General features: G+C 41.0%; 1 protein-coding gene and 2 long non-coding RNA genes across 3 annotated transcripts; 2 read left to right on the forward strand and 1 right to left on the reverse strand.

Moving 5' to 3' along the window:
* Positions 1–27,517: 27,517 nt before the first annotated feature.
* On the forward strand, positions 27,518–100,659 carry LOC110493964 (V-set and transmembrane domain-containing protein 2-like protein). Its single transcript, XM_021568597.3, has 4 exons — positions 27,518–27,879; positions 87,646–87,812; positions 98,824–98,868; positions 99,027–100,659. Exons 1-4 carry the CDS (start codon positions 27,762–27,764, stop codon positions 99,339–99,341), a joined length of 645 nt encoding a protein of 214 aa, XP_021424272.1. The 5' UTR covers positions 27,518–27,761; the 3' UTR covers positions 99,342–100,659.
* Positions 38,874–40,067, reverse strand: LOC149975896 (uncharacterized). Its single transcript, XR_016487865.1, has 3 exons — positions 39,398–40,067; positions 39,038–39,148; positions 38,874–38,925 (listed from the first exon to the last, which is right to left on the reverse strand). It is a non-coding gene; the product is annotated as an uncharacterized LOC149975896 (long non-coding RNA).
* An 11,156-nt stretch (positions 100,660–111,815) lies between the features above and the next one.
* On the forward strand, positions 111,816–118,475 carry LOC149975897 (uncharacterized). Its single transcript, XR_016487652.1, has 2 exons — positions 111,816–113,624; positions 115,474–118,475. It is a non-coding gene; the product is annotated as an uncharacterized LOC149975897 (long non-coding RNA).
* Positions 118,476–125,229: the final 6,754 nt, after the last annotated feature.

Consider the following 125,229-nt stretch of genomic DNA (forward strand, 5'->3'; position numbering starts at 1 on the left):
TTTACATCGAGGCCTGTAGTCTGGAGAGGGATCGATTTGGAGGTGGAGGGCCGTCATGATCTGGGGCGGTGTGTCACAGCATCATCGGACTGAACTTGTTGTCATTACAGGGAAGACATCCTCCTCCCTCATGTGGTACCCTTCCTGCAGGCTCATCCTGACATGATCCTCCAGCATGACAATGTCACCAGCCATACTGCTCGTTCTGTGCGTGATTTCCTGCAAGACAGGAATGTCAGTGTCCTGCCATGGCCAGCGAAGAGCCCGGATCTCAATCCCATTGAGCACGTCTGGGACCTGTTGGATCGGAGCGTGAGTGCTAAGGCCATTCCCCCCAGAAATGTCTGGGAACTTGCAGGTGCCTTAGTGGAAGAGTGGGTTAACATCTCACAGCAAGAACTGGGAAATCTTGTGCATTCCATGAGGAGGAGATGCACTGCCGTACTTAATGCAGCTGGTAGCCACACTAGATGCTGACTGTTACTTTTCGTTTTGACCCCCCCTTTGTTCAGGGACACATGAAGTTTCTTTTTTTTGCCGAGTTTACATCTGTTGAAGAGCTCTTCTTTGTCTACACCCATTCAGCATTGTTCACACCCTCTTAAGCCTTAGCACCACCCACCTCTTAAAGGATTCACATGTGAGGCCATGTGCTAAACAATGTGAGTAAGGTAGTGTAGTTACATCCATAATCACCCCCAGTCACACCTGGCTAACTTTATGGTTCATGTAATCATCTGGCGAAGTGGAGTCTTTTGTTTAGAGATGCAGCTAGCTAGATAAAGAATTAACCATGATCACAACCATACAGTATTAGTACTAGAAATTCATACGGATTGTCATAGCTAGCCACCATCAATTAAAGCTAACCAACTAGGTTAATTGTTAGATGGCTAGCTAACATTAGCTAGCTAACATTAGGCTTTAACTAGCAATTCAAAAGGATTTTTGAGATATAAATAATATTACTACACAGATCATCACGTAAAGTTAGCTAGCGAGTGAGTAAACTAGCGTTAGCTAACAGTACGATTTAACTTGCAATGAAAATGACTTTCTGACAAAATTAGAAACATAAAATATCTGAAAATGTAGCTAGACACTTACCAGAATTTTCTCCTCTCATACTCTGTTTCCAACGGGCATTACACTGATTTCTAAACTAAGTCAACTTCTTCCGTGACAATAACACTGTTGATTGCCGTTTTTCCCCCGTCACTGTCATCAGAATACAATGTCTGGTTCAATGAAAATGTTTTTACCTAAGTCAGGGATGTTCTCATCGTTGTATTCATTTTCAGAGTCAGCATGGCACGATCGTCATCCAGAAAGTAATTAATCACAACTTTTTCCCACTGGTCTTTGTCGATAGCGCCTGCTAAATTCAGGGCAGCAATCTTGTTGAGAGCAGTAGCAACACCTTCTCTATGGCTACTATATCTTCAAAAGATCCACAGTAGCAAGGAATATCTACACTGAGCAGCTCACGTTATAGACAGAAGCATGCTACATGGCAGACCAATCTGAACTCATCTCTCGACAAGTCCAGCTCATCCGTTATCTCAGCCAATCATGGCTTGCAGAAAGGTTCCTGTCTTTTTCTATGGCTACACCAACTAGGCTCGTAATTTAACAATGTTATATGTATTTACAGATGGCTTGCACGTTTGTTATTAATGCACATGAACTTTCACATGTTCCAGAAGCCATTTCTGCCCAAAATCCCATTTTGAATAAAAAAAACATTTAAAAAAATGTTCAAATGCCTCTCCTGTGAAGCAGTGATGTGCAACATTTGCCTAGCTTCCTGAATCAGATAACAAATATCAATGACTTAAACACCTCAAACCAACAATAAATTGAGGATATTCATACAAATACTGAAAGCATTTAATGAGAAAACAAAAAGGTGTGCAACATGAAAATATGGTTTCATTTACCTTGTGTCATTTATTGATGGTCCCTTACTCGCCTCTGAGATAGGCTATCCATGTCAAACCAACTTTGCAACAGTCACACATCAGCAGCCGCAAGCTAATTGGCTAAATAATTTGGCTAAGTCTTCCCACCTGTAAACACACACAAGACACCCAAATCAAACTACCTCCCAAAACCGACTTGTGTTTGAATTAAGTCATGGCTTTTAGTATTTCTTAATGAACAAAATCTAACACGAGGCCAAATCAAGAAGTGCAGTCTTTAATAGTGCAGAAGTGCAGCCTTTAATAGTGCAGCTCTTCAATGTATTACGTGACTCGTTTCAGGAAATTAGGCGCATGTCGCAAGTCAAGAGAGGCATTTGAATGTCAACATAATTCAAAAAATCTAAATGTGTTTTTTTTTGCAGAAATCCCTTCTGAAAGATGTTAACTTTCATGTGCCTTAATAACAAACTTGTACTACCTTTCTGTAATTTGTTCTCCACAAGACCAACAGTTTCAGAAAACATCAGTTCAGAGAACTGGACTAACTGGGTAGCAGCCATGTCACAGCCTACTTGAGGGACCATTGGCTATCTTATGCAAAATTGTGGGCCAATTTTAGATGATCCTTCTTTAACCATAACAGTGAAATGAAAAACAAGGCAGAGAGGTTGGTACTCTTTGTAGCAATACATTGAAGCTAATCTGTACTGTCTGATGTAGTGTAACCAAGAGAGGCAGTTACACAACCACCCCCACCATTAAAACATATATATTTTAGCAGATTTTTCCTTACTCTTAAATATCAATATCTGCAAGGGCAAGCTAATCGTAGCGTGGACGAGCTTCTGCAACTGCTGTACAGAAGTACTACAGGTAATATCATTTGACTGTTCTCTATGGACTCCTCCTACTATTGTCTTTAATATATATATCATCCTACCCTGCAGAAATTAGCCAAATATGGGTGTACTTTGATGGAAGTTGAGTTGTGGGATCGTCCTCTTTTTTTCGATTTTCACCTAAAATAACATACCAAAATCTAACTGCCTGTAGCTCAGGACCTGAAACAAGGAAATGCATATTCTTGATACCATTTGAAAGGAAACACTGAAGTTTGTGGACATGTGAAATTAATGTAGGAGAATATAACACATTAGATCTGGTAACAGATAATACAAAGAAAAAACATGCATTTTTATTTTATTTTGTACCATCATCTTTGAAATGCAAGAGAAAGGCCATAATGTATTATTCCAGGTTAGGCACAATTTAGATTTTGGCCAATAGATGGCAGCAGTGTATGTGCAAAGTTTTAGACTGCTCTGTCTAATGTCTAATATCAAATGTGTCTAATTGGTTTATTAATACATTTTCAAGTTCATAACTGTGCACTCTCCTCAAACAATAGCATGGGGTTATTTCACTGTAATAGCTACTGTAAATTGGACAGTGCAGTTAGATTTACAAGAATTTAAGCTTTCTGCCCACATCAGATATGTCTATGTCCTGGGAAATGTTCTTGTTAATTACAACTTCATGCTAATCACATTAGCCTACGTTAGCTCAACCGTCCCGCGGTTGTAACAATCATTCTATTATCAAGAAGCTTTTTTCACCTGAAGTCCAAATATTTGGTCTAATGTACATGTAGTTGAGATGAATGTTTTCAGCATCATTGCCTTGAATAGGCATTTCTTATTCCAATTCACCTTCTTCAGAGCGAAAATAAGCTGTCCCCGAATTAACTTCCTGGCACGCTAAAATAAGAACCCATTAGTTTTTACAATCTAAATTCAAAACTGCTGGTAAGGAAAATAATAGCGAGGGAAGGGTAGTAATGGAACCGTGGCAGGGCGCTTTGTCGACACCCATCAGGGAGAAATGATTACCTCTATTAAACAACCTGTCACACCTTACCACAGGCACCCGCATACACACACACACACACACACACACACACACACACACACACACACACACACACACTTAAACATGGTATTAAATTAATCTAAGATGCTGCTGAAAAGCCTTGTTGCAGACCAGATACACTGGAATACTTGTAAAGTATGATTGAATGAGAATATGCAGTTTTCAGGGTGTATGCATTATTCATTATCCAAACGTATAGGCACAGAAGCTGGAGATCACTGTGAGTGGACATTTACCTTCTTTCAGTGGCCTATGCAGTATCCCCTTTCAGTAAACACGTGCTTTTTTCAACTAATGAGCCCAACCTAACAGAGAGAAAACATTGTGAAAAGAGATGGCATTTGGCATTACATCTGCTGAATTTGTGCATTGATATACTGTGGGACGTACAGCGTTCTAAACAGAATTCCAAGTGTATGTCCCAAATGGCACCCTATTCCCTGCATAGTGCACAACTTTTCACTAGACTTTGTTCAAAAGTAGCGCGCTACATAGGGAATAGGGTGCCATTTGGCACACATTTAAGTATGTAGCTTGGATCAATTCATATCACTGGCCCTTGAGGCTTTGCATGTAATCAGGTCATCCAATATGGAATACGCACTCCTTAGCAGTTACATAAAATCATTCAAATCTATGGCCAGGGAGGCAGGCAATGGCAGAATGCTATTAAAGGGCATACTGTAGCATATCCCTAGGATATACCTATGCTCTTATGATTAATGCCATTGTAATGCATGTTAATGTTTCTCACGCTCTTCACATTCAACAGAAGTCTGTGCCATAGTCATTAGCAGTGTATTTCAAGGTCACTGACTTTTTTGACTAGCCTCCTAAAGAGGTATTTTGCGTTAAAAGGGTAATTGTTGAATTAAGGCTGTCTTATACAGAGCCTTCAGAAAGTATTCACACCCCTTGACCTTTTCAACATTTTGTGTTACAGCCTGAATTTAAAATTGATTAAATGTTTGTTCTCACCCATCTACGCGCAATACACCTTAATGACAAAGTGACAACATTTTTTGAGAAATGTTTGCACATTTATTGAAAAATAAATATCTCAAACACATAAGTATTCACAGCCCTGAGTCAATACTAGAAGCTCATTTGGCAGAGATTACAGCTCTGAGTCTTTCTGGGTAAGTCTCTAATCTCTTTCCACACCTGGATTGTGCACCATTTGCCAATAATAATTAATAATAATTATTTTATCTATTAATTATTCAAGCTCTGTCAAATTGGTCATTGATCATTGCTAGACAACCATTTTCAGGTCTTTATATAGATTCCCAAGTAGATTTCAGTCAAAACTGTAATTTGCCCACTCAGGAACATTCAATGTATTCTTGGTAGGCAACTCCAGTGTAGATTTGGCCCTGTTTTAGGTTATTGTGAATTCATCTCCCAGTGTCTAATGGAAAGTAGACTGAACCAGGTTTTCCTCTAGGTTTATGCCTGTGCTTAGCTCCATTCCGTTTATTTTTTATCCTCAAAAACTCCCGCTCCTTAACGATTACAAGTATACCCCATAAAATAATGCAGCCACCATTATGCTTGAAAATATGGAGAGTGGTATTCAGTAATGTGTTGTATTGGATTCGCCCCAAACATAACACTTTGTATTCAGGACTAAGAGTTAATTGCTCTGCTACATTTTTTGCAGTATTACTTTAGTGCCTTGTTGAACAGGTCGCATGTTTTGGAATAGTTGTATTTTGTACAGGCTTCCTTTTTACTCTATCTTTGTAGTGACTGGGTGTATTGATACACAATCCAAAGTGTAATTAATAACTTCACCATGCTCAAAGGAATATTCGATGTCTGCTTTTTTTTACCGATCTACTGTACCAATAGGTGCCCTTCTTTGATAGGTATTGGAAAACCTCCCTGGTCTTTGTGGTTGAATCTGCATTTGAAACTCACTGCTCGACTGAGGAACCTTACAGACAATTGTACATGTGGGGTACAGAGATGAGGCAGTCATTCAAAGATCATGTTAAACATTACTATTGCACAGTCCATACAATGTATTATGTGACTTGTTAAACACATTGTTACTCATTAACTTATTAGGCTGGCCATAACAAATGGGTTGAATACTTATTTACTCAAAATATTTCAGATTTTCATTTTTTATTAACTTGTAAAAAATAAATAAAAATCCATATTGTGTGGGCCAGTGACAAAACATCTCAATGTAATCCATTTTAAATTCAGGCTGTAACACAACAAAATGTGGGGAAAAATCAAGGAGTGGGACTACTTTCTTGAAGGCACTGCATAGGTGACATATAACCAATACATCTTCATAGGTGACATATGCCAACATGAAGGAAACGGCAACATAAAGTGTCTTAAAATATGTCGTTGGGCCACCACTAACCGCCAGAACAGCCTCAATGCATCTTGGCATATGTTCTACAAGTCTGGAATCATATGTTCTACAAGTCTGAAATCTGGAATTCTATACACCATCTATACACCATTCTTCCACGCGAAATTCCATCATTTGGTGTTTTGTTGATTGTGGAGGAAAACGCTGTCACAGACGTCGCTCCAGAGTCTCCCATAAGTGTTCAATTGGGTTGAGTCTGGTGACGGAGACACACACACACACACCATTTGAGACCCCTCTTTCAAAGTCACTGAGATCTCTTCTTCTAGCCATGGTAGTCATAATAATGGGCAACTGGGAATTGTTATACATGACCCTGAGCATGATGGGATGTTAATTGCTTAATATTCTCAGGAACCGCACCTGTGTGCTAGCACCTGCTTTCAATATACTTTGTATACCTCATTTACTCAAGTGTTTCCTATTTGAATAATTAAGGTTTTGTACAGCCTGATTTGTTTTTGGGGGTATCTAGTTAAGGAGTATCCATTCTGCCTTCCAGCACTGAACAAGCCATGGGCATACGGTTATATAAACACTGTCTTCTGATAATTGGCATGGTAATGGTTAATAAACTGTCCCTCTCTCTCCCTCTCGCCCACCCCTCTCTCCCTCTCGCCCACCCCTCTCTCCCTCTCGCCCACCCCTCTCTGTTTCCTTCTTTCTCCCTATCTCTCTCTCTCTCTCCCTTCAGTGGGGTAACTATTAAAACAGCAGGAGTAGATGGAAAGAGCCGGCTGGGGGTCAGAGAGAGGAGTGGCCTATCTGTCAATGCCACGAAGGCCGTGTGCATGACATGCCAATAGCCTAGCCTACCCACCAGGCTCCTTTCACAATGTCCCATACCTGGGAGACTGAGAGCAGTGTTGGGGCCCTGCAAGAAATATAGGAAGTTCATTTGTTATTGCTACAACTACAGAGTATCAGTCATATGGGCAGCCCATGTCACTGGTCCAGCTCTCTGTGAGGTATTCACTGTGGTGTAAAAAATAATTGACCTTCTCTCTGTGTGTGTGTGTGTGTGTGTGTTCGCACATTGCACTCTGACCATAAAATTGCATTAGGAAATAGAGATGGATGTCCAAGTACAATATTAACCTCAGTGGAAAAGCGTCAGAAACCTGTGTCTTTCTTCCCTCAAGACACTGTTCCGACAAGGATTCTGTTACATAGCCAGGTAGTTCGCTGAAATTGTAAATGCTTCTCTTTTCAATTTCAAATCCTACCAGAATAAAGTTTGTCTCTTTCGTAGATCATTCAAATCAACAAACATATACAGTGTGTATCCGCAAACAGCCATAAAACTGTTACGGCAAACCTTACAGAAGCTGGGGTCACACCATATCGAAAATATTCTATGGAGCGATATCCATCTAGAATTGTATACATTTTGTATTGATTGGCAGCATGACTACGGGAGAGTTAACTACCTGTCCATAACCTCTCCAATATCCCTAGTCTCTTCACCCTCTCTATCCATACCAGAATATCCATCTCATCGATCTGTCTCAGCCTGCAGAAGGACACGTTCATTTCACAGGTCAATTCATTTTAATTACCCAGCATCTCAATAGCCCATCATTGGGGTGGAGTGGTGTGTGTATGTGTGGTGGGAAGGAGAACTTAATTCACCTTAAAGTTCTGAGACACCTATTCACCCAGGCCATGAGTCAAGACATTTTAAATGTAATTTGACAAGACACGGCAAATCTACGGGGTTTGAGATGACAGACTGAAACACGATAGTGGTCTGAAGCTTCACGTGCCTCCTGAACTTTTACTTTTAGTCTAGCCTATCTGTACCTTTCATCGACAACCTCAATAAATTGTAGCTCTACCTGTTCTTGCAGCTATTCATGTCTGTTGTCATCCCCACCCTCATCCGTTTGCTTCAATGTAGTGGTTTTGTACTTGAGAACACTTGACCTTAACCAATGCTACCAATTGCAATCTCTAACCATTGTGTACCACTTGCGGAAACAGAACATGTTGCTACACTGTCTTCAATTGAGCCAAACCATTTGTCATCACGAGAGTGTGGAGATTATTTGCCACCGACGAAACGATCGAAGGCTATATTTGCAGAAAAAAAGGTTCTCGATGGAGGTGGGCCAGACAAAGAACTTTCCGGTCAAAAGCCCAGCAAAGACCAGCTAAAGTAGCTCATTTCTGCACGAACACACCCCACGTTCCAGATCACCGTCCCCTGCCTCAGCTCATTATCCACCTGCTCGCTGCGTTGAAGGTAATTTGGCACCAACTGATTTAGATTAATGCTGAGCCCTGTGCGCAACAGCTGCTGCCAGCCAACCACTTTTTTGCTACCCTAGAGCGGCTGTAGCCTGTTACATTGCATTCCAATGAAGGCCATATTACTTATTCAATATTTACTGTGCAACACTGCGATTGTTACAGCTGATGGAGGACTCATCTCTGATGCTTACTAATAATGGCAACAGCAAAAGCCCAAAGCATACCGTCACCATTTTTTTTTTACTTTGAACATTTTGGGGTGGGATATGGCTTGGTTTGTAGTGCGCCTCTCGATTTTTCCAATTCACAGAACTTAAATGAAGTGTCAGATAAACCATTTTAAAAAGCACTCACACGTCTGAGTTATTTTGTGACAGGTGCATGGGAACAATGCGATAATAAAACGAGAGAAGAGAAACTCCCAGACTGCTCTAGATAGTATAACTTATTTTTTTCAATGTTGTCCTTTTGGCCTTAGTCAGAGCTTTTTTTCAGATGTCATATACACTGATGATAGTTAGTGGACAAAGCGGTGTTAACAACTGAAATATGAACTAGATGAAATGCAAATACTGGCTGAGAGAACTTCATTGGCCTACAATTAAGTTATTTTCCGCCTTTAAAACCCCCTAGTATAAGGGGACAAGGCGAGACCCAGATGCAGACACGTGAGGCAGATGGTTTGAGTCTTTGATATTTATTAGAATCCAAAAGGGTGGCAAGAGAATGGTCGTGGACAGGCAAAAGGTCAAAACCAGTTCAGAGTCCAGGATGTACATTATGGCAGGCAGACTCAAGGTTAGGGCAGGCAGAAGGGTCAGGCAGGTGGGTACAGAGTCCAGAAAACAGGCAAGGGTCAAAACCGGCAAAGAGAGACAGGAAATACAGGGATAAATACACTGGGGAAAATAAGCAACACCTGGAGGGGGTGGAGACATTCACAAGGTCAGGTGAAACAGATCAGGGCTTGACACCAAGAGTGAATTGACTCACCGGTGCGTCAATCTAAGTAACAAAATAAAAAAATCCCCATCAAAATCTGTCAGTTTAAGCTAGAGATATCTGTTTTTGCATTGGGTTGCATCTCAATTCTCCACAGCCACTGATGTCGCACTTCTGCTTCATCAGGTGGCAGAGCTAGAGCGGTGTTTGTCAGACCATGAGACATCCCAAAAATCGATTTTCTCACAAAAATGTGTGTATGGTTGACCTACAAACTAATGTAAAACAAAAGGGGAGATTCTCACGAATACAATGGTGTCCTCCGTTTTGCTCTTCGACTACCACAACTGTCACAGGACTCGCTGGAAGGTAACCGGTACCGGTTGTAAAAAATGAATTGAAGTATGAAGATAGTTTTGTGCCTACCCCCAAAAAATTGGTTAAAAAAATATATATATACAGTATATTTCCTGATCTTTCTTATATTTCATAGATATAGGACACACTTCAAAACCTTGTTTCTTATAATTTATTTTTGGACTGTCATTTTTGTCTTTTATTAATATGTTATTGAATTTGTTTCTCTGGGCTATAGTAGGTTAGGCCATATTCAATATTTGTGACTTGTTTCAGGAAACTAGGAGTATGTCGCACATCACTACTTCACAGGAGTGGCATTAGAACTTAAACATGTATTTTTTATCAAAATGTGTTTTTTGGGCAGAAATGCCTTCTGGAACATGTGAACTTTCATGTGCCTTAGTAACAAACTTGTATTCCATCCACGAGCCTAGTTGGTTTAGCCACAGAAAAATGGAGGAACCTTCCAGCAAGCCATGATTGGCTGAGATAATAGGTGGGCTGGACATGCCGGGAGATGAGTTTTGATTGGTCTGCCATGTAGCATGCTTTTGTCTATAACGTGAGCTTTTGAGTATGTGTTGACAGTCCTTTCTACCACGCTGTTTTGGAAAGATATAGCGTTAGCCATCGAGAACTACAAAAGTTTTGCTACTTTTCTCAACGACATTGATGCCCTGAATTTAGCTGGAGCTATCGACAGACAGAAAACGTGATGGGCTACTTTCTGCACACGCCACAGTCAGTGTGAACTGGAGTGACTTGACACAATGCTGGCCAAACAAAATGTAACTACAAACAAAACAGAGTTAAATGGTTCCTGTCTACTGTGAAGTGTTCATCCAAGTATACGCATAAGAGTCTAGCTACATTTTCCGATATACGTTTCTAATTTTGTCATAAAGTTGTTTTTGTTGCAAGTTAGCTAGCAAATGTTAGCTTGCTGGCTCGCTAGCTAACGTCACGTGTATGATCTGTATGATAATATTATTTGAATCAGAAATCCATTTGCATTGCTAGTTATAGCCTAATGTTAGCTAGCTAACATTGAACCGAGTTTGTTAGCTTTAGGTACCTGCAGATTCATGCTACAGCTATGACAATGTTTGTATTGGTAGTAGTATGAGTCGGGATTATGCCGGTTCATTGTTTAACTAGCTAGCTACGTCTAAACAAAGGACTCCACTTTGGCCAGATTATTACATAACCCATCAAATTAGCCAGGTGTGTCTGGGGGTGATTATTGCCATTTATTGTATTTCAAGAACAAGTGTACATGTCTAGAAAATAGTGATCCATCCACTTAACTAGATGGGGCTGGGGGGTGGTTAGAGAATGTCCTTCACATTACCCATCAATTTAGACAAGTGTGTCGGGAAAGCATAATTTAATATTAATTAAATATTGACAAAATATTTTTATCTCGACACTTTCTGTTTTTGATGTTGATACTACTTCACTGTACCATTTACACCTTCTGTATCCTGTGCATATGACAAATAAACCTAGATTTTATTTGATTTACGTAGCTTGTGTTTACCACATGGCCTCACATGTGAATCCTAAAATAGATGGGTGGGGCTAAGGCTTACGAGGGTGTGAACGATTCTGAATAGATGTCGATAAATAATAGTTCTCCAGTAGGTGTACCAAAACATTCAAGGACCTTTTTCTCAAAAGTGGGGTTACAAGTTTATCAACTTTCAAAGCAGAATTACTTTCCCATTGTTCTTCAACTGCAGTGTATGATATACTATTTTGTAGCTCAGAGTCTCTACTTTTATCCAATGTAAAAAACACAATTTCTAATTTTGCTACATACATTTTTTTTATACATAAAGGGGACCTGAAATTCAAAATCAACTAGCTAAAAGATCCATAGTATGACCATCTTAAATCAATTCCATATGTCAGTAAAAAAATTAGCATAACAAACAAGGTTTTGAAGTGTTTGTCCTTTGTCTATGAGATATAAGAAAGCTCAGGAAATATTTATATATTTTTTGTTACACATATTTAACGGCCCGTCTGGAAGTCCAGGATCAGGTTGCAGAGGGAGGTGTTTAGTCCCTGGGTCCTTAACTTGGTGATGAGCTTTGAGGGCACTATGGTATTGAACGCTGAGCTGTAGTTAATGAATAGCATTCTCACTTAGGTGTTCCTTTTGTCTAGGTGGGAAAGGGCAGTGTGGAGTGCGATAGTGACTGCATCATCTGTGGATCTGTTGGGGCTGTATGCAAATTGGAGTTGGTCTAGTTAGGGTTTCTGGGATGATGGTGTTGATGTGAGCCATGACCAGCCTTTCAAAGCACTTCATGGCTTCAGACGTGAGTGCTTCGGTCGGTAGTCATTTAGGCAGGTTACCTTAGTGTTCTTGGCACAGGGACTATGGTGGTCTGCTTAAAACATGTTGGTATTATAGACTCGGACAGGGAGAGGTTGAAAATGTCAGTAAAGACACTTACTAGTAGGTCAGCGCATGCTCACAGTACACGTCCTGGTAATCCCTCTGACCCTGCGGCCTAGTGAATGTTTACCTGTCTCTCTAAAGGTCTTGCTCTCTGCAGCTGTTGAGAGTATGATCACACAGTCGTCCGGTACAGCTGGTGCTCTCATGTGTCAGTGTTATTTGCCTTGAAGCGAGCATAGAAGTAGTTTAGTTCGTCCGGCATGCTCCTGTCACTGGGCAGCTCTCATAGGTGCTTCCCTTTGTAGTCTGTAATGGTTTGCAGGCCCTGCCACATCCAACGAGCGCCCGAGCAGTTGTGGTACGACTCAATCTTGCTCATCTATTGACGCTTTGTGTAACGGTTTTCTTTCGGTGAAAGAGAGTCGGACCAAAATGCAGCGTTGTGATGATTCATATTTAATAAAGACGACACACGATCAATACAAAACAAGAAACATATCGTGAAAACCTAACAGCCTATACTGGTGCACAAACAAACACAGAGACAGGAACAAGGACAATCACCCACAAAAAAACAACACCAAACAGGCTACCTAAATATGGTTCCCAATCAGAGACAATGACTAACACCTGCCTCTGACTGAGAACCATATCAGGCCAAACATAGAAATGGACAAACCAGACACACAACATAGAATGCCCACCCAGCTCACGTCCTGACCAACACTAAAACAAGGAAAACACACACACACGAACGATGGTCAGAAAGTGACACTTTGCCTGTTTGATGGAATGTCGGAGGGCATAGTGGGATTTCTTATAAACTTCCACGTTACGTACTGTCACTGTGGGGACAATGTCATCAATGCACTTATTTATGAAGCCTTATTTATGATGTGGTGTACTCCTCAATGCCATTGTAGGAATCCCGGAACATATTACAGCCTGTGCTAGCAAAACAGTCCTGTAGCTGCTTAGCATCTGCTTTATCTGACCACTTTTTAATTGATCTAGTCACTGGTACTTCCAGCTTAAATTTTTGCTTTTAAGCAGGAATCAGGATAATGGAATTATGGTCAGATTTGCTAAATTGAGGGAGAGGGAGAGCTTTGTATGCATCTCTGTGTATGGAGTATAGGTGGTCCAGAGTTATTTTACCTCTAATTGGACATTTAACATGCTGATATATATTTGGTAACACTAATTGAAGTTTTCCTGCATTAATGTACCCGGCTACTAGGAACACCGCTTCTGGATGAGCGTTTTCTTGTTTGCTTATGGCAGATAATGATCATTCAGTGCTATCTTAGTGCCAGCCTCTGACTGTGGTGGTATGTAAACAACTACAAAGAATATACAGTTGAAGTCAGAAGTTTACATACACTTAGGTTGGAGTCATTAAAACTCGATTTTCAACCACTCCACAAATTTCTTGTTAACCTCTTGAGTGTATGGTGCAGTATTTTGATGTTTGGATGAAAAACTGCATATTTCTCACGCCCAGAATCTAGAATATGCATACACTCTAAAGTTTCCAAAACTGTCAAAATATTGTCTGTGAGTATAACAGAACTGACATTGCAGGCGAAAACCTGAGGAAAGTTACTTTTAAGGGTGGAACCAACATGCAGTACTTACAGCAGGCAGAGAGGCAAGAACCATTAATTGGCCCACTCAGGGACATGCAACAATGTTCACAGCCCTGTGTAATGTTCAATATAATGTCATTACTTTACTTTTTGAAATGTAACGTATTTGTATTTTTTTACTTTTTAATTTGACATCCCATGTGTTAGGGATAGGGAGGTTGTTAAGTGGGGGTGGGGTATTAATGGGAAGGGGTTTAACATGTAAAAATAAAATAAATATATGGTTTAACCTCTCTGTTACAAGTGGGACGCTAGCACAACAGCCAGTGAAATTGCAGGGCTCCAAATTCAAAACAACAGAAATCCCATAATTAAAATTCCTCAAACATACAAGTATTATACACCATTTTAAAGATAAACTTTTTGTAAATCCTATCACAGTGTCCGATTTCAAAAAGGCTTTACTGCGAAAGCACACCATGTGATTATGTTAGGCCAGCGCCTAGTCACAGAAAACCATACAGCCATTTTCCAGCCAAGGATAGGGCTCACAAAATTCAGAAATAGCGAATAAATGAATCACTAAGCTTTGATGATCTTCATCAGATGGCACTCCCAGGACTCCATGTTACACAATAAATGTGTGTTTTGTCCGATAAAGTTCATCTTTATGTCCAAAAACCTCACTTGAAATTGGCGCGTTATGTTCCGAAATGCATTGTCTCAAACAAACATCGGTGAAAGTGCAGAGAGCCACATGAAATTACAGAAATACTCATCATAAATATTGATCTAAGATACAAGTGTTTAACATTAAAGATAAACTTCTCCTTAATGCAACCCCCGTGTCAGATTTCAAAAAATGCTTTATTGCAAAAGCACACCATGCTAGGTTAGCGCCTAGCCACAGAAAACCATACAGCCATTTTCCAACCAAGGAGAGGTGTCACAAAAGTCAGAAATAGCGTTAAAATGAATCACTTACCTTTGATGATCTTCATCTGATGGCACTCCCAGGTTTCCATGTTAGACAACAAATGTTTGTTTTGTTCGATAAAGTTCATCTTTATGTTCAAATTCCTCCTTTTTATTCGCGTGTTTAGTCCAGTAATCCAAATGCACAAGCTGCGGGCACTAAGTCCAGACGAAAAGTCAAAAAAGTTCCATTACAGTTTAGAAACATGTCAAACGATGTATAGAATCAATCTTTAGGATGTTTTTATCATAAACCTTCAATAATATTCCAACCTGACAATTCCTTTGTCATTAGAAATGAAAGGGAACGGAGCTCGTGCTCACTGCCACGCGCGTGACTAAACTAAAGGCTTTCAGCCTGACCACTGGTTCAAACAACTCTTATTCTCTCCCCTTTCATAGTAGAAGCCTGAAACAATGTTCTAAAGACTGTTGACATGTAGTGGAAGCCTTGGGAAATGCAATCTGACCCCATAGACACAGTATATTGGATAGGCATTCACTTGAAAAACTACAAACCTCAGATTTCCCACTTCTTGGTTGGACTTTTTCTCAGGTTTTCACCTGCCTCCTCTTCTGTTCCCATGGGTGAATGTGTCAAAGACCTGACTGGGCCCAGCACCGCATGGTATGGATTGCTATATTGTCGTGTGGGTGTTTGTGTACTGGGGAACATGGAACTTGGTTACAGAAGAAAGCCACTTTCAATGTCCTTATGTTGGAGGCTTTTATCAAGGTAACATGACTTTAGAACGTGTGTGATCCTGCAGCACAACACGTCACCCTTCATAAAGCACATGTTTATGTCATGTTCGACATTGGTGATTGTGACACACTTATGCCACATTTTTTAACACGTTATAAAGCATGACATACAGTTATAGATGATTTGTGACACATTTATGAGACTTCAAAAGGGTGCTTCATCGATCACAGAGTCATATAGAGTCGATGTCAGCGCCTCCGCTGAAATCTAATTAGCGTTATAACAAAATCCCTATCAAAATCCATCTGTTTAAGCTAGAGATATCTGGGGGGTTTTGCACTGGATCCGACGATGTCGGCCTTCCTCACCTGTGGTAAAAGGTGACAGAGCTACAGCTATGTTTATCAGACCAGAAGACTTCTCGAAAATTGCGTCAGTATGGTTTGGCCTACAAACTAATGAACTCTCTATGGAAAGACGAGACTCTCATGAACACGATGGTGTTCTCCGTTTTGTTACGGCCCCCACAAGCATCAGGGGACTCATCTGAAGTTGGTACCGCCGATCTGACAACTTCTGTCTGTAGCGTCCGAACCGTTTGGGCTACACACTAAATGACATCAGAAATAGAGGAAGGACTAAATAGAGGAAGGACTAAAAACAAAATAAATATAACTATTGTAAAATAGATTGTGTCTGTAAAATGCGTATAATATGTATATACTGAAGGTAGAAGCCTAAGTGTTATTGTTAATTAGTTTGCTCCAATTGGGGGAAGGGTGGTAAGGTTTGCGGGGAATAATAAAGGTATATTCTAAAAAAGTATGTATGTCTATTTGTGTATATGTATGCATGTGTATGTATGCATGTGTATGTACATGGACATTTAAATTTAGCCCCAAAAATATATGGGGTATTGGAAATGATGCAGACAATTACATTGATGGAAGCAACAATCTTTCCCCAATATTAAGCTGATCCACCCCTTAATATTTAAAAATAAAGAAATACAATTAATGAACCCTCTATGGAAAGATGAGACTCTCACGAACATGATGGTGTTCTCCGTTTTGTTACGCCCCCACAAGCGTCAGGGGACTCATTTGAAGTCGGTACCGCCGATCTGACAACTTCTGTCTGTAGTGTCCAAACAGTTTGGGCTACACACTAAATGACCCCGCCATCGAAAGGTGAGACTGTCACGTTCGTTATAAGGATTGGACCAAGGCGCAGCGTGGTATGCGTACATTCTTATTTATTTAAAGAATGAAACACTGAACAAACTAACAAAATAGCAAAATGAAACGTGAAGCTGTACAAACGAGTGCTGACAGGCAACTGCACATAGACAAGACCCCACACCAGAAAGTTGGAAACAGGGTTGCCTAAATATGATCCCCAATCAGAGACAACAATAAACAGCTGTCTCTGATTGGGAACCATATCAGGCCAACATAAAAATACAAAAACCCCTAGACCTACAACACCCTAGACATACACTCTAGTGTACGAGACCTTCAGTTTCTTTGCAATTTCTCACGCGGAATAGCCTTCATTTTACAGAATAAGAATAGACTGACGAGCTTCAGAAGAAAGTTCTTTGTTTCTAGCCATTTTGAGCCTGTAATCGAACCCAGAAATGCTGATGCTCCAGATACTTAACCAGTCTAAAGAAGGCCAGTTTTATTGCTTCTTTAATCAGGACAACAGTTTTCAGCTGTGCTAGCATAATTGCAAAAGGGTTTTCTAATGACCAATTAGCCTTTTAAAATGATAAACTTGGATTTGCTAACACAACGTGCCATTTGGAACACAGGAGTGATGGTTGCTGGTAATGGGCCTCTGTACGCCTAAGTAGATATTCCATATAAAATCTGCCGTTTCCAACTACAATAGTCATTTATGACATTATCAATGTCTACACTTAATTTCTGATCAATTTCCTGTTATTTTAATGGACAAAAAATGTGATTTTCTTTCAAAAACAAGGAAATATCTAAGTGACCCCAAACTTTTGTTTTGCATCAGGATGCCCAAAAGCCTGACAAGACTCACCTGAAGGTAGCCCAGTACCAGTTTAAAAAAATAAATGGAAGTATACACTGAGTGTACAAAACATTAGGATCCTTCCTAATATTGAGTTACAGACCCTTTTGCCTTCAGAACAGCCTGAATTTGTCTGGGCATGGACTCTACAATGTGTCAAAAGTGTTCCACAGGGATACTGGCCCATCTTGACTCCAATGCTTACCACAGTTGTGTCAAGTTTGCTGGATCTACTTTGGGTTGTCGACCATTCTTGATACACACAGGAAACTGTTGAGTGTGGAAAACCCAACAGCGTTGCAGTTCTTGACACACTCAAACCGGTGCGCCTGGCACCTTCTACCATACCCCTTTCAAAGGCACTTAAATATTTTGTCTTGCCCATTCACCCTCTGACACATCTCAATAGTATCAAGGCTTTCATTTTTTTTTTTACTGCACCTAATGTCCCCTCCCCTTCATCTACACCAGCGTTTCCCAAACTTGGTCCCCGGGACCCCAAGGGGTGCACGTTTTGGATTTTCCCTAGCCCTACACAGCTGATTCAAGTAATAAACTAATCAAAAAGCTTTGATCATTTGAATCAGCTGTGTAGTGTTAGGGCAAAACATCTAATCCTGCACCACTTGGGGTCCTGAGGACTGAGTTTGGGAAATGCTGATTTTCACTGATTGGATTTCACTGATTGGAAGTGACATCAATAAGGGATCATAGCTTCACCTGGGTTCACCTGGTCATGTTTTGTACACTCAGTGAATATGGAAGTAATTTAGTGCCAGAAGAAATTGGTTAATGTGGGTAAAATGTCTCTCAGATATACGACCGACACTTCCAAACATACTACTGTTCTGTATTTTTTTTACTGTATGTTTTGCCATGTATGAAAATGTTATTCAATGCATTTCTATCGGCTAATGGCAATAAGGCCAAATTCAATGTTACATCAAATAATTTGTAAAACATTTTTTGTACTTACACGGTTACTCAAATTCAAAATGAAATATCTAAATTATCCTTGATATTACCTTCTTAAAACAATTCCATATGTTAGCTTAGTACAAACCCAGCCCCAGGCCGTTAGACCTTAGGGGGTTGTACATTAAGTGCAGTAATCAAGCACAGCAGTGTAGGAACAACTCCAGTTACCACCGTAATGCACATACTGTATTGGTGCATTTGTCTCTTGCTTGTCAAATGCAAGTCTCGTAAGATTCTGTGTCTGTTGAGAGCTATACATCCATCTAACTGCCAAATGCATAGGGATACACTGCTCAAGGGATGATCTATAGCAAGGCTTCAATGGGGCCTACAGTGTTTACGATCATTCATATATCGACAAACAAGACCATACAGGTCTCCCCAATGCAGTTGATGTGATGGAATGCCAATTGTGATGCATAATGTTCCCCAAACCGCCAGAGACATCATGCGGGATGCACATCATGTGTGGCCCATTCATCACAACCAGTGGCCTCTTTTCATAGCCATATCCATATTAATTTCACGTCTCTGTCAAGCCATATTAACTTTTGGGAGGAAGGCAGTAAATGCTGAAGTAAGTTCATGTTCAGAAACTCCAGCTGCAGGGTGGATGGTTGACATCTCCGCTCTCCGAGGCAGCGAGTTGAAATTGCTCTGGAAATGAACAGCGAAAGATCTACTGGAGCAAGAACTTATAGTCAGTGAACCAGGAAATGGCCGCGAAGTTTCACCATCATATAATTTTTCCTGAGCGGTCAGCCCGATGACAGGTGGAGACAGAGGAAGGGGCTGACTGGGGTGTGAAAAAAACATGTATTCCTTCCGTTGAAAACTTGTGTGAAAATATAACGTTATTTAGAGGTCATTTTGGCAAATGCAACACCGTAGCATTTACATCGCTACAACTGACATATTATGGTGAATACAGAGTAATGAACACCGATTTCGTCTTACAAGTGCTGTTTTTGTGCTATCAAAACAATGTACTGCCACTTTCCCTGTACTGCAATTCATATTTCCCTCCCAGGTTCTAAAATAGAAAACCAGGCCTCCACACATATACTCCTGTTTCTGTTCCATTATGCTTTTCAGTCTCTCACTGACCCGAGAGAAACTCTCCTCAAAGCATAATCCCTGCACATCCTTACTGTGCAAAGTTACATTTCCCACTCCCTACATTTGACTCACAAAATAGTCTCCGTTTTGGGGGGGATACCCATGTCATTTACAGTAACTTCAGAAAGTATTTATACCCTTTGACTTATTCCACATTTTGTTGTGTTACAGTCTGAATTCAAAATGTATGATATATATATGTATAATATATATATATATATATATATATGTATAATATATATGTATAATATATATATACATATATATATATATATATATATGTATAATATATATATATATGTATAACATCTATGTATAATATATATATATATATATATATATATAATATAATATATATATACAGTGCCTTGCGAAAGTATTCGGCCCCCTTGACCTTTGCAACCTTTTGCCACATTTCAGGCTTCAAACATACAGATTTAAAACTGTATTTTTTTGTGAAGAATCAGCAACAAGTGGGACACAATCATGAAGTGGAACGACATTTATTGGATATTTCAAACTTTTTTAACAAATCAAAAACTGAAAAATTGGGCGTGCAAAATTATTCAGCCCCCTTAAGTTAATACTTTGTAGCGCCACCTTTTGCTGCGATTACAGCTGTAAGTCGCTTGGGGTATGTCTCTATCAGTTTTTCACATCGAGAGACTGACATTTTTTCCCATTCCTCCTTGCAAAACAGCTCGAGCTCAGTGAGGTTGGATGGAGAGCATTTGTGAACAGCAGTTTTCAGTTCTTTCCACAGATTCTCGATTGGATTCAGGTCTGGACTTTGACTTGGCCATTCTAACACCTGGATATGTTTATTTTTGAACCATTCCATTGTAGATTTTGCTTTATGTTTTGGATCATTGTCTTGTTGGAAGACAAATCTCCATCCCAGTCTCAGGTCTTTTGCAGACTCCATCAGGTTTTCTTCCAGAATGGTCCTGTATTTGGCTCCATCCATCTTCCCATCAATTTTAACCATCTTCCCTGTCCCTGCTGAAGAAAAGCAGGCCCAAACCATGATGCTGTGACCACCATGTTTGGCAGTGGGGATGGTGTGTTCAGGGTGATGGGCTGTGTTGCTTTTACGCCAAACATAACGTTTTGCATTGTTGCCAAAAAGTTCAATTTTGGTTTCATCTGACCAGAGCACCTTCTTCCACATGTTTGGTGTGTCTCCCAGGTGGCTTGTGGCAAACTTTAAACAACACTTTTTATGGATATCTTTAAGAAATGGCTTTCTTCTTGCCACTCTTCCATAAAGGCCAGATTTGTGCAATATACGACTGTTGTTGTCCTATGGACAGAGTCTCCCACCTCAGCTGTAGATCTCTGCAGTTCATCCAGAGTGATCATGGGCCTCTTGGCTGCATCTCTGATCAGTCTTCTCCTTGTATGAGCTGAAAGTTTAGAGGGACGGCCAGGTCTTGGTAGATTTGCAGTGGTCTGATACTCCTTCCATTTCAATATTATCGCTTGCACAGTGCTCCTTGGGATGTTTAAAGCTTGGGAAATCTTTTTGTATCCAAATCCGGCTTTAAACTTCTTCACAACAGTATCTCGGACCTGCCTGGTGTGTTCCTTGTTCTTCATGATGCTCTCTGCGCTTTTAACAGACCTCTGAGACTATCACAGTGCAGGTGCATTTATACGGAGACTTGATTACACACAGGTGGATTGTATTTATCATCATTAGTCATTTAGGTCAACATTGGATCATTCAAAGATCCTCAATGAACTTCTGGAGAGAGTTTGCTGCACTGAAAGTAAAGGGGCTGAATAATTTTGCACGCCCAATTTTTCTGTTTTTGATTTGTTAAAAAAGTTTGAAATATCCAATAAATGTCGTTCCACTTCATGATTGTGTCCCACTTGTTGTTGATTCTTCACAAAAAAATACAGTTTTATATCTTTATGTTTGAAGCCTGAAATGTGGCAAAAGGTTGCAAAGTTCAAGGGGGCCGAATACTTTCGCAAGGCACTGTATGTATAATATATATATTATATATATAATATGTATTATTTATATATATATATATATATATATATATATATATATATATATATATATATATATATATATATATATATATCCCATCTGCACACAATACCCCATAATGACAAAGTGAAAACATGTTTTCAGAATTTTTTACAAATGTATTGAAAATACGTACAAAAATATCTAATTTACAAAAGTATTCACACCCCTAAGTCAATACATGTTAGAATCAATCCTTTGGCAGTGATTACGGATGTGAGTCTTTCTGGTCTCTAAGAGTGTTGCACACCTGGATTGTACAATATTGCCCATTATTATTTTCAAAATTCTTTAAGCTCTGTATATTTCTTGATCATTGGTAGACAACCATTTGTAAGTCTAGCCCTAGATTTCAAGCAGATTTAAGTCAAAACTATGACTCTGCACTGGGAACATTCACTGTATTTTTGGTAAGAAGTGTAGATTTGCCCTTGTGTTTTAGGATGGTGTCCTGCTGAAAGGTGACTTAATCTCCCAGTGTCTGGTGAAAAGCAGACTGAACCAGGCATTCCTGCTTAGCTCAATTCCATTTCTTTTTTTATCCTGAAAATAAGTGCCCTTCTTTGGAAGGCATGGGAAAACCTCCCTGGTCTTTGAGGTTGAATCTGTGTTTGAAATTCACTGCTTGACTGAGGGACCTTAGAGATAATTGTATGTGCGGGGTAGAGACATGTAGTCATTCAAAGGGATTGAAGACTTATTTACTCAAGACATTTCAGCTTTTCATTTTAAATTAATTTGTCACAATTTCAAAAAGCATAATTCCACTTTGACATAGCCATTGGAGCCTTAGCCATTGGAGAATGTAAAGCCCATGGAATTAAACGCCTCCGGATCTAAATCCCTGCTGATCTTATAAAGGATAGCAGCGGCTTCCCGAAACAGCATCTTGACGTGGGCAACAATTGAGCACGCAAACAGCTTCACCCACATTAAGCCATTACCTCTTGCAGTAAAGCTCAGGATATTTGGTTTCTCCAAAGCTCAGAGTATGGTTTAATATTCATAAAGGTGTCGAGATCTCTGGTCACATGGGAGCTAATATATATTTTGTTCTACCGGCATTAAAATGGTGGATGAGGTAAACAACAGTGGTGAAAAAAGTAACTACACAGGAGAGAAGCCATTTTCAAGACAAACTACAAATTCCTTAGCCTTTTTGGAATATCGACGTAACAGAACTTCAAAGCCATCAGAAATCCATCAGAAAATGCTTACAAGTTCCATTGCTTAGCAGAAAGTCTAACATTTAGCCAGACACATTTATGCCTACACATACTGACAACCTGTCTTTGAGAAAGCAAATGATTTATTCCATCATGAACAATGCCTACAATAATATTTATTTCATGACAGAGGACAAGTAGAAGAAGTATGCATGGTTGAGAGAATTCAAGAGAATAACCATTGTGTTCTACCTGTTGATGGTGCACTGGCCTTGAAAATAAATTTGCCTCATAAATGTAAAATATTGTATTCAAATGCAGCAGTTAAAAAGTCAACCTATAGTAATGTGTCAGAAACTCAATACATTCTGAGTTTAAAGACCATGGAAAAGCCACAGCTTTGACATTCTTCCAGTTCTACACACACACACGCGCACATACCTTCCACATCTCTGGATGGGCTGTCTAAAGCATTTAGTGCCGGGAGGTGTGGAGCTCAGGGCTGCCAGGCAGGTGTTGTGTCCTTCTCAGTGCCTCACGTCTGCATACATCAGTTTCACTTCCCCCACAGCTCCCCCGGCTGCAGCCTGGACATGACACTTCCAGGGAGAGAGCTGAGAGGAGTGGAGCTCCTGGAGAGAAGAAAAAAAGACACGGACCTGACAAAAAGTCAAAATGAGAGAGTTTCTGCAAGACCCTAAAGGTTAACTGCTTTTCAAGGCCTTGACAGGATTTCTGACTTTTCAAAGGGAATGTTCAAATCCTACTGTACGTCTTCTTGAGAGAAACAAACATTTCCAGGGTTGATATAACAGAGTATAACAGTATGTTCATTAAATGCTCAAATAGATGATATTCAAACTGAAAAATGTATATCATGTACTCAGATAAAGCTAAATATAGAATATACACTGAGTATACAAAACATTAGGAACACCTTCTCTTTCCATGACATAGAATGACCAGGTGAATCCAGGTGAAAGCTATGATCCCTTGTTGATGTCTCTTGTTAAATCCACTTCAATAAGTGTAGATGAAGGGGAGGAGACAGTTTAAAGAAGGATTTGTAAGTCTTGAGACAATTAAGACATGGATGATGTACTTGTGCCATTCAGAGGGTTAATGGACAAGACAACATTTTTAAGTGCCTTTGAATGTGGTATGGTGGAAGGTGCCAGGCGCACCGGTTTGTGTGTGTCAAGAACTGTAACACTGTTGGGTGTTTCATGCTCAACAGTTTCCTGTGTGTATCAAGAATGGTCCACCACCCAAACGACATCCAGCCAACTTGACACAACTGTGGTATGCATTGGAGTCAACATGGGCCAGCATCCCTGTGGAACACCTGTAGACACCTTGTAGAGTTCATGCCCTGACGAATTGAGGCTGTTCTGACGGCAAAGGGATCTGCAACACAATATTAGGAAGGTTCCTAATGTTTTGTACACTCAGTATAAATTAAACCACTTCATTATCATTGACAAGAATAGTTTCATATTGCTCTCTGAAGTTCAACCTCATATAAAATCGGAAGTTCAACCAATGAAATTAGACTGGAAAAATTATGAATAATCTTAATCTGCAAATAATACTACAGACTCATAACTGCATAATTTTCAATGTTCCTAGCTGTTTGTCCCCCACATTGAACATTGTACCACAGATGGAGTTTTGTCAACAGGATAAATAGTCCTCCTTAGTGCCACCCTTTGCCTTGATGAGAGCTTTGCAAACTCTTGGCATTATCTCAACCAGCTTCATGAGGTAGTCACCTGGAATGCATTTCAATTAACAAGTGTGCTTTGTTAAAAGTTAATTTGTGGAATTATTTCCTTCTTAATGCCTATGAGCTAATCAATTGTGTTGCGACAAGGTAGGGGTGGTATACAGAAGATAACCCTATTTGGTAAAAGACCAAGTCCATATTATGGCAAGAACAGCTCAAATAAGCAAAGAGAAACAACAGTCCATCATTACTTTAAGACATGAAGGTCAGTCAATGCGGAAAATGTCAAGAACTTTGAAAGTTTCTTCAAGTGCAGTCGCAAAAACCATCAAGCGCTATGATGAAACTGGCTCAGAGTTACCTCTGCTGCAGAGGATGCGTTCATTAGAGTTACCAGCCTCAGAAATTTTAGCCCAAATAAATGCTTCACAGAGGTCAAGTAACAGACTGAGTGATTCAGGCCTTCATGGTTGAATTGCTGCAAAGAAATGCTACTAAAGTACACCAATAATAATAAGAGATTTGCTTGGGCCAAGAAACACGAGCAATGGACATTAGATCAATGATCCTGTCCTTTGGTCTGATGAGTCCAAATTTGATATTTTTGGTTCCAACCACATTGTCTTTGTGAGACACATGGGAGGAGGTGTGATGGTGTGAGGGTGCTTTGCTGGTGACACTGTCAGTGAATTCAATGCACACTTAACCAGCATGGCTACCACTGCGTTCTACAGTGATACGCCATCCAATCTGGTTTGCGCTTAGTGAAACTATCATTTGTTTTTCAACATGACAATGACCCAACGCACCTCCAGGTTGTGTAAGGGCTATTTGACCAAGAAGGAGCGTGATGGAGTGCTGTATCAGATGACCTGGCTTCCACAATCACCCAACCTCAACCCAATTGAGATTGTTTGGGATGAGTTGGACCACAGAGTGAAGGAAAAGCAGCCAACAAGTGCTCAGCATATGTGGGAACTCCTTCAAGACTGTTGGAAAAGCATTCCTCAGGAAGCTGGTTGAGATAATGCCAAGTGTGAGCAAAGCTGTCATCAAGGCAAAGATTGGCTCTATTTGAAGAATCTCAAATATAAAATATATTGAGATTTGTATAACACTTTTTTTGGTTACTACATGATTCCATCTGTCTTATTTCATGGATGTCTTTACTATTATTCTACAATGTTGAAAACAGTAAAAAAGTACAGTAGGTGTGTCCAAACTTTGACTGGTACTGTACTTCTTAGAAACGTATAGAGCTAAATAGGTTTAATGTCTTGTTAAGGCCTACTAGCAGGTCGGTATGTTTAGTTTGCTGAATTGTTAACAAAATAATGCTGATTCCTCAAGATACATTATCAATACATGTGTTATTGTATCCAATCCTTGGTAAGTATGTCAACTAGTCTAGACAGCACATTTTCTGTTTTTGTGTCTGCCTACTGAAAACAACCCTGTTGACAATTGAAATGCTTTTAAGAAAAGTTAATTCCTCAAGTAATTAGTATACTGAAACTGGACAAAAATTAAGGAAAATCTATCTTTGCAATGTGCTGTAAAGCTTTCACAGATAGCACAGGTTGTGAGAGAGGGAATGAAGAGGGTAGGCCACTGTGAGGAGACTATGTTAACCAAGCCACTGTTGTTTCTGTGAGAGTTGGGACATTCAATGAATTGCAATTGTAAGTACACTTGAAGCTCAGTCTTGTGTTGTGTGTAACTGCAACCAGAGAATCAGAAGGTCTTTGTTAGCTTGTGGTTTGGTGAGACCTCATGACTGTAGGAATTATGTTTGCTTGAGCAGCTGTACAGTACAGTAAGCAGCAAAAAACTTGCCTTTTCTACAAGAGAAAGGATTGATTTGTCTCTACTAACTAGGGTACCTATTGTAACTTGTGAGTACTTGGGACAGTGTTTGAGTGAGTGTCCATGTGCTTGCGCAGGTGCCTGTAAGCTGTGACTGCGCCAAGGGCTAAAATATTGTGTGTTGTCTCTTCGTGTGCAGGGCAAATAAAAAGAATCCAACCGGCAGACCTGCAGTTGTGTCCTAATTAACAGTACACAACGCAGATCGAACCAAGCTACATCTATATGTGGGCAGAACCCTTATTAACTTGTATAGAAGCTAGTGTTGCCAAACATAGCTCATTCAGTATGACGAACGAGGCTCACATGCTTTTTAAAATTAATGCCCTGTGTAGGTGTTCAACTACACTATGTGTTCAACCACACGTGTCCCTTAATTAAGAGCCTGCGAGCTCACTGCATGCCAATACGAGCCCCATAGGAGGAAATGTACGGCTAGGCTAACAGCTGCAGTAGCGCTGAGTCCTAGGTTAATACTGCTGTAACGCCATGTGTTAGATGTGATGACAGCAGGTTGGTTGATGTATTCCTCTAGTGGTTTGGAAAAGGACAGTCTTGCATAAAGTAGCATTTATATGGAATCAATCTGTTTGCAGTAGGCTGAGAATCATATGCCTAACCCAATATCACATTTGATCAAATATACCAAATATAACAATTATATTATAGTGGAATGATTTTGAGCTGCATTTTTTTCTATGATTTGTTGAGATTTGAATGTCGTGGTCTGTCTTGAATAAACTGATGAATAGATAGATTGCTATGCCATGCTAGGTATATAGAATGCAATACAGGCCAACTGCAATTGTAAACGTTGCCTATGCCCAGAAAAATACACATTAGCCTACCTTTTTGAGTTGCCTATATAGCAAGTAAAGACATATATGTGTAAAGAAGTAAGAATAACAGTACAGGAGCTTTGACTATTGAACATATATTTTTTTTATAATGACTATTCAGAATAAAGGATGTTAAAACCTCAGATCGCCGAATGTAACTTGTTATAAAAGTTAATAACAGTAGGCCTATAATTTTTCTAGATCCCTCCGCCTAAATGACTTTCTCTGCAAGCCACTGCACTTGTCCCCATGTATTTCTCCGTCCGCCTCTACTGGAGGTGCTTGCTTGCAGAAATACAGGGAACCAGTGCTGATAATATCCCGCAGGCGAATAGGGTACACCTTGCGCCTCATAGCGCAATTTTTGTCCGGTGCTATTTTGTATCTAATCTCCGAGGGTGCTGTCATCCAGGAAGGATTTGGATACTATTTAGTGAGCGTGCTCCGCCTAATGTGAGTTTTTCGTCCACGACTTGAAACAAGAACAAAAGCAATGGGAGCATTTGGAGTGATAATATGGATTTTACATTATATGGGACTCTATATTCAGTTTAACGCCGCTTACAAACCGACTGTGCGAACCGAGGTGGACAATCATATATCTGGAAATGGTAGGTTTAATTCCGTCGGTAATTATGTAGCCAATTCATTATGTTGCATATTTAATACAACTGATACATTGTTCCATGCACACGCGACTATTCTGATTGGGTGGGGTTGACTGATGTCAAGATGGTGATGATAGTTGCGACTATTGTTTAGCGTATAAAGTTATCTGGGACACACATTAATAGTGTATTGTAAGCCCATGTGTGCCGGGCACCGGTAGCTAGGTGTATGACACGTAAATAAAAGAAATCCTTCAATCATTAACATCTTTATGACAGAATAGCATTTTTAATCAATTTGGCTCTTAAGACTTCCCTGGACTGTGTAGCCTGTATCTGTGAAGATTGCTTTGTTATTATAATACATTAAACATGTGTGATATTAATGAACGCAACATTCCTTTATATGGCACGTTTGAGTATTGAAAATGGGAATGAGTTCAACCCGGAACAACTGTTACATTAATCCAACTGTGCAATACAATTGTATGACCTCAAAGACCATTTTGTGAGGGGCAGTTCAAACTTGATATCTGACAATGTTATATTTGGAGCAACTGTTTTGAGCTATTGCTGTTGGATTTCGTATATGGTATTTCCAGTTAGGTAGCGGTGCATCTTGGGCTAATTTACTGACAGAACAACACAGACAAGAGGGAAATCAATGTTCTTGTCCCAAAGCTATAAATCATCCATGTCATTTTAAGTTTTGTTGTAGGATATATTTTCTTTTTCAACTTTTGCTTCGTTTGCGTGCTGTGAAATCAAGGGTGGCAGGGGGGTGCATTGTTGGCAGAGGTGGGATTTTAAGGGGAGGATTTTTGGAGGGAAGGAGTAGATAGGTGGCAGGTGATTCAGACCCGTATATGGCAGGTGTGAGGGCACTAGTCACGGTATGTTGAGGGTAAATATATGACTTACTTAGGAAGTTACTATGGGAATAAAAAGACCTCACATAGGAGCGCAGTGTGCAGAGTCTCATTTCACTTTCTAATTGATTTTTTTAGTAGCCAGCACCTGCTCAGAGACAATGGATGTGTGTAATCGTTCCCTATTCTAAGGTCCTATGTGAGACATTGGTAATGGATTGCACAGACAAAGCAATAGTTTAAAATCTGTATTAATCAATCAATCATGTTATCTACAAAAATGAGTTTTCATAATGTTAATGAGCCACCACCCTGAGACCCTGGAGTTAGGTTGGGAGGAAACGTGAATAAACCAATTTATCTTATTAAGATTTCTGGACTTTTTTTGAATGATTTCATGATTTTTTTTCAGATTTTCTTTCAGATCCCCATTAGCTGTTGAAGAAGCATCAGCTATTTTTCCTGGGGTTGACACAAAACATAGAACATGACAAAATGCAGAACACAAATGGACAAGAACAGCAATGATATGTTGATGCATTATTTTAACAGCAATACCTTACCAGCAATGAGCGTGCTTGTACACACTCAGATAAAATGTAGCTCAGTAGAAGCTTACTAATTGGTGTGGCACTGCATTTCTGCCATATTCCCTGTCACAAAGATGTTTCTACAGTATTTTGGCTCTAACTGCAGGCTGCTATACAATTTAATTTGATCGTCTGCGATAAACACTTTATCATTGTGTCTCCCTATTCTGTCCCAGGAGCTCTCTCTCTCTCTCGCTCTCTCTCTCTCTGTCCTTAGCGCGTCAGCTTTAGCCAAATCAATATGAATGAGTGTAGCGTATACTGGCGCTGGATGAATTGACAATCTTGGATGGGTAGAAAAATCGATTACACGCATCACTCCCAGAGGGAGTTAATTAAAATGGGGTTTAACTGCAATGTTCTCTCCCCGGTCTTACGTGTAACCAGCCACAAAAGAGAATGGCTCAGGGTGGGAATTTCATAAAAGGGGAAAGCTCATAATTTCAAAGTAGGCTACTGTAGCGTAGCTATAACTCAGATCCTACTATCTCCATTAGCTGTTCTCTCTCTGGTGACCTGGAAAAAAATAGCCTTTTGTTTCACTCTTGGAGGTGACTGGCTTTTCAACCGAAATGAGAGCTGCATCCCACTGAGGTTAAGTCGTACCTCAACGTCAACTAAACAAATTAGCTGATCGTGGACTACAGGAGACAGCAGAGAGGGCATGCCCCCAACCACATCGACGGGGCCGCAGCGGAGAGGGTCAAAAGCTTCAAGTTGATCTGCGTGCACACCACTGACAACCTGAAATGGTCCTTTCACACAGACAGTGTGGTGAAGAAGCTGCAACAGCGCCTCTTCAACCTCAGGAGGCTACAGATGCACCATTGAGAGCATCCTTCCGGGCTCTATCACTGTACCTATTGGCTATTGAGCAAGTTGAGGAGACTAAACTGGTGGGTGTAACCCTAGATAGCAAGCTGTCATGGTCAAAACATATAGACTCATTGGTCAAAACATATAGACTCAATGGTTGCTAAAACGGGAAGAGGTCTGTCCATGATAGGGTGTTGCTCTGCCTTCGTGACATCTCAAGTTTTGTGGTCATGTGCAGCTAAGAAGGACAATTGCAGTTGGTCCAGAACAAAGCAGCACGTGTTGCACTTAGATGTAAACAGAGGGATAGTGTCCGTAACATGCATGTCAGTCTCTCCTGGCTGAAAGTTGAGGAGAGATTGTCTGCATTACTGTTGGTGCAATGTACTGTTGTGTTGAAGGTACCAAACTGTCTGTTCAAGCAGTTGGCACACAGTTTAGACACTCTTCGGTACCACACAAGACATGCAACCAGAGGTCTCTTCACAGTCGTCAGGTCCAGAACAGAGGCTGGGAAACGCAACGTATTAAATAGAGCCATGACATCGGCGAACGCTCTCGGTAGGCGATGTGAACAAAACCTTTAAACAGGTCAACATTCACAAAGCCGCTGGGCCAGACGGATTACCAGTACGTGTACACAAAGCATGTGCGGACCAACTGTCAAGTATCTTCACCGACATTTTCAACCTCTCCCTGACCGAGTCTGTAATACCTACATGTTTCAAGTAGACCACCATAGTCCCTGTGCCCAAGAAAGCGAAGGTAACCTGCCTAAATTATTACCGCCCTGTGCCACTCATGTCAGTAGCCATGAAGTGCTTTGAAAGGCTGGTCATGGCTCACATCAACAGCATCCTCCCGGACACCCTAGACCCACTCCAATTCGCATACCGTACCAACAGGTCCACAGATGACACAATCTCAATCGCACTCCACACTGCCCTTTCTTACCTGAACAAAAGGAACACCTATGTGAGAATGCTGTTCACTGACTACAGCTCAGCATTCAACACCATAGTGCCCTCGAAGCTCATCACTAAGCTAAGGACTCTGGGACTAAACACCTCCCTCTGCAACTGGATCCTGGACTTCCTGACGGGCCACCCCCAGGTGGTAAGAGTAGGCAACAACACGTCTACCCTGCTGATCCTTAACACTGGAGCCCCACAGGGGTGTGTACTTAGTCCCCTCCTGTATTCCCTATTCACCCATGACTGCGTGGCCAAACACCACTCCAACACCATGATTAAGTTTGCTGATGACACAACAGTGGTAGGCCTGATCACCGACAACGATGAGACGGCCTATAGGGAGGAGATCAGAGAACTGGCTGTGTGGTGCCAGGACAACAATCTCTCCCTCAATGTGAGCAAGACAAAGGACCTGATCGTGGACTCCAGGAAAAGGCGGGCTGAACAGGCCCCCATTAACATTGACGGGGCTGTAGTGGAGTGGGTCGAGAGTATCAAGTTACTTGGTGTCCACATCACCAACGAACTATCATGGTCCAAACATACCAAGACAGTTGTGAAGAGGGCACGACAAAACCTTTTCCCCCTCAGGAGAATGAAAAGATTTGGCATGGGTCCCCAGATCCTCAAAAGGTTCTACAGCTGCACATCGAGAGCATCCTGACCGGTCACATCACCGCCTGGTATGGCAACTGCCCGGCATCTGACCACAAAGCGCTACAGAGGGTAGTGCGAATGGCCCAGTACAGCTTCTACCCCCCCCCCCTTGTACACTGCTGCTACTTGCTGTTTGTTAGGTACCTATGCATAGTCACTTCGCCCCAACCTACATGTACAGATTACCTCAACTAGCCTGTACCAGTGCCCCTGGTATACAGCCTCGTTATTGTTATTCTTATTGTGTTACTTTTTATTTTAGCTTAGTTGGTAAATATTTTCTTCTTCTTGAACTGCACCGTTGGTTAAGGGCTTGTAAGTAAGCATTTCACGGTAAAGTCTACACTTGTTGTATTCGGCGCATGTGGCAAATAAAGTCTGATTTGATTTGACTACATATAACTCTCTGCCACACCAGGTAACTCAAGCTAGAAATAAAACCAGTTTCAAAAAAACAGGTAAAATAACACCTGACTGCACAAATGGGACAGTGAAGAGACAGCCATTTTATATATCTTGTATTGTAATTTGCATTGTACTATGTATTCAGTGGCGATTTTAGCATGTACATCTTGGTGGGGCAAAAGAAAGTGGGATGCATGCCAGCAAAGCCACGACACAGAAAAACATAGCTGATATGGCAGACTTACTTAAACAAATGTGGTTTCTACTGACTTCTTGGATGGGCACTTCTAAAATAACTTTATGTCAGAACCCAAGGGGCAAACATTTTTGAGCTCTAACCTTAGAATTGGGAATGACGTACTGTCCATGAGTGACAGATAACTGAGTCAATCATGACAGAAAACTGAGCCAATCAGGCTCAACTCTCTGTATTTTCTGCTGGCTAGCCCCACCACCACAGAAAGCACTGAGCTAGTCTGCCTTACTCAAGAAATCAAAAAAGAGACCATGTTTGTATACGGCTTTATTAACTCATAATGCATTTTTTTTACATTGTTTGCAAGCTGATATGTGACATGTATTAATGCCAAAATATCAAGCAAAACAGACAAGCCCCCCAATTAAAAAAGAAATATATATTTAAATATGTATTTATTTATAACCTAAAAGTGTGATGCTCAAAACAGGTGGGGCCAACCTGCCCTGAATGACGGGTCGCCACTGTATGTATTAGACCTAGATATTGGGTGTATGTTTTGATATGTAGGCTATGTGTGACATTTTAGATGTATTTATTTCAGTCCTTGACTAATAATGTTCTGTACTATGTATTATGTCATGTTTCATGTGGACCCCAAGAAGAGTAGCTGATGCTTTTGCAGCGGCTAATGGGGATCCTAATAAACACCAAATACCAATACCACCTGTTATGGCAAATGCACCGTCCACAACCGTAGTGCTCTCCAAAGGGTGGTGAGGTCAGACCAAAGCATTATCGGGGGCACACTGCCTGCCCTCCAGGACACCTGGTGTCACAGGAAGGCCAAGAAGTTCATCAAGGACATCAGCCACACGAGCCATGGCCTGTTCATAACGCTTCCATTTAGAAGGAGGACACAGTACAGGTGCGTCAAATCTGGGACCAAGAGACTGATTAACAGCTTCTATCTCTAGGTCATCAGCCTGTTAATTCTTACGGCTAGGGGTTCTGCTAGCGGAAACCCTCGACAACATTCCGCTGAAAAGGTAGAACGCGGAATTCAAAAATGTTTTTTTGAAATATGTAACTTTCATACATTCACAAGTGCAATGCACCAAATTAAAGATCAACTTCTTGTTAATCTACCCATCGTGTCCGATTTCAAAAAGGTTTTACAGCGTATGCACACCATATGATTATGTTAGGTCAGAGCCTAGTCACAAAAAAACACACAGCCATTTTCCAGAAAAAGAGAGGAGTCACAAAAAGTAGAAATAGAGATAAAATTAATCACTATCCTTTGATGATCTTCATCAGATGTCACTCATAGCACTTCATGTTACACAATACATGTATGTTTTGTTCGATAAAGTTCATATTTATATCCAAAAATCTCAGTTTACATTGGCGCTTCATGGTCAGTAATGTTGTGCCTCGAAAACATCTGGAGAATTTTCAGAGAGCCACATCAATTTACAGAAATACTCAATATAAACTTTGATAAAAGATACAACTATTATGCACAGAATTATAGATATACTTTTCCTTAATGCAACCGCTGTGTCAGATTTCATAAAAGCTTTACGGAAAAAGCAAACCATGCAATAATCTGAGTAAGGCGCTCAGACACAAAAACAAGCCATGCAGATACCCGCCATGTTGTGGAGTCAGTAAAAGTCAGAAATATAGATAAAATATTCACTTACCTGTGATGATCTTCATCAGAATGCACTCCCAGGAATCCCAGATCCACAATAAATGTTTGTTTTTAGTTCGATAAAGTCCAAAGAAATCCAAACTCACGAGGCGTGGGCAAGTCCAGGCGAAAGTTCAGAAGAAAAGTACAAAAAGTCATATTACAGTTCATAGAAACATGTCAAACGAAGTATAGAATCAATCTTTAGGATGTTTTTAACATAAATCTTCAATAATGTTCCAACTGGATAATTCCTTTGTCTTTAGAATTGCAATGGAACGCAGGTCGCTCCCACGTGTGCACGCGTGATCAGCTCATGGCACTCTGGCAGGCCTCTGGTTGATTCAGCTCTCATTCTCCCCCACTTCACAGTAGAAGCCTCAAACAATGTTCTAAAGACTGTTGACATCTAGTGGAAGTCTTAGGAAATGCAATATGACCCCATAGACACTGTATATTTGATAGGCAATGAGTTGAAAAACTACAAACCTCAGATTTCCCACTTCTTGGTTGGATTTTCTTCAGGTTTTCACCTTTCATATGAGTTCTGTTATACTCACAGACATCATTCAAACAGTTTTAGAAACTTCAGAGTGTTTTCTATCCAATACTACTAATGATATGCATATATTAGGTTCTGGGCCTGAGTAGTTGGAGGTTTACTCTGGGCACGCTTTTCATCAGAACGTGAAAATGCTGCCCCCTATCTCAAACAGGTTTTAAACAGTCATCACTAGCCGGCCTCCCCCCAGTACCCTTTCCTGATCCTTAGACACTGTTACTAGCCGGCTACCACCTGGTACTCTACCCAGCACCTTAGAGACTGCTTCACCCTATGTGCATAGAGACATTGAACACTTGTCACTTTAATAATGTTTACATACTTTTTGTGTGTAATGTTTTGTATTGTTAGGTGTTACTGCACTGTTGGAGCAACAAACCTCAGATAATATCTGCAAAATACGTGTATCCGACCAATACAATTTGATTTGACTTTATATGTATTCACTATACTGTATTCTCGTCATGGCTCATCCTATATAACTACTGATGTACAAACCGTTTACAGTGGGGCAAAAAAGTATTTAGTCAGCCACCAATTTTGCAAGTTCTCCCACTTAAAAAGATGAAAGAGGCCTGTAATTTTCCTCATAGGTACACTTCAAATATGACAGACAAAATGAGAAAGAAAAATCCAGAAAATCACATTATAGGATTTTTTATGGATTTATTTGCAAATTATGGTGGAAAATAAGTATTTGGTCAATAACATAGGTTTATCTCAATACTTTGTTATATACCCTTTGTTGGCAATGACAGAGGTCAAACGTTTTCTGTAAGTCTTCACAAGGTTTTCACACACTGTTGCTGGTATTTTGGCCCATTCCTCCATGCAGATCTCCTCTAGAGCAGTGATGTTTTGGGGCTGTTGCTGGGCAACACGGACTTTCAATTCCCTCCAAAGATTTTCTATGGGGTTGAGATCTAGAGACTGGCTAGGCCACTCCAGGACCTTGAAATGCTTCTTACGAAGCCACTCCTTCGTTGCCCGGGCGGTGTGTTTGGGATCATTGTCATGCTGAAAGACCCAGCCACGTTTCATCTTCAATGCCCTTGCTGATGGAAGGAGGTTTTCACTCAAAATCTCACGATACATGGCCCCATTCATTCTTTTCTTTACACTGATCAGTCGTCCTGGTCCCTTTGCAGAAAAGCAGCCCCAAAGCATGATGTTTCCACCCCCATGCTTCACAGTAGGTATGGTGTTCTTTGGATGCAACTCAACATTCTTTGTCCTCCAAACACGACGAGTTGAGTTTTAACCAAAAAGTAATATTTTGGTTTCATCTGACCATATGACATTCTCTCAATCTTCTTCCGGATCATCCAAATGCTCTCTAGCAAACTTCAGACGGGCCTGGACATGTACTGGCTTAAGCAGGGGGACACGTCTAGCACTGCAGGATTTGAGTCCCTGGCGGCGTAGTGTGTTACTGATGGTAAGCTTTGTTACTTTGGTCCCAGCTCTCTGCAGGTCATTCACTAGGTCCCCCCGTGTGGTTCTGGGGTTTTTGCTCACCGTTCTTGTGATCATTTTGACTCCACGGGGTGAGATCTTGCGTGGAGCCCCAGATCGAGGGAGATTATCAGTGGTCTTGTATGTCTTCCATTTCCTAATAATTGCTCCCCCAGTTGATTTCTTCAAACCAAGCTGCTTACCTATTGCAGATTCAGTCTTCCCAGCCTGGTGCAGGTCTACAATTTTGTTTCTGGTGTCCTTTGACAGCTCTTTGGTCTTGGCCATAGTGGAGTTTGGAGTGTGACTGTTTGAGGTTGTGGACAGGTGTCTTTTATACTGATAACAAGTTCAAACAGGTGCCATTAATACAGGTAATTATTGGAGGACAGAGGAGCCTCTTAAAGAAGAAGTTACAGGTCTGTGAGAGCCAGAAATCTTGCTTGTTTGTAGGTGACCAAATACTTATTTTCCACCATAATTTGCAAATAAATTCATAAAAAATCCTATAATGTGATTTTCTGGATTTTTCTTTCTCATTTTGTCTGTCATAGTTGAAGTGTACCTATGATGACAATTACAGGCCTCTCTCATCTTTTTAAGTGGGAGAACTTGCACAATTGGTGGCTGACTAAATACTTTTTTGCCCCACTGTATATATATATATACTGCATATATAAAGCTCTGGAAAATATTAAGAGACCAGTGCAAAATTATCAGTTTCTCTGGTTTTACTATTTATAGGTATGTGTTTAGGTAAAATTAAAAATGTTGTTTTATTCTATAAACTAATGACAAAATTTCTCCCAAATTCCAAATAAAAATATTGTCATTTAGAGCATTTATTTGCAGAAAATGACAACTGGTCAAAATAACAACAAAGATGCAGAGTGTTCAGACCTCAAATGAACCCTACAGACGAAGAACCATCATATATGTGACAATTTTTCCATTTTAAGATAATCAGTTATTTTTATATTATTAATTGTGTGTACCACATTAGGTGTTTTATGGTTGAGAAATAATTCACCATACCCATATCTTCCAACAACAATTAATATTTTTTTGTTATTTCAAATAATATTTTTTTTATTGCCGTTTTAATTTTTAGAATGTGGAAGAACAGTATATCTCCAGTGATGATTTCAGTTTGTGGAAGAACAGTATATGTGACATTTTTCATGACTCTTGTAAGATGTCCTTTTTTAACACCTGATATGATGTTTTAAGTACTTTCAAGTACATATGCCCTTCATGTAAATAACTTAAATGCAATATGCAGTTAATTCATTTGTATGGAGGTTCATTTAAAGGTGGTCTATCAACTTTAGCAATGATGACTTTTTTAAAAAGTTGAGTCATGAAATCTTAGTCTCATTTAAAATGAAGCCCTCAATGTGAACATACCATAGAACTACCAAAATAGAATACAATTAAATTAATTCAATCAAAACAAGCACAACTTGTAAATATCAAATAGGGATAAATGTGATGTGCCAATATGCATGTCCATTATGCAGGTCCCGAAGGTCAATATTACAAAACGTTCAGAAAACCATTCTCTTTGTGTTTAACACTATGATCAGCAATTACGTTGTGAATTGCGTTAAACCCATGCTAAAGGCAAGAAATGTCCTTCTGCACTGAGATGACAGCAGTAAATAAGTATTAACTGCTTAGAGTTAATGCTAAATGTGGTGACAGAGAGACATACTGTATATTGTAATGAATAAAAAAAGGGAATCAAGATCAAATGAATACTCACATACTGTATGTGATGACTTATTTGTTTTTAATTCATTCAGATTAAAAAAAGGTTCAAATGATCACACAAAATAATTATCAACAGAACACATTGTACATAACATTTTCTACACTAGGAACAACATCTTAAAATTAAATTAATTCAATATATTGTGCTGGTTCAAATCATACACAAATTGATTCACATAGAAAACACCTACGATACATTTAATTTCCTACAATAGGGGTGACATGTCTTCTGAAATGTATACAGATTCAACATACTACAGTATACAGGTTCAGGGGATCATAAACTCACAGAAAAAATGTTTAATTATGTAGCTTGGTTTAACAACAAATTATTCACTCTGCAGAGATTCATAAAAAGAGCGTGCAGCAGCTGGCAAGTAGTTGAGCATGGTCATCAGATCTTGGTACTTGTTTTTTTTTGATGGGCAGAGGACTCTCATATGCTCTAGGGTAGTGGCTTGCAAAATAGGGAGGTTGAGGTGTAGCTCCTTGTTTTGGTTTGGATATCAGCCACGACTTCCATCCCTCAAATAGACTGTGGCTCTGTTTGGCGTACAGATTCCAAGGATCCTCAACTGAAATTAGAACAGAAACATTTTAAGTTCCTGACATCAATAACAACTTTCACAGTCAAGCATTAGGATATTTTATTGTTAGAACAACATGTTGCGTGTTGATGGGATGTTAGTAAACTATTCTCTGTGCAATACCTGTGACTTTTAACCACCTCACTGAGGTGATCTGTAGTCCAGCTGGTCACTTGAGGACAGAATCTGGGAGGTGCCTGAAGTCTTCACATTGCATCCTCATCACCTTGAATGGTTTTGCTGGTTGTGCTTCAAGTATCATCTTTGAAACATCATATAGGTGTATGAAGGACTGACACCTTGCGCCTCTTCTCGATGGTGGCAAAAGATCGATCACAAGGAAGAAAAGAATGACCAGAGACCATGAACTTCTGCTCAACTTGGGTAAAGTAACCCATAGAGACGAGCATCGAAATCAGATTGAGCATCCGCCAGTTGTTATTCTGCCCACAGCATCTGTCAGCATCTGTACAGAGAATACAATATGTTTGTAATTGATATTCATATAGACATTAATTCATATTTTCACTTGCCTGAAGATGGCTGTTGGTTAGCTGGAACACAGACATGAAAGTAACCTTGCACACATTCAATCTCTGGCCTGCTTGCTGTACATGGTATTTGAAGGTTTGTTTCCGTCGTTTGTTCTCCTTTGTATCCTCAGGTTTACGTCTCCGTTTCACCTCATGCTGCAATAAAAATTGACAATGATGAATTCAGAATTTAATATACTGTAGCACATTCAGGATATTGCTTGATCAGGACCTCCATCTTTCACACACTCCCAATCTATACACAGAATGAGTTTGTATTGCAACATTGTGTAACACAGCACTTTTAGAGTTAATGTTAATGTACGTATCATTACTGTCAAAGTTAAACTATGCAAGTGTTCAATATAGCTATTATAATAATAGGCGTTTTGTCTTATTTCTAACCTGTTCTAAGCCGGAGAGAATCAACGCTTGTTGTTTCTCGTATGGGACAGTATAGAACCTGTTGAACAGATGCAGCTTGCGTTCATCAGTCAACTTTCCACAATCCTTTCTGCACGTCGTGGAACACGCTCTTCCCTGCAGGATACAGTGTAACTAGCTAGCTACTGTAGCCATGTCGAATCATCCGGTGGACGGAGAAAAAGTAGCTAGCTATGTTTCTTCTATAATCTAGCAATAACATTTGTAACGATAATGTATGAGTTAGTAGCCAACGAACTTTAGCTAATATGTTTTCTCTATAGTTACAAATTAGACAACCCAGAACATACATGTTAGTTACTGTACTCTATAGCTAGCTAGCTTGATTGTTTGATATACGGTTCTTCCACATACCTCTTTTGGACAGCTTTTCCCAGTTTTTTCTTGACCCTTACGATTTGTATAGGGTTTTCCCGCATCCCGTAAGATCTTCCTTTGCCTGTCTTTCCATTCTTTTAGTTTTGTTTTACGTTTCTTTCCCACATTTCTGCGATTTTCATCAGCAACAGAAAGGTTGTGCGCTTGTCCGTCCATTCTGAGTGGTGCACATAAACGGTTATTCCACGAGAGCCTATCTTTAAATTTAAAATTATTGTTAATTAGCGCGTGGAAAGCTTGTGAAACCGGTTCACTATAGAAAAATGATAATGATTTTTTATGTATATCTCATTTTTTTTTTAAATGTCACATATATGGTTCTTCGCCTGTAGGATTCAAATAATGCAAAGTTCATATTCATTTTCAAACAGCACAATACTAATGTTTTAACTTAGGAAGAGTTCAGAAATCAATATTTGGTGGAATAACCCTGATTTTCAATCACAGCTTTCATGTGTCTTGGCATGCTCTCCTCCAGTCTTTCACATTGATTTTGGTTGACTTTATGCCACTCCTGGCGCAAAAATTCAAGCAGCTCAGCTTTGTTTGATGGCTTGTGACCATCCATCTTTCTCTTGATCACATTCCAGAGGTTTTCAGTGGGGTTCAGGTTTGGAGATTTGGCTGGTCATGACAGGTTCTTGATCAGGTGCTCCTCCATCAACACGTTGATTGACCTGGCTGTGTGGCATGGAGCATTGTCCAGCTGGAAAAAGTTTTCTTCCAGGACAACCTTGTACGTGGCTTGATTCATGCGTCCTTCACAAAGACAAATCTGCCCGATTCCAGCCTTGCTGAAGCATCCCTAGATCATCACCGATCCTCCACCAACTTTCACAGTGGGTGCGAGACCTGGAGAGGCATACAAGCCACAGTGTCTCGCACCCAGTGTGAAATTTGGTGGAGGATCGGTGATATATATATATATATATATATATATATATATATATATATATATATATATATACAGTGCCTTGCGAAAGTATTCGGCCCCCTTGACCTTTGCAACCTTTTGCCACATTTCAGGCTTCAAACATAAAGATTTAAAACTGTATTTTTTTGTGAAGAATCAGCAACAAGTGGGACACAATCATGAAGTGGAACGACATTTATTGGATATTTCAAACTTTTTTAACAAATCAAAAACTGAAAAATTGGGCGTGCAAAATTATTCAGCCCCTTTACTTTCAGTGCAGCAAACTCTCTCCAGAAGTTCAGTGAGGATCTCTGAATGATTCAATGTTGACCTAAATGACTAATGATGATAAATACAATCCACCTGTGTGTAATCAAGTCTCCGTATAAATGCACCTGCTCTGTGATAGTCTCAGAGGTCTGTTAAAAGCGCAGAGAGCATCATGAAGAACAAGGAACACACCAGGCAGGTCCGAGATACTGTTGTGAAGAAGTTTAAAGCCGGATTTGGATGCAAAAAGATTTCCCAAGCTTTAAACATCCCAAGGAGCACTGTGCAAGCGATAATATTGAAATGGAAGGAGTATCAGACCACTGCAAATCTACCAAGACCTGGCCGTCCCTCTAAACTTTCAGCTCATACAAGGAGAAGACTGATCAGAGATGCAGCCAAGAGGCCCATGATCACTCTGGATGAACTGCAGAGATCTACAGCTGAGGTGGGAGACTCTGTCCATAGGACAACAATCAGTCGTATATTGCACAAATCTGGCCTTTATGGAAGAGTGGCAAGAAGAAAGCCATTTCTTAAAGATATCCATAAAAAGTGTTGTTTAAAGTTTGCCACAAGCCACCTGGGAGACACACCAAACATGTGGAAGAAGGTGCTCTGGTCAGATGAAACCAAAATTGAACTTTTTGGCAACAATGCAAAACGTTATGTTTGGCGTAAAAGCAACACAGCCCATCACCCTGAACACACCATCCCCACTGTCAAACATGGTGGTCACAGCATCATGGTTTGGGCCTGCTTTTCTTCAGCAGGGACAGGGAAGATGGTTAAAATTGATGGGAAGATGGATGGAGCCAAATACAGGACCATTCTGGAAGAAAACCTGATGGAGTCTGCAAAAGACCTGAGACTGGGATGGAGATTTGTCTTCCAACAAGACAATGATCCAAAACATAAAGCAAAATCTACAATGGAATGGTTCAAAAATAAACATATCCAGGTGTTAGAATGGCCAAGTCAAAGTCCAGACCTGAATCCAATCGAGAATCTGTGGAAAGAACTGAAAACTGCTGTTCACAAATGCTCTCCATCCAACCTCACTGAGCTCGAGCTGTTTTGCAAGGAGGAATGGGAAAAAATGTCAGTCTCTCGATGTGCAAAACTGATAGAGACATACCCCAAGCGACTTACAGCTGTAATCGCAGCAAAAGGTGGCGCTACAAAGTATTAACTTAAGGGGGCTGAATAATTTTGCACGCCCAATTTTTCAGTTTTTGATTTGTTAAAAAAGTTTGAAATATCCAATAAATGTCGTTCCACTTCATGATTGTGTCCCACTTGTTGTTGATTCTTCACAAAAAAATACAGTTTTATATCTTTATGTTTGAAGCCTGAAATGTGGCAAAAGGTTGCAAAGTTCAAGGGGGCCGAATACTTTCGCAAGGCACTGTACATATATATATATACTCTGACATTGTTTGTTCTGATATTTCTTCATTTCTTTATTTTTTACTTTTTGGATAACGTGCATATTGTTTTGTTTTGGTTGGTATTATTTCTGTACCGTTGGAGCTAGAAACACAAGCATTTCGCTGCACCTGCGATAACATCTGCAAATCTGTGTACATGACCAATAAACTTTGATTTGATTTATCAGGCCAGACACTGATGGGTTGATATATTGACCTGGTACCCAGGAGCTGTGGCGCACCGGCACTTATGTGTGGCTCAGTGGGTAGCGTACCCCGCTTGCAAATGCCAAGGGTTGAGGGTTTGATTCCCCATGGGGCCACCCATATGTAAAATGTATGCATACATGACTGTAAGTTGTGTTGGATAAAAGCATCTGCTAGATGGCATTTTATATTATAATATAGAACACAGCAGCCGATGCAGTGTTCCATAGAGCGTTTGTTTTATTTAGCCCAGGCTCATTTGTATACAGCCCCAGATAAGTGCATTTGTCCCGGGTTTCGTGGCCCTGCATGGCCACTGCTCATCCGACGTGTACAGGTCTGTAGGTCTAACACCTGTGCAGCTAGGCGGAACATTGCATGGCATCGGAAGGGAAGGTGAAGAAGTCAGGTCTAACAACACCTGGCTCCTTTGACACGTGTGTCTGGGTCTGCCCCGGTCCTGCCAATCTCACAGCATCAGGTCTCGGAAGGTTGCACAGAGAAAAGACGAGGGAGGGGGGGCAATGTTGAGTATGTGTCCATGTGTACCTGGAAGAGCAATAATGAACACAGTACAAGACATAAGATCTACTCTAGTAGGGAAAATGTGACATTGGACGTCATAATTGTCTGGTTGTAAATTGGTTCCCTAATTGTAGAGGCATCAGCCTATCACAAGGAAAATATGTATATTTTGTACACGATGACACCAAGACGTCTAGCAAAGATGGCACATCATTATCTGTGTCAGGGTGTGACTAGGGTGGGCATTCTAGTTTCTTTATTTCTATGTTTTCTGTTTCTACGTCTTGGTCGGGTATGGTTCTCAATGAGGGACAGCTGTCTATCGTTGTCTCTGATTGGGAATCATACTTAGGCAGCCTGTTTTGCCACCTTAGTTGTGGGTAGTTGACTTTGTTAGTGGCCTGTATAGCCCTAGTAAGTGTCACGGTTGTTTTTGTTGGTGACATTCAAAATAAAAAGGAATGTACGCTCACCACGCTGCACCTTGGTCTGGTCATTTCATTTCCCTGACGACGTTCATGACAGTCTGGTAAGATATCCAGGTAACAACCATCAGAACAAAAACACCAGACAACACCGGATGATCCGGATCAACACAACACCAGATGTATTTCTCCTGGTCGCTAAAAAAGCATGAAAAAAATCTGTAGGCCTATACAACCTGACCATGACCTCACAATATGTTATTGACGCCATTAAAATTGCCCTAGGACACTGTTTTGTTGAATATTCTGCACTGTGACGGCAGTCCAATTTGACAACATTTCAAATCCCACCCAACAGAACGTCAATGTACTCTGATTGTTTCACCATGTAATCATTGTTCACACTAAATTTACCATCTGGGCGTATTGTATAAGTTAATTACGCACAAAAAATATTTTTAAATCCTCCTCCACAGTATTGTCAATACCAGTACTGACAACGACAACCATCATCAATACTGTCACACCCTGATCTGTTTCACCTGTTTTGGTGATTGTCTCCACCCCTCTCCAGGTGTCACCCATCTTCCCCATTATCCCCTGTGTATTTATACCTGTGTTCTCTGTTCATCTATTGCCAGTTTGTCTTGTTTGTCAAGGCAACCAGCGTTTTGTCTCAGCTCCTGCTTTTCCCTCGTCTCTTTTTCTCACCCTCCTGGTTTTGTCCCTTGCCTGACCCTGAGCCTGCCTGCCATCCTGTACCTATGCCGCTACTCTGGATAACCTGACCTGACCCTGACTCTGCCTGACCTGACCCTGAAACTGCCTATCGGCCTGTACTTTTGCCCCACTACTCTGGATTACCAACCCCTGCCTGCCTTGACCTGTCATTTGCCTGCCCCTGTTGCTGTAATAAACATTGTTCAGCACAGTCTGCATTTGGATCTTACCTGAAACGTGATAAATACCTATCACCACCAAGTTCCTACCTTTTATTCCCTTGTTATCTTCACCAATAAGTAATAATACTATTACTCATATTGGCATTAATCATAAACACGGTCATATTAATAGCTAAAATAAGAGTAATAATAGTTGTAATTATAATAATAACGTCAACGACAATACAATTATCATCAGCTCATTATTTTCTCACTTTGTAAGTTGGCAGTCTTCAATCACAACACAAGGTATATCAGACCACTTTGTTCAGTTCATTAGATTCCCTTGCCAATGAAAATGGAAGAAAGGTTCAGAAACAACATTATAGGCTCACTTAGGCCTAGATTCCATCAGATCAAGCCTTAACCAGTCATAGCAGACAGCAGCATAGCAGATGTGTTGCTGGTGTTGGAACTGCTGATGAAGACAGCTTGGCTGTCGAAAGGTTGGTAATTACATTTTTGCATCTGAGCTCCTAGAGTGTGCGGCTCTCTTTTATTTTCAAGTTGGAACTGCTTTTGCCATCATTCCTCACAAAGCCAAAAGTTCAGAACAAGAAAGTGGGCTGCATGGGATTTCTCTTAATGTGACACCGTTCAGCCACGGGCATTGTCCGCTTTAGGTATAATGCCAGGAGCCGCTTGTGGATTTGACAGCTCTGACGCAGTTCCAACTCCGTCACCGTCAAACAACCGCTATGTGGATGTCGGCTGAAGCGGATCTGATTGAATAGAGCCATTATTCACATTCAGACAATCACAATAGAGGATAGGCAGATCAGCCCAGTTTGTTTCAAGTTCATTAGATCCGAATGTCAGTGAAATGAGAGAAAGAAATTGAAAACAACAAGAGCAGTTTTTAAATGTCCATTACTCACACTTTGCCTATTAGGCAGAGAACATATTTCCACATGCCATCCTTGTTATATTCTAGCATTAAAAATAATAATTTGAAGAACTGGCAATAACTGATAACGGGTATCCGCTTTACACATCACAACACCCTTGAAAGAACACATAATCCTCATTTGGAATCGCCCTTGACACTGAAGGACAAGTATGGTAAAATAATAATACATCTCAATATGCAGATCTGGTAATTGGAGCAATTTATTAAATATGTATATTTTAACTGTAGATCTACCTATATCAAATATTATACCATTACACCTATTATATCATGACCCTTTTCCATGATTTGGAAAAGGGGTCGGAGAGAGAAAGGTAGCGTAAACAAAACGAATCAGATCAAAATGTCCCGCCCCATGGGAAGTAGTGGTTTAAAATGTACTTTCTTAAACCAGTTACTGTTGGGTTTACTCATTTAATTTAGGCTAACATTAGTTTGACCCAATGTTAATTCCCCACAACACTTCCCTCCATCAGAAGACCAAGGGGAACAAAGGTAACATTGGACTTCATATCTTCATCTCAACACACTGCCTCGTGGAGGGTTTTTCTGGTTCACCTGTAATGGTTAGTGCAGTGCAGAATGGCTACACTTCTACTAATGTGATCAGCATTAAGGTTATGTCTGTCTCTATATCCTTTCCATTGGCTATTGGTTGAACTTAGAGTTTGCTGTTCAGGAGTTATTCACAACTTGGATGCTATGGTTCATGTACCTACAGTAAATACCACAGGTATCAGAGAGTCAAACGTGAAGAATTCCATCTCATGGAACCAGTTTTTACCACAGATGAAAGTTCCGAATTGCGAATATGAAGTCTTCAATACACCTGTTTGAGTGAGTAATTCACCAGTTTTGCACAGTAAACCCTTTGAGTCTTGAACCTCACATGGGAGATATCCAGGATTTCTGCAGCCAATAATAGATAAGGCCTTGCAGGCTTGCACAAAGCCCAATCCCCCAGGCTCCCTGCTAAGTGTCACGTTCTGTGGACCTATTTATTGAAATGTTACACTGCCTGTGATCTTGATTGCCGAAGACTCCTCTCATCAGATCAAAGGCTCAGAGCATTTCTTTTGATATTCCTTGCCATAAATTCAGTGCCATGTCTAGCCCCAAAGTCCCCAGGAGCCTAATTGTTATTACACCACATTCAATTGATAGCATGGTAGAGAAGCAAATGCCTATTTCAGAATCCGTGTATTGGCCCGACAAGACTCTCGGATGACCCTCATATTGAAATGCAACACATTTATATTTGAAGTATTTCCAACTTCCTGAGACTGAATGTTACAAAATGTGATGTTGATGACATAGACTTCTTTTTGGCATCAGACTAACAGTTAACATTTGACAGGAAACATGAGATTTCCTAAAAACAGTATAATTCTAACACACAAACAAATTCCCAGACCAATCTATCATACAGTCATAGAGTCTTAGAGAACTACTTTTGTGTAGAAATCTTGTGGATTGACCCTCCAAGGTTCAATCTTTGCTACAAAGTGGAGCTCTCCTTTCCCCGGTGTCCTCCTCCTCCAAAACACACCACTGTGCATCACTTCATCCATGTCAGACCTGTCATTCCGCTACACTCACTCACCAGGTCTCTGTCATGACCCTCTGCTGTGACAGTGTAAATGTCCAATCTGTTGGCCCCTCTCTCACAGCCAGAGCCGCATTCAATTGAAAGCCAATGCAAACTGCCTGGGCAGATGAGACTCATTAAATGGACACCAAGCAGAGTGTGTAGGAGGATTTCAAAGACTTTTTGTGCGTAATTAATTTATACAGTACGCCCAGACGGTAAATTTAGTGTGAACAATGATTACATGGTGAAACAATCAGAGTGCATTAACGTTCTGTTTGGTTGGGAATTTCAAATGGTGCCAAATTGGACTATGCCTTCACAGCGCAGAATATTCAACAAAAGAGTGTCCTAGGGCAAACCGATTTCAACTACAATAACATATTTTGTGAGGTCATGGTCAGGTTGTATAGGCCTACAGATGTTTTTTTTTTCATGCTTTTTAAGCATACCAGGAGAAATACATCTGTTGTTGTGTTGATCCGGATCATCTGGTATTTTTGTTCTGATGGTTGTTGCCTGGATATCTTACCAGACAATGATGTACCATCTTTGCTAGACGTTTTGGTGTTGTCGTGAACAATTATGACGTCCCATGTCACATTTTACCTACTAGGGTAGAGCTTATGTCTTGTACTGTGTTCATTTTTGCACTCCCAGGTACACATGGACACACAATCGACATTGCCTGCCTGCCCCCCACACCACTGCCACTCTCTGTTGTCATCTATGCATAGTCACTTCAATTAACTCCTAGATGTACATACCACCTAAACGAATTGGTGCCCCCGCACATTGCCTCTGTACCGGCACACCCCTGTATATATAGTTATTTCTTACTGTTGCTCTTTAATTACTTGTTACTTTTATCTCTTATTCTTATCCGTATTTTTTTAACTGCACTGTCGGTTAGGGGCTCGTAAGTAAGCATTTTACTGTTAGGTCTACACCTGTTGTATTCGCATCATGTGACTAATACATTTTTATTTTATTTGACATTGCACCTCCCTCCCCCCGTTTCCCTCATCTTTTCTCTGTGAATCCTTCCCGAGACCTGATGCTGTGAGATTGGCAGAACCGGGGCAGACCCAGACACACGTGTCAAAGGAGCCAGGTGTTGTTAGACCTGACTTCTTCACCTTCCCTTCCGATGCCATGCAATGTTCCGCCTAGCTGCACAAGTGTTAGACCTACAGACCTGTACACGTCGGATGAGCAGTGGCCACGAAACCCCAGGCGAATGCACTTATCTGGGGCTGTATACAAATGAGCCTGGACCAAATCTACCAATACTAATACAGAATTATAATAATATACACTTCTCTTTCCATGACAGACTGACCAGGTGAAATCTATGATCCCTTATTGATGTCACTTGTTAAATCTTCTTCAATCAGTGTAGATGGAGGGAATGAGACAGGTTAAAAAAGGATGTTTAAGCCTTGAGACAATTGAGACAAGGATTGTGTATTTGTGCCATTCAGAGGGTGAATGGGTAACACAAAAGTGCCTTTGAACTGAGTATGGTAGTAGGTGCCAGCAATGCTTAATTTGAGCCATATCCTGCCAGAACAGAGATCCGGCACCTCTCAGATTTGACCTTGTTCATTCCGGCACCTCTTTGACCAGCTACGGTACCTCTCACGGCATTATTTATACAATTTGTTCACTGTTTGCATTGTAAACATTTTTTTTTAAGCGATCAGAGTTAAATCAAGTTGCATCCTGGTTATTTCTCCCGCCTCCCTGAAAAACCATAATGTAAAAGCATTCCTTCTGTGCAATCATCCTATCCTTCCAAACTGATTTCAGACCTGCTCTCTTATTTGTACATATAGGTTATGGGGTAGGCCGGCAAGGTAAGTAACTGATTTTGAAGCAGGTCTTGGCAGTGGTGGTCAGCTAGTGAAGAGGTCCCTACGTAATCATGTCAGAGAGCATAGGCTAGTAGTCTCCCTACTGAATTTTAAACATGGAAAAGACAAATCAAAAATGGATAAGCAAAGGCAATCAACTTTAATGAAGATTTTCAAGTCCAAAAATCCTGAAAAAGATGGTGAATCGAACCTGAAACGAGCCAGAGAACTGCCAATGGCGGATGAGAGGAATGGGTCAGAAGTTTACATACACTAAGTTGACTGTGCCTTTAAACAGCTTGGAAAATTCCAGAAAATTATGTCATGGCTTTAGAAGCTTCTGATAGGCTATTTGACGTCAATTGGAGGTGTACCTGTGGATGTATTTCAAGGCCTATCTTTAAAACTCAGTGCCTCTTTGCTTGACATCATGGGAAAATCAAAAGAAATTAGCCAAGACCTCAGCAATTTCCAAACGCCTGAATGTACCACAGTCATCTGTACAAACAAGAGTACGCAAGTATAAACACATGGGACCACGCAGCCGTCATACCCATCAGGAAGGAGACGTGTTCTGTCTCCTAGACATGAACGTACTTTGGTGTGAAAAGTGCAAATCAATCCCCAAACAACAGGAAAGGACCTTGTGAAGATGTTGAAGGTAACAGAAACAAAAGTGTATATATATCCACAGTAAAACAAGTCCTATATCGACATAACCTGAAAGGCCGCTCAGCAAGGAAGAAGCCACTGCACCAAAACCACCATAAAACGGCCAGACTACGGTTTGCAACTGCACATGGGGACAAAGTTCGTACTTTTTGGAGAAATGTCCTCTGGTCTGATGAAACAAAAACAGAACTGAAAAAGTGTGTGTGAGAAAGGAGGCCTACAAACCTCAGTTACACCAGCTCTGTCAGGAGGAATTGGCCAAAATTTTGTGGAAGCTTGTGGAAGGCTACTCGAAACGTTTGACCCAAGTTAAACAATTTAAAGGCAATGCTACCAAATACCAATTGAGTGTATGGTAACTTCTGACCCACTGGGAATGTGATGAAATAAATAAAAGCTGAAGTAAATCATTCTCTACTATTATTCTGACATTTCACATTCTTAAAATAATGTGGTTATCCTAACCTACTTAAGACAGGGAATTTTTTACTCGGATTACATGTCAGGAATTGTGAAAAACTGAGTTTAAAAGTAGTTGGCTAAGGTGTATGTAATCTTCCGACTTCAACTGTATCTGCTGGTGGAATTGTCCGTAATCTGTTATCTACGTTAGAGGGTGTGAAGTTTACTGAAAAAACCCTCATTGGAATTACATGTGATTGTGCGTCTGTCATGCTGCGATGCAAGAGCGAGGTAGTAACAAGGCTTCAGGCCCTCTTCCCTAATAGAACCGTTTGGCACTGCTCGGCATACAGGCTTGAGCTCGCAGTAGGTAATGTGGTAAAAGAGATGAGAGCAATCAATTATTTTAAAATACTTATGGACAAGCTATATACGGTTCATAGCGTATCCAACATAAAACGAATGGAGCTAAGAGAGTGCACAGAGAGTTTAGACATTCAGCTGTGCAAAAACGGCAGGATCTTTGATGGGTGGCATCCAGTTTTTGAGTTGTAGAGTCTGTGTGGAAAAATTACCCAGCTCTTCACAAGCATTTCACCACAGCAGCTGAGGATGCCCGCCGAGCTTAAGTGGTCTTGCCATGCAAATATCGTCGCATGCGTTTGTTAACAATCTAGGCTTTATGTTTGATGCACTTCAAGAACTATCTGAATTGTCACTCGAGCTCCAAAAGAGAGATTGCACAATTATTGCTGCACACAGGGCAGTCATCAGGGAAGCATTGCAATGGCAGAGCAGCCAGGCTGACACACACGACTCAGAGAGGGATTGAGCCAGAGAGGGATTGAGAACTCTTTCCAAGGAGTCAAACTGAATGGTGGAAGACCCAGCGACAGAGTCCTTAATCAGAGGGAGTTTTACAAGGGCTTGGTGAGGAACATGGAGGCTAGAATGTTATCTCAAGGAGGACGGGCGGTGGACCATACAGGATACAGACAGTTCATCAAGGAGCTGAAGATGCTTTACGCGCAATACTGGCCAGAGGACGCAGGAGCACTGTATAGAGAAACAGAGATAGAATCTCTCTGCCAGCGGTTTGGCATTGACAGTCCACTTAGGGTCATACAGGCCTACAGGCAGTACAGGTACTACAGGTACACTCATGGTAACGATAAAGGTGCCATTCTAGATGGACCTAAAGAGCTGTTGGTGGCAGTCAGCACCAATGTAGAATGCGAGTGAGGATTTTATCATATGAATCTGATTTGCACCTCAACCTGCGCCCCTCTGCATTCCTCCACCATATCAGGACTTCTCTTTCTGAACCTTGTTATCCCACCCCTGATCAAATTCAAGCCAGTTCCCTATGTGAGATCATGGATTTCTAAAGGACACAGATGTCACAGAGACCAGGAGCAAAACAAGAAATAGGGAGAAGACGCACAAGGAAATGTCTGTGTTGAGGGAGATTTTTCAAAACTAAGGTAGGAACATCTTTTTCCTTTACATACCTTTTCTGTACTGTGAAGTTAATCTGAATATGCACTTCATGTTATCACAAGTAGGAGGCCCATATATTCTGATGTGTGTTCGGCTGTAGCCTACATTGGATACTGAACAGAAATCGAAACACAATGTGTAAAGTGTTGGTCCCATGTTTCATGAGCTGAAATTAAAGATCCCTGAAATGTTCCATACACACAAAAAGCTTATTCCTCTCAAACGTTGTGCACAAATTTGTTAACGTCCCTGTTAGTGAGCATTTCTGCTTTGTCAAGATAATCCATCCACCTGACAGGTGCAGCATATCAAGAAGCTGATTAAACAGCATGATCATTCCACAGGAGGGTTAAATGGTAGGAACCCGATTACTGGGATTTACCGCCCACAATCACACCCTTTTCCCGGGATAAATAACTGTGAGAAACCGGTCAATTATAATAAATTATTTATATTAACAGCATGGCGTGAACTATAACTATTACATTATATGCAATGTCTAAATCTGGCTTCTCTACGGCCTCTGCATGATGAATCATCAACGCTCAAGGTGGGGACAGACAGCCCATCTCAGTCTGGAGCACAGTTCACAATGCATGTAGACCTATCATCTCATCATGGTAGTGTTTTTTCTTGTGACAGGTAGGCCTACATTTGTGACAGCATAGCCTATACTACAGTGATATAAAGACCGAATGCGCATCTAATTTACCCATCTCCATCTGACTTTCGGGGGTCACCTTGGTTTTTAATTGTAATGATTTGTTTTTTGAGTTTTTGAGAGTTTTGAGAGTTTTTAAACAGCCTTTCTTAACAACTTAAGCAGCCTTTCTCTCCATCAACTCCATTCAAATTGGATCCAAAATAGATAATCCTGTTCTAGATTGATATATGGCACTAAATATAGATGTCCAAGTCTACCTCTTTCAGGTAATAAATGCAATGTACTATTAGCCTTATATTTAGCTAATTAATGATGGGTTATGCATAATAAGCTTCTAACGTATAGCCACTGTCTCTTGCGCAATACACACGCACCTCTGCTCCACTGGCTTCTCCTTAAACACACTCCTTAGCTCTTGAACTAGAATAGCTTGCTGGACATAATTGTTTTGAATTTCTTATACTAATAGACTATTCCAAGAGGGACGCAAGCTCTTTTTTTTCTCTATGTTAAAGACAGCAGCCAATAGAACTCATGGGTAGTTTGAAAGAAGAGTTGAAAGCACGATGGCTGTAGACTATAGCGGTTATTTATTCAAACCCATAAGCATAGCCCCACCTGTTTTGAGCCCCACATTTTTAGCATTTATTTTTGGGGGCTTGTCTGTTTTGCATGTTATTTTGGCATTAATACATGTTACATATCAGTTTCCAAACGATGTAAAAATAATATATATATTTTCTTGAGTAAGACAGCTCCAAAAGGCAGGTGTTTCAGCCTAGCTCAGAGCTTTTTCTGGTGGTGGGGCAAGCCAGCAGAAAATATGGAGCGCTGCACCGTGATTGTCTCAGTGTTCTGTCACTCATGGGGACTTTAGGTCACTGCCAAGTGTAAGAGGAGACATTGAAAATTCTAGCCCTTCGGCTGCTGCCATAGAAGTGCCCATCCAAGAAGGCTCAAGGTCATTGGCCACGGATAAAATTACGTCAAATCACGCTATATGTACAGTAGCTTATATTGGACTGATCATGTCAACATCACACTTTCACAATCTTAGCCTAATAATTTGGTCTATTTACCTCTCTTTAATTTTGCCTACTGTTCTACCGTAGCCTATAACCTGTTTTTTGAGAAATGCAATGATCGAATAGTGTAAGAGCTTTCATTGTCTTCTAATATGCCCCCTTTATTTATTCTACGGTTCTAACTTGGTGCACAGGGAGAGCACTGAAAGAACGGCCCATGTTCTGAATTCTGTCGCTGTACATTTCTAAAGTGCTAAACAAATAGTTATATTGACTAACATTATGTCTGTCCTAGCTTGCTCGTTGTCTTAGTCGAAATTACGAATTGCCTCTTATGCGCATGTCCATTATGCCATAGTTTGTAAATCTCAAATGTCATTAGAAACCACATTTGCTAAAGCAAGTCAGCCATATCAGCTATGTTTTTTTTATTCAGTAAATTAGGTTGAATTAAATGTTTCGCTGCCAGACAAGGCTCCGCTGATAACCAGGTGTAGCAGTGGTAAGATGTTGGGACTAGAGGTAGACCGATTTAATCGGAATGGCTGATTAATTAGGGCCGATTTCAAGTTTTCATAACAATCGGAAATGTTGCCTTTTTTAAATATGTTTTTTTCTACCTTTATTTAACTAGGCAAGTCAGTTAAGAACACATTCTTATTTTCAATGACGGCCCAGAAACGGTGGGTTATCTGCCTCGTTCAGGGGCAGAATGACAGATTTTCACCTTGTCATCCCGGAGACCCAGTCTTGCAACCTTACAGTTAACTAGTCCAACGCAATAACGACCTGCCTCTCTCTCGTTGCACTCCATAAGGAGACTGCCTGTTACGCGAATGCAGTAAGCCAAGGTAAGTTGCTAGCAAGCATTAAACTTATCTTATAAAAAACAATCAATCATAATCACTAGTTAACTACACATGGTTGATGATATTACTCAATATTATCTAGCGTGTCCTGCGTTGCATATAATCTGACTGAGCATACAAGCATACAAGTATCTCACTCATTCAAACAGCACTTTCGGCCGTTTTGCCAGCAGCTCTTCCTTGTGCGTCAAGCATTGCACTGTTTATGACTTCAAGCCTATCAACTCCCGAGATGAGGCTGGTGTAACCGAAGTGAAATGGCTAGCTAGTTAGCGCGCGCTAATAGCGTTTCAAACGTCACGCGCTCTGAGCCTTCTAGTAGTTGTTCCCCTTGCTCTGCATGGGTAACGCTGCTTCGATGGTGGCTGTTGTCGTTGTGTTGCTGGTTCGAGCCCAGGGAGCGAGGAGAGGGACAGAAGCTATACTGTTACACTGGCAATACTAAAGTGCCTATAAGAACATCCAATAATAACTACAACCTATAATAACTACACATTCCTATAATAACTACAAACTAAAACTTCTTACCTGGGAATATTGAAGACTCATGTTATAAGGAACCACCAGCTTTCATATGTTCTCATGCTCTGAGCAAGGAACTGAAACGTTAGCTTTCTTACATAGCACATATTGCACTTTTACTTTCTTCTCCAACACTTTGTTTTTGAATTATTTAAATAAAATTGAACATGTTTCATTATTTACTTGAGGCTAAATTGATTTTATTGATGTATTATATTAAGTTAAAATAAGTGTTCATTCAGTATGGTTGTAATTGTCATTATTACAAATAAATAAAATAAAAATCTGCAGATTAATCGGTATCGGCTTTTTTTGGTGCTCCAATAATCGGTATCGGTATCAGCGCTGAAAAATCATAATCTGTCGACCTCTAGTTGAGACTGTTGTTTGGACAGTTTGTGGGCACCGTCTGTCACAGTTATCGTGCAATTCATGTATTGTTTAGTGTTGTGTTGTGTAGTGGCTTTGCTGGCATGCTTCCCACTTGTTTTTTTTCCCCTACTAAGCTTATATGCTAAAATGTAAGCTTGTCGTGGGTATTGTGCACTAGCCTATATCATATAGCCTATCCTATTGGATAACGACACAATCATTTGGGCTTTTTTGGGCTTGGGCTTGTTAAAGGTCCAACGTATTTAATGTATGTCTCATCATGCTCAGGTAGCATCAGGCTTGCATTTTCGATCAAAGCTTTATTCAAATCCAGACCTCGGCCTATTTATATGCTTTATAATGCTTTTGAATGACGCTTTTGTTTTTGGGACATGGAACATTCGTAAAAATACCGGAAAAGTATTCAACCTTATTACACAAGTGCGCCTTGTGCTGGAGACAACATAAGGCCACTTTAAAATATGCATTTTTGTCACACAACACAATGCCACAGATGTCTCAAGTTTTGAGGGAGCATACACTTTCTCTACCATAAGCCAACTCCAATGTTGTTTTAGAGAATTTGGGAGTACAACCAGCCTCGCAACCACAGACTCTCTGTAACCAAGCCAGCCCAGGACCTCCACATTCGGCTTCTTCACCTGCAGGTTTGTCTGAGACTAGCGAACCTGGACAGCTGATGAAACTGAGGAGTATTTCTGTCTGCGATGAAGCTCTTTTGTGGGAAAAAACTCATTCTGATTGTCTGGGCCTGGTTCCTAAGTGGGTGGGTTTATGCCCTCCCAGGGCCACACATGGCTGCGCCCCTGCCCAGTCATGTGAAATCCATAGATTAGGGCTTAATTCATTTATTTCAACTGATTTATTTCCTTATATGAACTGTAACTAAGTAAAATCATTAAAATTGTTTCATGTTGCGTTTATATTTTTGTTCAGTATATATTCAGATATCAAATCAGATTATTTTGATATGTTTGTTCTACTGCTACATTGATGTCTTGAAAAGTATATGAAATTCAACTCTTGTAAGCCATACAGCTGAGTGTGTGGATATGCAATGGCGGGTGTTCTGTAGTTACATCTAAAAATGATGCACATTAATAGCTTGAAAATCAGGCTATAAGAAATTCTGACTTGTAAGCCCCACAGCTGTATGCACTGTATATAATGCAGTACCAGTCAAAAGGTTGGATACACCTACTCATTCAAGGTTTTTTATTTATTTTTCTATTTTCTACATTGTAGAATAATGGTGAAAACATCAAAACTATGAAATAACACACATGGAATCATATAGGAACCAAAAAAGTGTTAAACATAATATATTTTATATTTTAGATACTTCAAAGTAGCCACCCTTTGCCTTGATGACGGCTTTGCACACTCTTGGCATTCTCTCAAACAGCTTCACCTGGAATAATTTTCCAACAGTCTTGAAGGACTTCCCACATATGCTGAGCACTTGTTGGCAGCTTTTCCTTCACTCTGCGGTCCAACTCATCCCAAATCATCTCAATTGGGTTGAGGTCGGGTGATTGTGGAAGCCAGGTCATGCATCACTCTCCTTCTTGGTCAAATAGCCCTTACACATGCTGGACGTATGTTGAGTCATTGTTCTGTTGAAAATCAAATGATCGTCCCACTAATTGCAAACCAGATGCGATGGGGTATCTCTGCAGAATCCTGTGGTAACCATGCTGATTAAGTGTGCCTTGAATTCCTAATAAATCACTGACAGTGTCACCAGAAAAGTACACACCATCAGATCTCCTCCTCCATGCTTCACGGAGGGAACCACACATGCGACGATCATCCGTTCACCTACTCTGCTTCTCACAAAGACACAGTGGCTGGAACCATAAATATCACATTTGAACTCATCAGTCCAAAGGACAGATTTCCACCGGTCTAATGTCCATTGCTCGTGTTTCTTGGCCCAAGAAAGTCTCTTCTTCTTATTGGTGTCCTTCATTAGTCTTTTTTTTTGCAGCAATTCAACCATGAAGTCTCCTCTGAACAGTTGATGTTGAGATATGTTTGTTACTTGAACTCTGTGAAGCATTTATTTGGGATGCAATTTCTGAGGCTGGTAACTCTTATGAACGTATGAACGTATGAACTCTGTGTCTTTCTTTCCTGTGGCGGTTCTCATGAGAGACAGTTTCATCATAGCGCTTGATGTTTTTTGCGACTGCACTCAAAGAAACTTTCAAAGTTCTTGACATTTTCCAGATTGACTGACCTTCATGTCTTAAATTAATGATGGACTGTTGTTTATCTTTGCTTATTTGCTGTTCTTGCCATAATATGGACTTGGTCTTTTACCAAATTGGGTTATCTTCTGTATACCAACCCCTACCTTGTCACAACACAACTGATTGGCTCAAACGCATTAAGAAGGAAAGAAATTCCACAAAATAACTTTTAACAAGGCACACTTGTTAATTGAACTGGTTGAGAGAATGCCAAAAGTGTGCAAAGCTGTCATCAAGGCAAAAGGTGGGTACTTTGAAGAATCTGAAATGTAAAAAGGAGTTCATGTTTAACACTTTTTTGGCTACTGTCACGTCTACTCCCGCTCATCCCCTCTGGCGTTCGACGTTGCCGGTATACTAACCACCAGTCTTGGGATCCATCATTACATGCACCTGGCGTCAATCATTATGCGCACCTGCACGTCATCATGAGGCACACATGGACTCCATTACCTCACTTATTACCTCCCCTATATCTGGCACTCCTTAGGTTCCTTCCCCAGTCAGTATTGATCCTGTGTTTATGCAAAGACGCTACTGTTATGTTGTCTCGTTTGTTGTTTTATTAAACGTTTCACCTGCACCTGCTTCTCTACTCACAGCGTCTTCCTTACAGTTACTACATTACATGATTCCATATGTGTTATTTCATAGTTTTGATGTCTTCCCTATTATTCTACAATGTAGAATATGGTAAAAATAAAGAAAAACGCTGGAATGAGGTGTGTCCAAACTTTTTACTGGTACTGTATATATACAGTGCATTTGGAAAGTATCAGACAACTATTTCCACATTTTGTTACATTACAGCCTTATGCAAAAATGTATTAAATTCATGTTTTCCTCATCAATCTGCACACAATGCCCCATAATGACAAAGCAAAAACTGTTTTTTAGAAATGTTTGCAATTGTATAAAAAATAATAATAAAACAAATACCTTATTTACATAAGTATTCAGACCCTGAGCTCAGGTGCATCCTGTTTTCATTTATCATCCTTGAGACATTTCTACAACTTGATTGGAGTCCACCTGTTGTAAATTCAATCGATTGGACATAATTTGGAAAGGCACACACCTATCTATATAAGGTCCCACAGTTGACAGTGCATGGCAGAGTAAAAACCAAGCCATGAGGTCAACCGAATTGCCCGCAGAGCTCCGAAACAGGATTGTGTTGAGGCACAGATCCTGGGAAGGGTACCAAAACATTTCTGCAGCATTGTCCCTAAGAACACAGTTGTCTTCATCATTCTTAAATGGAAGAAGTTTGGAACCACCAAGACTCTTCCTAAAGCTGTCCGTCCGGACAAACTGAGTAATTGGGCGAGAAGGGCCTTGGTCAGGGAAATGATTAAGAACCCAATGGTCACTCTGACAGAGCTCCAGAGATCCTCTATCGAGATGAGAGAACCTTCCAGAAGGACAACCATCTCTGCAGCGCTCCACCAATCAGGCCTTTAGGCTAATAGGCACATGACACCCCACTTGGAGTTTGCCAAAAGGTACCTAAAGGGCTATCCGACCTGAATGCCAACCGTCACGTCTAGAAGAAAACTGACAACAGCGGCATCATGCTGTAGGGATGTTTTTCAGCGGCAGGGACTGGAAGAATACTCAGGATCGAGGGGAAAAATGAATTGAGCAAAGTACAGAGAGATCCTTGATGAGAATCTGCTCCAGAGCGCTCAGGACCTCAGACTGGGGCTAAGGTTAATCTTCCAACAGGACAATCATTAAGTCGATTTGACAACATCCGGTGAATTGGCAGAGCGCCATACTATAAATATTAAACTTTCATGTAATTACACATGCAATTCTTGGATGGTTTGTCCTAGGGGTTTATCCTGCCAAATAAGTTGTTATACTCACAGACATCATTCAAACAGTTTTAGAAACTTCAGAGTGTTTTCTGTCCAAATCTACTAATAATATGCACATCCTAGCATCTGGGCCTGAGTAGCAGGTCCTTTACTTTGGGCACGCTTTTCATCCGGACGTGAAAATACTACCCCCTAGCCTAGAGAGGTTAAACAACCTCTTCCGTGGTGCCCCAAATTTCTAATGAGTTAATTGTTACATAATTAATTTAATCGGGTAAAAATTAAACATAGTTAGTGGATTAAATAATAACAGTCATCAGATTTAATGAAAGTAATGTCATGACACTGCAGTTACATGACATACCTTGCGCCATGTATCACTCAAAACCTCTCAGTATGTTTATATGTGGGACGATGGCGTTTTTTAAATTACTTTCTGCATGTATAAGACTGACGACTGTATAATATGTTATTTTAAACAAATTACTCTACTCTATTTGATAGTACATTTCCATGATATGACAGTTCAGTTATAAATTTACAAGCACAGTAACTACAGACAATGGTCGAAGCGATCAGAACGTCCAGTGACTGCAAACCTTACTCTTTGTTGACTACGGATTACCATTTAGGATTAATATTTAGGCCTGACGAAAAACAAGTGCAGGAAAGGAAGCAGGATGGATGGAAAGTGTTGAATGGAATGAGAGAATGAGTGATGACAACACATGACTTTGACAACACAGTGTTTTTGTTTTTTTTCTGTCACTGTTGTCCGTCTTTTCGCCTGATCAGGCATCTAGTTCTCGGTTCCAGACGTAACGCATATGGCTCTAACCCATGGTAATTAGAGTACTGTGATTTGACCAAACTCATCCAACTCCCTTTAGAAAGACTGAAAGACTGAAAGAGAGAGAGGGAAGGGAGAGAGAGAGAGAGAGAAATAAAAAGAGATTGCCAGATCGACCTCACGCTGGTACTTTCGCGCTGGATTTATCTGTCTAATTTCATGTTGGACTCCTGTGAGGAGGGAGCGAATTTTATAGAGTGGCGTCTCTCGAGATTGAGCTATGTTACATGAATTGGTTTAGATATTTATTTACTTAAAGCACTTTCCGCTTTATTTAATTATTTATCCCCTTTTCATTCTTAATGAGGCTTCAGGCGACAGCTGCCGGCAGTGTCTGTGTGTTAGGGCCACATTTCTATCATAGTACTCCAAGTCATACAGGGAAAATGCCACGTGTGCGTAGGGCGTTTAAAAATGCACGTGTTGCATCTTCAAACGAGCATCGTCTGCAACTGCCGGGGGAGGATTATGACACCACTGCCTTTATGAGTTTTCTGCTTGAAACTGCACAGTAGCAAATTTAAAATTGCTGGCTAGCAAGGCTGACTGTACATAACATTATTCAAGTTGACTGAACGAGAATGTTTCCATTTAGAAACTGCTCCCCTCTCTTGGAAGGATTTTTGTGGTACGAAATACCACAAAGGTGTCAGTATTGAAATCCAAACGTTGCCGTTTGATTCCCGCTGTCGTTCTCAGTGGTGAGAGGCCGGCGAAGCGGACTGGAGGTATGCAACATGTTAACTTATCATCCAGCCAAGGTTAGAGGATTGATTTCCCACCACACTAATGTGATTTAAGTCACAAACGTGCTGGATGTTTGCTGAGCAGGCCTGTCAGGACCTGACGTTGGCACAAAGCACCCTGGGATATGGCCTGTTTGTCAACAAGTCATGTTTTATACTTCGCTGGAAGAAGGCGCCTGCATACTGAGGTGGAAGGCAATTTGACATCTGTCAGATCAATAAGGAAGGGAGACAGAGAGAGAGAGAAAGAGAGAGAGAGAGAGAGAGAGAGATGCAGAGCCCTTTTCCAAACATTATTTGCTGGTGGTGATGATGTGTTGTAAATAGAAGTGTGTGCTCAGCATGAAGTGTTGATGTGAGTGGGTGGATGGAGATGTGTGTGAGTGAGTGAGTTTGTGGGTGTATTGTATGTATTTATGTGTGAGTGTATAGGCAGCGCTTTGATGATTGAAAAAAATATATACAGTGCCTTCAGAAAGGATTCATACTCCTTGACTTATTCTACATTTTGTTGTGTTGCAGCCTGAATTCAAAATGGATTAAACAGATTTTTTTCTCTCACACATCTACACACAATTAAGTGATAAAGAAACTAGAGGCCGTGCTCTACAGTATGATGAATATAGTCACAGGTAAATGGCATTGTTCGGCCAGACGTGATAGCGGGGGGTCGGTCAACCCATTTACCTGTGACTGTATTCATGATACAGCACTGCCTCATGTGCCTTATTGCTTTACTGTGTCACCAACATATTAATAACATATTAATACCAATTAATTATATATTTTCAATACAACATTATTTTAATAAATACATTCATAAAATGTCATTATTCTACCAGAAGAAAAACATACAAAAATCTGGTTGTTCGTTATTTTGGTCATGTTGCTACAGACAGGAACGACCCAGTCATTCATTATTTTTGTGTAGTTGCTATGCAAACAAAATGGTTGCTATGTAGGCTGGATAATGTTCTTGTTACTTGCTAGCTAGCTAGCCAACTTTTCAGCTGACACATTCATGTCAAACATTGAACCTGGAATGACAGTACACAAGCTGCATTTTCATTTGTTCTATATTTTTTTCTATTGGCATTTACTTGGATTTGTCCATGATAATGACGTTGTTGAGTGATTTCTAACGACGTTGTTGTTTGATTTCATCTAGCTCGGAAAAAGTTGTCTTCTCTTGTCTGGACACTCTCTGTGTTTAGTACAGAGATCAAAATTCAAAAGTTAAATATTGTTTTTGGGCTTATATTAACTTTATATTAACTCCCACTGTACCAAACTAAATGCTAGGCTGGAAGCAAGGGGAAATAATGTGCGAGTTGAGATAAATACAAGAGATGATTCGGACAGCAGCATGAACATTATATTCTTATGAAGGCATGGGGATAATTTTCAGATGGAACTGTTAGCAGACATAGTGTGCTTGTGCCAGCAAATACAGGGCGGCTTGGAATGCTGCTTGTCCAATCAGAATCCAGGGTCAAAACAACTAGTTTTATAATACCCCATAATGACAAAGTGAAAACATGTTTTCATACGTTTTTACTAATTTGTAGAAAATGAAATACAGAAATATCAAATTTACATAAGTATTCTCACCCCTTTGTCATTACATCTTTCTGGGTAAGTCTCATAGAGCGTTGTACACCTGGATTGTACAATATTTGCACATTCAAGTTTTATCAAGCTCTGTGAAGTTGGTTGTTGATCATTGCTAGACAGACATTTTCAAGTCTTCCATAGATTTTCATGGCGATTTAAGTCAAAACTGTAACCAGGCCTGAATCACGTTTTCCTCTAGGATTTTTTTTATTAGGGGGGTAGAGCAGCTTTAATATTGCAGACAGATTGTGGCTTCTATGAATGTAATTGTCTGCATCATTTACAATGCCCCATATATACAGTTGAAGGTGGAAGTTTACATCCACTTAGGTTGGAGTCATTAAAACTTGTTTTTCAACCACTCCACAAATGTCTTGTTAACAAACTATAGTTTTGGCAAGTCGGTTAGGACATCTACTTTGTGCATGACACAAGTAATTTTTCCAACAATTGTTTAGAGACAGATTATTTCACTTATAATTCACTGTATCACAATTCCAGTGGGTCAGAAGTTTACGTACACTAAGTTGACTGTGCCTATAAACAGCTTGCAAAATTCCAGAAGATTATGGCCTGGCTTTAAAAGCTTCTGATAGGCTACTTGACATCATTTGAGTCAATTGGATGTGTACCTGTGGATGTATTTCAAGGCCTACCTTCAAACTCAGTGCCTCTTTGCTTGACATCATGGGAAAATCAAAATAAATCAGCTAAGACCAGAGGGGAAAAAAATTATAGACCTCCACAAGTCTGGTTCATATTTGGGAGAAATTTCCAAACACTTGAAGGTACCACGTTTATCTGTACAAACAATAGTATGCAAGTATAAACACCATGGGACCACGCAGGCATCATACCGCTCATACACGTTCTGTCTCCTAGAGATGAACGTACTTTGGTGCGAAAAGTGCAAATCAATCCCAGAACAACAGCAAAGGACCTTGTGAAGATTCTGTAGGAAACAGGTACAAAAGTATCTATATCCACAGTAAAACGAGTCCTATATCGACATAACCTGAAAGGCCACTCAGCAAGGTAGAAGCCACTGCTCCAAAACCGCCATAAAAAAAGCCAGACTACGATTTGTACGCACATGGGGACAAATATCATACTTTTTTTTTTTTTATTATTACCCCTTTTTCTCCCCAATTTCGTGGTATCCAATTGTTGTAGTAGCTACTATCTTGTCTCTTCGCTACAAATCCCGTACGGGCTTGGGAGAGACGAAGGTTGAAAGTCATGCGTCCTCCGATACACAACCCAACCAGCCGCACTGCTTCTTAACACAGCGCGCATCCAACCCGGAAGCCAGCCGCACCAATGTGTCGGAGGCTACACCGTGCACCTGGCAACCTTGGTTAGGGCGCACTGCGCCCGGCTCGCCACAGGAGTCGCTGGTGCGTGACGAGACAAGGACATCCCTACCGACCAAGCCCTCCCTAACCCGGACGACGCTAGGCCAATTGTACGTCGCCCCACGGACCTCCCGGTCGCGGCCGGTTACGACAGAGCCTGGGCGCTAACCCGGGGACTCTGATGGCACAGCTGGCGCTGCAGTACAGCGCCCTTAACCACTGCGCCACCCGGGAGGCCCCAAATATCATACTTTTTGGAGAAATGTCCTCTGGTCTGATGAAACAAAAATAGAACTGTTTGGCCATAATTACCATCGTTATGTCTGGAGGAAAAAGGGGGATGCTTGCAAGCTGAAGAACACCATCCCAACCGTGAAGCACAGGGGTGGCAGCATCATTTTGTGGGGGTGCTTTGCTGCAGGAGGGACTGGTGCACTTCACAAAATAGATGGCATCATGATGCAGGAACATCATGAGGATTTATTTAAGCAACATCTCAAGACATCAGTCAGGAAGTTAAAGCTTGGTCGCAAATGGGTCTTCCAAATGGACAACGACCCCAAGCATACTTCCAAAGTTGTGGCAAAATGGCTCAAGGACAACAATGACAAGGTATTGGAGGGGCTATCACAAAGCCCTCACCTCAATCCTATAGAGGATGTGTGAGCAGAACTGAAAAAGCATGTGCAAGCAAGGAGGCCTACAAACCTGACTCAGTTACACCAACTCTGTCAGGAGGAATGGGCCATAATTCACCCAACTTATTGTGGGAAGCTTGTGGAAAGCTACCCAAAATATTTGGCCCAAGTTAAACAATTTAAAGGCAATGCTACCAAATATTAATTGAGTGTATGTAAATGTCTGACCCACTGGGAATGTGATGAAAGAAATAAAAGCTGAAATAAATCCTTCTCTCTACTGTTATTTCACAGTCTTAAAAACTGACCGAAGACAGGAAATTTTTACTAGGATTAAATGTCATGAATTGTAAAAAACTTAGTTTGGTGTATGTTAACATCCGACTTCAACTGTGTGTACACACACATATATGTATATATATATTTTTAAATTAAATATATGTTCCTTCTTTAGTTTTTTTCCCCTAACCCTACCACCCCTCCACTAATTGGAGTAAACTAATTGACAACAATACTTAGCATGTGTAAACTGGAAGTTAAAACCTATATCAATTTTATGGAGACAATATATTTTACATTAGTCATCTTTTTTAAATTATTCAGCTAGCCTCAACCCTATCTCTCAAACCATCCAGTTTTGATTTCTAATTTCCATATATTTTTCAACTGTGCTGTGATGTTTCACAATGTTTCTGAACCTTTATAGATTCTACAGATTGTAAATTAAAGATAAACATGTTTGCTAAGAGTATTATTATATTATTGATGGATTGACTATGGCTTTTCAAGTCACCCAGCAGTGCTACTTGCAAAGTTAGCTCCAGGTAAATGTTTAAATTCTTCAACCATTCCTGAACCTGTGACCAAAAACAGGCTACATTTAATTTATCACTATTTTCTTTAAACAATTTTGGTCTTTAATGTAGGGCTGACAGACAAGTTCCTTACATTCTCCTCCTTCCACTTGTCTCTTCCAGTTTTGCGGTAATACTTCAATCAGTTGGTTGTAATTTTGAATTAGTATACGATACCTTGCAAAAATATTCATCCCCCTTGGCATTTTTCCTATTTTGTTGCATTACAACCTGAAATTTAAATATAGTTTTATTTGGATTTCATGTAATGTTCATACACAAAAAAGTCCAAATTGGTGAAGTGAAGTCAAAAAAAGTATTTCTTTCAAATAATTCTACAAAATTTAAAAAACGGAAGTGGTGCGTGCAAATGTATTCACCCCCTTTGCCATGAAGCTCCTAAATAAGATCTAGTACAACCAATTACCTTCAGAAGTCACAAAGTGTATGAAATAATGTCCACCTGTGTGCAATCTAAGTGTCACATGTCACAATCTATCTGTCACATGATCTCAGTATATATACACCTGTTCTGAAAGGCCCCAGAGTCTGCAACACCACAAAGCAAGGGGCAGCACCAAACAGGTCAGGAACTAAGTTGTGGAGAAGTACAGATCAGGGTTGGGTTATAAAAAATATCAGAAACTTTGAACATCCCACAGAGCACAATTAAATCCATTATTAAAACATGGAAAGAATATGGCACCACAACAAACCTGCTAAGAGAGGGCCGCCCACCAAAACTCACGGACCAGGCAAGGAGGGCATTAATCAGAGAGGCAACAAAGAGACCAAAGATTGGAGTGTCTGTCCATAGGACCACTTTAAGCCACACACTCCACAAAGCTTGGCTTTACGGAAGAGTGGCCAGAAAAAAAGCCATTGCTTAAATAAAAATAAATAAAAAAGCATGTTTGGTGTTCGCCAAAAGGCATGTGGGAGACTCCCCAAACATATGGAAGAAGGTACTCTGGTCAGATGAGACTAAAATTGAGCATTTTGGCCATCAAGGAAAACGCTATATCTGGCGCAAACCCAACACCTCTCATCACCCCAAGAATACCATCCCCACAGTGAAGCATGGTGGTGGCAGAATCATGCTGTGGGAATGTTTTTAATCGGCAGGGACTGGGAAACTGGTCAGAATTGAAGGAATGATGGATAGTGCTAAATACAGGGAAATTCTTGAGGGAAACCTGTTTCAATGCCCAGACCTAGACCTAGTCAATGCCCAGAGCTCAATCCAATTGAGAATCTGTGATATGACTTGAAGATTGCTGTACACCAGCAGAACCCATCCATCTTGAAGGAGATGGAGCAGTTTTGCCTTGAAGAATGGGCAAAAATCCAAGAGGTGCCAAATTTATAGAGACCACAAGAGACTTGCAGCTGTAATTGCTGCAAAAGTAGGCTTTACAAAGTATTGACTTTGGGTGGGTGAATAGTTATGCACACTAAAGTTTTCAATTTTTGTCTTATTTCTTGTTTGTTTCACAATAAAACATATTTTGCATCTTTAAAGTGGTAGGCATGTTGTGTAAATCAAATGATACAAAACCCCCAAAATCTATTTTAATTCCAGGTTGTAAGGCAACAAAATAGGAAAAATGCCAAGGGGGTGAATACTTTCACAAGTTTAACTATAATATTTGTTGTAATATTTGTTCTGTATTTTCTGCTGGATTAAACTGAAATTGAAACCAGCTTTCTATGGCTTGTTTTAAAAATAGCAATATTTTGGAGATTTTATTTATTTTCAGACAACCGAAAGGGAGAGGTTGTAATCTGATTAAAGAGAAAAATACCATTCTTGAACATGGGGTGAGCCATTTTTACTAATCTGCTACAACTGGTTTTGGATTGAAGTATAGCTTTTGTATGACTGAAACCTTTAGTGAGAGGTCCAATGTTAAAATATTTACTCCTTTCTGCCCTCCAAATTCATATTCAATATATAAATAGGCCTGTTAAATTTTATCTGGCTTGTTGTTCCAAATAAAGTGGAATATTTTTTGCTCATATAATAAAAAAAAACAAGTCATTAGGTGTAGGAAGCGCCATGAGCAAATAAGTATATTGGGATATGACTAAAGAGTTAATCAGGTTGATTTTTCTTCAAATAAACAGGTATTTCCCTTTCCATAGTATCAAGATCTTATCTCTTTTTGCCAACTTTCTATGAAAATGTATTAGAGTGAGATCATTTCTTCCTTTCAGAATGTAAATACTGATTGTAATCCAGAGCGGTTAGAGAAATTCTGTGTGGCTGTGCAGCAATCCAAATAAAATCAAAATATAAAAAAAACATGTTTTTAAGCCCTGGATTTATAGCACCTTGATATTATTGTTGGATCTGATATTAATAGCTACCATTTTGATAGCCGTAAATAGATATGCCTATGGTGGACAACCTTGTTTTACTCCTCAGTTTAATACTTTCTGAGAAGTAGACATCATTTTATTTGTACATCTGTGGTTACTATACATAATTTTAACCCATTGTATTCTCCAAAATGAAAAAAGTCCAGGCATTTCTATATAAATTCCAAACGTACTTTATCAAAAGCCTTTTCAAAGTCCACTATGGATACCAGGCCTGGTTTCCCAGATTTTTCATAGTATTCTATTGTTTCCAGTACTTGTCTTATATTATCTCTAATGTATCATCAATGTAAAACACCTGTCTGATTAGGCTTAATAATATCTGTCAATACCTTTTTTATTCTGTGCTCTATGCATTTTGCTATCATTTTTGCATCACAACACGGAAGTGTATGGGGCCTCCTGTTTTTTTTTAAATGGACTGGATCTTTATTTACCACCTGGGTCCTGTTTCAGTAATAGTGAAATCGGACCTTCTTGCTGAGTGTCTGACGGTCTACCATTTTTATAGGAATGGTTAAAACATGCTAATAACAGACCCTCTGAGTACATCAAATAAGGTTTGATATACCTCAACTAGTATGCCATCCAGCCCTGGAGTTTAAAGCCTTTTATTGCATCATGAAGTTCAGAAAATAATCAGAGAGGATAATTCTGACCCACATACAACAATATCAAGATCACAGAATCAGGATTTTCAGTGCTTTGAACAGGCCTACACCATGCCATCTAATGGACAGGTTGTGGTACTACTTCCACACTGTCATGGGGAAACAAAAAGTTAACTACATAAATTAAAGTAAGATAAAAAAAATGTTACAGCTTTCATATCACTTATAAGTAGATGCATGTATTTTACATGTCTCAATATAACAACTGACCACATACCTATACTAGGGTCAATTTAACATAATGAACCTTTGGTTTTCAGATGTAATAACGTTTTTTAAATCTCACCTTAGTTACATTGGCATTTCTTGGTTGTGGTGCCTTTCACCTTTCAAATCCCCCTGAATCCCCCTTCCAAGATAGTTTTGATGCTGGAAATCTGAATTATCATAACTACTTTTGAGTTTTGAAAAACAAACAAAAAAAATAATCCTGGTCAGATTGGACTACCAACTCCTTATTCCTTTTCAGAGGATCAGAATAAAAATGTCAATTTTGAAAAACCCAAATCCAACATTTAATCCTATCCGATTGCCAAAATCTGATGAATTAACTTTAAAAAACTGGGCCCTGTGTCAGAGTCTAGGCGATGTGGGTAAAGCGGAGTCAGGCGCAGGACACAGAGATTAGTAATAATAGTAACTTTACTCAAAAATAATCTTCCAGCAAGGAGAACGAAAATCCAGAATCACATAAACGAAACAACTGACAACAATAAACACGCACAAAACCATGATGGCTCCAGAGGGTTAAATAGGGAAATAATTCAAACGTAATGGGAACCAGGTGTGTACAATACAGACAAAACAAATGGAAAAAGAAATGTAGATTGGTGGAGGCTAGAAAACCGGTGACGTCAACCGCCGAACGCCGCCCGAACAAGGAGAGGCACCAACTTCGGCGGAAGTCGTGACCCCCTGGTTTCCTGCACATTAGTAGAATAAATATCACAAACAGGACAATAGGAGAAACAGTGACAAAAAGTGTTGCATTTTATAAGTCATGGTCCTGCTGGGTTTTTCCATGCTCAACAGTTTTCCATGTGTATCAAGAATGGTCCACCACCCAAAGGTGTATTGGGAATAATTATATTTATTGTTATCTTTTTACCCCTTTTTCACCCCAATTTCGTGATATCCAATTGTTACTTACAGTCTTGTCCTATCACTGCAACTCCTATACGGACTCAGGAGAGGGGAAGGGCGAGAGCCATGCACCCCCCGAAACATGACCCTGCCATGCCGCACTGCTTCATGACACACTGCTCACTTAACCCGGAAGCCAGCCGCACCAATGTGTCAGAGGAAACACCATACAACTGGTGACTGAAATCAGCATGCATGCGCCCAGCCCTCCACAAGGAGTCGCTAGAGCATGATGGGACAAGGACATCCCAGCAGGCCAAACCATCCCCTAACCCAGACGACGCTAGGCCAATTGTGCGCTGCCTCATGGGTCTCCCAGTCGCGGCCAGCTGCAACACAGCCTGCGATCGAACCTGGGTCTGTAATGATGCCTCAAACACTGCGCCACTCGGGAGGCTGGGAATTAGTATTTGACATGTGTACATACAGTATATATACAGTGGGGAGAACAAGTATTTGATACACTGCCGATTTTGCAGGTTGTCCTACTTACAAAGCATGTAGAGGGGTTGCAACAATGGCAGCGGATAGTTTTAGAAAGAGAGGATCCAGATTGTCTAGCCCAGCTGATTGTACGGGTCCAGGTTTTGCAGCTCTTTCAGAACATCTGCTATCTGGATTTGGGAGAAGGAGAAGCTGGGGAGGCTCGGGCGAGTAGCTGCGGGGGCGGCGGAGCTGTTGTCCGGAGTTGGAGTAGCCAGGAGGAAGGCATGTCCAGCCATAGAGAAATGCTTATTGAAATGTTCAATTATCATGGATTTATCAGTGTTGACCGTGTTACCTAGCCTCAGTGCAGTGGGCAGCTGGGAGGAGGTGCTCTTGTTCTCCATGGACATTACAGTGTCCCAAAACAATTCCCAAAACTTCTTAACCTCATTGAGCATTCTGCACTGTGCTCTTGCGGTCATCTTTGCAGGTCGGCCACTCCTAGGGAGAGTAGCAACAGTGCTGAACTTTCTCCATTTATAGACAATTTGTCTTACCGTGAACTGATGAACATCAAGGCTTTTAGATATTTTTGTAACCCTTTCCAGCTTTATGCAGGTCAACAATTCTTTATCTTAGATCTTCTGAGATCTCTTTTCTTCGAGACATGGTTCACATCAGGTAATGCTTCTTTTGAATAGCAAACTCTAATTTTGTGAGTGTTTTTTTTATAGGGCAAGGCAGCTCTAACCAACATCTCCAATCTTGTCTCATTGATTGGACTCCAGGTTAGCAGACTCCTGACTCCAATTATCTTTTGGAGAAGACCATTAACATAGGGGTTCACACACTTTTTCCAACCTACACTGTGAATGTTTAAATTATGTATTCAATATAGATATGAAAAATACAAAAAAATTGTGTTATTAGCTTAAGCACACTATGTTTGTCTATTGTTGTGACTTAGATGAAGATCAGATCAAATTTGATGACCAATTAATGCTGAAATCCAGGTAATTCCAAAGGGTTCACATACTTTTTCTTGCCACTGTATAGTCACTGAAAGGAAACAAATACTTTGACCCATGTTTGTTCATAACCATTGCGCTATATCTATCTATCTTTCCATCAGTCTGTTTGTCTTATCATCGCCATGTGTCTGTATGTCTGACTGTCTGTCTTTTCAGCTAGATACTCTTTATCGACACGAAATATACAAAAGTATGTGGACAGCCCTTCAAATGATTGGATTCGGCTATTTTTAAATCTAACACACAGCCATGCAATCTCCATAGACAAACATTGGCAGTAGAATGGCCTTACAGAAGAGCTAAGGGACTTTCAACATGGCACCGTCATAGGTGGCCACCTTTCCCAAAAGTCAGTTGGTCAAATTTCTGCCCTGCTAGAGCTGCCCAGGTCATCTGTAAGTGCTATTTTTGTGAAGTGGAAACAAGGAGCAACAACAGCTCAGCCATGAAGTGGTAGGACACACACATGCTCACAGAACAGTACCGTGCTGAAGCGCATAGTGTGTAAAAATCATCTGTCCTCGGTTGCAACACTCACTACCGAGTTCCAAACTGCACTGGGAGCAATGTCAGCACAATAACTGTTCGTCGGGAGCTTCATGAAATGGGTTTTCATGGCTAAGCAGCCTAAGATCACCATGCGCAATGCCAAGCGTCGGCAGGAGTGGTATGAAGCTCGTCGCCATTGGACTCTGGAGCAGTGAAAATGCTTTCTCTGGCAGTCCAACGGACAAATCTGGGTTTGACGGATGCCAGGAGAATGCTATCTACCCCAATGCATAGAGCCAAATGTAAAGTTTGGTGGAGGAGGAATAATGGTTTGGGGCTGTTTTCATGGCTCTGGCTAGGCCCCTTAGTTCCTGTATACAATGACATTCTAGACGATTCTGTGCTTCCAACTTTGTGGCAATAGTTTGGAAAGGTCCTTTCTGTTTCAGCACAATGCCCCTGTGCACAACACAAGTTTCATACGGAAATGTTTTGTCTAGATCGGTGTGGAAGAACTTGACTGGCTTGCACAGTGCCCTGTCCTCAACCCTATCTAACACCTTTGGGATGAATTGGAACATTGACTGCAAGCCATGCCTAATCACCCAACATCAGTGCCCAACCTCACGAATGCTCTTGTGGCTGAATGGAAGCAAGGCCCTGCAGCAATGTTCCAACATCTAGTGGAAAGCCTTCCCTAGAAGAGTGGAGGCTGTTACAGCAGTAAAGGGAGGACCAACTCCATATTAATGCCCATGATTTTAGAATGAGATGTTCGGCTAGCAGGTGTCCACATTACTTTTTTGCCATGTAGTGAATCGTGCTCTGTATTTTTAAGCCTGAAGCATTACTGATATGAAACCAGTTATTTTCACATTTCTAAAACAGGCATGAGCAAGCACAAACAAGATTAAGAAACGCATATAGTACCAGTCAAAAGTTTGGACACACTTACTCATTCAAGGGTTTTTCTTTATTTTTACTATTTTCTACATTGTAGACATAAAAACTATGAAATAACACGTACGGAATCATGTAGTAACCAAAACAAGTGTTAAACAAATGTAATACTTGAGATTCTTCAAAGTAGCCACCCTTTGCCTTGATGACAGCTTTGCACACTCTTGGCATTCTCTCAACCAGCTTCATGAGGTAGTCACCTGGAATGCATTTCATTTCACAGGTGTGCCTTGTTACTGTAAACGCTCATTTGATTAATTACAATAACATCACATCAACAACCCTCTACCACTGCATGGTTATGAAAATCAACAACTCTAATTTAGAACGTTACCATGTTGCTGATTTTGCAAAATAATTCACTGTTTCCTTTCATGCAGTCAATGCATACAGAATCACTCTTCCGTGTTATTTTTTGTCAATTTCCTATACACGGGGGGATACAATGCTTGTTTTCATCTTTGATCTTTGAAATGGTTCTAATTCTCTGTAAATTGGTAGGGCCAAGGCTGCATGCATCCTTCCTTTCTGGAGTATAGAAGGACATCATGGATGGAATTCCTACCTAGAGACGTCCTTTCCACTCTGCACTCACTCACACACACCCACACACAGACACACGTAAGGAGGCACATAAGCACTAGTGTGCCACTGAGAGCATCACTGTGTACCAGACAGGAGAGGAGGAACAGGGACTGCACACTCAGCGAGAGAGAGACAAAAGAGAGAGATGGGGGGGGGGGGGGGGGGGTTATAGAGAGGGAGTGAGTGAGAAGTAGAGAGAGAACAGAGGTGCAGGGGGTATAGAGTGGGAGGAAGGAGTGAGAGAACAAGAGGAGAGGCAACAGCTCTCAGTAGAGGGGAACCAAGAGGGAGAAGGTTGAGGGTTTGTTTTAGAGGATGAAAGCAACTCAGTGTGAGTGTGAAACTGTAGGTGAGGGAGAGAAAGAAGGAACAAAACATAAAAGGATACACACCACAGGAGGTTGGTGGCACCTTAATTGGGGAGGACTGGCTCATGGTAATGACTGGAGCAGAATAAGTGGAATGGTATCAAATACGTCAAACACATGGTTTGATTCCATTGCATTCCCTCCATTTCATCCATTATTATGAGCCGTCCTCCCCTCCGCAGCCTCCTCTGATACACACATATGAGAGAGTGAAAGATAACAATCGAGAGAGAGGGAGGGGAATTTGAGAGAAAATGCTTGAGTCTGCATAATTAGTATTTTTAGTAAGTGTCTTTTGGGTTGGATGGATTTGAAAGAACAGGGTCTACCTCAAAGCTATAAGAAGGCAATTCCATGGTAACAAATTTGGTTTGTATGGACTTGACCAAATCTGCTCCAATCATAGACATCTATTTTCAAGTTTGGACATCGCAGTACAGCACAGTAGAGTATAGTTCACTCTACTCTAGTGTGCACTACTGTACAGTACTGTAATGTATTGTACTGACCTATACTATACTTTTCTTTACTGTACTGTACTTTACTGTGCTGTCCAAACGTGTGAAAAAGACATATGTGATTGGTTCAGATTTGGACTACTTTTCAACGCCCATAGACGTCCGGTGTCAGTCTGTGCTTAGTGGGTGAGAGGGCTGGTTCCAGTAAATGGAAATAGAGGGGGCTCATGGGTAGGTAAGAGCGGGAAGAGGTGACATTAACTGAAAAGAGAGGGGCAGGGAGAGAGAGAGGGAGGGCAGTCCAGACTGTTTTCACACTTTTGCTTTGACCACCACGCAACAGAAAGAGAAAGAAAACAGTTATGGGCTGAACATAACAGTATGCCAGTAGCAGGTGACCCAACTGTGGAATTCCCATTGTAGCCAATTCAGTTGAATCATATAAAATCAAATTTGATTTGTCACATGCACTGAGTACAACAGGATTTTTTTTTAATTATGAAAAAGGCAATGCCACAGAGTGACATTCTCCACAATCGCACCATTGACAAGACTAAATAAAAAGATAGCTTGAGTTTTCTAACATTTTCAAGTTTCCCAAGTGGAATAGAATAACCCTGAAGGAAAGTTTATATCTTAAAATCTCCTCCCCCACTTTCTCTTCTCATAGACAAGAGTTTTTAAAAAGAAAATAGTTCGAATTTTAGAGCCAATCTCAATCGAGATGACCTCCCATTCAAATAAATTATGCTTCTTAGCTTTAACATACTAGACCCTACTCGACCCTACCCTACATACTAGACCCTACCCTACATACTAGACCCTACCTTATAGTGAAATGCTTACTTACAAGCCCTTAACCAACAATGTATTAAGTAAAAAATAGAAAGTAAAAAATAGAGCAGCAGTAAAATGACAATAGAGAGACTCAGGTAATATGTACATGTAGGTAGAGTTAAAGTGACTATAAAAAGATAATAAACAGAGAGTAGCAGTGTAAAAGAGGGGGCTATGCAAATAGTCTGGGTAGCCATTTGATTAGCTGTTCAGGAGTCTTATGGCTTGGGGGTAGAACATGTTAAGAAGCCTTTTTGTCCTAGACTTGGCTCTCCGGTACCGCTTGCCGTACGGTAGCTGAGAGAACAGTCTCTGACTTAGGGTGGCTAGAGTCTTTGACAATTTTTAGGGCCTTCCTCTGATACCACCTGGTATAGTGGTCCTGGATGGCAGGAAGCTTGGACCTAGTGATGTACTCTACTGAACCGTACGCACTACCCTCTGTATTGCCTTGCGGTCGGAGGCCGAGCAGTTGCCATAACAGGTAGTGATGCAACCAGTCAAGATGCTCTCAATGGTGCAGCTGGAATCTTTTCAGTCTCCTAAGGTGGAATAGGCTTTGTCGTGCCCTCTTCACGACTGTCTTGGTGTGTGTGGACCATGATAGTTTGCTGGTGATGTGGACACCAAGGATCTTGAAGCTTTCAACCTGCTCCACTACAGCCCCATCGATGAGAATGGGGGTGTGCTCAGTCCTCCTTTTCCTGTAGTCCACAATCATCTCCTTGATCACGTTGAGGGAGAGGTTGTTGTCCTGGCACCACACGTCCAGGTCTCTGACCATAGGCTGTCTCATCATTGTCGGTGATCAGGCCTACCGCTGTTGTGTCATCGGCAAACTTAATGATGGTGTTGGAGTTGTGCAGTGTTGAGTGAACAGGGAGTACAGGACGGGCCTGAGCATGCACCCATGAGGGGCCCCCATGTTGAGGACAAGCGTGCTGGTCAGGAAGTCCAGGATCCAGTTGCAGAGAGAGGTTTTTAGTGCCAGGGTCCTTAACAGAAGTCATTCTGATTTTTTTGGTCATTCTGTTACAGATTTGGTAACAGAATGACGCGTTTTAATCACTTAAACCAAATTTATATCAGTATAAACACTATAACTAAGTAGATCTATCTTGTTATGTGGTGGAATATTATATTTATTTGAGAGACTTTGTAATTTCTTTAAAAAATATATATTTTTCAATATCAATTAATTATTGCAATAATGAAACCGTCGACCCGGCAGTCTTGCCTACCCTTTACAGACCATGCTGTTCCTTATATACCTGTTACTAAGATTGCTCAGTTTTAGCTGGTTCAACCCCTCCAATATAGTTTGGGGGCAACATAAGCCACTTTGGGTTCCTCCTGTGGTCATCTGCCAGGATAATAATGAGGCCTTTGTTCTGTTCCTCCAGGCTATCTCTATCTTGATGGCTCTCACCACATCTGATCTATGGAAAGCCAGCTGTAGGTTTTTTATCACCAAGCCACCAAGCTCCATAAAGACTCCTCTCAGTTAACTCAGAACCTTACTCTAATAAATAAAACAACCATTTGGTGCATAAACATAACATTACATTGTAATCCAGCTACCACATTCCCCCATTTTGACAATTCTCTCAACTTAAAAGCAGAATTATAAGGTTTAAAAAAAAAAACATTTATTCCGGTTAGTGCCTAATGAACATGCCCTGGGACAAGTATCATGATTCCACCATGTATAAGGCATCGTCTATGGACTCTATGTTCTATTAGCATAAACCTGCTATAGTTCCTGAGTATTATCATTATCAAAAATTACAATTTGGCAATGGATATAAATCCAATAGATTAGGATCAAATTTACTCTCAGGACCAGAGTTCACCTCTCCATTCTCAAGGCATGCTGAGAATAGTCATTGGTCAACATTTTCAGTACACAACAACTTCTTTATCTATGTCACAATCATCATAACAACAATCAAAACAATCAATCCATAATACATTAATTGCCCCGATTAACATACCAAACATTTCTCAAATCAATTAGGCAGTTTAAAGAATCATTCAGCTTCCAAGTCATAATTAAAACCCAAATAATTATTCTAACAAAGTTTAGAATGACATTGCTCAGTGATTCACATTGGTTCTATCACCCAAAATGAAAACCCTCAACTTAACACACTGATAGAATGTACATTTAAATTACTATACAAAAGATTAATCTCATAATTCTAGTATTAAGTTTCTCATCAGGGTTATAATTGCAGATCAGTATCTCAATGCATTCCTAGCCTAAATCACTATACATTTTGCAGTGTATAAACCTCCTCAATCAACCTGATACCCCAAAATAAACATTTTAGACAAGTCTAAATCAGTTACGGGCACAGGTGACCAACCCCCTCCTTTTCCCGGCCCTCAATCTTGTGGCATTTCTTAATTTTTTCTTCTGCAGATATCTTTACAGTTCAAAGTGGATGGCCCATGACAATGTCCCAATTTCAATGTCTCACTTGAACCCCACCACAACTCCTACTATGTCTTGTCCATTTGCCAACCAGTATACAAGCAATATGAGAGAAGTTTTGGAATGGATCTCTCCCCATGCTCACTCCATGTGGACTTCTGTTGTATTCCTGGGAGAAAAGGCATGAGAGAAAAGGCAGTTGATAACTTCAACAGGATGCTGTACACCGATTGCTCGGTTCGGACTCAGGTCACTCGGTAGAGGTGGTGCAGGACAGGGCCGTAGTGAACACCATTTCTTCACCTGGTTAGAGGATGTTTTGAGGTCCACACCATTTGGTAAAATTACCCCTCCCGTGCATTTAGATCCCATCTCCACCATAACCTTAAGAAAGGACAGATCAGAACAATAATTCAGTTCAGTGCATCTTTGATTCCGTAAATCCAAACAAATGATCTACTGTATGACAAAGTATTACTACAATCCAATATTCTTAATGCAAATCTCTAAAACACATGTCTTTGAAAAAAAATAACATCACATTCTGTTGAAACAATTTTTCCAATTAGCCCTATACTCTCCTTATCACACTGTTAACCTCATGGCAGAGTCATAGGGTCAGGAAATGATCCCGATCATTCAGCAGACCCAATCTGGTGAGATTTATCGAAACAACCATTTGGTGCATAAATATAACATAATCTTGTAATCCTGCAACCACAGTTACTTCTGCGAAATGTAATTACCTTCCCTCCTCATGAAGGAGAGAAATAAGAAAATATCTTAAAGATAGGTGGGTTTTTTGGAACAGAATGACAATTATTTCTTAAATTTAACAGAAGGCAAATTATTTTTGCAAAGCTAAATATAAACGTTGATATTATTTGGCAGGGTCTTTAATTCAACATGAATGTGTTTTCATGTATTGTTAATAGCTTTTAAGACTTTTTATGTTTTCTAAGACTGCTTTTTCATCTGATACCAGATTCAAAGTCTTTGCCTATTCCACATTTTTAGGATGGAAAATGGTTGAATAATGTATATGCCTTAATTTCTCAAAAATATAGAATCTTAGCTTTCATTTTATGTGCTCGTGGGGATTTTTTTTGACGTGGAAATGTCGAAGACCATCCTACTGTGGTGTGGAATCCCAAATCTAAGCCTCATACAGGACTCCCTGCATATCGCTGTCCTTGAGATGACTTTGCTTTACTTTAGGGTTCCATCTGTTAGGTTATGGATACAGAAGACTGAGGGCAGCAAAGGCAGTTTGTCAAAATTAGACTTCACTGTCTGCTCACTCACGGCTTTCATGGCTCTTCTCAAGCTGTATGCCTATATGAAAGTGATCACAAACCAAAGCTGTAGTTCATTGTTAAAAAATAAATAACTTCGCTATGATCTTTTTTGTTCATTTTCTCTCTGTCAACCACCATCCTTCACCTATTTATTTGTGCTCGTGTTTATCTTCTTTTAAGTTAGATAATATGAGCAAACAACTGTCTGGTGTCTGCTGTTGTCAATAGACTGCCAAGCACTGTTGCTATCTTGGGTATGCCACACTTTAATTTGGATGTTCCAATAAACCACTTTTAAAAAAGGAGAGTGCATGCCTTCACACTGTTCATGGTTCAAAAAATGACAATGAAAGGTCAATGTTTGGGTCACTTTCTGTTCTGTGTAATGCACCCTTTGGAGCATTTCAAGTGTGTGTAGGCACCCTTTAATTATATGTGTGCAGTTTTCAGACAGTTTTATAATGTAGCATGTACCATGACCATTGCCCTCCAAAAGTGTTGTTGGGTTTATCTCAGCGGTATAAAGTGGAGTATTGGTTTCCACATGTAAGATGGCGCCCACAGATATGGCAGCTCTACTTCTAGCTCCGAAGAAACTTTGCAGTATTTCATTTTTTGTTATTTCGTACATTATTAGCCCAGATTTCTTTGGTGTTATTATATACAGCCGGAAATAACTTTTGGATATCAGAGCGGTGGTAACTCACCAGCATTACGACCAGGAATACGACTTTCCCGAATTGGATCCTATGTTCGTACCCCCCAGGGCAATTTAACTTATTCCAGAGACTGCTCCAAAATACCACTGGCAGAGAAGAGCTATTTGGAGTGGACTTCTAGTCCGACTCAGGAGGCGTGCACATTATCCACCACTTCTGAGTACAATACTAGCTAACACTCAGTCTTTGGATAATAAAGTAAACGAGCTCAGGGCGAGGATCTCCTTCCAGAGACATCAGGGATTGTAACATACTCTGTTTCACGGAAACATGGTTCTCTCGAGATATACTGTTTCCTTCCATTCAGCCATCTGGGTTGTCAGTACATTGTGCAGACAGGAATTAAGAACTCTCCGGGAAGAAGAAAGGCGGTGGTATATGTTTCCTGATTAACCACTCTTGGTATGATTGTGATAACAAACAGAAACGGAAGTCCTTTTGTTCACCCAACCTAGAATACCTCACAATCAAATGCCAACCATATTACCTCCCAAAATAATTATCTTCGGTTATAGTCACAGCCCTCAAGCCGATACCATGACGGCCATCAAAGAACTACACTGAACTACACTGGATGCAATCTGGAAACCACATATCCTGAGGCCGCATTTATATATTTTTAACAAAGCAAATGTGAGGAAAACGCTACCGAAGTTCTCCCAACACATTGACTGTAGTGCTGGTAAAAAATTTGGACCCTTGCTACTCAACTTTTCAAAATCCCTACAAGGACCTCCCCCGCCCTCCCTTCAACAAATCTGATCACGATTCCATTTTGCTCCTCCCTTCCTATAGGTAGAAACTCAAACAGGAAGTACCCGTGCTAAGGTCTATTCAACGCTGGTCTGACCAATCGGAATCCATGCTTCAAGATTGTTTTGATCACGCGGACTGGGATATGTTCCAGGTAGCCTCTGAGAATAACATCAACGAAAACACAGATATGGTGACAGAGTTCATCAGGAAGTGTATAGGAGATGTTTTGTGACTATTAAAACCTACCCAAACCAGAAAATGTGGATAGATGGCAGCATTCACGCAAAACTGAAAGCGCAAACCACCGCATTTAACCATGGCAAGGTGACTGGAAGTATGGCCAAAAATTAACAGTGTAGTTATTCCTTCCATAAGGCAATCAAACAGGCATCACATCAGTACAGAGACAAAGTGGAGTCGCATTTCAACGGCTCAGACATGAGACTGATGTGGCTGGGTCAACAGACAATCACGGACAAAGGGAAAACCAGACACGCCGCGACCACCCACGTCTTGCTTGCGGACAAGCTAAACACCTTCGTCTGCTTTGATGACAACACAGTGCCACCGCCGCAGCCCGCTACCAAGGACTGTGGGCTCTCCTTTTCCGTGGCCAGCATGAGTAAGACATTTAAGTGTGTTAACCCTCGCAAGGCTGCCAGCCCAGACGGCATCCCTAGCCACAACCTCCCTTATAGGGCACTCCACAAACTCTGGGTCATGATCCCCACCACAATTGCAACACGGCTGCTCTTCACTTCGATTTTTGTACACTCCACTCATCTGCACACACTTGAAACATGTCCAAATCCTTTACAGTTTTTACATTGTAGTGGTTTTGGCACAAATGCTCTTATCTCATATACCCTAAGTGCTCACTATCAAAAATGATAGAACTGACATGCTTTCTTCCTTTTCTCCATCTACCATCGGGGTCAAGCGATGAGCACCAATCAAACCTGGGATTCTCGATGTAAGGTTTTCCACCTTAACTTCCCTCAACACCCTTGAGGTAACTTCCGTCGACACCCCTGGGATGACTCCCTTAACAGATGCCCAACTCTGGAGTTTGAAGCACGATACTTCAGATGACACAATTCTTGTGAGGCCCGCTGACCTCGTCCTCTATTCCTAAGGCACATAATTCATTATTAGAACAAGCCCACTCTAATTGATTTCACTTTTCGCGGCAAACGATTCACCCGCTTCATGACCCCAGATAAACATCCTTGTTAAAAAAAAGCAGCCCAATTTATTTTTCCTTTATTTAACTAGGCAAGTCAGTTAAGAACAAATTTTTATTTTCAATGACGGCCTAGGAACAGTGAACTGCCTGTTCAGGGGCAGAACGACAGAAGTGAACCTCAGCTCAGGGGTTTGAACTTGCAAACTTCCGGTTACTAGTCCAACGCTCTAACCACTAGGCTACCCTGCCGCCCCGATAAGAAGTGAACCCTTGTACGACATACACTTATCATACCCTTAAATTGTTGACACCTTTTTCATTGCATTCTTCGACTACTACTGTTGTCTGTTCATCTTCTCCAACTCTGCACTTCTCGTTTCAAATTTGACCTCCTCTTCCACCATGATTCCTCATGGTCCTCGACCTACTATCGACGCCGAAAAACCATGCATGTAACCAAAATCCACACGTGTTTACTTGGTTTTGAGCATGTGCCGGGGAAATAAATTTAAACGACAGTACCGGTGGGATGAGAACTTGTGCTCCATAAACCACACCCCAGTGGGCAGAGGCATGTTGCTTGTTCACTGGGACACATTTTACCACGAGAAAGACAGATAGCCCTCTCATTTTACAATGGTCTACGCTAGTTGACAAGCCAGACCTGCTTGACATTCCCTCTCTCGTCGCCCTCTGTCCCTCTCTCTCTCCTTCTCACATATGAGGCTGCTCCCTGGCCACGAGCAGTGGAGCGTCGAGGACAGACTTGTGGGAGCTCAGTCAGTCAGTCTGTGCTGAACCTCCCTCCCGAAAGAAAATGTATTTCAATAAACACAATAGCATTTTCATTAGTTTATGCAACTGTAGGCTATGTGTGCAAAATAATAAACACTAAAACACCACAATAAAACACCAAAAACCATTAAATAAACAACATCGCAAGGACCATTCATTATTCATTTGTTAAGGGCAGGTCTTAACTCTTGAAACTCTGGGGGCGGTATTTCATTTTTGGATAAAAAACGTTCCCGTTTTAAACGGGATATTTTGTCACGACAAGATGCTCGACAATGCATATAATTGACAGCTTTGGATAGAAAACACTCTAACGTTTCCAAAACTGCAAAGATATTGTCTGTGAGTGCAACAGAATGTTACAGGCGAAACCCAGATAAAAATCCAATCAGGAAGTGCCCCATATTTTGAAAGTGCTGCATGCCAATGACTCCTTATATGGCTGTGAATGGGCTACGAATGAGCTTACGCTTTTTACGTATTCCCCAAGGTGTCTACAGCATTGTGACGTATTTTTACGCATTTATGTTGAAGAATAGCCGTAAGTGACCACATTGAGCAAGTGGTCACATGATGGCTCCCGCAGAAAATCTTGCGTAAAGTACAGAGGTAGCCATTATTCCAATCGCTTCTAATGAGAAACCAATTGTCCCGGTGGATATATTATCGAATAGATATGTGAAAAACACATTGAGGATTGAATCTAAACAACGTTTGCCATGTTTCTGTCGATATTATGGAGGTAATTTGGAAAAAAGTTTGGCGTTGTAGTGACCGCATTTTCCGGTCGATTTCTCAGCCAAACATGAAGAACAAACGGAGCTATTTCGCCTACAAAAATAATATATTTGGAAAGAACGGAACATTTGCTATCTAACTGGGAGTCTCGTGAGTGAAAACATCCGAAGTTCTTCAAAGGTAAATGATTTAATTTGATTGCTTTTATTATTTTCGTGAAAATGTTGCCTGCAGCTAGCAGGACATAATGCTATGCTAGGCTATGATAAACTTACACAAATGCTTGTCTAGCGTTGGCTGTAAAGCATGTTTTGAAAATCTGAGATGACAGTGTGATTAACAAAAGGCTAAGCTGTGTCTCAATATATTTCATTTGTGATTTTCATGAATAGGAAGATTTTCTAGGGATATTTTTGTCCGCTGTGTTATGCTAATTAGCTTCAGGCGATGATTATGTTCCCGGATCCGGGATGGGTAGTATCAAGAAGTTTTTAAGGAATTCATTTATGAATTAAAAATGCATTTCAAAAGAACAGAATGTCATATTTTGAGTTCAAATATATTACTGTGCTTTGAGTGTAGGAGTGCATGTGGGGTGCGGATGTAATAGCAGTAATTCTGCCCCCAAAAGTTCTATTTTGAAATATAGCTCATTTGTCAGAGTTGTTTGGCAAGCATAGGTGATTTGGAAACTGCAGAATCTGCTCTTTCTGATACTATATAGACATCAAAATGTCTTACCTGCTTGTGACACTGTAAGATAATTAGCAAAAGTCACTTTTTGGCACTCCATTTAATTTCCCTACCTCTGTTGTCAATTCCAAACTGTGCTGTTTATCAGATTATTCATATACAATCTAACAATTGATAATTTTCTCACCCATTGGACTATAGTCAATTTAATGTTTGTCTTTAGGCTAACTCTATTATTATAAGTGTGAAATTAGTTTTGATGTAGTTTAGATTTTGTTTCAATGGGCCGTCATTAGCTGCAGATGCCTGACAGGCAGGGGGGAAACATTGATATGTCCTCTTAAAACTGCTTAGAACACAAATTATGTTTGTGTTATTAAGATTCTAACAACGATAGTTTGTTAGACTTATTTAGCAAAAGTCAAGGACGAGTGGGACATAACTTTAAAAATGACAGGGTAATAAAAAAGTGCATGTGTTTTGAGTCAATATGATGCTCTCTGCTCTCCTAGTGTTAAATGGTTACATTTGTGGCCGCCTTGTCACTATCTCCTGGTCGCTGAGCCTAGCCTAACCTACTACCTCCTGGTCCTTGAGCCTAGCCTACTATCTCCTGGTCCCTGAGCCTAGCCTAGCCTACTACCTCCTGGTCCCTGAGCCTAGCCTACTATCTCCTGGTCCCTGAGCCTAGCCTACTATCTCCAGGTCCCTGAGCCTAGCCTACTATCTCCAAGTCCCTGAGCCTAGCCTACTATCTCCAGGTCCCTGAGCCTAGCCTAGCCTACTTCCTCCTGGTCCCTGAGCCTAGCCTATTATCTCCTAGTCCCTGAGCCTAGCCTAAACTACTACCTCCTGGTCCCCGAGCCTAGCCTATTATCTCCTGGTCCCTGAGCCTGGCCTACTATCTCCTGAGCCTAGCATAGCCTACCATCTCCTGGTCCCTGAAACTAGCCTACTGTCTTCTGGTCCCTGAGCCTAGCCTAGCCTATTGTCTCCTGGTCCCTGAGCCTAGCCTAGCCTATTGTCTCCTGGTCGCTGAGCCTAGCCTACTATCTCCTGGTCACTGAGCCTAGCCTACTATCTACTGGTCGCTGAGCCTAGCCTATTATCTCCTGGTCGCTGAGCCAGTAAGATGTTGCCAAGCCTATTGGGATTATTACTGTTATAGGGCATTATGTTCCAGCCTCATAGTCTATTAATTACCGGCCTATGGTTTACTATGTGTAGGTCTATGTGAGTTGCATGTTAAATGCAAGAGTCATGGATTTACATAGGCCTATAAGACTATTTGGTCTCTAATGCGAAATCACATGTTAGATGGTTTGTTGTGTGCTATCAATTACAGTCAGGTATAGAATAGGTTATGCTTTTATGATGATTTGAGTGGCTAAACATGGACCTTTTATAAATCAAGCTGTGGACACCATAGATCGAAATGGCTTACATTGAGCTATAGCCCTGGTCTTTATTTTTACCTTTATTTAACTAGGCAAGTCAGTTAAGAACACATTCTCATTTTCAATGACGGCCTAGGAACTGCCTGTTCAGGGGCAGAATTACACATTTGTACCTTGTCAGCACGGGGATTTGAATTTGCATCCTTCTGGTTACTAGTCCAACACTCTAACCACTAGGCTACCCTGCCACCCCGAGGACAAAGTAGTATATTTTCTGTGTGACATAGGATGTGAAATCTGAAACCACTTGACGCTGGAATGTCACTCTTAGCATTTCATTGGCTCTTCTGACAGTCCATCAACTCCTGTCTAAACCCTACATCACAGACACTGACAAAGCATATGCCTGCAATCCATATATTGTAGTGCAGCAGGAGAGAGTGGTTTCACCACTGTAGCACATTTATAACCATTAATCTAAAATAATTTGTACATTTTAAACAAAAAAAAACACTTTATGTTTTTCACAGACGGGCAAAATTAATATGAGATGAAAGGTGAGTGCCTAACGAGTTCAGGAAGCCAAGATAAAGCTCTCTGCGATTCACAGCGATTGGGGGCAGGCATTTTGATCAAGAGAGACCATTTAGAAAATATGCAAATGTTCTGTTACACTAAACATACACATATGTATTTTACAATTATAAGGAAGGTGAAATCTTATCATTAGTTGTATCATTAGATTATACTATACTATATTTATAAAGAATATAAGTAATTTCAAGCCTTATTCATACCATTTTGTTGAATAGGAAATGCATCATATAAAATATTTTGTATTTTCATATTTGAATCATATTTGTACTGTGAACTTGCGCTTGTGTCCTCAAAAGTGACTACACCCCAATTTGTACCTGAAAGGTGAGATTTTAACCTTTCTTGGAATATGCAGCACTGCTAGTTATTGTTTATGGCCCTCTCATGGTAAATAATTACTTTTGGGGATTACGTAGATTGCAGAGGAGCTTTATTTCATAGACTAAAGCATGTTACCTCTCGTGCCCCCAGTCTAGTGAAATACTCGGTCTCTCTGGAAGATAGATGTATCCTATCATAATAAATACACTACTTTGACAGACAGCACCTCCCTTAGCCTACTCTCTACCCACCACGATACCTCGTACGGGTCCCCTTTTCATGGTCAACTTTTCCTTTGAACCGTACTCCAGGTCGCAAGTTTTCATTTCCCAACTTTCTTCCTTCCCACCATTCTCAGGCACAGCAGCAGCTGCACCTTCCAGACCCTCCGCTATTTCTCCGCTCTTCGACTCACCCTTACTCTCTACAGCTTTCCCAATCTCCATCTCACTCCCTCTATGATCACTACCATCCAGAGGAGGCTGTTGGGAGGCGCTATAGGAGGACAGGCTCATTGTAATTGCTAGAATGGAATAAATGGAACGGAGTCATAAGTAGTTTTCGTGTGATTGGCAAGAATATAAAATAAACAAATAGGAGTAACCCACTTGTTCAGGACAATGCACTTACTCCCAAAATAACTCACCACTGTAAGTACATAGTCATATAAAATCAATATGGAGAGAGAGTGAGCAAGAGCGAGAGATCTTTTTAGTAAAAAATGTGGGACTCAATGGGGTGTGATGAGTGTACATTTACACATGACCTCAGGCTGCTACGCTGTGTAGAGCAGGAACTGAATGTACTGAACATACATCTAGTTTCACCACACATTATTAACCACCATCATTAGCGTGATGATAGATCAAATGAAGATAGATCAAAATGATTGATGTGAATGTAATGAACCAGTTGTCATTGTCCTGAAAAGCTACTGGGGATGCAGGCTTTCGTTCCAGCCCAGCACTACCACACCTGATTTAACTTAGCATGGTCCAGTTTGAAGATCACGATTAGTTGATTATTTGAAACAGGGGTGTTCATGCTAGGCTGAAGCAAATGCATGCACACCATGAATGGGAATTGGAGACCCCTGGAATATACCTTGATTTAATAGAGGCATGATACGGTCATAATGTGTATTGTGTTCTCTAAGCGTTTGTCGTGTAGGGATGCTGGGACAATATTTTATCACAACAGAAGACAAAGGCTGCTCTATGACAGGTGTAATGTTTCCTTAATGCTTCTTTATGTTCTATACACAAGGGGTCGCTGCAGGAGAGATGGGAAAACAATAGGCAGTCAGGAAGGATTGCGAAATGTAATGGACGCAGAAATGCCTACAACCCTTTTAATTATTTTCCATAGGGGTATATCTTTTCAGGGGTAAATCACTTAGATAAGACACACATTTTCACAATCGTACTATCCATATCTATTGAAGTAGTTATTTATTATGATACATTTTGTATGCATGCTTCTCATTACCTAAAGGACAACATCCTTAAAAAGCATGACCCAAAATGTGATTAGATGAGCCAGTCGAATTGCATTTGTCTGATACATCTGTAATGTCTTTAAGACACACAAAACATCTCTCCTACTGACATCTCCCTAAAGTATACAAGAACATCCCTTCCAAAATCCCCAAAGTGCCCTTCAACTTAACTATCTTCATCCTTGCTGAAGTTTTATCCTCATAGCAGATGGTGCATGTTAAACAACAACACATCGCTTAAACAGAATACCAGTGGCTACCTTATCTTTCAAAGACTTGTCTATAAGACTAAAGCACTTGGTGGAGGAAGCCTTTGTGGTGGTGAAGTTATAAAGGATGATTAGTCCATGAATTAGCAATGTGTTTTAAGGGAGCAGTTAACAGGATTTAGCGATGGTCTAATAGCTGGATGTGTGGGGATAGATAAGGGATATGAGGGAGTGATGTCTTTGTTTGAGAGATGTCCCAGGCTACTTTAGCCCTCTGAAGGATCACGGAAACTAAAAAGCCCACAGCAAAGCTGGGTGGTATTCATTAGGTGCCAAATGGAAAACACACGACTGAAACAGGGAGGGACTAGCTGAAGATGTCCAATAAGAAACATTATTGTTTAGTGTTACTGTTCTTTAGCAATTATTTTGCTAAAGTTTCACAGACAGGGACTTTTTTGACCCTTTCGTGATTTAAAGTCACAAATGTATCACTTTTATTTCCAGTGCCACTCCTGGTTGGTCACTTTTTCTGGTCACTTTTCGGGTGCATACATGCTCAGTCTCTTCACTCTTTCTCCATTAAGCTCTCTTCACGGAGGTCCCTCATGACACCACAACGCATAGCGGTCAGGATGTGGAGATGGCCTGTTCATTCCGGGGGGCGGGGCCCTCCTACTCCCTGGAGATCCAGTGGTGGTACATGAAGAACCACAGAGACTGGCCAGAGAAACCCGCCTGGACCTCCAATCAGGTGAGCCGCTGAGAGGAATACGGTCGGAGGGCGGGACTTGCCTTTTAAGGGGAGATTGTAATGGCCGTTGGGTGTTTGAGTGACACGTGAGTCAACGATCCGAGTTACTGTTCTGTGATTCTGTTTGACATAGAGTAGCAGTGGTTGTGTTAGCTCAGGACTTGGTGAGCACAATTAAACAATGTAGTTCCACTCACTAAATATTAGTAACTGTCAACCCTGGTTTGTCTATTGAAAGGTTACAAATGGAGCCCCGAATCACTACTTTGAGATACATGTGTCGGTGTGTGTATAACATTTTCCCAACCTCCTAGTGTCAATACAATATTCACTTGAGTTATTTTCTTGTTTCATAAAAGAGTAGCCCTGTATCTGATTATCATTATCATCCATATTTGATTCATTCTCAGCTAAAATATTTATTACCTTTTAAAATGTATTCTAAATGTACAGCAGTCGGGTTTTAGACCAGGTCATAGAACTATCGCTGCTGCATCCACAGTTATAAATGATGTTGTTAACTGTATGAATAAAAAGCAACATTGTGCTGCCCTCTTCATTGACATGTCAAAGGATTTCGATACTGTTGATCTCTCACTGCTAATTCAGAGGCTTTCCTCAAATTGGCCTAGACCAGGCTGCATGTAACTAGTTAAAAAATACTATAGATATAAAACTCAATGTACAGTACATTCTGAAAATATTTAGACCCCTTGAATTAAAACATTTTTGGTGCGTTACAGCCTTATTCAAGAATTGCTAAAATAGTTGTTTCCCCCTCATCAATCTACACACAGTACCCCATAATGACAAGTTAAAATCAGCAAAAACATTTTTGCAAATGTATTTTCAAAAAATGAACTGAAAAATCATTATTTACATACTGTACATTTTCAGACCCTTTACACAGGACTTTGTTGAAGCACCTTTGGCAGCGATTACAGCCTTGAGCATTCTTGGGTATAACGCTACAAACTTAGCACACCTGTATTTGGGAAGTTTCTCCAATTCTTCTCTGCAGATCCTCTCAAGCTCTGTCAGGTTGGGTGGGGAGTGTCACTGCACAGCTTTTTTCAGGTCTCTTCAGAAATGTTTGATCAGGTTCAATCAATCAATCAATCAAATGTATTTTATATAGCCCTTCGTACATCAGCTGATATCTCAAAGTGCTGTACAGAAACCCAGCCTAAAACCCCAAACAGCAAGCAATGCAGGTGAAGAAGCACGGTGGCTAGGAAAAACTCCCTAGAAAGGCCAAAACCTAGGAAGAAACCTAGAGAGGAACCAGGCTATGTGGGGTGGCCAGTCCTCTTCTGGCTGTGCCGGGTGGAGATTATAACAAAACATGGTCAAGATGTTCAAATGTTCATAAATGACCAGCATGGTCGAATAATAATAAGGCAGAATAGTTGAAACTGGAGCAGCAGCACAGTCAGGTGGACTGGGGACAGCAAGGAGTCATCATGTCAGGTATTCCTGGGGCATGGTCCTAGGGCTCAGGTCCTCCGAGAGAGAGAAAGAAAGAGAGAATTAGAGAGAGCATATGTGGGATGGCCAGTCCTCTTCTGGCTGTGCCGGGTGGAGATTATAACAGAACATGGCCAAGATGTTCAAATGTTCATAAATGATCAGCATGGTCGAATAATAATAAGGCAGAACAGTTGAAACTGGAGCAGCAGCACAGCCAGGTGGACTGGGGACAGCAAGGAGTCATCATGTCAGGTAGTCCTGGGGCATGGTCCTAGGGCTCAGGTCCTCCGAGAGAGAGAAAGAGAGAAGGAGAGAATTACAGAACGCACACTTAGATTCACACAGGACACCGAATAGGACAGGAGAAGTACTCCAGATATAACAAATTGACCCTAGCCCCCCGACACATAAACTACTGCAGCATAAATACTGGAGGCTGAGACAGGAGGGGTCAGGAGACACTGTGGCCCACTCCGAGGACACCCCCGGACAGGGCCAAACAGGAAGGATATAACCCCACCCACTTTGCCAAAGCACAGCCCCCACACCACTAGAGGGATATCTTCAACCACCAACATACCATCCTGAGACAAGGCTGAGTATAGCCCACAAAGACCTCCGCCACGGCACAACTTAAGGGGGGGGGGGGGGGGGGGGGGCGCCAACCCAGACAGGATGACCACATCAGTGACTCAACCCACTCAGGTGACGCACCCCCTCCAGGGACGGCATGAGAGAGCCCCAGTAAAGCCAGTGACTCAGCCCCTGTAATAGGGTTAGAGGCAGAGAATCCCAGTGGAAAGAGGGGAACCGGCCAGGCAGAGACAGCAAGGGTGGTTCGTTGCTCCAGAGCCTTTCCGTTCACCCTCCCACTCCTGGGCCAGACTACACTCAATCATATGACCCACTGAAGAGATGAGTCTTCAGTAGAGACTTAAAGGTTGAGACCGAGTTTGCGTCTCTGACATGGGTAGGCAGACCGTTCCATAAAAATGGAGCTCTATAGGAGAAAGCCCTGCCTCCAGCTGTTTGCTTAAAAATTCTAGGGACAATTAGGAGGCCTGCGTCTTGTGACCGTAGCGTACGTGTAGGTATGTACGGCAGGACCAAATCAGAGAGATAGATAGGATAGATAGATAAGCCCATGTAATGCTTTGTAGGTTAGTAAAACCTTGAAATCAGCCCTTGCTTTGACAGGAAGCCAGTGTAGAGAGGCTAGCACTGGAGTAATATGATCAAATTTTTTGGTTCTAGTCAGGATTCTAGCAGCCGTATTTAGCACTAACTGAAGTTTATTTAGTGCTTTATCCGGGTAGCCGGAAAGTAGAGCATTGCAGTAGTCTAACCTGGAAGTGACAAAAGCATGGATTAATTTTTCTGCATCATTTTTGGACAGAAAGTTCCTGATTTTTGCAATGTTACGTAGATGGAAAAAAGCTGTCCTTGAAATGGTCTTGATATGTTCTTCAAAAGAGAGATCAGGGTCCAGAGTAACGCCGAGGTCCTTCACAGTTTTATTTGAGACGACTGTACAACCATTAAGATTAATTGTCAGATTCAACAGAAGATCTCTTTGTTTCTTGGGACCTAGAACAAGCATCTCTGTTTTGTCCGAGTTTAAAAGTAGAAAGTTTGCAGCCATCCACTTCCTAATGTCTGACACACATTCTTCTAGCAAGGGCAATTTTGGGGCTTCACCATGTTTAATTGAAATGTACAAGGTTCAAGTTGGAGTTCTGGCCCAGTGATTACAGCCTTGAGTAATCTTGGGTATAACGCGACAAACTTGACACACCAGTATTTGGGAAGTTTCTCCCATTCTTCTCTGCAGATCCTCTCAAGCTCTGTCAAGTTGAGTGGGGAGCGTCGCTGCACAACTATTTTCAGGTCTCTTCAGAAATGTTTGATCAGGTTCAACTCCGGGTTCTGGCTGGGCCAATCAAGTACATTCATTGTCCCAAAGCCACTCCTGCTTAATATTGGCTGTGTGCTTAGGGTCATTGTCCTGTTGGAAGGTGAACATTTGGCCCAGTCTGAGGTCCTGAACGCTCTGGAGCAGGTTTTCATCAAGGATCTCTCTGTACATTGCTCCCTTTATCTTTCCTTCAATCCTGACTAGTCTCCCAGTCCCTGCCGCTGAAAAACATTGCACCATGCTTCACTGTAGGGATGGTGCCAGGTTTCCTCCAGATGTGACGCTTGGCATTCAAGCCAAAGAGTTCAATCTTGGTTTCATCAGACCAGAGAATCTTGTTTCTCATGGTCAGAGTTCTTTAGCAGCCTTATGGAAAACTCCAAGAGGGCTGTCATGTGCCTTTTTTTGAGGAATGGCTTCCGTCTGACCACTCTACCGTAAAGGCCTGATGGATGGAGTGCTGCAGAGATGGTTGCACTTCTGGAAGGTTCTCCCCTCTCCACAGAGGAACTCTGGATTTCTGTCAGAGTGACCATTGGGTTCTTGGTCATCTCCCTGACGAAGGCCCTTCTCCCCCGATTGCTCAGTTTGGCTGGGCGGCCAGCTCTAGGAAGAGTCTTGGTGGTAACTAACTTCTTCCATTTAAGAATGATGGAGGCCACAGTGTTCTTGGGGACCTTCAATGCTGCAGAACATTTTTGGTACCCTTCCCCAGATCTGTGCCTCAACACAATCCTCTCGGAGTTCTAAAGAAAATTCCTTCGACCTCATGGCTTGGTTTTTGCTGTTTTCTATATGAACACAGCAGCCACGTCATTAACGCCACCGGATGCAGTTTATCATGGCACATTCCGGAGACGGGCACACCGTGCACCATTCCCTAGCATTCTTCTTGCCAATGTCCAGTCTCTTGACAACAAGGTTGATGAAATCCGAGCAAGGGTAGCATTCCAGAGGGACATCAGAGACTGTAACGTTCTTTGCTTCACGGAAACGTGGCTTACTGGAGAGACGCTATCCGAGGCGGTGCAGCCAACAGGTTTCTCCACGCATCGCGCAGACAGAAACAAACATCTTTCTGGTAAGAAGAGGGGCGGGGGCGTATGCCTTATGACTAACGTGACATGGTGTGATGAAAGAAACATACAGGAACTCAAATCCTTCGGTTCACCTAATTTAGAATTCCTCACAATCAAATGTAGACCGCATTATCTACCAAGAGAATTCTCTTCGATTATAATCACAGCCGTATATATCCCCCCCCAAGCAGACACATCGTTGGCTCTGAATGAACTTTATTTGACTCTTTGCAAACTGGAAACCATTTATCCGGAGGCTGCATTCATTGTAGCTGGGGATTTTAACAAGGCTAATCTGAAAACAAGACTCCCTAAATTTTATCAGCATATCGATTGCGCAACCAGGGGTGGAAAGACCTTGGATCATTGTTACTCTAACTTCCGCGACGCATATAAGGCCCTGCCCCGCCCCCCTTTCGGAAAAGCTGACCACGACTCCATTTTGTTGATCCCTGCCTACAGACAGAAACTAAAACAAGAGGCTCCCACGCTGAGGTCTGTCCAACGCTGGTCCGACCAAGCTGACTCCACACTCCAAGACTGCTTCCATCACGTGGACTGGGACATGTTTCGTATTGCGTCAGATAACAATATTGACCAATACGCTGATTCGGTGTGCGAGTTCATTAGAACGTGCGTTGAAGATGTCGTTCCCAGAGCAACGATTAAAACATTCCCTAACCAGAAACCGTGGATTGATGGCAGCATTCGCGTGAAACTGAAAGCGCGAACCACTGCTTTTAATCAGGGCAAGGTGACTGGTAACATGACCGAATACAAACAGTGCAGCTATTCCCTCTGCAAGGCTATCAAACAAGCTAAGCGTCAGTACAGAGACAAAGTAGAATCTCAATTCAACGGCTCAGACACAAGAGGCATGTGGCAGGGTCTACAGTCAATCACGGACTACAAGAAGAAATCCAGCCCAGTCACGGACCAGGATGTCCTGCTCCCAGGCAGACTAAATAACTTTTTTGCCCGCTTTGAGGACAATACAGTGCCACTGACACGGCCTGCAACGAAAACATGCAGACTCTTCTTCACTGCAGCCGAGGTGAGTAAGACATTTAAACGTGTTAACCCTCGCAAGGCTGCAGGCCCAGACGGCATCCCCAGCCGCGCCCTCAGAGCATACGCAGACCAGCTGGCCGGTGTGTTTACGGACATATTCAATCAATCCCTATACCAGTCTGCTGTTCCCACATGCTTCAAGAGGGCCACCATTGTTCCTGTTCCCAAGAAAGCTAAGGTAACTGAGCTAAACGATTACCGCCCCGTAGCACTCACTTCCGTCATCATGAAGTGCTTTGAGAGACTAGTCAAGGACCATATCACCTCCACCCTACCTGACACCCTAGACCCACTCCAATTTGCTTACCGCCCAAATAGGTCCATAGACGATGCAATCTCAACCACACTGCACACTGCCCTAACCCATCTGGACAAGAGGAATACCTATGTGAGAATGCTGTTCATCGACTACAGCTCGGCATTCAACACCATAGTACCCTCCAAGCTCGTCATCAAGCTCGAGACCCTGGGTCTCGACCCCGCCCTGTGCAACTGGGTACTGGACTTCCTGACGGGCCGCCCCCAGGTGGTGAGGGTAGGTAACAACATCTCCTCCCCGCTGATCCTCAACACTGGGGCCCCACAAGGGTGCGTTCTGAGCCCTCTCCTGTACTCCCTGTTCACCCACGACTGCGTGGCCACGCACGCCTCCAACTCAATCATCAAGTTTGCGGACGACACAACAGTGGTAGGCTTGATTACCAACAACGACGAGACGGCCTACAGGGAGGAGGTGAGGGCCCTCGGAGTGTGGTGTCAGGAAAATAACCTCACACTCAACGTCAACAAAACTAAGGAGATGATTGTGGACTTCAGGAAACAGCAGAGGGAACACCCCCCTATCCACATCGATGGAACAGTAGTGGAGAGGGTAGCAAGTTTTAAGTTCCTCGGCATACACATCACAGACAAACTGAATTGGTCCACTCACACAGACAGCATTGTGAAGAAGGCGCAGCAGTGCCTCTTCAACCTCAGGAGGCTGAAGAAATTTGTCTTGTCACCAAAAGCACTCACAAACTTCTACAGATGCAACAATCGAGAGCATCCTGGTGGGCTGTATCACCGCCTGGTACGGCAACTGCTCCACCCTCAACCGTAAGGCTCTCCAGAGGGTAGTGAGGTCTGCACAACGCATCACCGGGGGCAAACTACCTGCCCTCCAGGACACCTACACCACCCGATGTCACAGGAAGGCCATAAAGATCATCAAGGACATCAACCACCCGAGCCACTGCCTGTTCACCCCGCTATCATCCAGAAGGCGAGGTCAGTACAGGTGCATCAAAGCTGGGACCGAGAGACTGAAAAACAGCTTCTATCTCAAGGCCATCAGACTGTTAAACAGCCACCACTAACATTGAGTGGCTGCTGCCAACACACTGACACTGACTCAACTCCAGCCACTTTAATAATGGGAATTGATGGGAAATTATGTAAATATATCACTAGCCCCTTTAAACAATGCTACCTTATATAATGTTACTTACCCTACATTATTCATCTCATATGCATACGCATATACTGTATTCTATATCATCGACTGTATCCTTATGTAATACATGTATCACTAGCCACTTTAACTATGCCACTTTGTTTACATACTCATCTCATATGTATATACTGTACTCGATACCATCTACTGTATCTTGCCTATGCTGCTCTGTACCATCACTCATTCATATATCCTTATGTACATATTCTTTATCCCCTCACACTGTGTACAAGACAGTAGTTTTGGAATTGTTAGTTAAATTACTTGTTGGTTATTACTGCATTGTCGGAACTAGAAGCACAAGCATTTCGCTACACTCGCATTAACATCTGCTAACCATGTGTATGTGACAAATAAAATTTGATTTGATTTGATTTTATACAGGTGAAATTTTTAGGACTCGTCACTGTATTCTCTACCAGCAAGTTCCTTGGCCTTCTTTGATGTCATATAGGTTGATACATTGCTAAGTTTTCATTCCTAAAGCTATTTTACAAAAAGTCCCACTGTACCTAACATCATTTACTAAACTTTAGACATACGAGTTACCACATCCGGTCTCAGGGATGGCTAATTCTGGAAATCCCTTTGACCTCTATTGAGTTAGGTCAATCAGATCTTAGTTTTCTTGCATCTTATTATTGGAACACTTTTTTTTATGTTCTGGTGCCTCTAGGGAAATTCAGAAAGCTGATTGAGGACCTTATTACTGTTGACAGAACTGAATCGACTGAATCCACATTTGTCTATAATACAGCACGCAGAGGAAATACATTACCCACAGCCCTTGGCATTGGAAATAATAGATAATTGCTGATTAGCATTTTACTAGCACTGTGGGAGGAGGTTGACTACTATAACTTATGGAAACTCAAACCCCCTGCTGTGATGCTAGACACTATAATTGGCACTAAGGAAGGAATAGATTTTCCAAATCTCTGTTCAATGCATAATGCATACCTATGTCCCTAAGAACATTAACAACTTCATAGTTAAGAACACTATAATAATATGGAAGAAAATGAAACATATTCTACAAGAACGAACATCACTCCCTAAAAATACAACCTTATGGAACAATCATTGGATAGGTTTTCAGAATAATTGGTCCAAATGGAAAACTAAAGGCATAGAAACCATAAATGACTTGGTAACAGGAAATCCATTTAGCTCAGAATAAAAATACACTTTGGACTGACCAATGTACAGTGGGGCAAAAAAGTATTTAGTCAGCCACCAATTGTGCATGTTCTCCCACTTAAAAAGATGAGAGAGGCCTGTAATTTTCATCATAGGTACACTTCAACTATGACAGACAAAATTAGAAAAAAATCCAGAAAATCACATTGTAGGATTTTTAATGAATTTATTTGCCAATTATGGTCACCTACAAACAAGCAAGATTTCTGGCTCTCACAGACCTGTAACTTCTTCTTTAAGAGGCTCCTCTGTCCTCCACTCGTTACCTGTATTAATGGCACCTGTTTGAACTTGTTATCAGTATAAAAGACCTGTCCACCTGTCCACAACCTCAAACAGTCACACTCCAAACTCCACTATAGCCAAGACCAAAGAGCTGTCAAAGGACACCAAAAACAAAATTGTAGACCTGCACCAGGCTGGGAAGACTGCATCTGCAATAGGTAAGCAGCTTGGTTTGAAGAAATCAACTGTGGGAGCAATTATTAGGAAATCGAAGACATACAAGACCACTGATAATCTCCCTCGATCTGGGGCTCCACGCAAGATCTCACCCCGTGGGGTCAAAATGATCACAAGAACGGTGAGCAAAAATCCCAGAACCACACGGGGGGACCTAGTGAATGACCTGCAGAGAGCTGGGACCAAAGTAACAAAGCCTACCATCAGCAAGGGCATTGAATATGAAACGTGGCTGGGTCTTTCAGCATGACAATGATCCCAAACACACCGCCCGGGCAACGAAGGAGTGGCTTCGTAAGAAGCATTTCAAGGTCCTGGAGTGGCCTAGCCAGTCACCAGATCTCAACCCCATAGAAAATCTTTGGAGTGAGTTGAAAGTCCGTGTTGCCCAGCAACAGTCCCAAAACATCATTGCTCTAGAGGAGATCTGCATGGAGGAATGGGCCAAAATACCAGCAACAGTGTGTGAAAACCTTACAGAAAATGTTTGACCTCTGTCATTGCCAACAAAGGGTATATAACAAAGTATTGAGATAAACTTTTGTTATTGACCAAATACTTATTTTCCACCATCATTTGCAAATAAATTCATTAAAAATCCTACAATGTGATTTTCTGGATTTTTTTCCTCATTTTGTCTGTCATAGTTGAAGTGTACCTATGATGAAAATTACAGGCCTCTCTCATCTTTTTATGTGGGAGAACTTGCACAATTGGTGGCTGACTAAATACTTTTATGCCCCACTGTATATAGTTTCAAATGCATGCAACTTAAAGGTTACATGTCACAAAATGTCGATTTGAAATCCTTTGGACACCAAAGCAATCTTGAGGGAATCTTGTTTGAGTCAAAAAAGGATGTTCTTATGATACGGAATATATACTGTACAAAACCTTGTAGAGAGCATATCCAACTGACAATCTCTTAGAAGAAAATATAAACTATTGGAACCAAGACTTAAAAATAACTGATGTTGGCACAAGATGGGGGGGTGGGGGGGGGGAATTTGGAGTATAACTACTGAAATTACAGTTAACGAAAAAAGTACTCTTAATCTAGTATAAACGAATGTATAGAATTGATTGTACAAGAGACAAAATTCACAAATTCTACAGCACAACAGCAAAGTCACATCTTAAGTGTAAAACCAATTATGATTGAATAATCCATGCTTTCTGGGAATGCTATGAAGTCCAAAAGTTATGGGCGGAGCAAGAAAGTTGGCTGTCAGAACTGTTACAATGTAAACTTATTTGAATCTGTCCGTCTGCATATTTCAAGACATACCCACTGATCTTGAAAAAACGTACATTAAAACTTGTAAATCAATCAATCCGCCATCATTAACACAATGGAAAAATGAAATGATTTATTATTGAAATATTGAAATTAGCATTGCCGTCTGAGATAGACGAATGGGTACAGTGTAAGGCCAAGTGGCAAACAACAATGCAGGCGCTAGGGATGGGGGTGTGAGCATGCAGGTCTGGGAAAATTAGATGTATCCATTGTTTGAGTGCATCTGTAAGTTGTTGTTTGTATGTATACGTTTGTATCTGGAGTTAAAAAAAAAAAAAAGACAAATAAAATATTATTTAAAAAAAGTGAATACCTTCCCCTCCCCAACTTTCCCAGATAGCCTGTTCAATTGACACCACAAAACAGCTAGCAGACATAACAACAGCAACAAATATATTAGACTACCCAGCGTGGATAGAAACTAGTTTATCTGAGCACAGTGCTAAAGGTTTTGAATTGCAGCTGTGCGAAAGCAAATATATGTACGCAGTATCACATTCCACTGGTTCAAGTGGTGGAGTCTAACACATTTTCATTTGTTGATTATCTGACGTGTAACATATTTGAAAGTATGTCGACATATACGGTATATTTTATATATATATTTATTTACATTTATTTGAACAGTTTAACAGGGAGTCATGCTGAAACCAAGGTCTTTTTCACAGTTGAGACCTGTATATACATCAATACACATCAAGCACATCAATTTGTTTCGTTTTTTACCTTTATTTAACTGGGAAAGTCAGTTAAGAACACATTCTTATTTTCAATGACGGCCTAGGAACAGTGGGTTAACTGCCTGTTCAGGGGCAGAACGACAGATGTGTCAATATACTCTCTGCACATCAATAAACATCAATATACACATCAATATTCACATCAATACACTAAAAGCAAAACACAATCATAGAAAAACATGTGAAGTCATATTTGATTATATCTCAATTGATAATGTATGTCTCTTGCGAATGTTATTTCAGCCATATGCCTGACTTATTTTAACAAATTCCTTATAGGTGGTGCCAATGGAGGAGATGTCTAAGGATGCCACCAAAATAAGTGTGAGGAGACACATGTACAGTCTTCAGTACTGCACTGTAAACTAAATGGACTCTTAACTAAACATGATTAAAACATTATGAACCTAATTATTTCTGTTGAAACCCAGGAATATTATTCATATTCATGTGACTCACAAATACATGATCTCCTGCCACAGGTGGTGAAAGTGGCTGGGAGCAACATCTCCCACAAGCTCCGCCTCTCCAGTGTCAAGCAGTCAGACGAGGGCACATACGAGTGCCGTGTCATCGACTTCAGCGGCAGCGTTGCGCAGCACCACCGCGTCCGGGCCTACCTCCAGGTGGAAGCCGAGAGATGGCTGGGTCACGGGTCAGCAGACACCCAGCCCCAGGAGCCCCGACACAAGGGACAGGGGAGCCAGGTGCACCCCCACCAAACAGAGGACCGGGAACTGAAGAGGCGATCGGCCGATGACAGCACCACGGACTGCACTGAGAGCTGTGTGCTCTAGAGTCTGGTTCTGTGTCCAGATAGGAATAACAGGAGTGCATGTTCCCAATTATCTTAAGAAGGATGATTATTTTTACACCAGCAGAGGCCTGGACAAAAACTGCTTAATTTATGTTAAATTTATGAATCGATTTGTTTGGTTGTTTGTTAATCTGAGATTTGTTTATGTTTGTTTGAATTCGGGTTGTCATAGACCACCAGAGGGCATGATCGTGTTGTCTTGGTTCTTAAATGTAATGTTATTTCACATCGCCTTTGTTAAATGCTTTGTCCATGATTTCTGACTCTGGAGTTGTGATGGTTGAAGATGAGGTTGTCGTTGGGTGGAAAGGATGCAGGGAAGGCCTGTATCTCAATAGTATGAAGTATCTTCCTTCCTTTGTCTCCTTTCCTTAATAAGCACTGATCTGAAATTAATGGAAAGGACAAAGCAATATATACCCTAGGGCTCTTGAGTGGCGCAGCAGTCTAAGGCACTGCTTCTCAGTGATAGAGATGTCACTACAGACCCTGGTTCGATTCTAGGCTGTATCACAACTGGCTGTGATTGGGAGTCCCATAGGGCGGTGCACAATTGGATTCCTGCATCATCCAGGTTAGGGTTTGGCCGGGGTAGACTGTCATTGTAAATAATAATTTGTTCTTAACCGACTTGCCTAGTTAAAAGGTTAAATAAATAAAACAATTAAAATACTGAACAAAAATATAAAACGCAACATGGAACAATTTCAAAGATTTTATTGAGTTACAGTTCATAGAAGGAAACCAGTCAATTTAAATAAATTCATTAGCCCTTATCTATGGATTTCACATGACTGGCCAGGGGCGCAGCCATGGGTGGGCCTGGGAGGGCATAGGTCCACAATCTTGGGAGCCAGGTCCACCCAGTGGGAAGCCTGGCCCAGACAATCAGAATGAGTTTTTTCCCACAAAAGGGCTTTCTTACGATCCCGCAGGTGAAGAAGCCAGATGTGGAGGTCCCTGAGCTGGCATGGTTACACTTGGGCTGTGGTTTTGTGGCCAGTTGGATGTACTGCTAAATTCTCTAAAATGTTATGGCTTATGGTAGAGAAATTAACATTACATTCTCTGGAAACATCTTTGTTGGATATTCCTGCAGTCACCATGCCAACTTGAGATATCTGTGGCATTGTGTAGTATGACAAAACTGTACATTTTAGAGTGGCCTTTTATTGTCTCTAGCACAAGGGCCACCTGTGTAATGATCATGCTGTTTAATCAGCTTCTTGATATGCCACACCTGTCAGGTGGATGGATTCCTGCTCTTGGCAAAGAATAAATGCTCACTAACATGTAAACAAATTTGTGCACATAATTTGAGAGAGAGACACTTTTTTTTTTTGCATACAGCATTAATCATTTCTGGGTTCTTTTATTTCAGCTCAAGAAAAATGGGGCCAAAACTTGACATGTTATGTTTACAATTTGTTCAGTTTAGTAGCTACCAACCCAGGTATTTCTGTATCTGAAGTTATGAATTAAAGGAGACAATTAGAGGAAGTGATTCAGGAGTATTTAGACCCCGTTGTTCATCGAAAGATACATTTTGCTCTCGGTGACATACACTTTGAAATACCTTGTTTCTTAATGGTCTTTAATTAATGGAAACGTATTCCAAAAAAAAGCTACAGTATTTACATGTAAATAACACTTTAATTGATCAAGCTCTGTGAAAGGACTTTGAAGGTTGTTCTTTGGTTTGTACTTACATTTTGCTTTGATGTTTTGTAAAAAAAAAAATCTTGATCGAAATGTGTAACTTTCTAAACCACTTCTAGAATATCCAACGTAAACCCAAACATACATGTATGCCTTCATAACATTGAATAAATTGTATATTATCTCCACACTGAACACACACACTTTTCCTATCAGCACAACACAATGTATTAAGTGCTAATTAACCAAATGAATCATTGCACATTATGGGCCAGTTTCCCAGCCCCAGATTAAACCTAGTCCTGGACTAAAATGCAGTTTTAATGGAAATTCTCCATTGAGAATGATTGTTAGTCCAGAACTACGCTAAATCTGTCTGGGAAACCTGCCCTGGGAGTATGTTAATTCTAGCTTGTTTGTCTCAACTAGCGCTTGGGTCTTTTTTTGTGCAATTATTTCGTCAATGGAGTTAAAATGATAAGTTGTGTTTTTGGAATATTTTTTTATCTTCTCATCCTCTTCTTGACTGTATTTGTTCTTCAATCTAAGTGATGCTGTTTGATAGCTATTCTGTTAAATACATTGATTTAATGGAGAAAAAAAAAACCTTGGTCTTTGGAATGATTTTTTTTTATTGTTCACTTACAGGACTATGATGTCTGCGTGATCTCCTGTCAGAGAAAAATTGTATCCCAAAAATCAAAACATTTCAACACGATAGTTGATGAAACAGTTGTATCTCAATGGCGGTATTGAATGCACGACAGGGCAATGGATGCTTCTGTTCTTTTACATCTGCTTTGCTGTGATCAGGAATCTACCAGAAAATACTTTTTGAAGCATCTACAGTATCAATATACACCACCCCCCCCCCCCCCCCCCCCCCCCCCCCCCCCGCTTGCCCTCAGAACAGTCTTAATTTGTTGGGGCATGGACTCTGCAAAGTGTCGAAAGTGTTCCACAGGGATGCAGGTCCATGTTGACTCCAATGCTTCCCACAGTTGTGTCAAGTTGGCTGGATGTCCTTTGGGTGGTGGCCCACTCGTGATACGCACAGGGAAAACCCAGTACCGTAGGCAGTTCTTGACTCCAACCTTATTGATGTCACTTGTTAAATCCACTTCAATCAGTGTAGATACGGGGAAGGTACCAACTACAGATAAAATCTACTTAAGCCATGAACTCACCAGTAGTGTTCAGTGCAGAGAGCCTTGTGTTCCTCAGTCGACGGTTTGTCCTGTCTTTTTCCTTTCAATAGTGAAAAGGTAACAAGGTGTATAAAGTAATCTATTCAAGTAAAAATTTGTGAACACCATAGAATAGAAGACAGGCAATTACTGTTACACATTTTATTAATCTTTTTTCAAAGATTCTCCAATGGTAATAGGTAGTAGGGACAACAATTCATATTTTAACTTAGTCAAGTTGGTTTTAACGTACAATACATACAACCATGGAATTATACTACGTGGGGTTATAAGCTAGGTTTAATAGAAGGGTTACAAGCCACAATAAACTAGGGTTAATTTAACTATTTCTCATTGTCTGTTTTTTCATAGCAGATTGGGATACAGTGCGCTGTTGCCACCTATAGGGCTAAAAATGAATTACAATTACTGATGCACTTCTCTTGAACAGATTACCATGTAACACTATCACTATGTAGTCCATGTAACACTATCTAATCACCTGTTCTCCATTTCACAGTGATACATTAAATGCAATGTGTGATTTTAATGCCTTTACAGTTCGAAGAGGGTTAATGTTTAACACACACACACAACCTTGATTCAACCAGTGGGGAACTTCTAATCTTTTCCACGATGTTGGCTGTTATTCAATTGGACAATGGAAAAAGTATTATACCGATCGTCATTGGCCATACTCAACTACAATACTCCAACAAATGTTTTAGCGTAAGCCAAGCGTTGTATGTAAGCGGGACCCAGTTTGTTTAGAAAGGACTTCATGCTCAAACACGAAGCAGCTCCTTTCTTCAGCACCATGTCAATGACGTCACGTGCCTTCTCTTCTCTCACACAAATCCCCTTCACTGCTTTCACATCATTGGCAATAATCCCTTTCTGTTGCAGAAGTCCATCCAGCAAAACATCAATAACAGGCTTTGACACTCAAGCCACAAACTCCTTCCCCACAGAGCGCTGTTGTTTCTCTGCAGAACTCAGCTGTTCCTTTGCTGAATCACTCTCATCCTGGAAGAGGTAGAATATACCTCTGCAAAAACTAAAGATTAACCCTGCCACAGCAGTGCATCTTGATCCAGATTAGTCAGTGAGTTTAATAACATCGAACATGGAATGATACAAAACTGATAACAGCGGTTCGCAATCAAGGGAGTAATGAAGTCCAGGTGTGACTGTTGATGCTGAGACGCAGGTGTGCGTAAAGATAGGTTGCCAGGACCGGTGGTTAGCATACAGGTGACGCCGCATGCCGGAGCAAGAGTTGATGTGACAATTGTTGTGACAGAACACTGAGCCAATCACAGTGCAACTAGAGAACATCACCAATCAACTATATCCATCAGTAATTTCTGCTTTTTGCTCTTTCCAGATTAATTTGGATGATTCATTTAATCAAATGTTCTTGCAACTTTTTCTCCTTTGTCTCACTCCTCCTAATGCCCCTTCTGTGGCTTCCCCAACTACTCCAGCCTGTAAACCAGCTACTGTCCGACCTGCTGCTCTACCTGATGCACCATTCCTTATTTATACTACCCCTCTTGGTTTAACTGATGTCCCTCCCAAAATTGCAACATTTTCTCTGTCCCCAGCCATCTTATCTTTCCCATATTGCCCCCATACATATGGCTTCTTTGTTTCTGTCTGGGATCACTAATCCAACCACCTGTAATGTATACCTTTCAGCTCCCAGGTCTACCACCTCCTCTAAATGTACCAATTCCAATCCTGCTGCCCCACCAGCAACTCTACCTGCTGCCCCTGTATCTCTACCTGAACCTCTGCCTGCATCTGCCCGAAACTCTGTCAGACCTAAAAAAGAAATGGTGACAAAATAAGTAAATACAATTTGGGGTGGGGGTGTTACAGGTACAATATTCATAACAATTCATATATAAAGTTTATATAACATGTACCCATGGGCTGCCACTCAAAATAAAAACAAAAGTAAGAAATACATCAAATGATCACACGGGATTTTGTAATAGGTAGTTGGGTTTCTCAAGGGACTACATTGCTCCTGAGTGGCGCAGCGGTCTAAGGCACTGCATCTCAGTGCAAGAGGAGTCACTCATGTGTGTTCCACACGGAACTGCTTTGATTAGTTATTTCGTGTGTAGTTTGTTTTGTTTCAGTGTTCGCTTGTTTTAATAAAGAGCATGAACATGTACCACGCTGCGCATTGGTCCTCCGAACCTTACTGATCCTCCTCGTCGGAGGAAGACAGCCATTACACTGAGACTCTTTTTGCTTATGGCGATGGGCTTGTCCGGTCTGCGGTGAGCGTCCAGCTGGATAAGACTGCCGAAAGTGGTGTAGGGCTTCTTAACCACCAACTGTTTGGTCCTCTTGCAGAAGATTTGCTGGTACTGGACATCTCCTGGAAAGTGGACGAGACGTAGGGCAACATTACTTTGTTGGTAATGGTGTCAATCGAATGGGACCAGCTAGTTTAGGGACAATGGGGGGACATTGGGAGCTGCTTTTGAGAGGAAAGATCAGTCAACAAAGTGAATGGGCTGGGGGGCTAAAGAAGGTGTGAAAAGTCTTAGGAAGGCAGTTCTTACACAGTATGAATTGATGTGTATGGGAGACTGAAGAGAAATGGCACCTCAATCCAGTGTTGTATCGGTCTCGAGACCACATAGTGTCTTGGTCTTATCTCTGTGTCAGATATTTTTACTCTGTCTTGGACAGTGAGGACTCATTTCGAGACAAGCCGAGACCAGCAGAGTAAAAGAGATCAGCTTATACTCAGTCAGCAGATTAAACCATTTTGCCGGGCCAAATATATACACTACTTTCTTGAAACCTTTTTATCCAGGGCTGCAACTTTCACTGGGGACGGAGGGGTCATGTCCCCCCCCCCCCAGTTCTATCATTGCAATGTCATACAAAAAGCGGCAACTGTGAGCTTTAGGACCATGCGGATGCCTTTGAGCAGTCGGGTAGGCTGTTTGGAGTGTTTAGCAAGTTGGATTTAGGGCAGCACAGACACCACAGGCTGTGTGAAGGCAAAGCTTCTGGAAGGCTGGCTGGACCAGCATGGGAGAGTTGAGCATAGTTCAGTGTGTGTGTGTGGCGCTCTTTCACCGAGTTGTAAATGCAGAGCAGAAACTGGCTACTATTTAGTTGGCTGATGTAGCTGGCAAGGTAACCAAGGTCAGTTTTAGCCTCTTTATGTCAGTCATAATAGCCACCTCAAATCGCTATCTAACAGCTGTTATTTGTATGGAAATATTTTGGAGCCTTTGTTTTGTCTCATTTGAAAAGTAAATGAACTTGGCTAGCTTCGTCAGTTGATGTACCTGAACACATTTTGGGTGTGTTCATAAATTCAGGCTACCTCCATTTCAGAGCACTTGTCTGAGTGTGCCAGAGTGCAGAATAACTGAATTTACTAACCCTCAAACACCCGTTGAATATGAACCGTGTCAGTAAATGCCAGCGAAAAAAAAGCACAATGCAATTGTTGCCAGCAGCACAGTAAGTCATCAACCCTCAGGATAACATGAAAACAGCCTAACCAGCTCTGGAAGTAGCTAGCAGGCCAGAGTATCCAGTGTGCGCTCTGAACGCTCCGAAAGCAAAACGCTCTGAATTTACAAATGGACAATCGTACAGCAAAGTTGCTCTGGATAACATAACGGCCTAACCAGCTCTGTTAGGGCGAGTAATGTTCAGTGAGCTTGATACACACGCCTCTTGGAGGGATTGAAACACTCAACTCCCCATGGAGTGAAAGAGGTATGTGATTGCAGGTGCGAGTAAGGATGACAGAGGCAGAGAATATTATAATTTATTGGGAATTTATTTCCTTAACACAGTAATGTGGGGAAAAGGGTCTGGACAGAGCAAAAGCAAAGAAAGTAAAAGTTTCCTCTCTCCTACCTTACCTGACCTACCCACTACTTAGCTAACCTTATCACCACCTGATGCACTAACCAAAATACAGGGGTGGTCGACCCAGGTCTTACCTAGTGTGCATTGACAGAGTACATATATATGCCCTCAGGCCTCTTGCCTAAGCACTCCCAAGGTGCCTTCCCCTTCCCCTCTTGGAACAAATGAAACAGAATACAAACTTAAAGTGAACAATCAAAAACACTGAGTTTTATTGGCACACACATACCTTCATCAAAACTGTCTCTGAGCAACAACCAACTCAGGACATCCAAGAAGCTCTCTCTTCCACAAAGTGACACTGGCTTTTTATCCAGCTGCAGAAGGAGTTTGTAATTGCCGACAGCTGTATCCCCTAACGAGAGGGTGGGATCAGAGCACCAATCTGCAATGGGGCCAACCAATCAGCTGCTTGGGGGAATCCAGGAAGACATTTCCTGAAAGACACACATACATAAACACAACTCATAACACAGAAACTGGGGAACGTAACAGAGCTGTTCTCTCATTTGTGTCTGGAAGTTGCTATCAAGTTAGCTTGAGTGCTTGACTGCTATTTTTTCTTCTTATTATTATTTTGAACAAAACAAATACAAAAACAGAAATATACAAACAAGAGTACAAAAACCTAACAGTATTACATATCGAGATACATTTATTATTTGATAAAAAGTTACTTACTAATAATTTCTAAATAATATTTAAATTATATCTTAAACAATGTGAAGAGGGCTTTGTTCTCCGCCCACTTCCTTTTATGGATAAAGAATCTGCCATGTAAAAATAAACAAATGAACAATGAACATTAAACCAGGGTACATATACTTTGGATCTAAATGAAACATCATATCAGAGTCTTTCAAATGAACATTAATAGCAGTTTCTTTTAACTGCCACGTGATTATTTGCCCATGTAGGTTAGCCTACTCTCACGCTCAACCAGGAGAGGTAGGCTACTGGAGTTGAAGCAGCGAAATCTGAGTGTGTGAATAATGTGGGAAAAGATGTGCTTTTAATACAACAGGTAAGCTAACGCATACAAAGCAGAAAGAGGACCGTCTCCAAATAATCTGTGGGACAACAAAAATGTTGTCATCCCCAAAATCGTCTGTCTAACCGCCTTCAGCTTGAAAAATGCCGACCCGCACTGATCTCTGTCAGGAACCACAGGTCCTGTAGGCATCCTGCAGGAAGGGAGCCCTCTAGTGCAATCAGTACACAACACTATGCTCATCATGTCTTAGCAGGACCAGATGGTGACAGGGGTCGCAGCAGGATCAGACAGCCAGGGAAGACCAGTCTACGGAGCTCAGGTGAATTTCGCAGTATAATAACAATGTCAGTGAATGTTCCACCTTGAACTGATGGGTAGACCCAAAGTAGCTACAGGACAGCAGCTTAAATTTATAGCTACAGTCTGTGATCTGGGAATAATGGTCATTTTAATTCTGGAATCATTGATTCTATTCTTGTATAATATAATGTATAAAAGTACACCAAGGTAATTCTTTGTCACATCTCATTTTAGGAGGATCAGATTTTAAGGCAGTCTGACAAACCTCCAAAGTTGATTTCAAAACTGTAACAAGGGTTGATAGATGCTTTTCCTGATGACACAAAACATGTAAAACAAAAATGTGATGAAGACCTGGAAGATGCTATTGATGATGATGAATGAATACAGATACTGTATGTTTGAATGCCTCGTCATGTCCATATAATCTCAGACATAAATTACTGCATAAATTAAGACCATCCATAGAACGTAAAATAAAAAAAAATGATATAAAAATCAAACTTTCATTAAATCACACATGTAAGATACTCAATTAAAGCTACACTCGTTGTGAATCCAGCCAACATGTCAGATAAACATCACAATTGGTCCTTTTGTTCGATTAATTCCGTCCATATACAGTGCCTTGCGAAAGTATTCGTCCCCCTTGAACTTTGCGACCTTTTGCCACATTTCAGGCTTCAAACATAAAGATATAAAACTGTATTTTTTTTGTGAAGAATCAACAACAAGTGGGACACAATCATGAAGTGGAACGACATTTATTGGATATTTCAAACTTTTTTAACAAATCAAAAACTGAAAAATTGGGCGTGCAAAATTATTCAGCCCCCTTAAGTTAATACTTTGTAGCGCCACCTTTTGCTGCGATTACAGCTGTAAGTCGCTTGGGGTATGTCTCTATCAGTTTTGCACATCGAGAGACTGAAATGTTTTCCCATTCCTCCTTGCAAAACAGCTCGAGCTCAGTGAGGTTGGATGGAGAGCATTTGTGAACAGCAGTTTTCAGTTCTTTCCACAGATTCTCGATTGGATTCAGGTCTGGACTTTGACTTGGCCATTCTAACACCTGGATATGTTTATTTTTGAACCATTCCATTGTAGATTTTGCTTTATGTTTTGGATCATTGTCTTGTTGGAAGACAAATCTCCGTCCCAGTCTCAGGTCTTTTGCAGACTCCATCAGGTTTTCTTCCAGAATGGTCCTGTATTTGGCTCCATCCATCTTCCCATCAATTTTAACCATCTTCCCTGTCCCTGCTGAAGAAAAGCAGGCCCAAACCATGATGCTGCCACCACCATGTTTGACAGTGGGGATGGTGTGTTCAGTGTGATGAGCTGTGTTGCTTTTACGCCAAACATAACGTTTTGCATTGTTGCCAAAAAGTTCAATTTTGGTTTCATCTGACCAGAGCACCTTCTTCCACATGTTTGGTGTGTCTCCCAGGTGGCTTGTGACAAACTTTAAACGACACTTTTTATGGATATCTTTAAGAAATGGCTTTCTTCTTGCCACTCTTCCATAAAGGCCAGATTTGTGCAATATACGACTGATTGTTGTCCTATGGACAGAGTCTCCCACCTCAGCTGTAGATCTCTGCAGTTCATCCAGAGTGATCATGGGCCTCTTGGCTGCATCTCTGATCAGTCTTCTCCTTGTATGAGCTGAAAGTTTAGAGGGACGGCCAGGTCTTGGTAGATTTGCAGTGGTCTGATACTCCTTCCATTTCAATATTATCGCTTGCACAGTGCTCCTTGGGATGTTTAAAGCTTGGGAAATCTTTTTGTATCCAAATCCGGCTTTAAACTTCTTCACAACAGTATCTCGGACCTGCCTGGTGTGTTCCTTGTTCTTCATGATGCTCTCTGCGCTTTTAACGGACCTCTGAGACTATCACAGTGCAGGTGCATTTATACGGAGACTTGATTACACACAGGTGGATTGTATTTATCATCATTAGTCATTTAGGTCAACATTGGATCATTCAGAGATCCTCACTGAACTTCTGGAGAGAGTTTGCTGCACTGAAAGTAAAGGGGCTGAATAATTTAGCACGCCCAATTTTTATGTTTTTGATTTGTTAAAAAAGTTTGAAATATCCAATAAATGTCGTTCCACTTCATGATTGTGTCCCACTTGTTGTTGATTCTTCACAAAAAAATACAGTTTTATATCTTTATGTTTGAAGCCTGAAATGTGGCAAAAGGTCGCAAAGTTCAAGGGGGCCGAATACTTTCGCAAGGCACTGTATATCCAAAATGTCATTTTATTTGGAGCGTTTGATCCAGAAAAAAACAGCTTCCAAAATGTGCAACTTCACTACAAAACATTTCAAAAGTTGCCTATAAACTTTGCCAAAATATTTCAAACTACTTTTGTAATACAACTTTAGGTATTTTTAAACGTTAATATTCGATCAAATTGAAGACGGGTCTATCTGTGTTCAATACAGGAACACAACAAACCAAGCTACTTTTCAAGTCTTGCGCAACTCAACAGTGTTACGCAGTTCCTAGATGGCCGTACTTCTTCATTGCACAAATGAATAACCTCAAGCATCGTTTGCCAATGAGAACTCAATGAACAGACAGAGACCTAAAAAAAAATTAATCTGAACGGTTAGTCCTTGGGGTTTTGCCTGCTACAAAAGTTCTGTTATACTCACAGACATGATTCAAACAGTTTTAGAAACTTCAGAGTGTTTTTTTTATCCAAATATACTAATAATATGCATATCTTATATTCCTGGCATGAGTAGCAGGAAGTCGAAATTGGGCACGCTATTTATCCAAAAGTGAAAATGCTGCCCCCTATACCTTAAGAAGTTAAATAGTACCCGCAAACTCCAGTCTCAAGGTCAACAGCGATGAGGCGACTCCGGGATACTGACCTTCTAGGCAATTGCAAAGAAAATGCCATATCTCGGACTGGCCAACAAAAAGAAAATATTTAAGATGGGCAAAAGAACACAGAAACTGGACAGAGGAACTCTGCCTAGAAGGCCAGCTTCCTGGAGTTGCCTCTTCACTCTTCTGCCTAGAAGCTGCCAGTTGAGGACTTGTGAGGTGTCTATTTCTCAAACTAGACACTAATGTACTTGTCTTCATGCTCAGTTGTGCACCGGGGCCTCCCACTCCTCTTTCTATTCTGGTTATAGCCAGTTTGCGCTGTTCTGTGAAGAGAGTATTACACAGCGTTGTACGAGATATTCAGTTTCTTGGCAATTTCACCCATGGAATACCCTTCATTTCTCAGAACAAGAATAGACTGACAAGAAATGTATTTGTTTCTGGACAATTTTAGCCTGTAAATGAACCCACAAATGTTGATGCTCCAGATACTCAACTAGTCTAAAGAAGGCCAGTTTTATTGCTTCTTTAATCAGACCAACAGTTTTCATATGTGCTAACATAATTACAAAAGGGTTTTCTAATGATCAATTAGCCTTTTAAAATTAGGATCTTGGATTATCTAACACAACGTGCCATTGGAACACAGGAGTGATGGTTGCTGATAATGGGCCTTTGTACGCCTATGTAGAAATTCCATAAAAAAATATGCAGTTTCCAGCTACAATAGTAATTTACAACATTAACAATGTCTACACTATATTTATGATCATTTTGATGATATTTTAATGGACAAAAAATGTATTTCTTTCAAAACAAGGACATTTCTAAGTGACCCCAAACTTTTGAACGGTAGTGTATATTTGAGGTGTACTGTATGTGTGTTTTTTTTTGTTTGTTTCCAAACCTTTCCATTGGAAATTAAAAAATTGGTATGAACTGGGAAGGGAATTGGGTTGGGAGAGAATTTAGTTATTGACTATCAATCACATTTATTTCTAAAGCCCTTTTTACAAAGTGCTATACAGAAACCCAGCCTAAAACCCCAAACATCAAGCAGTGCAGCTGTAGAAGCACAGTGTCAAGGAACAACTCCATAGAAAGGTGGGAACCTAGGAAGAAACCTAGAGAGGAACCAGGCTCTGCGTGGTGGCCAGTCCTCCTCTGGCTGTGCCGGGTGGATATTATAAGAGTACATGGCCATTAAGGCCAGATTGTTCTTCAAGATGTTCAAACGTTCATAGATGACCAGTAGGGTCAAATAATCATTGGATGTGGCAGGGCTTGCAAACTATTACAGACTACAAAGGGAAGCACAGCCGAGAGCTGCCCAGTGACACGAGCCTACTAGACGAGCTAAATAACTTATGTGCTCACTTCGAGGCAAGTAACACTGAAACATGCAGGAGAGCATCAACTGTTCCGGACGACTGTGTGATCACGCTCTCTGCAGACGATGCAAGTAAGACCTTTAAACAGGTCAACACTCACAAGGCCGCTGGGCCAGATGGATTACCAGGACGTGTTCTCCGAGCATGCGCTGACCAACTGGCAAGTGTCTTCACTGACATTTTCAACCTCTCCCTGTCTGAGTCTGTAATACCAACATGTTTCAAGCAGACCACCATAGTCCCTGTGCCCAAGAACACTAAGATAACCTGTGTAAAAGACTACCGACCACTTACGTCTGTAGCCATGAAATGCTTTTAGGTACTTTCTTAAAACTGCATCGTTGGTTAAGGGTATTTCACTGTAAGGTCTAACCCTGTTGTATTCGGCGCATCTGACAAAAAACATTTGATTTGATTTGATATGATATCAACAGACCACCAACTTATTACCCTGAGAGAAGGCTAAGAATAGCGCACAAAAATCTCCACAGCACAAGCCTGAGGGGGTGCAAAACCAAACAGGAAAATCATGTCTGTGACTCATCCCACTCAATAATACACGCCTCCTAAGAACGACATGGAAGAGCACTAGCAAGCCAGTAACTCAGCCCCTGTAATCGGGTCGGAGGAAGAGAATCCAAGTGGAGAGAGGGGAGCTGGCCAGGCAGCGACAGCGGTTCGGTTTTCCAATGCCTTGCCGCTCACCTTCACACCCCTGGGCCAGACTACACTCAGTCATAGGACCTACTGAAGAGATGAGTCTTTAAAGGTCGAGGTAGAGTCTGTGTCTCTCAAATGGATAGGCAGACTATTCCAAAAGCCTTGCTTAGAAATTATAGGCACAATAAGGAGGCCTGTGTCGTGTGACCATAGCATATGTCCAAATTGCAGAGATAGGTAGGAGCAAGCCCATGTAATGCTTTGTAGGATAGCAGTGCTATCTTGAAATCAGCCCCTAGCCTTAACAGGAAGCCAGTGTAGAGAGGCTGGCACTGGAGTAATATGATCAAATGTTTTGGTTCTAGTCAAGATTCTAGCAGCTGTGTTTAGCACTAACTGAAGTTTATTTAGTGTTTTATCCGGGTAGTCGGAGAGTAGAGCATTGCACTCTATGTTGTCTGTTCACACTGCAATGCTTTATCTTGGCCAGGTCACAGTTGCAAATGAGAACTTGTTATCAACTAGCCTACCTGGTTAAATAAAGGTGAAATAAAATAAATAAAAAAGCTTAATCTAGAAGTGACAAAAGCAAGGATTAGTTTTCCTGCATCAATTTTGGACAACACATTTATGATATTTGAAATGTTACGAAGATGGAAAAAGGCTCTCCCTGAAATATTATTAATATGTTTGTCAGAAGACAGATTAGGGTCCAGATTAAAGTCAAGGTCCGTCACAGATTAATTTGAGATGACTGTACAACCATCAATATTAATTGTTAGATCCAACAGCAGATCTCTTTGTTTCTTGGGACCTAGAACTATCATCTCTGTTTTGTCCGAGTTCAGAAGTAAAACAGGCAAATTTAAGGCTTTGCCCAGTGTGGCAAAGAAGGGGGTCGAGTGATAAATGGCAGATATGTGAGAGCAGAACTAATAAACGGGCTCTGCCCGATCACTAAAATGACCACCCCTGTCAGAACTACAGATCACAAAATGGCCGCGGGCCAAAACTACAAGTCCCAGAAGCAAGGTGAACCCTCAGAAGGTGGAGCCGACCCACAGATAAAGGGTCAAGAAAAACCAGGAAGAGAGAGAGAGAGTGCTGGAAGGATCTATGAACAATAGAGAAAGAGACAATAGAGATTGGCTGGATTTACTGTGTATGAGCTGGATTGTTTTGAACTTACCTGTTGGCGTTTGGACCTGGACCTACCGAGAACCCGATTTGTGTACCGAACCCTGCTATCCTTGACCTCGCCTACGGCCTGGGTGGACCAGGACGGAGAAACAAACACACAGGTACTGTCCTGTTCGAAAGAACTCTCATTCTTGGGTGATTTGGTGACAGTTTACCACTTAATTTGTGACAAACGCTCCTAACCTTGAAGAGGTTTGCCACACCCAGTTTCATCAAAATGTACAGCTGTGTGTCGTCCGCATAGCAGTGAACGTTGACATTGTGTTTCTGAATGACGTCACCAAGAGGTAGAATATATTGTGACAACAGTAGTGATCCTAAAATGGAACCTTGAGGAATGCCGCAACTTACAATTGATTTGTTAGAGGACAAACTATCCACAGAGACGAACTGATATCTATCTGACAGAAAGGCAAAAACTTTGTAGACCAAGTAGGGTTTCTCATCTTTACAAAAAAATGTGGTGATGATGGTCTCAAAAGCAACATTGAGGTCTAGGAGCACGAGGACAGATGCAAAGCCTAGGTCTGATTCCATTAAAAGGTAATTTACCACCTTCACGAGTGCAGTCTCAGTGCTATCATGGGGTCTAAAAACAGACTGAAGCATTTCGGCATACATTATTTGGTTTTGTTACTGCCACTTTTAGTGAGTTTGGAACTGGTGGATAGGGAGCAATTTATTATGTTCAACATAGGAGGGCCAAACACAGGAAGTAGTTGGAATAGGGTCCAGTATGCAGCTTGAGGGTTTAGAGGCCATGACATGTTCATGAATGTGTCAAGAGATACATAATTAAAAACTTTAGCGTCTCCATTCATCCTAGGTCCTGGCAGTTCTGTGCAGACTCAGTGCAGACAACTGAGCTTTGGAGAAGTACGCAGATTCAAAGAGGAGTCAGTAATTTTGCTTTCTAATGATCATGATCTTTTCATCAAACAAGTTAATTAATTCATCACTGCTGAAGTGAAAGCCATCCTCTCTTGTTGAATGCTGCTTTTCAGTTAGCTTTGCGACAGTATCAAAGATACATTTTGGATTCTTCTTATTCTCCTCAATTAGGTTGAAGAAATAGGATGACCGAGCAGCAAAGTGGGCTCTTCGATACTGCACCTAGATCGTCTTTCCAAGCTACTCGGAAGACTTCCAGTTTGGTGTAACGCCATTTCCATTCCAGTTTTATGGATGCTTTGTCCCTATAATTTCTAAGCAAACAGCTGGAGGCAGGGCTTTCTCCTATAGAGCTCAATTTTTATGGAACGGTCTGCCTACCCATGTCAGAGACGCAAACTCGGTCTCAACCTTCAAGTCTCTACTGAAGACTCATCTCTTCAGTGGGTCATATGATTGAGTGTAGTCTGGCCCAGGAGTGGGAAGGTGAACGGAAAGGCTCTGGAGCAACGAACTGCCCTTGCTGTCTCTGCCTGGCCGGTTCCCCTCTTTCCACTGGGATTCTCTGCCTCTAACCCTATTACAGGGGCTGAGTCACTGGCTTACTGGGGCTCTCTCATGCCGTCCCTGGAGGGGGTGCGTCACCTGAGTGGGTTGATTCACTGATGTGGTCATCCTGTCTGGGTTGGCGCCCCCCCCCCCCCCTCCCCCTTGGGTTGCGCCGTGGCGGAGGTCTTTGTGGGCTATACTCAGCCTTGTCTCAGGATGGTAAGTTGGTGGTTGAAGATATCCCTCTAGTGGTGTGGGGGCTGTGCTTTGGCAAAGTGGGTGGGGTTATATCCTTCCTGTTTGGCCCTGTCCGGGGGTGTCCTCGGATGGGGCCACAGTGTCTCCTGACCCATCCTGTCTCAGCCTCCAGTATTTATGCTGCAGTAGTTTATGTGTCGGTGGGCTAGGGTCAGTTTCTTATATCTGGAGTACTTCTCCTGTCCTATTCGGTGTCCTGTGTGAATCTAAGTGTGCGTTCTCTAATTTTCTCCTTCTTTCTCTCTCTCGGAGGACCTGAGCCCTAGGACCATGCCCCAGGACTACCTGATGTGACTCCTTGCTGTCCCCAGTCCACCTGGCCGTGCTGCTGCTCCAGTTTCAACTGTTCTGCCTCATTATTATTCGACCATGCTGGTCATTTATGAACATTTGAACATCTTGGCCATGTTCTGTTATAATCTCCACCCGGCACAGCCAGAAGAGGACTGGCCACCCCACATAGCCTGGTTCCTCTCTAGGTTTCTTCCTAGGTTTTGGCCTTTCTAGGGAGTTTTTCCTAGCCACCATTGCTTGCTGTTTGGGGTTTTAGGCTGGGTTTCTGTACAGCACTTTGAGGTATCAGCTGATGTACGAAGGGCTATATAAATACATTTGATTTGATTTTGGGTTGTCCGAGAATTTATAACATGGCTTAAGATGATCCTTGGTTGGGGTGTGAGCAGATTATTTGTTGCGATTGCAAATGCATTCAAATGGTGGTTCGATAGTCCAGGATTATGAGGAAAAACATTTAGATCCACAATATTTAATCGATGTGACAACTATATCCAGGGAATGACTGTGGCAATGAGTAGTTCCGGAGACATGTTGGACAAAACCCTATGAGTCAATGATGACTCATGGAGTGGGTCTGTGGACTTTTCCATATGAATATTAAAGTCATAAAAAATGTGAATATTATCTGCCATTATCTGCCAAGGTCCGATAGGAATTCAGGGAACTCAGTGAAGAACACTGTATACAGCCCAGGAGGCCTGTAAACAGTAGCTATAAAAAGTGATTGAGTAGGCTAGAAGCTCAAAAGATGAAAGCGCAGTCATTTTTAGCGGGGTATATTGAAATTTGCTGTTGTAAATGTTCAACACCTCCGCCTTTGCGGGATGCGCAGGGGAAATGGTCACTAGTGTAACCAGGAGGAAAGGCCTCATTTAACACAGTAAATTCATCAGGCTTAAGCGATCTTTCAGTCAGGCCAATCACATCAAGATTATGATCAGTGATTAGTTAATTGACTATGACTGCCTTGGAAGTGAGGGATCTAACATTATGTAGCCCTATTTTGAGATATCAGAATCTCTTTCAACAATGACAGGATCGGAGGAGATCTTTATTCCAGTGAGATTGCTAAAGCCATAACCCCCATATTTAGTTTTGCTCAACCTAGATCGAGGCACTGACACAGTTTCAATGACTACACTGACTGTGCTAGTGGCAGAATCCACTAAACTGGCAGGCTGGCTAACAGCCTGCTGCCTGGCCTGCACCCTATCTCATTGTGGAGCTAGAGGAGTTAGAGCCCTGTTTATGTTGATAAGATGAGAGCACCCCTCCAGCTAAGATGGAGTCCGTCACTCCTCAGCAGGCCAGGATATACTGGTGGGGCTCGGGCTGGCTGGTCAGTCTGGCTGAAAGTTGATATTTCTTAATAAAGACAACCAAAAGTCTTTATTTTTTCAAGAGTTGTTCATTTGTTAGGGTATTGGTTAAAGGTGCAGTCTTATTAATCACTTAAACATATTTAATAGCTTGATGACTGTGGGCATTTTTGCTGTCTTTTTATTCTACTGTAAATAGACTGTATATTGGATTATGTAAAAATGCAGGAAATGAGCTTCTGATGATCAAACAAATTCTGAGGGAGCTTATGTCCCCCCCCTACTTCTAAAACCAAAGTGTTAATATAGATTATAGATATGTTTGCGCAGTGCTGAACCTATAGGCCTTCAGTGTGTGTAACAGGTTCATGATTCTGAAAGGACACTAACTGTAATACCAGCGCACTCATGTAGGAGGAGGCACTTTTTGTAAAACACAAAGGGCCAGTGGTGTAGTGGAAGGTATACACAGGTATAAGCCGTATCTATACACACTTTCTATTAGTGGGCATTGCTTATACTCACTTCTTAATCCCTACTGACACGTATCAAAGTAGTGTAGAGGTGCTAGCCAGCTGAGACTGGTTGAGAACCAACTAACCAACCACAGACGATTTAGACACAAGCGTCATTGCTACCAACGCACAAACAGAGAGTGAATTAGCTATATCAACAATTCTATTTTTAGCAACGGAGTATTTTCCAGACAAGGGTGGAATACGTGGCGACCAAATTGATACCAAATAAGAGTAACATTGGCTAACTTACGTTAGTTAACACCAGTCAAACATAGAACAAAGGTAGCTATCAGTCTAGAAGTGACAACCATGGCATAAACAAAATTGATTGACAGTGTTCTAAAAAAAACTATATGATTTAGCTGATCGCTTTCAGATTTCAATACAGGACTGTATTAGCTAGCTAGCTAGCTAACTTACCCAGCTACAGTAGTCCAACTAGGCTAGCAAGCAAGCTAGGTTACCTCTAATTGAGAATCGACTGTTTTGTTGTGAAGATAATGGATAATAATCACTTCTCAGTTGACCCCATCAGTTCAGCCTGAAAATCCCTCTGATAATCTTTGGTCACAACATCATTATTGATAACCGCAAGCCACTAGCAGAAATTTTGGTGAATCTCTGGTAGGTAGAACAGTGAAAGGTAACTAATTTTCACACCTGTTTGTAATTAGCACAGCCAGGCACAGAACATCACACAGGCATGATGACAAACATTAGTGAGAAAAATGTTCGTCGTTCGAAGTAAATAACTGTCACGCCCTGGTCAAAGTATTTTGTGTTTATCTTTATTTATTTGGTCAGGCCAGGGTGTGGCATGGGTTTTTGTATGTGGTGTGTATGTATGGGGATTGTAGCTAGTGGGGTGTTCTAGCTAAGTCTATGGCTGTCTGAAGTGGTTCTCAATCAGAGGCAGGTGTTTATCGTTGTCTCTGATTGGGAACCATATTTAGGCAGCCATATTCTTTGAGTTTGTCGTGGGTGATTGTCCTTAGTGTCCTGATGTCATTGTTCTGTGTTAGGTTACACAAGTATAGGCTGTTTCGGTTTTCGTTAAGTTTATTGTTTTGGTAGTGTTTGTGTTTAGTGTGTTCCTTCATTAAACATGGATTGCAATAGACACGCCGCATTTTGGTCCGACTCTCCTTCTCATATAGAAAACCGTTACAATAACGCCATTATTCAAGTTTGTGGGCAAGCCTCTACCTAGCGGGCGGTATCAGTATGTCTGTTTGCCCGACTTTGTGGTTCACTATGAGTAGACGAATACACGGGGAGTCAAAACTTCCTGATTCTACCAGTGAAATGAAAATGTTCTAGCTTGTGGTTTGGATAATGGTGATGTTTATGTTAACAATATGTTGTTAATATAGTAATGACTATATGCCATGTCAGAGCCAGGGTGAAATTCCCCTTTAATAAAAGTGAAATTAGTGCTGTATTCACATCTCTCCCAAATTAACCTTTGTGACATGGTGTTCAAATCATTTTGAGCAATAGAAGACATTGATTCCACCATTTCAGATAGACCTATCCAGGTGATTTGCCTTTTATGCATGCTATCCAATGCCCTTTTGAGTTCATTGATTTGGGCTCCCAACGAGGCGGCTTCCTCTTTGGAGAGGAGAGGAGTTCTTAATTGTTTTTAGAAAGGACTTAGTCTGGCTTGATGTGGATTTACAATCCGTGGTGAACAGTTGTTTTATAGAAGCGGGAGAATATTTTACTGATTCATTTGGGTTCTGATAGTAATTCTCCTGTTTCAGATTCAATCATTTCTATATTAGCTGATTGATCATTAGGTCATATGGGTCATATGTCGAATACAGGTGTAGATAATAATATAACATCGATTTGGGAGAATATTTTATGCCTGTTTGAGTAAAAGGTTACTTATTTTGCTTTGGATTACGTACTCCTCCAGGCATAAATGAGCTTGTAATCAGAGAGTATACCTTGGAGAGCCTTGTTTGCTTGTGAATTGTCATTGGTCTTATTAGATTTGTCCCATATGTCCAAAATTGGCATTCATGTCTGTCCCAATAACCAGATGGAATTTAGTTAATTCTAACAATAGGCTGCTCAGAGAATCAAAAAACGTAGGACCATATGAATATGGTATACATATTAAAAAAGGCAATTTTGTTTCCATTATGATTACGTTTAAGGAAAGTGATTCTGCCTTCTTGGCCATTGCCTTTATCGAAGATGGTGATTTTTAGTTTCTTATGTCTTATTATGATAACCCCTTTAGTTTTTTTTTTGGGGGGGGGGGATAAAAAGTGATAAAAAGCAGCCAGTCCGAACAAAGAGTTCTGTTTCCTATGCGTCCTTTTGGAGCAGGTGAGTTTCTTGAAGCACTGATACAGTGCCTTCAGAAAATATTCATACCCCTGAACTTATTCCACATTTTTATTATGTTACAGCCTGGATTCAAAATTTATGAAAATATTGTTTTTCTAACCCATCTAGACATGACACCCCATAATGACAAAGTGAACACATGTTTTTAGCAGACATTTTTGCAAATGTATTGAAAATGAAATAATGATGATCTCATTTACATGAGGTACCAGTCAAAAGTTTGGACACACCTACTTGTAGAATAATAGTGATGACATCAAAACTATGAAATAACACATGCGGAATCATGTTGTAACCAAAAAAGTGTTGAACAAATCTAAATATATTTTATATAAAAGAAGCCACAATAAGCCTTGACAGCTTTGCATACTCTTGGCATTCTCTCAACCAGCCTAATGAGGCTGTCACCTGGAATGCATTTCAATTAACAGGTGTGCCTTGTTAATTTATGGAATTTCTTTCCTTCTTAATGTGTTTGAGCCAATCAGTTGTGTTGTGACAATGTAGGGGTGGTATACAGAAGATAGCCCTATTTGGTAAAATACCAAGTTCAAATTATGGCAAGAACAGCTCAAATAAGCAAAGCGAAATGACAGTCCATCATTACTTTAAGGTCAGTCAATCCTGAAAATAAATTAACTTTGAAAGTTTCTTAAAGTGCAGTGTCAAAAACCATCAAGCGCTATGATGAAACTGGCTCTCATGATGACCGCCACAGGAAAGGAAGACCCAGAGTTACCCCTGCTGCAGAGGATAAGCTCATTAGAGTTACCAACCTCAGAAAACGGCAAATAACTACACCTCAGATTGCAAATCACAGAGATCAAGTAATAGACATATCTTAACATCAACTGTTCAGAGGAGAATGTGTGAATCAGGCCTTCAATGTCGAATTGCTGCAAAGAAAACCTCTACTAAAGGACACCAAAAATAAGAGGAGACTTGCTTGGGCCAAGAAACACAAGCAATGGACATTAGACCGGTGGAAATCTGTCCTTTTTGAGATTTTTGGTTCCAACCGATGTGTCTTTGTGAGATGCAGAATAGGTGAACGGATGATGGTTCCCACCGTGAAGCATTGAGGATGAGGTGTGATGGTGTGGGAGTGCTTTGCTGGTGACACTGTCTGTGATTTATTTAGAATTCAATGCACACCTAACCAGCATGGCTACCACAGCATTCTGCAGCGATACGGCATCCCATCTGGTTAGCGCTTAGTGGGACTATAATTTATTTTTAAACAGGAAAATGACCCAAAACACACCTCCAGAATGTGTAAGGGCTATTTGACCAAGAAGGAGAGTGATGCAGTGCTTCATCAGATGACCTGGCCTCAACAATCACCCAGCCTCAACCCAATTGACATGGTTTGGGATGAGTTGGACCGCAGAGTGAAGGATTGATTGATCTTTCAGAAGTTGATTTTAAGAAAGCAGCTTGCCCGCATGAATTGAACCCTTATTTTAAAATAAAATGGTGCAGAAATCATTGCTGCCCATCTCACACATATTAAATCTTTCATTGGCGAGTAATATGATTCCAAATGTCTGGAAAGCAGTGTCCAGAGTTATCAAAAGCTGCTTTTACATAAGGGTGGAGATCAGTCCCAGTTGGATAACTATCATCCCATATCTGATTAACAGTCTGCACTGGCAAAAGTTTAGGAAAACTGGTGAACTCGCAGTTGAAAGACTTTCTTCATAGTATATGTTACTCAGTTTTATCTCAATTCCAGTCGGGTTTTTAGAGCCAAGCATAATACAATTACAACCAGCTTTCACTTTTAATTGACCTATCGAAGGCCTTCGACACTGTTGACAATGCCCTGCTGTTGTATAGACTAAAACTGGTTGGTTTAATTGTTGATGTATTGGATTGGTTCCGAAATTACCTTTCTGACAGAACACAGTGTGTAGCATAGGAGGGTATGAAATCTGAGTTTCGAAGGCTCACAAAAGGAGTTCCCCAGGGCTCAATTTTAGGTCCAATCCTTTTTACACTGTATACAGTATACAGCCATGGCCAAAAGTTTTGAGAAAAAACACAAATGTTTCACAAAGTCTGCTGCCTCAGTGTCTAGATATTTTTGTCAGATGTTACTACGGAATACTGAAGTATAATTACAAGCACTTCATCAGTGTCAAAGGCTTTTATTGACAATTACATGAAGTTGATGCAAAGAGTCAATATTTGCAGTGTTGACACTCCTTTTTCAAGACCTCTGCAATCTGCCTTGGCATGCTGTCAATTAACTTCTGGGCCACACTGATGGCAGCCCATTCTTGCATAATCAATGCTTGGAGTTTGTCAGAATTTATGGGTTTTTGTTTGACCACCTGCCTCTTGAGGATTGGCCACACGTTCTCAATGGGATTAAGGTCTGGGGAGTTTCCTGGCCATGGACCCAAAATATCGATGTTTTGTTCCCCAAGCCACTTAGTCACTTTTGCCTTATAGCAAGGTGCTCCATCATGCTGGAAAAGGCATTGTTCATCACCAAACTGTTCCTGGATGGTTGGGAGAAGTTGCTCTCGGAGAATGTGTTGGTACCAATCTTTATTCATGACTGTGTTCTTAGGCAAACTTGTGAATGAGCCCACTCCCTTGGCTGAGAAACAACCCCACACATGAATGGTCTCAGGATGCTTTACTGTTGGCAAGACACACGACTGATGGTAGCGCTCACCTTGTCTTCTCCGGACAAGTTTTTTCTGGATCCCCCAAACAATCGGAAAGGGGATTCATCAGAGAAAAAACCTTTACCCCAGTCCTCAGCAGTCCAATCCCTGTACCTTTTGCAGAATATCAGTCAGTCCCTGATGTTTTTCCTGGAGAGAAGTGGCTTCTTTGCTGCCCTTCTTGACACCAGGCCATCCTCAAAGTATTTTCCTCGCTGTGCGTGCAGATGCACTCACACCTGCCTGCTGCCATTCCTGAGCAAGCTCTGTACTGGTGGTGCCCCGATCCCGCAGCTGAATCAAATTTAAGAGACGGTCCTGGCGCTTGCTGGACTTTCTTGGGCACCCTGAAGCCTTCTTCAAAACAATTGAACCTTTCTCCTTGAAGTTCTTTATGATCCAATAAATGGTTGATTTAGGTGCAATCTTACTGGCAGCAATATCCTTGCCTGTGAAGCACTTTTTGTGCAAAGCAATGATGACGGCACGTGTTTCCTTGCAGGTAACCATGTTTGACAGAGGAAGAACAATGATTCCAAGCACCACCCTCCTTTTGAAGCTTCCAGATCTCCAACCTTGTCCTCATCAACACTCACACCTGTGTTAACGAGAGAGTCACTGATATGATGTCAGCCGGTCCTTTTGTGGCAGGACTAAAATGCAGTGGGAATGTTTATATGGGATTCAGTTCATTTGCATGGCAAAAAAAGGGACTTTGCAATTAATTGCAATTCATCTGATCACTCTTCATAACATTCTGGAGTATATGCAAATTACCATCATACAAACTGAGGCAGCAGATTTTGTGAAAATTAATATTTCTGTCATTCTCAAAACTTCTGGCCACGATGGTACAGTAAATTACAGAGGGAGACTGACTCTGCAAATCTTCATCTGTATGCTGATGACACAAGTATTTATTCAAGCGCATCTAATATTGAGAAGTCTTTTCAGGACTTACAGTTGGCTTTTGATGCTGTTCAATGGCAACTTTTCAAATTTAAACTTGTGCTTAATGCAAGGAGAACTAAATGTATGATTTCCTCTTCTCTGAAAGTAGACAGATGGAGTCACTTGCAGATTTTACCTCTAAAAGGACATCAAATTGATAGGGTCACCTCCTATAAGAATATTGGCATTTGGTTAGATGAAAAGCTGAATTTTAAACGGCACATTAATAAATTGACCAAGAAACTGAGGTTGAAACTGGGTTTCTATTTTAGGAAAATATATTGCTTTTCACTGTCAGTCAGAAAGGATCTTGTGATAGTCTATGCAGGCCTCAGCAAGTACCTTTTAAGAACTCTGGACACAGTGTATCATGGTGCTTTAAGATTTCTCACAAATGCTAGATCACTCACCCATCACTGTGATTTGTCTGCCATGGTGCAATGGACCTTTCTCTCCATCAGGAAGCTAAAGTACTGGCACACCTTTGTATACAAAGCATTCATAGCACAACTCCCTTTGCATCTCTGTTCCTTACTGACCAGATCAGTCACTCAATGCAGTCTTTTTTCACAGTTGCTGCTGTCTGTTCCTAAGGCTACAACTGAGAAGGGGAAACCATATTTTTCCCACAATGCCCCTTCATCCTGGAACATGCTTCAAAATATATTAAAGTTAGGGGAGTTAGTGGCCTTGCTTGTTTTTAAGACTCTGATCGACAACAGTTTTTGATAGCGCGCAGTTGTTCCTAATCTTCAAATGCATTTGTAATTTGTGACACTTTGTCTTTTGTGTGTATTTTGTATTTTCTTTCTAATATTTCATGTACACACATGCTATTTCCCTGTTTTGCCTTCTTGCCATGTTGCCCTTGCAAAATCATTTTTTAACCTCAATGGGTCTTACCTGGATAAATAATGGTTAAATAAACAATTAAATAAAATGTATTTTCCCAGAATGGTGTTTCCTGCACTGCTCTTTCCAGCTCTGGTTTTTCCCAGCAGCACAATCCTCAGTTGATTAAAAAGAGATATCAAATAAGAAATTATATTGTGTGTTATAAGTGTTTCTTTCCAAAACGCTACATCCACCAATTTTTCAAATTTGTGTTTTTTCAACATAAATTATTGCTTATGGGTACCTTCATGTGTGTAAAATATTACTGTTCTCAGACTTTTTATTTATATATTTTTTTTATTTGAAAGAATTTATTTTTTTCTAAATGCTATCCACTGAGTATACAAAACATTAAGAACACCTGCTCTATCCATGACAGACTGACCATGTGAATCCAGGTGAAAGTGATGATCATTGGAGTCAACATGGGCCAGGATCCCTATGGAATGCTTTCTCAATATTAGGACGTTGTTCCTAATGTTTGGCATACTCAGTGTTTATCCATTGCTTAGAATGGAATGGAATTTGATTGTGTTATCTGGTTTTCTCACCTACTGTAGCTATCTTAAGATGAATGCACTTACTGTATTTCCCTCTAGATACAGATCTCATATGGATCATTTTTAAAATACATTGATTTACATTTTAGCAGACGCTCTCAATTAACAATTGTTACCCGGAGAAAAATGGGGGAGGGTCACAACTTCTTGTGGTCAATTTGAAGTCCACAAATGATTTGTAATTATGTTCCGCCCCCCTGACCATCAAGAAATACTGGTTGATGATCCTTGCTGTAGGCTATTCCTACGAGTTGTTCTCCTATGTTTACAAGCAATATGTTTATCCAAGGCTGCTTGTCATTTCATAAATATCTGATAAAAAATATATATATTTTACTGTGCAAATTCATTGGGTAGGCCTATAGGCTATTCATCGCAGTATTATTCCTCTTTAGCTCTTGGAGTCCCAGGAAAGGCTACAGTAGGC

The sequence above is a fragment of the Oncorhynchus mykiss genome, chromosome 17, assembly GCF_057628025.1.
Source record: "Oncorhynchus mykiss isolate SJ-2025 chromosome 17, ASM5762802v1, whole genome shotgun sequence".
Taxonomy (NCBI): Eukaryota; Metazoa; Chordata; class Actinopteri; order Salmoniformes; family Salmonidae; genus Oncorhynchus; species Oncorhynchus mykiss.

Excerpts from the sequence above, each read along its gene's own strand:
- LOC110493964 (XM_021568597.3), top strand. The coding sequence starts at position 27,762 with ATGGGAGCATTTGGAGTGATAATATGGATTTTACATTATATGGGACTC. Across the intron at positions 27,880-87,645 it reads CAATCATATATCTGGAAATG|CTCTCTTCACGGAGGTCCCT; the intron begins GTAGGTTTAATT and ends TTCTCCATTAAG. Across the intron at positions 98,869-99,026 it reads AGGATGCCACCAAAATAAGT|GTGGTGAAAGTGGCTGGGAG; the intron begins GTGAGGAGACAC and ends CTCCTGCCACAG.